At 39.1% G+C, this 144179-nt stretch overlaps 4 protein-coding genes and 1 long non-coding RNA gene across 8 annotated transcripts; 4 read left to right on the forward strand and 1 right to left on the reverse strand.

Moving 5' to 3' along the window:
- Nucleotides 1–2284: 2284 nt before the first annotated feature.
- bdh2 (3-hydroxybutyrate dehydrogenase, type 2) lies at nt 2285–11099 on the forward strand. 3 transcript variants are annotated; one of them, XM_065957994.1, is made up of 11 exons: nt 2544–2661; nt 2818–2852; nt 4475–4565; nt 6187–6265; nt 7380–7476; nt 8615–8723; nt 9093–9153; nt 9338–9451; nt 9742–9800; nt 9957–10049; nt 10471–11099. In XM_065957994.1, the coding sequence occupies exons 1-11, from the start codon at nt 2650–2652 to the stop codon at nt 10522–10524; spliced, it is 804 nt and encodes a 267-aa protein (XP_065814066.1). In that variant the 5' UTR covers nt 2544–2649; the 3' UTR covers nt 10525–11099. The 3 variants fall into 3 exon arrangements, with proteins under 3 accessions (XP_020499486.1, XP_065814066.1, XP_020499487.2); XM_020643830.3 differs by lacking the exons at nt 2544–2661; nt 2818–2852 and adding an exon at nt 2285–2392; XM_020643831.3 differs by lacking the exons at nt 2544–2661; nt 2818–2852 and adding an exon at nt 4036–4219.
- A 46-nt stretch (nt 11100–11145) lies between these two features.
- si:dkey-162b23.4 (sodium/hydrogen exchanger 9B2) lies at nt 11146–23847 on the forward strand. 2 transcript variants are annotated; one of them, XM_065957981.1, is made up of 13 exons: nt 11146–11298; nt 13874–14139; nt 15001–15202; nt 15500–15670; nt 17186–17328; nt 17669–17796; nt 19077–19252; nt 19627–19733; nt 20071–20220; nt 20399–20507; nt 21128–21264; nt 21401–21584; nt 21913–23847. In XM_065957981.1, the coding sequence occupies exons 2-13, from the start codon at nt 13954–13956 to the stop codon at nt 21972–21974; spliced, it is 1755 nt and encodes a 584-aa protein (XP_065814053.1). In that variant the 5' UTR covers nt 11146–11298; nt 13874–13953; the 3' UTR covers nt 21975–23847. The 2 variants fall into 2 exon arrangements, with proteins under 2 accessions (XP_065814053.1, XP_029132040.1); XM_029276207.2 differs by lacking the exon at nt 11146–11298 and adding an exon at nt 13744–13764.
- A 1027-nt stretch (nt 23848–24874) lies between these two features.
- cisd2 (CDGSH iron sulfur domain 2) lies at nt 24875–29307 on the reverse strand. The gene is made up of 3 exons (XM_020643832.3): nt 29103–29307; nt 26147–26361; nt 24875–26005 (listed from the first exon to the last, which is right to left on the reverse strand). The coding sequence occupies exons 1-3, from the start codon at nt 29203–29205 to the stop codon at nt 25916–25918; spliced, it is 408 nt and encodes a 135-aa protein (XP_020499488.1). The 5' UTR covers nt 29206–29307; the 3' UTR covers nt 24875–25915.
- Nucleotides 29308–32666: 3359 nt separating this feature from the next.
- suclg1 (succinate-CoA ligase GDP/ADP-forming subunit alph) lies at nt 32667–55377 on the forward strand. The gene is made up of 9 exons (XM_020643858.3): nt 32667–32759; nt 35580–35680; nt 39330–39446; nt 39671–39883; nt 40431–40488; nt 42001–42084; nt 44724–44875; nt 49543–49731; nt 54915–55377. Exons 1-9 carry the CDS (start codon nt 32726–32728, stop codon nt 54939–54941), a joined length of 975 nt encoding a protein of 324 aa, XP_020499514.1. The 5' UTR covers nt 32667–32725; the 3' UTR covers nt 54942–55377.
- A 4130-nt stretch (nt 55378–59507) lies between these two features.
- LOC114920845 (uncharacterized) lies at nt 59508–86381 on the forward strand. Its single transcript, XR_003809132.2, has 2 exons — nt 59508–59593; nt 83226–86381. It is a non-coding gene; the product is annotated as an uncharacterized lncRNA (long non-coding RNA).
- Nucleotides 86382–144179: the final 57798 nt, after the last annotated feature.

The raw sequence follows: 144179 nt of genomic DNA on the forward strand, positions 1-144179 counted from the left end.
CCCGTCACTCCTCGTTTCCCAGCATGCTTTGTGCTGGACTGATTGCCTGCATTATATAGTTTGATGTTTGTACTTTAGACATGCAAAGGCCTTTTTTTTGTGTTAGGGCCTATTGCGTATTCGGAGGATGTTGTTTATACACTTCGTCTTTTTGTATTGATTCAGTTTTTCTTTAGATTTGGAGGTCCTTGCATTTTAATAAATACACTGCAGTTTTCTTGAACTTAAGCAGAGTTTTCCCCTCTTGGTAGAGTTTAGTAATTAAAAAGCTTGAGCTCTATAAATTACACATACTGTATATGTATAGTTTACAAGTTATTTCTGACACTGTGTTGTTATGAGACTAACAAAAATTAATCAATTTTCCTATAAAAATATCCACCAATGTCTGTGAAGGTCCCCCAGCCCTCCCATTTAATGTTTTTTTTTTTTTAATTAATGAAAAATTTGATTTGATTATTTATCACACAAATAATTAACAGACATGTTCTTGTCATCTTAAGACATCAGATCCACTGACACATCACACACCCCCTTCAGATGTCATTAACTTCTTAAATGTTATCAAGTGTTATGGGCAGCAGAGGCGGGGTTGGGTTAGAACCCTTTTTCCACCTCCTGGTCAGCTCAGTTTCCATGGTGGGGGTAATGTGAGCCAGTCAGTATAATTTTCTTTGAAGAAATGCATGAGATTTTCAAAAGAGCAGGACGACTCAAGCTGAAATCACGACCGTGGACACCAAAGAGACACCTGTGAAGGGCTTTGAATGGGAACACTGTGCAGGCTGGTAGTCTTGGAAGCCAGAACAAAAAAAGAAGGGTGGGGGGGGGGGGGCAGACAAAGGAGGTGCAAACACTTGATTGGAAATTTACTTGAAAAAAACGATATCTAGAAAAAGCACATTTTAACACCTCAAAAGAATGCAAAATTTTTGAATTTTTTAAAAGGCATGTGATGGAAAAATCCTACATCCCTCATAAAACAGTGCATAAGTATTTTACCCAGAATATGTGCAGATTGTGACTTTTCTATTAAACCTAAAATAAGTATATAACGTATTAGTTCTTTGAATTTCCTTAAAGAAACCATTTGTCAGGGGTGAAAATGACCTAATTGTCTCTTACTCTTTCTCTGCATGTCGACCTGCTGCTCACTGACTGAAGAGTCTCCATGGGTGTGTAACTGCTCTGAGTCCACTTATCTGAGGTGATGTAGAAAATGACTGTGTCCTGACTCCCCTCTTGGCTTCATTCAAACACAGATGGTAGGCCGGTAAAGCCTTTTGGTGAACAAAAAAACTCATACATATATTATCGTTCGAATAGCCCATTAAGTCTTTCAGCAGGTCACAGTTTGCTGAGTGTTTATGATAACGGTGGACAGACTGTGATGGAAAAAAGAAGGGTCCTTCACAAGCAGTGGCATTATGTCAGCATATTGAAGGATGTCTAAAGCGTCATCTCTTCAAAAAATAACTAATAAAAAGTTTTATTCTTGAAGAAGCTGAATTCATTATTAAAGAAAGCAAATAAAAATATCTTGCTTTCAATACACAGAAGCTCACTTGAGAAATATGGAGAGTAATTAAGTTTCAAAGTTCATTCTTTAAACAGGAAACAGCACTTGACAGAGTAACATCATCTTTCTCAATTTGCCGAGGTGTCATTGAAATGAACAGGTCACTTTTTTCATCAGAAACTTTTTTTTGTGCGTAATGAAAAGTAAAGACGACAGTGTAGGAGCCTCCATAATATTTGGTCAAACTCAGCCTGCTAACATCATGTGCAGATCATGTTACAGCCTGGTATGAAAACCTGCACAACAACTAAAAGTACAATGTCAAAAAATGAATATCCAATGCCAAGAATTTCCATGTTCCCTGGGTTTTATTTTAATATTTTATTTTAGTATTACGGTACAACTTAAGGGAACACACGTTACTTATTACAAAGCTGAAGTCACACATTGCTTTAACAAACCATTAACCCATAGTAATAAGACAAAACAAGGCCGTAGAGCACTTTGTGCAGATCTCAAAGGTGAGTTAAGCCTTCCCTTAAGATACTTTCTTATCAAGAGAGTTCACACACACACACACACACACGTGCATGTTTTTAAAAGCATTTTAGAGGAGAAACACAAAACTAAAGAGGAAGTTAGAAACTTTATTACATGGTTGAAATGTGTATTAGTGGCAGAAAAAAAAAAAAAATAGCCTACATATGCTTTACTCCTGCTGGGCTAAGAATACACTGCACTCCCTGGCAATCGTTCAACACTTCCTGGTCTGGGACCAATAGCGATGCAAGCAGAAGGTCACTTGAGGTTCCCACGTGATTTTTGACGTGCAAGTGTGTTTTGGACTGTACAGTTTGGGCCTGAGCAGAGTCGGTAAGTTTTGCGAAAGAGCTTTTCTGGGTTTTGTTTCAACCTTTTAATGCATGGTTCTTATTCACACAGTGAAGTTTGTACCACGGCGATTCAATTTTGCAACAACGTAGCCTACATCTGTCCACGTTAAAGTAAGATACGGCGGAAGCTGGTGAAGCAAAGAAGACAGTGAAGTTTTGCAACGAACAGATTGACTGAAACGAGGCAGCCTGTCTCATTAACATGCGGGGGAAGTGTCATTCAGGATAGCAGGGAGGATGCATGCTGGTGGAGCAGCAGGTGTTTAACTATGCTGCACAGAAATAACACACAGCCTAATGCAACTACTAAAACGCGTGCAGAGTACTCCACACGGCACCACAAGAAAAGTCCAGGAAAAAAAAAAAAAAAAAAACACCTGACACTGTCTTACTTTTATTCGACGGGGTGTGCACAAATACAGCTCCACAGATTTCATCATGTAACTATACCTTGCCTCAGAATCCTCATGTTTTGAAGTTGTCTTCAGTATAACACTAAACATCTGTCAGTAACTGTGACATGTAAACAGGAACTTCTAATATATAAATCGGCATATACATTTGATGTGCCAAATTCTAAAAATATACATTACATATACATTTGATGTGCCAAATTCTAAAAATATACATTTGATGTGCCAAATTCTAAAAAAAATTGGTTAATGCTTTTGTGTCCTCTGTGCTCACTGTTTAAAACTTACCAGATCTCTTTTAAAAAAAAAAAAAAAAAAAAGTAAAGTAAGCTGTGGGTTTAAAATAAAGCTCAAAACCTGATGTAATTCCAGGTTAATTTTGCATTTGAATCAAATGTAGATAAATCCTGCTGAATCTGTGACTGCAGTACAACACTGACAGCTTGTGTTTCATATCTGAACCACTAAACCTCGAGTCCCGAACATAAGCTTGACTTAGCACATAGATACTCGTGCATAAAAAGAAAAAGGCATTAACATAGCCTACTATATGTCCACTTTGGAAAGACTTGGAAAACTGACAACTGTATTTCCTGATACTGCAAGCCATAGTCTGAACTCTGATCTGCAGCTTTTTTGCACCTGCATGACAAGGCTTATATCCCTAATGAAATAAAAAGAACAATGCAGAGGAACATCTTTTGATGTCTCATGCTCATTGCTGTCGTACGTCTTCAGCCTTTTGCTTGAGGAGAAGAAGAAGAAGAAGAAAATAGTAGAGACAGATGTTTAAAAGTTGCCCTTTACAAACATCAAACTCAACACACTGTAAGGACATGCTGAAATGTTTTACTACTAGAGCAGTCTGAGCCAGACTACCCACCAATGAGGATGGAACACTGCAAGCCACCCACAGCCCAATGTTAATGAGGTGTGCCATGATGGCATCAATGTCGGCCTTGAAAAGTAGAATAATGGAGCATCCCATTTCAGAAAAGTCTGTCTTGAAAACTCTATTTCTTGAAGAAATGATAAAATAGCAGAAGGAGACAAGGAGGAGTAAGCCCTCCCTTGAAGATCAGAAGGTCTAATGTCAGTGAGAGAAAGAGTGTCATAACATGTGCATGCATATTTATAGCCTATAGGACTTTGACACTGCTTTGTCTGTGAGAGTGCACTTTTAAGGACTCTGTATTCACGCAGTGTTGATTGACTTAGTCTGGATTCACAAACAAACACTGATTCAAGGTGTTTCATAGTGCTCTTGAAACGGAGAGGCTGTCATCTTGTGTGGCCTGAAGAAGTGTTGAGGTGTCTCCTCTCAGAATGTCTGTTGACAAATACTGTAGCCTGTCGATCAATGGGACTAAATGCATTAAGTGGGGAAAAAAAAAGTATGTTCAAAGTTTGGACAACTTTTCAGAGAAGTTTGAGTTATGTTAATCCATAAAATGTCTTTTATTTTGAAAAGATTTCTGTTTGGCAACTTTTATCTCTCCTGTCTGCACAATTGAAGTTGAATTAATCTGGCATGAACACAAATTATTTTTTTTGTTTTGAGAGAGGGAGCCTTTATCATCAATATGAACTTGTTATTACTGTTCAATATTCTATTTCTCTGTGTTTTTTTAAATATTTTTTTATCACAGCTGCGGTGAAAGGTGCACTATGGGCCGTCTAGATGGGAAAGTGATTGTGTTGTCTGCTGCCGCGCAAGGGATTGGACGTGCTGCGGCAATAGTAATGAGCTTTATTATTAACTTCTCCCACCAAATCACAGAAGATTGTTTATTGAATATTTGACGCTGTGAAAACTCAAAGATATGTATATTTCCACTTCATTACACAGTTTTTATTATGCTTAATGCAGGTGTACGATTTCAATGTGATGATGATGTGCTTTATCTCATGAAACATCCACGTGGAAAGAAGAAAATTTTAACACTGCAATATAATTGTGATTAAAAACTTTTATTGTCCTAAGAATTGTTTTTGCTATAAAAACAAATATAATAAGGGTTAGTGTTGCAGTACGCCAAATCGGTCTTGGTCTCAAGACTGGTCTCGAGACCACTTTTTGAAGGTCTCGGTCTCATCTCAGAATCCAAAGCATTTTTACTCGGGTCTTCTTGTCTCAGTCTTGGACTGGGCAGACGCCGGATTTTAAATGAAGACTGGTCAAGACCACCACTAAAAGGCCATTTTTCCACGTCATTACTGTGATTAGAAGGAACACGCCCCTTTCTAAAAGAACTTAAATTCATTGACTTTTATCCCCCGGTCACGGCCTTTAGAATCTTGGTCTTGTCTCAGTCTTGCCCTGCCTTGGTCCTGGTCTTGAATCAATCCCTAAATGTCTTGGTCTAGGAGCACTCTGGTATCGGGTATGTCTTGGTCTCGGTTAGTGTGGTCTTGACTACAGCACTACTATGGGCCTTCATATATTTATGCGTGATTTGTTGTCTTTTCAACAAGGGGGGGGAGGTAATGCTGAAAATCCTCTAAAACATAAAAGCTGCTAATAGTTTTTTGTATTAAAAAAACGATATTATAGTTCTTTTGCATGAACTCAACACACTTTCTGCTATTGAAGCTAACAATGTACTCTCAGTGCACATGCATTGTGCCGTAGATAACTGTACCTCACATGTGATTCTTGACATGAAACACACAAAAACCCTCTGATGACATTCTTGTCAAAGAGATTGGAAAACACTTAAAAAACCTCAAACGCATCCTTGTGCAGAATGCGTCATTATCACATCCAATCCCGTCAAGGGATGTCCTCCTGTGTGTAAAAACGTCTCTTGTGTTACAGTGTTTACTGTAGTGTGATGGAATTCACATACAGAGAGGTGAAGTCTCAGATCATTAGCTACAAGTAACAGAGTATTGAGAGTGTGAGGTGTCTATTGAGCATTTTCCATCTAGTCTGTAAAGAGCGTCTTCCTCTTGATGTGGTGCACTCTGTGCTTACTGGTGCAGTCAGTCCATCAGCTGTCACCTGACCCATGCTGCAATGAATCCAAAGTGTTGGGTTGAGAGATTCGAGGGTAAATCGACAGTCTGTCAGTAGAAATGTGGTGATGAGGCGATCGAGTAAGGGACTGTGGGCACATAGCACGAAATTCATGCAAATTAGAAAAAGCAAGCTTCCACTCACCATGTTAGGTTAAAACAAACAGCAATAATTATTATTTTTCTAATAAATTTGAATCACAGGCTCAAAATGAAAGGTCCCTTCTCTGCAAAGAAATACTTTTCTGCAGGTTTTATTCCATGATGACTGGTGCACACATTGTGGAAAAATCCTGGAACTGACTCAAGTTGGGTTTTTTTGTTTTGTTTTTTTTACCTGCAGGCGTTCGCAAAGGAGGGAGCTCAAGTCACAGCGACGGACATCAATGGAGAAAAGCTGAAGGAACTGGACAGCGTTCAAGGCAAGATTCATCTCTGTTTGTCTGAGGCTGACCTCTGCTGGGCAAGCAGAGTAATGCAGCCAGGGTCCCTGCACATTTTCATACCAGCATTTACACACAGCTACATTTATTCTATTTCATAGACACATCAGAAGATCTTTTATGTCTTGAACATATAACTTAGAGGTATTTTTCCATTGACAGCTTTCATAGATGATGTGAAGGCTATAACATGTTACATTCTCTTACATTATGGTTACCTATGGTATCCTAATAGTCTACATTTAGTCAGTAAACTGTAAATTGACCTCAGAGACCAAAATCTCGATAGCATATATCAATCAATCATAATGTAAGATTAAATCACACAACATACGCTGGATTTTTGTTGTTGTTTTTCAACTTTTTGTTTATTTGGATCCCCATTAGCCACCACCTGAGTAGCAACTCCTCTTCCTGGTGTCCACTCATACAAACATGAATTTAAAATCCACACAAATGAAATTATTAAAAGTCCAAGACGGAACAGAAAAAGACAAAAATAGAATAAATGTCATTGAAATAACAGGAAAAGTACAAATCAAGAAAACCAACATGAACTTATGGAAAACCAAAAAGCTAATCGCTCCTACATTCACGTTTTACCTATGCAATCAATAAAGTAGTATAATTATTGTTTTTTATTATCTTTGTGTCAATAGTCTTTCATTGACACATTTTTTTAAGACCTACAGAATTTTAAATGTTCTAGATTCAAACTGTTTTAATCTGTGTATCATAACAAGTCATCAGTTAATTTGAGAAGCCGGTTCACTGCTGGAACTCTCCCCTGTTGTGGACCACGCTGAGAATTAACAGAACATGATCAACAGTCTGTCCTCTCTCAATACCTCCTTTCATGTTGCTCATACATGCATGGAGGAAAAGCACTTCACCTCCCGCTGCTTTCTGTAGAGCTGCACATGTCGATGATGTTGAACAGGATAGCTGCCATTTTCTAAATGTGGTGTGTAGATATGAGACAAGGTGTTCCAAGAAAAAGAAGATTTCACTTTGCTTTAAGAAGACTGGCTGCCTGTTCTTACACAAGTATCTCCTCCAGAAATGAAAACTCTTTTGTTCCCTTCACCAACAGGGATCAAGACCAAGGTCGTGGATGTCACAAAGAAGGACCAAGTTGAAGCCCTGGCCAAAGAACATGAACATGTCGATGTGCTGTTCAACGTGGCTGGGTACTTTATGTCCTTTTTTTTGCATTTGTCATCTATTGTTAGAAAATCTGTTGCTCTTTATGACATGTCCTTTCATTACTCATTATAAGACGCACAGTAGACCCCACATTCGCCATCGTGTTGCCACCATGTAGTATACCGCATCCACATGTGAAAACAAACAAACCATACATTCACTAAATGCTCCTATTTGAGGTTCATTCAAAGCTCCTGTGAGGAGTTTTAGCTTGTTATGAAGCTGACTCAACACTAATACAGATACATCTTTCTGACCTACCAAAGCAACCAAGACTTATTAGCACAAAGAGAGGCTATTTCTGGATATTTTTGATTCCTTAAACCACTGCCACAGGGTATGTTTCAGCATAAGGAGTAAACAACATGCTGCAGAAACAGCCTTCGTTTAAAAAAAAAAACATTATTTTTGTTGTACCAGTACAGAAGAAATGTCAGCGGTAAGAAGTACTGCTTTGTCCACAGGAGGTGCCAATACTGACACAAACTGAAAGTTCCTCACAGGGCCTCTAATTTCTCCCATCCAGTCTGAGCACAATGACCTTACCTCTCCCATAAAGAACACTTTATAAGTGGCACCATATTTAGATTCATTTTTTCACTTGCACAGGCAGACAGGGTGGGGGGGATGTCCGGAGAATTAAGAGACACTTAGCTCACTCTGGTTTTTAACAGGTTTTTTTTTTTTTTTTCATGGGATTTGTTTGACTTAATAAATAAGTGAAATATTGCCAACACTTTTTTTTATAAGCGATAAGTTCACTGCAGTTCTTCTTGTGTAGCCAACACGCTGTCCCCTACATTTAGCAGCAAGTTAATCTACCCCACTCTTGTCATTTCCAAAATCCCTATACGTTAAGGTTTAACCTCTACTTGACCTTTTGTCAAGCTTCTTAACCAAGGTTTCTGAATCGACGCGCGTATATAAGGGGGGGATGATGCAAAAATATCCTCTAGCATTTTTTTGATTTAGTTTAATGTTTGATATCATGTCGATCTCTTCTGTTTCCTGTTTTATCAGATTGACATTTGTGCCGTTTTACTGCTTGGCTAAAGCGATATGTTTAGATGATTCCATGTTTTTATTGTTTTGCGACTTTCAAAGTTCTCCTTCTGTCAACAGGTTTGTGCACCATGGCTCCGTCTTGGACTGCGAAGAGGCCGACTGGGACTTCACGATGAACACGAACGTCCGCAGCATGTACCTCATGTGCAAAGCTTTTCTGCCCAAGGTGGCCTTTTGCACACTTCACCTACTTTACCTAATGCCCAACACAGTTTATCCTGTTGTTAAGAGAATGCAATAGGTGCTTTTTTAAAAAAAAAACTGGTCGACATATGCTTTGATTTTGTTCTCATCCTTTTGTCCGCTGGGATTAGCTGAATTACTCTGAGCCTGTGCCCTGATTGGTGGTTACTGCCCAATCACTAATCCAGCTTTGGCCTTCAAGTTTACCAAACCGTCTCAAAGGGGGAATTTGTTTTTACCTCGGATCATGTCATACTCTTCATTAATTTGTCACATAAAAATCCAGACTAGAGACTGTGATGTACGTTTACTCTTCAAATGCCACCTTTTATAACGTGTTTTGTCATTTTAGATGCTGGAAAAGAAGTCAGGAAACATTATAAACATGGCATCTGTTGCATCAAGCATAAAAGGTAAACGAGCATGCACAAATCTTTTTTTTTTTTTTTTACTGTAGATAAGTTTCATGAGCTATAAAAAGATTATCAAGATGTTAAAGTAGGACCATGAACATTGTAATCCTCTTATCTCCGATAATTGTTTGCATCTGCAAACAAGAGTGTGTGTGTGACTGCCATGTGTGTTTCCTCTTCTCAGGGGTTGTGAATCGATGTGTCTACAGCACCTCCAAGGCTGCAGTGATCGGACTCACCAAATCTATAGCAGCTGATTTCATTGATAAAGGCATTCGCTGTAATTGTGTTTGCCCCGGTAAGTGTAGAACACCCTTCAAAATAAAATCATTTCACTGTGTCCTTTTAATCTTCCACAAGTGTTCCTCAAGGTTACCCCATTTCCATAGATAACGGTAAACTGCAGACATCCTTGATAACAACTTAAACTGGTGTTTGAGGACATTGTGCTTTTAAGATATTCACAAGTCTGTTTATGAAAGTGCTTTCTGCTTTTATTTGAGCCTAAGCTGAACTCAATAATACACATACATGTACATCATAAGTCAAAGCAGGAAAGTCAAGTTGCTGTTTTTCTATTTGTCACAGGTACTGTTGACACTCCATCACTTAGAGGAAGGATCCAGGCCCAGCCTGACCCTGAAGAGGTATGATTAACTGATTTACAGTGTCACTTTCCTAGAGCCTGTATCTGACATCATTCAGCTGGAAAGCAGTCTTATCCTGCTTTTCCTAAAAAAAAAAAAAAAAATCCTGATGGTTTTGTATTGAAAATAATAATTTCTAAAACTATAATTCCCCAGGCTTATAAGGCTTTCATGGCACGGCAAAAAACTGGGAGGATGTGCACAGCTGAGGAGGTGGCGTACCTTTGCGTGTACCTGGCCTCAGATGAGGTGAGTGCAGTCAGTCACTGTCAGGCAGTGTTTGTGGGTCTGCTGGTAACACATAGGTCCAGGTGCTTTGTACTTGCTGTAGGAACTTAAGGGGCTTTGTAACAATATGACAATTATCATTAAAAGTTTGTTGGTTACTGCTGTATTTTTAAAACAAGAATCAAGTTGTCTGTTGAAGATAGACAGTATGTTGCAGAGAATTTTATCATGGAAAAATGACTTGAAACTACATCTAAATGCATAAAAAGATTTTGTTTACTATGTGTGTTGTTTGATATGTCCCTGCTGTGTTTTTTGTTTTACCCAAATGTAAACTTTAATATGTAGTGATCAGAAATGCTGGTGAAGTTGTTGTATAACGGGCAGCTGTGAAATTATTCCAAAAATGATTTTTTTTTTTTTTTTTTTGTCTCCTTCACAGTCTGCCTATGTGACCGGGACAGAGCAGATCATTGATGGAGGATGGAGACTCTGAATACTGTAGGAAGCTCATCCTGACAGTAGTGGGAGGCAGTTGCTTCCTTTCTCTGTTGACGCTCATTTAACGTGCACAGAAATGAACTTGGCATCATCTAAAATAATTATGTGAATGACTTTATCCATTTCTGTCTGCAACTGAAATTCGTGCTATGAAGAAATGTTTGCATTTAAGTGCATTTAAGGCTTCCCCAGCGGCAGTCCTTTTGTAAAATGGCATATTAGAATAAATTAGCCAGGGAACAGAGAAACTGAGCAAAAGAGGTGAAACCTGGCAAAAAAAACAAAAAACAAGACAAATAATTTTACAGTCTTCTCAACACAAATATGATATTAATTTGCAAAAAGGTACAAAATAAAAAAAGAATAATAAAATGAAATATTTTTGTTTTGAGATGTTTTGTTAAAAAAAAAGTCCATACCAGAGCACAACAAATGAAAACAACACAGCAACATCACAGCAACTCTCATGACTAATATCACAGCAGCTACTCTTTACTAGTGTCATTTTATCAACTCATGTCGTCTGCAATCTTACATGTTTGGACCTGTAATAAAAAGTCTTGACCAATTCGCTTGAGTGGCTTTTTCCATGTCACCTAACTTCCCCCCCTCCAACACAGCAGCACTCTTGTGCACGGTAGACGACGTACATGCTTTGCCATCACTAATCCGCCTGATTCCCCCATTCTCCAGCTGGTCTATCTGCCTTAAGACTCGTGTCATGAACGCTGCCGCTGACAGGAGAAGATGACAATGTTTACGTTATGAGGTGAGCTGCTTTTTATTATTTTTTTTATCCTTAAATGGGGGGGTTTGAATATTACATTGCGGGGAGTGTCAGAAGCGGTTTCACTCCATATAGCTGTCGTGCTGAGTTCACTGACAGCTCCTGGGCAGTGAATCCATTATCGGACAATGCGATTTTATCTGCGAAATTTGATTTATTCCCTCAACATCTGTTAAAGTAGAATGCCAAATGCGACCCAGCTTTACTCTCTGGAGTCCATCGGTGTAGTTAACCGGGTCTATTCACCGCTTAAGAGTCCATCTGTAGTCCACGGTGGTTGATGTTAACGTAACGCTGCCGGTGGCTTTAGTCAACATTAGCACCCCTCTACATAACGGGGGGGGAGGTTTATAGTTAATGGGACTTGGTTTGAGATGAAATAGATTCTCATATTTAATCCTTCATAAAGAGTTTGTTTATTATTATTACACATGTTAGTTAGCTGTAGCTACTGAGCACACGTTGTTGTCCGATAATTAGTCCACTGACAGCCTTTGTTTTGCCGCTTCACTTAGCCTAAATGTTTAGCCTTTCTGTGTCCCTTGTGACGTTTCACGATAAACGCCGTCACAACTCGACCTGTAAACATTAACTTCGCCTTGCTTGAGTAGATATGCGTGTATGCCAAGTTGGACCGGCTTATTGTGTGCAGTTTGCTAGTTAACTCTAACCTACTTGTCCCGGCGTCCGCAAGTAACGTACTTGATCTAAAGCTAGCTACATGTGCCATATGGTCGACCTGTAAGCATTGATTAGTGTTGGATTAACCAGCGTCTGTTGCCATGAGCGACTGTCAAAACATTGTAGTAGAGTTAGCTCATTGTAAATGACTCAGAAAACACAGTACATAACACAGTATTGTCAATTGTAACAGGTTACACACAATTACTTTGTGTTAGTGGAAAGTCCCTGTTTGTTACACCTGGAGTGAGAAGAGACAGGGGAGCACATCTTCCTCCTGTGATTCTGTTACCCAGCTCAATATCCTCTTTATTTGTCTCCTAATAAAATACTCTTCACTGTTTTATGTGCTCAGCCATGTTTCATTTCCCCAGGTACATGTTCATCTTCCTTTTTTCCCATTTCCCATCTGCTCAGCTGTCCCAAGAGTCAGCCTCTAGTTCAGAGATGGGCAACTTCGTTCACAGCAAGGGCCACATTCAATTAATTCTCACCGCCAGGGGAGCCAAATTGTAGGATACAAAAAAACGATTACAGTCAATTATGTCTCAAATTTAATTCAACATATATCAGTGATCAAATATTATTATGGACATATTTCTGGTTTTCATGATTTCATGGCAGATTTTGTCATGTTTCCTTCATGTTTCCAAGTAATTGATGTGTAAAAATTGACCTGAGGGCCACGTTGAGGGTTGATGGGGGCCGCATGTGGCCCCCGGGCCGCCAGTTGCCCACCCCTGCTCTAGTTGGACACTTTAATGATCACCTCAATTTACTTAAATAGCACCTTTAATTTAATGTTTGCGCTGCCTGTTATTTCATTTAATGTCTTGTTTTTGATAACTCTGCACTATCTGCTTTTTTAAAACACTTTTTTTATTTTTTTATATTCAGGTCTAATTACAGATTTATTTTCCCTCACCTGTTTATAGGTTCTTGCTTTAAATTACACATTATTTTTTTTTTTTATCCCTGCACGGGTTCAATTCAAATTCAAATAACTTTATTTATCTGTTAGGAACTTCATTTGTGTGAAATAGCATCAGTGCGCATACAGCTAGACACAAAAACAACAGCAGAAACACACACATACAAGTGGCTCTATTAAAAGCATGACAAATAGGTCATAAATAATTGTTATAAGCGGTTAAATGAGTGGTGTTAAAAATAAATAAGAAATAGATCATTTGTTCATGAGCCTGATGGATGTGGGAGCAAAGCTTGACATGGCTCGATTGTACATTTCTTGTATAAATACATTTTTAATTGCACAGTTGAAGTTTGTTTCATCTAGGGGTATTCTTTAAATCTTTTTTCGGGTTAATATATGTATGGGAAGGGGGAATACAAGAGTAGTCTTACATGTTATTGTTCATAACAGAGGCAATCTATCCTCTGCTGGATGGGTCACTTAAAGACAAAAACCTTTGGAGGGACATTTAAAGAGTATAACCACTTCCTAAAGAACCACTACTGTAAATACTGTAAGTTATAACCTTCAAACTAAAACTACAGATACAGTACAGGTGTGGTACTCCTTGCAGCAATGTCTTCAAAAGTGCTGGCAAGACATTTTATATCAACCTTTAGACCTTATATCTCCTCACTTGCTTATGTTTTACCACTTAAACTGCATCTGGCACACTCACCAAGCTTCATGTGGTTTGTAGCCGGGTTTGTTCTACTTTCCCTCTTCAACGCCTCTTTTTCAAATTCAATTCAGTATTTGTTGAAATAATACAAAAAAATAGAGGCATATATGGGGTAAAATCAAATGTATAATTTCATGCCAATTTCATGCCAAATTTAAAGACTTAAATAGAAATAGAAGTAAATAATTTCTTTTTGTATTGTGTATCTGTGTTATGGACAGGAGCCTGCGGACAAAGCTAGAAAAGTAGACCCAGAAGTGAAGGAACTGCCCATCCATGGCCAACCCCACCCATCGGCTTGATGTACTGTGAAAGAGAAGAGAGTGGACTAGAATTACTGCTGCCAACTGTCATGGAGGAAACTCAGCCCAAACCTGCAACCCCGGAGCCCAGCCCTGTACACACTCCAGCACCAAGTCCAGCACCCAGTCCAGCACCCAGCCCACTCTTGGACAGGATTGCATTGCCCTCACCAAACAATGTGGAGGTAAAGTTTTTCTAACTTTTATACATATGTGTACATTTTGATTCAGCATTGCGATAAAAAAACTTAAATGTGTTCATTTGCCTGGCAGCAAATTTAATGTGATTAAATCTACAAATGAATGAAGTGGTGATTTTTTTTGTTGCTCTGTTTTTCTGTCAGCCAGCTTATTTTTATTCTGACATTTTAATACCGATGTGTTGTTAATTAACCGTTCTCTAGGCTTGTAAATGATTTTACTCGTTAAGATAACTTGCTCATCACTTGTTGCTCACATTCTAATGTGCGAAATATATTAAAATACAGTAAAAGACTAAGCCAGAGTACTCAGTCGAACAATATAACAAAGGAGTTGTTCAGTTGCAGTTATCACCTTCTTGAGCAAGTTCATATTTTATCTTATTATTCGCCAAGAAACTGAGCCTTGTGTGACCTTTGTTTAAACAATACTGATAGGGTGAAAGACCAACTGAAGTTTGGAAATAAAAAGGTGACAGAGACATCCATCAGTCTTTCCAAGTTGTAAAGCCCGTTGAGTCGCCTTTGTGCATGAAATATGCTACATAAATAAAGTTGCCTTGCCTTTATATTATTCAATAAGGAATGTGTTAATATTTGATTCAGTCTGAACCTTTTGATCTGTTGTTCTGCCTACGATATTAATTTATTTTGACTGCTCTGCAAGGCCTACATAATAAAGGCCGTTTGTATGTAATTACTGCTGGCTATAGTTACTTTGAAGGAAGTGAAAATTGCTATATATTGCTGTTTTGTTTGTTCATGTTTGGCCTTTACAGTCATTTATCTTAAAGAAATAATGTCCCCGAGGCAAACATCATTACTGACCTGATTCTCCTTTTCCAGCACTTGAGTGTGAATCAGATCCAGGTGGTGGTACGGAGATGCTCCAGTCCAAATGTCACAGAGGAGACCACATATTTTCTCCCTCGAAACCCTGTTGTGGATGCTGGCACCAACACGGACCCCCCTGTCGTCTGCTGCCCCTTGCTCCACAGATTTTGCCCATGTCCACCAAGAGGCCTTCTGGCCTCTCTCATTACAAAAGGTAAATCAAGAGAGACTCAGACTGGGCTTGGTGAGTCCCAGACCCGGACATTTATACACACAAGATTGAAAAACAGCACATGACATGAGTATGCCTTTAAGTACTCTCTCACTGATAATACTTGTGTTTTTATTATGAGACAATCAACAATGTGATCCTAGGAGTTACCTTCTTTTTTAAGAAGTTTGAGAGGTTGACTGATATGGCACAACAAAATATGTATAGCAACATGTTCATCATGGCAATAAATCAACCAGGGCAATCCAATCTAATGTCTGTCCTCTGTGTCTCCTCCAGTCCTTTTGGCAGCTGTGCTCTTTGGAGTGGTGTGGTCCATCACAGAGAAAGAATGTCTTCCGGGGGGAAACTTGTTTGGCATCACAATCCTCTTCATCTGTTCGCTCATCGGTGGGAAAGTGGTGGCTCTCATCCGTCTGCCAAAACTTCCCCCGTTCCCCCCACTCCTGGGTAAGGCTGGGAAGAAGATGTAATGTGTGTGCTCTGTGTGCTTGTACAGGCCTTTATTTTATATTTAATGACACACGGGTTTCCACCGGGGGGGATATTTTGCCACACTACATTAGAAATAAAACTGCTTATTTTGAGTAAGGCAAATGACTACTCAAAAACAATTGGATGACGTAATGGCTGGTCCTTTACCACCTTATGGAGCAGTCGTACATCTCAGCACCAATCAGGGAGCATTTTTAGCAAAATTGCAGGTTTAGGTGGTGATTGGTGCTTTGTATAGTCATTACATTACTTTCTGTTTTCCAAACTCTCTCTCTTCATCTACTTAACATTTCACCCAAGAATGATCCTAAAAGGCTAGCCTCAGCAAAAAAAAAAAAAAGAAAAAAAGCTGACTGTCTCCAGTTTGCTCCCGGTGCCTTTAAGTTGTGTTTGTAAAGTACAATGTACAGTTACCTACAGATAGATCCAGATGGGAAACCTTCTGTATGTACAGTACAAAGAATGATTTTTTTGTTTATGTCAGAACAGGGAGTTGCACTAAAGTCAAAGTCAAGTCATTTTTTCATGTTTTAACAGAATTGCAGTAAATAGTTTTCCATTTCTGAATCATCCACAGAGGATGTATCTGTATGCAGACTTTATGATTATTACAAACATTTATGGCATGGGCATGTTCATTCACAGAAGTGTAACAAAGGAAGTTCATGATTAACAGTACAAGCATGATACTTGCTTAACATTTTGTTTATTATTTTTTTTGTCTCTATTAGCTATTAACGTTTGCGATACGATTGTTAATGATTGTATTTATGACATTTTTATAGGGGTTGGGGTTGGAGACTGTGCAAGATAATGAATGAATGTAAAAATCAAAAGCCTTGACCATACGATAGATAAAATGTCCTCTATTTAGAAATGACAACAGTTGAATTATAATACAAAGTGAATTTCCTTGAGTTCTGAATCTTAAAATTAGGACCATGAGCCTCCAGCTGCATCAAAAACAAGATTCAAATCAGGGATGTGGAGCCACTCCTTTGTCACTAATCAAATTAGAAGTAGTTTGAAGTTCAATCAAGACAGATCTTGGAATTTGCTTTGAACAAAACTGAAGAGAGTATTTTATTTACCAGTTCAGTGTTTATTTCTGTATTTAGTTTTTTTTTTTACACCTTTTTCTGCATGATGATATAATAGTGGAAGAAATCGGTCATCCAGATGTCTAAACATGAAGTCATTAACTTGTGTCTTCTCATTTAATGTAATATTTTCAAAGAAGTTGCATGCTCTGATATTTGAATTAACAGATGAAATAAGTTTGAGTTTTTAGTGGTATAAAACACCCTCAGTGAGTCTCAGTATCTCAGGCATCAAACATGAGCGCTGTAAGTTTAAAAAAAAAAAAAAAAAAAAAAGCGAGGGGAGATCTGTTCTGTGATTCTTGTTCTTTAATCTGTGTCGGCCCTGAAGGATCATCTCTCCTCTCTCATGCCCTCTGCTGTGTTGCAGGTATGCTGCTGATGGGTTTCCTGCTGAGGAACATCCCAGTCATAACAGATGGGGTGTACATTGACTTCAGGTGGTCTGCGTCCCTGAGGAACGTTGCTCTGGCTGTTATACTGGCCAGAGCTGGTTTAGGGTTGGATCCCACGGTACGCCACAGAGTCCACATATGCTTGTTTGTCATTACTAGGGCTGAAGCTGTTCTCTTTTTTTTTGTTATTGATCATGTTTTAAGTTACTGTTAGATCTTTAACTGCACAAGTTCTCTGTAAGGTTTAAATCTCAGTAAAGAACTGGACAGAGTCTCAAGTGATATCTTCAAAATTTGCTTAACTAACCTGATCCTCAGTCATAAAAAACGATTAATAATACAATTTGAATGGTGGCTACTGCCCATCCACTAATTAATGTGTGATATTTTTGCTTTGAAGAACAACTTTATTTCTCTGCAACCATGTATCAAGTCATGAATGATGTTTGTGGTTTCAGGCTCTGAAGAAACTGAAATCCGTTTGTGCACGTGTGGCAGCCGGGCCCTGCATCATAGAGGCATGCAGCGTAGCGCTGGTCTCTCACTTCCTCATGGGCTTGCCCTGGGTCTGGGGATTCATCCTCGGGTAATTACAGCATTGCCTACTCTGTCTACTCTCCTTTCGCCACACTTTCAAAGTCAACATTATGTCATAACAATTCTTTGTGGTTAAACTGTTAAAGAACAGGAAATATAGAGGGTGAGACGTGAGTGTGACATATGGCAAAGCCTTTTATTCATTAGTATGAAATAATCAGAATCTCATGCTAACCTTGTGTCTTTTAGGTGAAGCGTCTTTTCATCTGTTAACAGAAAGAAAATCAGTAGTTCCTCATTCACTGATTTTTTTCCATTAAAGCAGCATTATATAGGAATTTGGTTTGTTGCGCTTGAACGCTCACTGAAGGTCTCACTGAAACTGCACTGCTGTAAAACACACACAGTGCTCTTAGACATCCCCTTCATAGACAGCGTGCATTTGTTGACAAGCAAAGGGTGGAAAAGAGGGGCTTTTTGACTATCAAAGAAATGCTTCCTCTAAAATACAAAAATAAAGGTTTCATTATAGAGAGTTTCTCAAAACTTGCTTCCTGTTTCCTCGCAGTGTAAATGCAGTAAGGGTGATTTTGGACTGGGAGCCTTACTTGAAAGGAGATAAGGATAGCCTCTGCTATTGTTTCGCACAGCACGCCTCCACAGAGCACCGGCAAATTCATTCTGAGCTGAAGGCCGGTGTGTGAACTAGTGTCATAAAGCCATTCACTTTTCTATACGCCATTCTCCCTGTTAAAAGTTATTGCACTATTTGATCGACTTTGAAACGTATTAACTGAGGTGACAAAGTGACCTGTTGTTGCTTTAAGGGCTGTGTGAGCCACTGTTGAGTTTTCATAGGTCAGAAGCAGTTCACTCATGTGAAGCAGATACTATGAGTGAGAATGTCTGGAGATAGAAACAAGAAAGACAAGGCTGAACTTTAATGATCAGTAGGAGCAACAGTGCACAACGTGAATGAACATGTTCCCATAAAGCAGATATGATGAACACTGCTCCTCGAGAGTCACTAGATCACATTACAACTTAGTAAGCCTTTCTGTCTTATTTCAGGCTGGTCAGCATATTACAGAAATATGTCACTATTAGCCATCTGAAAAGTCATTGTTTTGGTGGGGGAGGGGTTTCTTTGAAATTTTAGAGAAAATGTTTGTGTTTGGAAAAAAAAAGGAAATTGGGCCTTTAAATTGCAGCTCAGAAAATGTGTTCCAAGCAATATCAAGGGCACATGCTCTCCGAAGTTTTACAAAGTCTTTTCTTTATGTCGTCTTTGTCTGCATTACTCAAAGACCCATATCCTCCACATTCTAGTTTTGTGCTGGGCGCTGTGTCTCCGGCCGTGGTGGTTCCCTCCATGCTGCAGCTGCAGAAGGATGGTTACGGCGTGGAGCAGGGCATCCCCACCCTGCTGATGGCGGCGGGGAGCTTCGACGACATTCTTGCCATCACAGGGTTCACCACATGCTTGGGCATGGCCTTTGCCACAGGTGAGGCTGTTGATGTTGGCGTTGTGTGCCGGGGTGATGAGGTGAATTCAGTCTTCTTTTATTTGAAACACAATCAACAATCGACCTTATCTCCAGGGGAGTGGCAGCTGGTTCAGTGACCTACAGTGGAGGTCAGCACAGGAAATGAGTTCTTTCTTTACGTCTGTAGTTTGTTAGAAGCTCAGCAGAGGGTGTTAGTGTGCTGTTTTTTTGTTTTGTTTGTTTTTTGCCAATGCATATAGACAGCATGGCTGCAGTTTTACCTCTAAAGGGATTCACCTAACTGCATTAAAAGCACCAAATAAAACAGGACGATGACTCGGCTAAATGTGATTTTTTTTTTTTGTATGTTTATACTGTGTTGATCCTTCCAGGCTCCACTTGGTACAACCTCATGAGAGGTGTAATGGAGGTGGCTGGTGGGATGGTTGCTGGTATTATTCTTGGCTTCCTCATTCAGTACTTTCCCAGTGTTGACCAGGTAGGCACACTTTTTTTTTTTTTCTTTTTTTTACTGCATCTCCTCCAACTACAGTAGACAGTTTGAATACTTCTTACTCATCCTTACACCACGTGACACTCAGCCTGTGTATGAAACAAGTCATCTCATTTCTGATATGAAAGGACAAACTCAACTCTTACTTATACATATGCAAGGATATTAAACAAGAAAAAAATCCCAACACATAAAAAAACATTCAACACTATATATAAAATGTCATCATCCACCTGATGATACTTTAGAACTGTTTTGTGCAGCTTTTTCTATTTATAGATTTCTTGACTTTCTGTATCTAATCCTTTCCTTTCTCACTTAGAAACATTTAGTAATGAAGCGATCCTTCTTAGTGCTGGGCCTGTCTGTCTTTGCCGTGTTTGGCAGTGCAGTGGTCGGGTTCCCTGGCTCTGGAGGCCTCTGCACCCTGGTGCTTGCATTCCTGGCTGGCCTCGGCTGGGGTGGAGGAAAGGTGATAACAATCTTTTTTTATATTCCCGATCATGTATTTTAAATCTAAAATGAAGTTAGCTCACCTCAAAAAGCAAGCACATTCTATAATGTGTGATTAAAAGTACAATAGTGATTGAACATCGTCACTGCTGCATGTCAACGCTGACCCTTCTCTCTGTGTCTTGTTTGCATTAAAGGCTCGTGTGGAAGAAGTGGTAGGGTGGGCGTGGGACGTTTTTCAGCCTCTACTCTTCGGATTGATAGGAGCCGAGATCAGACTCTCTGAGTTGGAGGCACATACAGTTGGTGAGACGACCACACCCATGAGTGCACAAACACTTCAAAAATAAATCCAGTGAGATGGCTGTTCTTGCTCATTCAAATGTGACTGTGAGGATGTAAATATATTTGCGTAGTCAAACATAAGCCCCCTCTGGAGAGTTTTATCTCTTGTTTGTGTCCAGCTAATATTTAAACCTTAGTTTGTGTCAGAACTCGTACACTGTTTCACAGAACCTGTCAGTCTGAAATCGCACACATCTCCTTAAAAAAAAAAAATATATATATATATATATATATATATATTTGTGCTACGAAAAAATGTATTTCTGTAAAGAGCTGCAATGAAAACATCACTTCACATTGTTGTTTCAAATTACTTGTCGTTGTTTTGCCCTCACTACCAAATAATCTTTTGGCTTGCCTTCAGAACATCAACGTGCTGCGTTAGCATTGCCTAACAGAACTATCACACAGCGAGACTGCTTTTTACTCTGTTTCCACTCTACTGTGCCACATCTTGCTTTCAGTTTTTGGGAAGAAAAACTGGTGACATAATAGTTAGGGAGTTTTCTTCACAGCTGTTATATTCCAGTGACAATATGATGTGACACCCCTTTATGTCTCTTGTCTGTTTTTCTACCTAGGTCTTGGTATAGCCTCTCTGCTCATCGCCCTGCTGATTCGTATCCTGTTCACTTTTGTCTGTGTTCTGTGTGCGGGCTTTACCATGAAGGAAAAAGTGTTCATCGCTCTGGCGTGGATGCCCAAAGCCACAGTACAGGTATGTCGACTCTTAAATATGTGTTTGCGCTCTACTCAAACACAAGAACACAACTAAAAGTCTCCCCTTTAGGTGATGGTGAATGTCATGTGTGAGTGATCATAAAGGAAACACCTTTGCCTCTGTCTTCCATTAGGCAGCTATAGGCTCCACAGCTCTGGACACTGCCAGGACCAGGAACGACCCGCAGCTGCAGAAGTACGGCATGGATGTGCTAACTGTGGCTGTGCTGGCCATCCTTCTCACAGCTCCAATTGGAGCTCTTATCATAGGGCTCGCTGGACCCCGCCTGCTACAAAGGCCAAAGAACTCATCCTGTGGTGAGCGAGTCAAACCCAATTTATCAGCTTTTTTCTTAGGTAAAGTTCTGAATGCAACACTTGAACACTGCAGTCAAACCTGGCCTTGTAGTCGTGTTTGAGTAGTGAATAGCCGTTGCGTAGAGTTGGATTTGCATAGCTTTAGGTTGCCTCTATTTACCCTGTCAATCATGCTTTCATGTCTTTTACATTCACACAGTGTGGGTGTTGTTGCTTTTACAGTTCAAGAATATTGGACTCTCCACTGCAGTTTTTTTTTTTTTTTTTACCATAGAATCTGAAGTTTTTCTCATTTCTTTTTGCCTCTCTATCCTCTGAATTTTTCCAGGCACAGCAGCAGGAGCCGAAGATGAAAATGAAAGTCCCGTCACCTATGAGAGTACGCTTTGACGTCACCTGTCTTCATACAGCAAACATTTTTAAAAGACTTCAGGTGTGCTTTCACACCTCAGACATTTGAGTTTTTTCTTTAGCCACCAAGTGGCTCTCTTTGTCTCTTTTTGTAAGTCAGCTCTTAATGTTTGCCATGCTGCAGGAACACATGAATCACTGTATTTATAGCAAGTTTTGCTTTCAGACCTCAGGCTCCAAACAAATGACCCACATCCCACAGCTGCACTGTCAAATGAATGTTTAATCTAATAATGAGTGTGCAGCATGATTAGAGGTTACTTTTTTGTAAAGGTGAATGGTTTTATTACATTGTTGGAAACAATATGCTTTGTCTGAACAAAAAGGTGGAATCGGTGTAGCAATGCTTCCTTGATTTAAATTAGACTACAAAGTTGTCACATGCTTCATTTTTAGGTGTTTGCTCTCAGTTCAAAATAACTGCTTTGTGTTTGTGTCGTTTCTTTTGCGTTTCTTTTGATTATGTATGTATTAGCGGTGTGTCTTGGTGATGAGAAGGGTACATGTAGTTTACAAAGACTCAGGGTTGGTTCTTAAAGGAGCAATATGTAACTCTGACACGTAGGGTTTAAAATGAGTGCTGCAATTCAAATTCAAAATGTTGGAGAGAGAGAGAGAGAGAGAGCTCTCTCCCCCCTCTAGCCAATAAGCACGCAGGTTGCCACAACCCTGACCCGGAAGCTTCAGTGTTTAGCCAGCTCTGCACTGGTCTTCTGCATCTCTTGCCTCTCTCCTTTGGAAAAAAAAAACAAAAAAACATCACTATCACTATGACTATAGAGAGACACTGCGGAGGCTTAAAGGGCAAACGAGCATGTGATCAATCATGATTTTAAGAAAAGGTCAGACCTTAATGAATCGTGATTAATGAGTTAATTAATTAATGAGTTAATGCTTATGTCAAGCTTTGATCCCACATCTATCAGGCTCATGAACAAATGATCTATTTCTTATTTATTTTTAACACCACTCTTTTAACCGCTTATAACAATTATTTATGACCTATTTGTCATGCTTTTAATAGAGCCACTTGTATGGGTGTGTTTCTGCTGTTGTTTTTGTGTCTAGCTGTATGCGCACTGATGCTATTTCACACAAATGAAGTTCCAAACGGATAAATAAAGTTATTTGAATTTGAAATGCTAGCAGCCCTTGGTAGAATCTGATACATGAACCAGTTGGCATGCCCGCTTCCATCGCTGCAACACCTGCCGACTTGCTGTGATAACTAGTCTCATATCCAGCAAACTGAAGGGCGTCTAAAACAACTGTGTGGTTGCCTTAAAACCGCCTACCTTCTCTGGTGAAAACAAATACAGACCATTCAGGACCAGAATCCAGTTTAGAAGGACATACTGCCTGCTGCATTGTTGTCAGAAAAGCCAGCACTTCAACACAGCATGTTTCCTTAACGTCTGATGATATAGTAAGGTTTATGATTTAAGTCAATAGATATCTTACATATTGCTCCTTTAACCATACACTACATTTCTTTAAAGCTTTATATACAATGCTGCTGAAGCTCCTATCTTCTACATGCAAAATGTCTGCATTTATTCTAATGAATGTTCAAAAGAATCAGGTCCATATTTCAAAGATCTATTTAAACCTTACTTTTTGTAGTTGAATTATGTTGGAAAATAGAGATTTCATGTTTGTTACACATGTGATTATTTTTTTTTATTATTACAGAAGTATGCAGTGTACCTGAAGATGTTTTTGATTTGTTTAAATCTATTTACATTTAAAATGATCTTTTATATTTGTCAGCAACTATTTGTTGTTAGAATAACATGATTGAGTATTAGTTTTTTACCAAATATTCTTTAAAATAAATGATAAAACATGACAAGTCACTGTCTGTGTCTTTGATAACGTCATCAGTATTAGAATATAAACCATCACTAGGAAAGTTATTTATACAGTTCCACTTGCCATATTGTTGTTATTCAGGTTAGCATCATTTTTAGTTTTGTGTGTGTTTTAGTACAGCCAGCACCGAGGCTCTAAGGATAGTAATTTGGATGGATGGTGATGACATCATGAAATCAATACTTTAAGGATTAAATCAATAGACTTTGGGGATTCCATAATTCTTACCATCGTGTCCCAAACAAGCTTAAGTTTTCCCTGATCAAGTGATATATTATGACATTTTATGAGGGGATTGGCACAAGTTTTGTACAATATACAAGTTTCCATGGGGCACCAGTGGCCGAGTGGTATAAAGAGGCTGTAGTCCTCAAAGCTGCTGGCCCGGGCTCAAAGCCGACCTGTGGTTCCTTTTCCACATGACATTCTCCTCTCTGTCCCTAATGTCCGACTCAATCCACTGTCCTGTCTCTACAATAAAGGCATAAAACACCTCATAATAAATCTTTAAAAATATATTCAAGCTTCCTAGGGGATCAATCTTTGTTTTTGGTATTGTCTAGTAGCAGTACGCTAAACGACAGCCTGGCAGTATTACAATTATGAGCATGTTAAAGTTAGCATAAAGGCTTTAGCATGGATGACTCTACAGAGATCAGCCTCACAGCAAGCAAGAGTCTTACGTTTGTTCTTCCTGACATTAACCTGTTGAGGTTGTAAATACTGTACAAAGGACTGCCTAAAACAAAACCCTCCTGTAGAAATAGGAACCTGACTGTACATTTTCCTTAAAAAAAATTAATAGGTAGCGTTCCTTTTCTTTCATTGAAAATCATTTCCTCTCAAGGCTATTAGTTTTTCACAATCCCAACAGACAAAGGATGGAGTTAAGCTCCTGTCTTGGAGAGTTAAACATCTTTACGACCTCTTGCACTGTATGTTCTACTTCTCAACGGCAGAAGTGTTTCATGAGCACTCATCCAAAGACATCCACATGAAAACAGAGGTACGGCAATAAAGGCCATTTATGGTTAAAAGTAGCACTGATGAAAGATAAGGGAAGAGATCCAGCAGAAGACAAATATATACAGCCACTATGACATTACAGAGGCGACAAAAACATATTCAATGACATGTCCTTATTAACAGGGTAATGCACTAAACTGGATATAACTGGATATTACTCAATGTGCAGTTGATTGAAATGTTTACACATTTAAGGCTTTGAACAAAGTACATCTGAAGAGAAATAAGTAACCTCCGATACACACAGAATAACTTAGAAGAGAGTATTTCACATCCTGAAAGTATGTTAATATTTGGCACACAGAGTCCCTGAAACAAGACAAAGAAAAAATGAGAATAACTGCAGAAAAGAAGGAATACAGTACAAAAAAATGATAACAGGTTACTAGTATTTAGTTGTTTTTTTTTCCATTTAAACGGCCATTTACTGGGGCTAGTGGTTATGTTGTATGGAGGCTAAACTCCTCATCACAGCAGCAGTGGGTTCGAATCCAACCTCGACCCTTTGCTGCATAACATCCCCCGCTCTCTCCTCCCAACATTTAAGGTCTCTCTTCAGCTGTCCTATCCAATAAATGGCAAAAAGCCAAAAATAACAACCATTTAACTGGGGAAATGTTGTTTTTTTTTAAGTTAGCTTAGTGAAAGTCTTCATAAAGTCACAACCATTATGCCCCCCCCCCTCCTCAAAGTGGTCCCAATTGTTTGTATCCAATGGAACTTACAGACATATAAAAAGGCTGTTCTGCTAAACAAAATGAACAATGAACTGCATATTGCCATTAAAGAATGTTAAATACATTTTTTTTTTCTCACACAAACAGACAGGAAGCTTGTATTTTAGGTTGTGTTGGGGACCATTTCAAAAAAAGAGACTGGAAGTCCATTTTCTGACCAACACTAACATGACACTAAGGCAACACCCAGATCCTTGGAAAGAATTAAAGTGTACAAACTATTCGGAAATGCAAAAGAAATCTATAATCTGGAGAGATGATAGGGACGCACCCATCAGTGGTCGATCACAGTATCTTCTTTTTGAGAATGAGCGGTCCCACGTTGTCTCCAGTTAGCTCGTTGTGCTTTAAGTGTGACTTGTCACAAACAGGAAACTAAAAGAGGAAACAGTTTCATATTAGCTGATCAGCAATACTCAGAAGAAGAAAACAGCCTCCCCTTTACCCTCGAGTGAAAACAAAATACTCATATTTCCATTCATACTACGTTGGTGAGAAAATAACCCGCGGACTTACAGTTTTGGAGCGCCAGCAGCGACAGTAACACACATTTGCACTGTTCAGGTCTTCGATGTCTATCTCGTTGACCACTTTTGGGTTCTCTTTCTGGATCTTCAGGTTGATCAGGCAGTCTCTCTGCTTCTTCTTCTTGGGCAGGAATGGGCGGATGGTCAGGTAGCCGAGCAGAGCCAGGATACCCAGGAGAGGCAGCAACCGGAGCCACTCAGATACTGCAGACACATCACACATATATATCCCCAACACATCAGCAAACATAGAGGAATAAACACACTGAACACTGGCATGTCTTATGTTACTGAACTACAGCTAGGCACAGGTTGAATACAGTGCTATAAATCCAGTCTTACAATAAATACTGTCTTTGGTTGCAGCTCTACCTTAATCAACACGCCTACTTTTATTTAGGAAGTCTATTTTTTCAAGTTCTCACGACTTTGGTAGACTTAAATTTCTACGCAGTACACACAACAGCTGGTTCAGTGTTGTGGGACAACTGGTTTCCCAATTACATGACATGTGTATTTGAAGGCCTCTGACAGCAGGGTGATGCTACAGGGCAGACGGTCCAACTGTCTCACCTCTTGTCTACATTTCTGCTCCACTACTAGGCGTGATCATCATTGAGGAGTATCTTTGTCAGCTATCTGGGGAAATGCCACACTGAGCCAAGAAAAGAGCTTTAGGAAAGACCCGTCGTACAGTCCACCACACATGGAGAGACAGACAAGTGAAGCACAGTGAGGATTAACTACAGTTATGTAACTAGAATTTTAGCTGGCTCCTTGAACTTTTCCTAATACTCTTATGGCAATTAAAATACTTTCAATCAAAGGATTTGGATGCCTAATGGAACATGACTATCCTTAATTCCGGTATGGAATTATATTCCAAGTACAGGAGGATTTAATGAATGTTGCATCATCTGACACCATCATATTGTCTTCTCTTGACTTTAAGCCTCACCTATAAGTATCACAACACTAAGAGTACCACACAACGCTAAGATTTTCCATCCGTGTTTTTTGGATTGTCTGCCTCACAGAGAGGAACTACTCAGATAGCATGGTTACCGTCACCAAGGAATTTCAGTCCTGCAGAGCTAGCTCAGATTTTTTTACGTTTTCGGGCTATTTTTAGGCTCCACTTGACACTTTCCGAAGGGTCTGCTTTTGCTGAAAGGTCAAGTTGACATGGTCAATAATCTCAAAGAGGGACTTTCACTTTGTTCCTGAAACAGTTGCTTTCCTGTATTTCAACTCTGCACGTGTGCAGTTCTAAATAGCAGTTGTTTCATCTTCTATGTGTGGATATACAAATGTTAATGTATCAGCTTTTGATCAAAGCCAAACAGGTGTTACAATATCCTAATATGCGATAAGACCTAAACTACACATGAATAGGCCAAGTCAAGCATTCCCAATGTTATGTTTGATGTGGTCAAAGATACACTCAGCAAACTTTCCCTGTTTCTCTATTTGACTATGACAACATCATGTTGGAGAACCTGCCAGGACTAAGTATGGATCCAGTAGCAGTGCTGTTTCTGCTCATTATGTTGTAATGGTTTATAAAGAATCTGTATTTATTATGGATGAAGTATATCAAGGGTCACTGTGCTTTATTTTAAGGTCAGAATTTCCTCTATCAGAACAGACAATTACTCGAGGATATTGCATTGATATTTCTTAAATAAAGTTAAATAAGGTTCTTAGATTTTTGATGCTATGACACTTTTTGATATCACTCATTTTAAAACAATATAATCTCCGTCACTGCAGTCATCGATGGCATGGAAAAATAAAAAGCTTTAAAAAAAGATTACAGATCTTCTGTTAATTTTTTTAACCCACACAGCTGCCACTCGAGAAAGAGAGAGAGAGAGAGAGAGAGAGCGAGCATAGTAACATTGTCATTGTCAGTGTGAAGACTTTGCCTGGTAGTTTAAACGTAAATTAACCATTATTGAATGCCTATAAGTGGGACTGTCACTCCCACAGTATCGAAAAGATATTGATATAATTTGAGATTTACTGGCATTGTATTAAAGGTTTAAAATACTGGTATCCTGGCAACCCTAAATTATAGATTTACGAATTTAATCCTGCTGCAAATCATCCAATGCTTTGAAAAATAGATGAAAGTCTGCCATGTTTTAGGATTGAAACATTTTCTTGATTTGTCATTGTGTCCTGTTTCCTAAACCCTAAAATTAAAAGTTATTTATTTACCACAGCACTTGCTGTCTTTCCAGGAGTCCAAAACCCAAAGAAATCACACATACTGTAAGAGAAGAATAAAAAACAATTCTCCCATTGAAGGCATTGCTGTATTTTCTCTGCTTTTAACTTAATGTATATATATATATATATATATTTTTTTTTTTTTTTTAAGATTCGAACAATACTTAATCCTGGTACCTAACCTCTTGGGTTGGTCGAAACTGAAGAGGTTGCAAACGCTGATATTGGTTTAATCTTTGTATCAGACTGTGCAACATGTGTACATCACAACTGAACTAGTGGCGCACATACAGGAGCATCACATGACCAATTAATGCGACTGACAAGACAACACTTCACACGTCAAAAGACAGACTTTTAATTACATTTGATGAGCAATGTCATCAAAGTTTGTACCCTCAAGACTTCAATTTTTTATAATAAAGTCTCCTAGCGAGCACTACTTTCAGGTCAATACTTAGTAGAGTTTGCTATTAGTTAGCAAACGATGGTTATTTAGGATTTAAAAGTTATCTAGTCAGCACATACGGATACAACACAGGTTTGCAGTTCTTACACGACCTGGCTATGGCTGATTCTTTGTTCGCAGTTTAACAAAAAGCCACAGTATGTGCAGATACAGTAAGTGTGCCCAGTGAGTTCAGAAGTCATCTTCACAGTGTCTACAGAAGTGCAACACTCTGCTGTGTATTTGTTTTTTTTTCTTTTACCTGTTAACCTTGCAAACCCGGTGATCGTCTCCGGAAGCGGAAGCCTTTTTAGGTATGCTGGTAGCTGGACTTTAATTATCCTTGAAATAGTTTCTAAAACCATCTTGAATAACTCAAAGTAGCAGGTTTTGTGTTTGACTTGGACAGTTCCTGGGGTTCGTTCATGTCATTGCGTTTAATACTTAGAGTAGCCTGTCACCGGTGCGTAAACTCATTCCGTTAAAAACCTAGAAACGGCACCGAAGTGCGTTAATGCTTTCGTGAATAGACGTAACAACGACCCGTGACGACGGAGTATGTGACCAATCAGCGATGGAGGAGTTGGTGGCTCCTGATTGGACGACTTAAATTCATCTTGCAGGAGGCGGGTTCAGTCTGCTTCAGGGTCTGCTCGTAAACTTCGGTTTCAAAGATGTAAATAAGGTAAAATCATAGATACATTATATAGGTAGGCTTCATGCCACTTCGGTATCAATGCTATGCATAATACACACATTGCTCTAGCAAAAATATATCCTTAAACTCCCAGTTAACACCTAATCTCCCAACAGCCTTTATAAATGAAATTCGTTTCCTGATAAAAAAATATATATATAGGCTATTTAAACAAATTCACAAGCTCTATTCTAACAACTTTTTAAATGACATTTTCTGCCAACTCAAAGTATAAGGACTGAGAACAGAGTTCTTAAATACCTTGTCCCACCTAAAAAAATAAATATGAGGAAGTAAAGACTAGTATTAATCCATCCAATTGACTTTTAAATGTAAGATCTGGCAACACATTTCCCCTGCTCTGTAAAGAGAGTGCGCCATCAGAGCATCTCTTTTTTGCATTTGTCTGATCTTGTGCATTTTCTGGAAACCATTAATGGAATGGTTATTCAGAAAAACCAGACCATAACCTTAATATCATAATTTCTGCATATTCGTTTTAAGTCAAACCAAACAGCTTAACATTTCACAATTAAGCAAGTTATGAATATTTGAATTATGGATTGACCTCCTGCCCCCATAGACTGATGCACATGGGGCACATCTCCCCCTTAAGTCTCTGAAGTCCTGTCTTAGACAAATCAGTTTTATCAAAAAATCAGTCTGGCCTTAAGTGGGGTCACTCTACTGACGCTGCACTACTGTCAATAACAGAATCATTTTGGCTCAAGCTGATGGTCAGTCCTCGGCTCTATTGCTGTCAGCTGCCTTTGACCACCTGATCTTCCTCTCCACCTCTCTGAGCTTGGTACCCCAGAACCTGCCCTTTATTGGTTCATGTCCTACATCTCAGCAAGATCTTGGAGCCTCTTGGAAGGGAATTGTTCAAATAATACAACTTGTCGTAAGGGGTGCCTCAAGGTTTAGTGCTTGGACCCCCTCTCTTCTCAATATACTGCAACTTCCTTGGCGTAATAATAATAATAATAATAACAATACTAAATTGTAATCATCCACTATGATTTCTCATACCATTTGCTATGCTACGATACACATCTCTTCCTGCCCTGCCAATATATTGAAATGGATGAAAGAAAGAACGCCACCTTCAACTCAAACCAATTAAAGCCTGACGTTCTTTTGATCCAAGCCAGTCCCTTTATGCAACCATATATCAGTATCCAGCTAGGATCACAAAGTTTATTCAAAGGGTGCTTCACATAATCATTATTTATATACTACAGCATTTTTGTCCATAAAGCATTGACTGCTGAAAGGTTCAGCATTTTCCCATCATTTCAAGGGATCTCTCTGCAATCTTTTCATCAGTAGCCTATCCCATAATAACAGTAATGACTTTACTTCCTTTTTTTCATCCTGAGAAAAATACAATGATTATGACATGATGTGTGACCCTAAAGGCATCATCATTGTGTGTTTGGCTTTCCTGACATAAATGTTAATTATTATAATTGAAACGTAGGAAGGCAAAACACAAAGACACAGAAATTGTTGCAGAAATGTTTCAGATGCTGTTCATATTATTTAGTTCCTGGTATCCATTCATAGATTTTCTGAAGCTTCATCAATTATATTTCCGACTTCAAGTGTCTGTTTTTAAAAAAGCTTGCTTCATTTTCAGTGGCCTAATTACATGTGTTTATTTCAGCTTTTTATTGGAGGTTGAAATAGGTGAATCCACAACACAACAAATCTTTTTTTCTGACTATAACATTCAATGAAATAAAAAGGGGAAACTCAGACTTCCAACTGTTCAGCTTCAAGGTAAGCCTGTAGACTCAAGGACATGACCTGAAACCCAATTATAAGGTACTGACGGTAAGTGAAATTTCTTAGGATACTCTATCAGAAGAATATTCCCTTTGCAAGCAAAGATGACGAGCATTGGTTCTCCCGAAATATGTTTGCATTGAGCAAATATTTAGTAGCATAATGTAGAGTTGTGCTTTATAAAAGTACGAACATTCTTAAAATGCTTGAGGTTTTTTACTCTAAACATATTCTCAAAGAGAAAGTAAAAGTTGTTTTAAGCCACAATATACTCTCATTAATATTAAAGGGAAATTACATTATAACCATGTGATGGAAAAATCTGCTGAAATATCTTAGTGCAAACGGTATCCAAATAACCTTCCTAATGTTTCATCCTCGTTTTAATTTCTAAATGTAATATTGATTATGATGATGGTAATGACGATGGTTTTTGTTTGATAACGACGACTTATAAGATGGTTTCTATACTGATTAGAGCTCTCAAGAACTGCCGTCAATGTTGTGCTTTGCCTCTGGTCACTTCCTGTCAGCACCTGTGTGTCCAATCAGACTCAAAGCTGATCATTTGCTCTTACTGACATTGTTCCCCTTTTTTCTAGATCCTTTCTTGTGTTGTACTTACTCTCTGATGTACGTCGCTTTGGATAAAAATGTCTGCTAAGTGAATTGTAGATTGTAATAATCCCAGAATAAACAATTACATAAATAAGCCCAATCATAATTTTTCAACAGAGATGTTGAGCAAACCTTGAGTCTACTATTTTAAAAAAAGTTCATAAAAAGTATGTATGTAACTATAGACAAACATAAGATCTTGACAACTTTTGCTGGTTGAATTGCCCTCTGAAACCATCACATGTTAACATGTTTGCACATTCCTACCGCCTATATATCTTTTTCAACTGACTGAAAACATAACAGATTTGTTATTTCTAGAGAAGCCCTGTGGTGTGACTTTGAGATTAGTAATTGATTTCAATCGCAGTTGCCAAAGTAAAAACTAATGAAATGTTCACACTCTATCTTAAGTGACATTTACTTAAATTCATTATGTGGTTAATACGCCCTCTAGTGCTGAAAGGTTGTTGTTGTTGTTGTTGTTTTTTTTTGACTCACTTTGCAGAGAACTACACCACCCAAAAGTCCTTGTACGTTTAGGCATCCTTTGTACTGCCTTAAACAATAGTTCAATATCTGTATTATGTGTTGAATGAACTGCTCAGGACAAAAAGCACTCACTGTCTTTAGCAGAAGCCTGAAGACCAGTGGGTGACAGGAATACATATATTTTTTAACTAATTTAAAAATAACTATTTAATTGGGGATATGTGTAGGCAGCTATATTCCGTGTGTCGGGTCCTCATCCGCTGGTTGTCATTGGTGAATGACCGAAGATGTCTCACAGCAGGTTGTTTGCCAGGCTGCTTTGTAAGTATTTTACTTAATTTAATGTTTTATCACGTAAAATGTTTAACTTTTAAGTGTGTCTCTTAGACGTGTACTCGTTTGCTGTGTTTCTAATATCAACTGAGCTCCGGACGATCCAACACTAGCTACTAAAGCTGCCTCGGTTTGCTGTCAGTTAGCATACAGGCTAGTTAGCCACGTTAGCATGCCGACTGACTTCAGCTGTTTAAATCTCAATGACAGTTAGCCAGCCAGCTAGCTTCACCAGGGACGCCCCGTTTAAATCTGACCCCCCATGTTAGCCTGCTCCCAGGGCAGAGCATGTGCCGATCTTTGACCTTGCATGTCCCGTTGACCAAATGCAGCCTGTCCATTTACTCTGCCCGGTTGTTGCTGGTTGAGTAAATCATGTTAAGTATTTACTCAGCAGTGTTGGTAGTAAGCTTAAGTCGCTGTTCCTCCAGTCTGTCTGCAACCTGTGTGTTTACAGACATGAGAGATGGGTAGCATCAATGGATTTTCCAAGATAAAAAAATGCTTTATTAGTATTTGTCAATAAGTTACGACACAAGTGAGCAACTGAACTTTGCACAGTGCCTTTGACAAAGTTGTGCAGAGTAAGGCACCGAAAGAAGAGCAAAGTTCAGTCTGTGAGGGTGAAAGCTGCTACTTCACTTTGTTAGGAGCCCATGTGTTTTTATCAACATGTTTTCTTATGCATCTATGTGTTGACCTTCAAAGTGTGTGTGTGTGTGTGTGTGTGTGTGTGTGTGTGTGTGTGTGTGTGTAAGTAATCAAGGTTGTTATAGAAATAAACAAACCTATTTGAATATTTAACATCTACTTTTTAGATGGATATGGATGTAGTTTATAGTCCGCCCTTCTTAGCAAAATCTGAATGAAGTCTGGTTTCAGTTTTTTTTATGGCTATTAGCTAATGTTTAATTTCTTCTGGAATAAATGTATTAAAGATTTAATGAAATGAATTAAACTTCCAAAGTAATCTGTTGCCTGGTCGATGTTGGTTTTGGGCTTAGTGAAAATGTCAAACCTTAAATGATTATAAAATAATTATAATAATTTATCCTTTATTAATTCCGCAAGGGGAAATTCATTTTTTTTTTCAATTTTACACTCTGTCTAATGAACATGAACACACACACACACACACACACACTCCTATGGACATGCATTAATGGAGAGGTCTCAGAGTGAGGGGGCTGCCCACAGCAAGCGCTCCAGAGCAGTTTTGGGGTTCGGTGCCTTGCTCAAGGGCACCTCTGCAGTGTTTATTGATTCATTTACCTATTTATAAAGACTTTTTTTTTTTTGTTTTTTTAATATTAAATAAGTAATCATTCATTTGCTTTAAATGTAAGCCTTTTATTATAGTGGTTAGTTCTGGTTATTTCATCAAAGAAATGTTATTTTTACTTTAACCTGGGTAACTGGTGCAAGTTTAAAAAAAGAGGGCAACCTTTTTTACAAAATGCATCCCTGATTGAATGTAGACAGTGAAATATGAATGTGCATGCATATAACAGAATGTTCTTCTGAATGAATTTAAAGAAAAGCAGCTTTGATTTAAGACCTAAAAATAAATGAAACTCTCAGGTTAAATATCTGTCCGGTGTTTGTATATTGTGCAGTTGTGCGGTTGACCTATAGGGTGAGGTTGTTGTAAAACAGATCTAGCCTTTGTCTTATCAGTTGTCTCACATTAGAAATAAAACTAAACAGAGATCCCTTACTTGCCCTTTGACACGAATCTGTGTTGCTACTTGCTATATTGTGTCTAAGCTGGGGATTTGAAAACAGCTGCCTGCAGCTGATGGAAACAGATTGGATAGAAGCTGTGATTGAACTGGGCCACACTGTAAACATGAGAAAAACTGAGTTAGAAGAGTCAGAAAAATGCAAAGCTGGGTGATTATTCCCTGTGAGCGTTTTCCGAAAACACTGGGAAATGTAGTCAAATTCATCCAGTCTCACAGATGGCTGGAGTAGATCCTGAAGTATGTACTAATTCAAAAATAGACTTTGAATCATGAATCCAGAATCGTTTTGAATCGAAAATACATTCTCAATCAAATCAAAATTCGAATTGAGAGACACCCAAAGATTCCCAGCCCTAGACTCAATGTCTTGTCTTTTTTTAGCTTCCTACTCACATCATGTAAATACCTCTGCTTTTTGTTTAAAGGTTTACAAGTTCTGATGAAATATAATCAGACTTGTATGATCAAAATGATCCCCCCCAAGTTTCATTAAAAAAAAAAAGGTATTGCAAAGTTACTCTTATGTGCATCATTATTACCTGACATTGACAATAAGCCAAATTCCATGTAAGATGGCTTCAATATTCAAAACATGATGGAAATGCTCTGGGAACGACAGAGACGGTGGGTATGTGCTCCATATGTTCCATTTTACTTCATCTGTTGACAACGTCCATCGACGGCTCCATAGGTTAAGCAAACAGCTCTAGTTAAATAATTCAATATCTCAAGGACATCGAAGAAAAACTGTGTGTGGTTGTGATGCCAAGTGCAATAAAGGTCAGCCATAGAGTTTGAAAAAAAAAAAAAAAAGAAGTAGGAAATTCAAGCTGTTGCAGAAGTAAAGTGAAAGTTACCAAAACACAGCTGGAAGCAAAATGAATAGGCAGTTTCATTTTAACCACCTACTGTTTACTCTGTTGTCACAGGATTGTTGACATGTACTCCTTTGTGACTGCTGAACAAATGCATCGGGAGTTTTCTGTGCCTATATTTTGTTGGATAATATTGACCAACGCATGGATGTGTCACCTAGAATGAGCGCGTTACTTTCTCTTTTCAGTGCAGCAGTGTGGAGTCAGGCACTGTTATACAGCGTCGAGACAGAACCTGTACATCGACAAGAACACCAAGGTCATCTGCCAAGGCTTCACAGGGAAGCAGGTTTGTACTGACCCTTACAGTTACCCATAACAACATGTTTACTTTATTATTGCTTCAGATAACTCTACGCTTGTTGTGAAATCTCATAGTTTTTCCTTACTAAACACACACACACTTCACACATTCTTTGTGTCTACTTCCTTTTTATTAGCATGGGAGAAGACATGTACAATTTGTAATATTTTCCATCTCTTGTAAAACCCCAAATTACAGTTCTTTTTAGAAGCTTTCAAACCATGCAACGTATAATATCCTCTATCGGTTACCATCAGTTCAGACTTGGAAATATTCCTCAGCGGCCTTCTACATTGCCATCTAAGGTCTGTTCTGTTTCTCTCTGCAAACAGACATGTAAATATGATGATAATAGATGTGAAACATCTTTCACATGCATTAACTGATGTGAAAAACTCTCAATGCAAGAACACATATTTTTTTTATGGTCTCAAACAAACCTCAAACCTTTTATATTTCCTAGAAAGTGTGTATTTTTTTATACGATGCATATTTCAAATTTTGTAATTACAAATGTATTTTGTCTGTTCTAACTCTATTATTGCTCGTCTATCTTTAACATCTTACAAAGCAGATTCTGAAGCCAAAATCACACAAATCCTGATATACCTGTACTATTCTGTTCCTCTGCGAAAGGAAAATTCTCTTTTGTTCTATTCTGTTCTATTATTTTCTGTTCTATTATCTTTTGTTCTATTCTGTTCTATTGTATTCTCTTTTGTTCTATTCTTTTCTATTCTGTTTTGTTCAATTCTATTATATTCTGTTCTATTGTATTTTTGTCTATACTATTCTGTTCTGTTCTTTGGGTATTTAAAGGGCCCATATTATGCTTTTTCTGGTTTTATATGCTCTTTAGTGTGTTTTCCAAGTGTCCTGTGCATGTTTAGGCACATCTATGTGCAAAAATTCAAAGTCTGTGAAAACGCGGCTTCTCCTACGTCCTCCTGTTAGCTGCAGCATTAGCCACATGTAACGCTCGGTTCTAGCCCCCCTCGATAAAAATTTGTCAGTCTGACGTCATTGTCAGTGTGAGATCACTGATCTAAGCCCATTGGCTCGTTGTGGCAAGCCCTGCAGCTCATGTTGCACGCCCGTTAACTTCTGTAGCACGCCCACGATATACCGTAGCCTGCGGTAGCACAGTAGTACTAAGGTGCTAATGTTTATGCTACCCTCGGACAGAGCCAGTGGCTGCATTCCCAATATGGTAAAAGGGGCGGATCAGACTTGGCACACACGGGGACTCTGAACGTGGGCACTTCAGAGCCTTAGAGAGAGAGTCAGAAGTGAGCCGGTGCATGGAGCGGCAGTTCATGAAAACAGACACTTTTTTTTTTAACTTTAGCTATTGTGAACATACTTTAGAAGGTACATAGATTAAATATATGAACCCCAAAAAGGGCATAATATGGGCTCTTTAAAGCATGAGTAAAATGACTATAGAAGAAAAATTGTGATAGTTATGTTAAACATCAGTATTGGTAATGGACCTGATTTTAACAATCAGAGCATCTCTAGAGAAACGCCTGAATTACAGTACAAGGTGAAATGATAAGAATGGAATAAATGTTGAGTATAGATGAAAGTGTTTCACTCAGTGAAGTTCGAAATATTACTCATGATCCACTTAATATCTTTGTAATTGCTAAAAGTTGTCCTTGGAGAATCCGTTTTGTATCATTGCAGATAGATTGGGTGAAATAGAGTTTCACTCTGCCTTCATTTTTCCACCCTAGAGCACCGTTCTTTCACAAAATAATATTACCTTTGTGTACACGCTTGTTGATCCTTCAAGTTATTTTTCAAGAGCATGAAACAGCTCAGGTGATTCACTTTGATCCGTGTCCAGTCAAGGAGAATAAAAAATCTTGGCTAGTCTGTACAACAAGCCAGAAACGTGGACTTTACAGATTTATACCCCCCCCCCCCCCCCCACTCCGTCCTCAATGCACTTTCCATTTTTCATCCTCTAGTTTCTCTTCAACATAATAAAAGGTTGTTAAATATAGTTCCAGTGAACACTCCGGATAATTAGAAAAGGATGAGAAATGAAGCGGGAGCCATTGGGTGCACATTCGGGTGTCTTTCTGGCCCGATAAGCAAGCCATTTTTCAAATTTATTGTCCTAACATTTGCGATAATAATGACGGGCAAAAAAAGCAGCAAAGTTAGCAAGGTTAAGGGGTATATTTCATTTAGGAGAAAACTGCTGATTCATAGCTTCTAATTCCTTTTAATAGGCCAGTTTTAATTTTTACATGGGGGGTCATTTATTTGCACTTGTAGTTATGACCCTTGGCTGCTTTATCTATATTGTTTCAGCATCTTCAGTAATAATTAACGGACTACAGACTGATAGGATGTGTTCAGCAGAAAATCAATTTACACTGCAGCAATGCACTCGTTTTTCACAGGAAAGAACATGTGAGACTCACTCTGAAGATTCTCCAACCAAATGACTTTCCTTTTCCTTTAGTGTTATTTAGTGCTGCTTTATCTAGTTTTCTTTCTTTACTAATGGTTATGATATATTTGTACCAACCACAGAACACAAGTAATAACAGTCTGAGATTATAAAGACTTACTCTCAAATCAGGAACATTTATAAACCTTTGTCATTTCAAGTTTACATTAAAACTCAGGTAACTTAGTGAAGTACAAGAAACGTCCCTGCAACAGACAAAATGTGTTGTGATGACTGTTTAATTCAACTTAATTCAATTTGTATAGCACATTTCATACAAATGTCAACTTAACGTGCTTCACAGAAGACAAAAATAAACACATGCAAACTCATTCAAATAGATTTAGGAACACATTTTCAATCCAAAAACACATTTATAAAAGGATCCTGCACATTTTGCAGCTGTTGCTCAGTTGGTAGAGTCAATCGTCTCCTAATTGGAAGGTCGGGGGTTCGATCCTCAGCTCCTGCAGCTAAATGTCCGATGTATTCTTGGGCAAGACACTTAACCCCAAGTCGCTCCTGCTGCTTCATCGGTGGCGTACGAACGTGTATGAATGGGATTAGTTACTATAGCAACCTCTGACATCAGTGTGTGAATGTGTAGGTGTGACCTGCAGTGTAAAAGTGCTTTGAGTAGTCAGAAGCATTTTACAAACTGAAGTCTATTTACCATACAACACATACACACCACACACCTTTTCCTCGTAGTGCGCACACACAGGACCACAAACTGTACATATACACACACACACACACACACACACACAATCTTGTCAACCATCTTTCATTGTAAACATTTCACATCAGTGCAGGATCACATCTAAAGCTGTTTTTGTTTTCTTTTTTATTCTGCAAGGTGACTTTACTTAACTCAAAACATCATTATCAGTCAGCAGCCTTTTAATCTCGATTCATCAGATACTGCTGGTGTGTATATATATATATATTTTTTTTTAACTTGTAGCTGCGTCCCCTTAAAAAAGTTCATCCTCACTTCTCTTTCCATCCCTTTCCTCTGCTGCACAGGTGATTAATCCTGAATGGCAGCATATTTCCTCCTTCCTCTCTGTCTGTAATGATATCTCAAGGTTGATGCTGCAGAAATGGCTGTACCCCCACTTCATTACACACTCATACACACACTGCCTCCTCTTTTCCTTGTAGGGAACGTTTCACAGTCAGCAGTCTCTTGACTATGGCTCCCAGTTAGTCGGAGGTGTTTCCCCTGGAAAAGGTGGGAAGACGCACCTCGGCCTGCCCGTCTTCAACTCCGTCAAAGAGGTATGTATGATAACCTTATCTATCTGTGAGTGTTACAAATCTCCAAATTATGTTCAGAGCTGACATAATGTGCTGCAGAGAAGAAGGGCTGTGAATCTTTACACATGGTATTTAAAGAAACATTAGGTGGCACTATTTCATAACTTTTGGCTCTCCAATTTTAATGCACCAACATTACCTTTTTCTATTCCGTCTTTTTATTTTTTGTTGCTTTCCCGCCTCAGGCAAAGGATGGCACAGGGGCCGATGCCACTGTGATTTATGTTCCCCCTCCGTTCGCGGCAGCAGCCATCATTGAGGCCATCGACGCAGAGATCCCTCTGGTGGTGTGCATCACTGAGGGCATCCCCCAGCAGGACATGGTGAGAGTCAAACATAAGCTGCTGCGCCAGGGCACCACACGCCTCATAGGCCCCAACTGCCCAGGAGTCATCAATGTAAGTACACACACACACACACACACACACCCACTCTCTGCTGACAGATGCCACACATTAGCATTGTTAGCTTTAGAAGAGGCAGCTAAACGCTTGAATTATTTATTTCTGCAGCTGTTTTCTGTTTTCTTTGTTGTGTTTCTCTTTGTTTGTAGTACAGATAAATAATGATAACTTCATGGGTTGAATATCCAGTGTTTCCTGGATTTTGGGGGTATGGCTAAATTCTCATTTTGACAAAGAAAAGTTGAAGAAGTTTCTCTTTACTCCTGGGGATTTATGCTGTGAATATTCATCAGATTTGTTCTGGGTTATTTAAAGTGAACTCGTGGAGTAGGGGAAAAGCTAAATAATAGATTACTGCATTCTATAAAGAAAAACTTTCCTGCAGTGGAAAGAGTCGTAAAGCGAGTTCAGGTTCAGCTGGGGAACAAGTGATAGAAGATTTCCCGAGATAAAAAAATAATTAAAAAAAGCAGAAGTTTTATGTGATTGTAAATATTTTTTTATTTGAATTTTAAATATTACGTTAATATTTTTTTTGCAGCCTGGTGAATGCAAGATTGGGATCATGCCAGGGCACATCCACAAGAAAGGAAGAATTGGTGAGGTTTCCTGCCTTGTCTTTTGGAGTGAACACAGTAGCAGCAGACGGCTGTTCAACATTAGTCGTGTTCTTCTGTTAAAAGGCAGTTTTTTCTTTGCCACTGTTACTGTTGCTAAAACTGCTGGGATCATGGTGGATTAATGTTGGGTCTTTGGAAATAAAGCAACACATGGGGCTTTCACACACTCCTTAAAAAACTCCAGATATTTGCTTGAGGAGCAGTATGTGTGAACACAAACAGCCACATTTTTCGTTCAGACGTCACCTGGAGTTTCTCCTGCCAGACCTCCTAGTATTTCTTCTGCAGCAAGTCTGAGTGGGCTGATGTGAGAACGCAGCAGGATATTATCCAGAGAATTCAGCTCGAGCCAATGGGAGGGGGGAGGGACGTTTCTATACTGTGACTGGAGTCAGTGCATTGATGGTCTGCCTATGATCACTATGATCTATGACATAATTGAACGTCCGCATTTCTGTTTTTCAGTGTGTTCTTCACTTTTTTGTTGATGCTGTGATTCCGTTAAACTTCAGGTAGCATTGATGAAAAGGCAAATATTCTCATTATAGCATTGTATAGCGGACTCTGTTGCTTCGTCCGCTACTTCCACGTTTTTATTTTCCTGTCACGTCTTACCTGAGGAGACCCCTCCCCTCCCCCATCTGACATGGATAGTCTCCCGCTGTGAGGAGCATATGTGAAGAGCCAGGTCAAGAGAATATCGGGAGCAGTCCTCCTGTAATGATCTAGATATTTTCAGGAGTGCATATGTGAAAACGGCTAAAGAGTCAAGACTTGACCTGCTCTTTTTGAAAAGTTGTGAATTGGCACTGTAAACGGCCTTTTGCCTTTAATAGATGAGACAGGAAATGTTGGTCGGAGAGTGTTGGGGATGACATGCAGTGAAGGGATGAAGTCGGATTCAAACCCACAGCTGCTGCGACGAGGACTCCAGCCTCTGTACATGGGGCGCGCAACATAACCGCTCCCCAAAATACAAGCTATCCTTTTTAAATGCTGAATTCCGGTTAAACTGTAAGTCTCCAAAAACAGAATCTCGCCTCCTGACCTCTCCGACAACATTTTATTTAAAAGACTGAAGTGTGATTGATGAGAAATAATTAAAAGATAAAAATCCATACTAATAACTTTCCTCACATCTGAAAGTTTTTTACTGAACTGTGCTTTAGTCTTCGATTGAGTTTTTCTGCTGTTGTCAGCTTGATAAGCAACGTGTGCTGCTGTTGACCAGCGAACCTTCACAGGAAGTCTGTTTTTAAACTACATCAACTGTCATCATTCCCAAAGCATAAACATACCAGCTGCTACAGCACCGTGATGTGAAATGATCTCATTTGTTTCCGCTGTCAGGATGCAACAATTCAGCCAAAGTTGGAAAACAAAATGACAGCTGCCGTTTCTATCATTTTATTGCCCTTGATTGGAGAAGTGGTTTGGTTATGATTTTGCAAAAACTGCTGTTATAAAGTGTTTTATTAACTTTGATTGCAGGCATTGTGTCCAGGTCGGGAACACTGACCTATGAAGCCGTGCACCAAACTACACAAGTCGGCCTGGGCCAGTCTCTCTGTGTCGGTGAGTGACCTATGACCTTTATTGACTTTAATTATAGCACACAGTAACACTACTCTTTTGGTTGGCAGACAACAGGTAAGTCTGAGCTAAAGAGACAAATCTTTTCTGAAATATCGCTCCCCCTCTTCGCTGTGAAGAATCGTTTAATCATAAATGTTTTCAACTTGGCTGGTAGGCAGAATGTTAACTTCATACGAGGCTTTCAACATTACATACCAACTTAAAGTGAGAGTCAGTAGCATTGATTGAAGCCGCTTGTAAACACAACATTCTCCCATCCTGCTGGGCTCATCACCCTTAGAAGCGCACACTCACTGCAGGAGGTAGTGTGTACGTTACTGTCTGTAGCGACACTGCAAGCTACCGCACACTAGCACAAGCTAACTGCCGGTGTTTGGTGTCTGCCTAATCAACAGAAAGCAGAGCAACTCTGCGTCCCCAGCTAGAAGCCAAGACAAGGTTTACCCTTGTTTTGAAACGAGCTGCGTTTGGCCTCACTATAATTATGTTTTCCTCGTCATTGCTGCTACGTCCACATCCCTCATATTCACTGCATTTAAATCCCGTCCAATCACTGAATTGTACCCACTACTAAACTCACCTCTGCGCTGTCATTGGCTGGAGGAAACACACCAGCTCCCCACGAGAAACGTTCCATGTCAACCAAAACAAACCAAAACATCAAAATCCATGTACAGGTCAGGCTCTCTGCAGACACAGTCACCACCACACATGTATGGAGGCCCATCATGGCATTATTTTTATAAGTCTGCATTTAATTTTTAGGAAAAAGCTACTGACTTGATCTTTATTTAAAAAATATTTTCTATTTAAAATAGTTGTTTCTATACTTTTGCTTTCAATAATGTTGCAGACAGATAAAAACTGCCTTGTACTAAAGAGAAATGAGAAGGTGTGATCCGACAGGCTCACCTCATCAGACACTTTGTGATTGAAGCGGCACTCGACAACATTTCACCATCCTTCCACTTGTGAGCACTGAAGTCGCTGCTATCCCTGAATGGTGTTATTGAGCTTGAACAGACTGAAAAGTATGCTCAGGTGCAAGTGGAAACTTTGCCTACTTTTAAATCTCTCTTGAAATGAATTGCAGGTAATTTAGACATTTCTGCAACTTTCAAAGACCGTTCTAAAACTTACTGTTATCTTACTCGTCTGCTGCACTGTTTTTTCGCAGCCTTGATTTACATGTTGGCTCATTATATTACTGTGAAGTAGGCTGTCTTCAAATCTGTAGCTCACTAACTGAACCGAATCCATAATGTGCAGCTCCTCGTTGTCATTTTAATTGAAATGATTGGTTGAGATTCCCCCACCATGCACCATGTTTTCTGATCTCTTCATGCTGCTTTGCATGCTCAGAACAACTGTTTTTTAAATTTCAACACACACTCTAGATATCCTGCAAATGTTTATTAACTTTTGTACACAAAACAAATTCCTTTGGCCCGACATATTTGCCACCAGCAAGTCGATATTAAAGGGCTGGTTGGACACCGGAATTAACTGAAAACAACTTGGCTTCATTATTATTTAGACATTTTAATTATAGAGTGTCCTCCAGCCAGACTTCATAAAGCCAGCGTGGCAACAGTATTAAATATTGTAGAGTTCATTAAGAAGGTTTATTGGTGGTTCTGTTGGAGACTTCTTAAGTCTGAGTATGACCTAGAGGCTACAGCAAATGACTGTTGATACATTATTTAAAATCACCGTCATCCTTGTTGCCAGTAATGTGCTTCTTTAATTATTATTCATGTCACTCTCTCTCCCCCCCCCCCGGTGTGTCCAGGTTTTTTAAATTCATCCGATAACACCAGTGATGTATTGTCTTTGAAGTTAGTGTCCTGTGTATGCTTACTTATACTTTCCTAGATTCTGGTGTCATTTTTTAAAATGACTTTTGGTCCCTTTGAGCGATATGAAAGGAAAAGCATGATTTAGCTACCACTCAGGGATCATGGTGAATTAAAGGTGGTTGTGCCATTTAACAAACTTTGAAGTTCCTTTGAATTAAAAAAGTAAAAATGTGGTTCTTATAATCTCAGTCAAGTATAACATTATACCAAAGAATTAAAAATAAAGTCCTTGTAATTTCGAACTTTGGAAAATAATTAAATCCTTGGCCTTCAGACTCCTTATTATGTGAGATTAAATTCACAGAAACTCACAGAATGTATATTCCACCACCAGGGGGCTGTCAATCAAAACAATAACAAAAAAATGACATTGAGGCTTGCGAGGAATCATGGGAGTTCTCTCTGCTTTGATTACTGTTAGAAATATTTGAGGTAATGTAAGAACTCAACAACAACAAAAAATAACAGGTTTTGTCAATCTTTTATTAATTTAGATATTTTAATGTAAACATTCTTATTAAATTCTACATATTGTACCTTTTTAAAGGTGGAATCAGTAGCATGGTTAGTTGCAACATTTCAAACGGGGCCCCTCCTCCTGCAGCCACAGTGAACCCAGAAGTACTTTTGTGAAGATAAGAACGACTCAGACACGACCCTGCTTCTTATTCCACATCCACGTGATCCTCCCATATTCCCAGGAATTGATTGTTCGGGAGTCTTGAGCATACAACGAGCGTTTGCTTTATCTCCTGTTAGGTATTGGCGGGGATCCATTCAATGGTACAAACTTCATAGACTGTCTGGAGGTGTTCCTGCGGGATCCCAAGACGGAGGGCATCATCCTAATCGGAGAAATCGGAGGCAACGCCGAGGAGAACGCAGCAGAGTACCTCAAACAGCACAACTCTGTAAGGAGATAGCACACAGTACACCCATTATTTCACCTCGCTCTCTTTGTAATATCCTCGGCTTGGGCGCTTCACCTCGGCAGATATATCTGTTCGTATGAAATATTTATTCTTTTCTGAATTAGCTTTCTGAGGGTTTGAGATCTGCTGTGAACACTGGGAAACCATCGTGCATTGAGAACAAGGTGGAATTATGAAAGTGTTTGCCTTTTGATCACAGCCTCAGGCTCTCTCTCTTTAGTTGTCTCCCTCTGTATGATGAAGACAAAGCCTGACAGATGGCATGAAGGGATGATTCAGGGGGCATGTTTGAGAAATCTGCAGTGTTGACGAGGACTGAACTTTTAGCTATGCCCACATGTGATTAATAGCTGTGAGGTGATGATTGGCTTGTGTAGGCAACCTGGTCTGTGTCTGGACGGGTTTTTTTAATTTAGTTTTGCTCCTTGCAGAAGATGATTTTTAATTTTTCAGTGTGAATGTGTGGTCTACTTCAGTGTGTGTATTGTGGTTGTGCTTGTGGTTCTCTTGAGCTGAGGATTGGACTTGATTTGCCCTCGGCTCCTTTAATGCATGCAAATCTCCTGCTGGCGTCTCAGGAGAATAACTTCTCTCACTCAACAAATAAAGTTCCAACACCACCACCCGCACACACACACACACACCTCCCCCCCACCCCACCACCCCCCACCCACCAAATCAACCAGAGTGTTGACAGCGAGGGACAGTTCAAATGAAACACATGCACGGGAAGAAAAAAAAAACAGCCTAAGAGTAAGCTGCAGATCTCCCGTGGAAAGTCAGTTGTATAGAATACTACACAAGAGAATTGGCTATGTCTCGTTTTTTTTTTTTTTTTTGTGAATTCTGGAGACGTTGTTTTTACTCTAGGAGCAAACTGAACTTTGCTTGATTTGAATTAATTAGAATTCATGTCCCCCACTACACCAAACCCAGGGCAGCTCCCCTGTGTGAATTTTCTCTGTATGCAAAGCACAGCACAACTCTATACCGCAAAGGAGCAAGCAGCAGGTGAGCTCAGCCAAAATAAATAAATCCTACCAAACTGTGAAGACCTAAACTTGATGACAATTCTTTCCCCTCTCTATTGATCAAGTAGAATATGCCAACGCGTCGGCTGCTGTGTGAAATATTGACAGCGTATTCATCTTTTCCAACAAGCAACATTTCTTTAATTGACCAATAATATGAACTTTTAGCTCTGAACTGGATCACTGTTGATTTGTATTAACAGTTCTTAGAGGACAAATGGGGATTTAAAAGCTCTTAGCTTTTGCATTAACATCATTTTTAAGTATAGTCGTTAATAGTATCAATTCTGGTCTTTTCATAACTGCATTGCTCAGATCATTTCAGCCCCTAGACTTCTAAATCTCACCTTTTATTTTGCTTTAACCTTTTATTCCTCGTGAAAGAAACAAGGGTTAAAGTTTGGGATAAATACAATTGTGATGGTTTGATTTATTGTGAGTTAAACCTTTTAATAGTTAGAGAACCTTCGTTTTAAGACTCTGTAGATTTGGTTGGATTTGATGGACTCCCCAGATGCCTGATAACTTGAGTAAGACACAGTCCATCCATCCTGCAAATTCCAGATCCAAACTCCTCCCACATTTCAGACTTGACTAAACAACATCCGAGTCTACCAGAAGTTAGTGAAACGGATACATCCCAACCTACAGATTGGTTCGGACAAGATGAAACAAAATAAAGTTGTTCTCTAAGAGAAAATGTCCTTCTCATGGATGCAAAAAGAGTACTAAAATTAGAATAAAATAAAACCAAAAATCAGGCTACAAATCATCATATATTAGTTTACTAAATCAAAGCTTCAGTTTAAGTTAAATTTCAAGTAGTCTTAGAATGAATCTCAGGCAAAACTGGTTCTTAACATCACAACGACGGTGTTTGATTTTACCTACTTTTTTTAATTGAACCTTTATACAACCAGGAGAGAACTCATTAAGATGTGCAGAAGTACATACAAACATATGACAAGTTACTTGACTTAGCTATGTAGAAAATACATAAAATAACAAATTAAAACAGCAAATATTTGTTAAAATCCAGCACGATCAAAAAAAATATTCAGCAGATCGTCTACTGTCAGATGTGCTAAGTCTTCAAAAATCAAACTCTGCTCTCTCCCTAACAGTGAAGAAGCAGAGTAGGGTGTTCTGGCACAACTTCACCAACTACCAGGGTGCATGGAGAGTGAAAGGCTGGAAGAGGTCAAAAAGCTTCAGCAACACTTTTGTGGTATTTAGCTCATCTTTATTAATTTTATCAGACCCACGCTTCAGGGGTCAGCCTTTGGATGATCCAAATGAAAGACCACAAGCCTCCCCCAAACCAGTGAGAAGAGTTCTAACAGGTAACAGGAATCACTTGTGGGATCAACTCAACTTTATCGTAGAGATGTGTGTCCATGTATGACACCATCACTCATAGGAAAGAAGCCATTTGAGAAAATTATCCTTTTTTTTTTTTTTTTTTTTTTTTTAGGACGTCGCATTTCACATTAACTTGACAAATTCTGCCACACTGGACACATTAAGTAGACACTGCTCAGTGGAAATAAGGTCCACAGTCATGATTGATTTGTGTCATGCAACATTAGATATATTGAACCCCTACTTGAGGAACGCCATATTATACCAGAAGGTGTAGAAGTATTGATTTTTGTATGCATCAGTGTTACAGTCGAGTTACTGCTGTCTGTTTATCTACCGCTGCTTTGATTCTGCAAAATTTCGAGAGAGAAATCCTTATTCATCCCTCTCGGTTCTGCTGTCAGATTTTATGATGCGGGGCATATTTCAAGGTTCCGTCTTCATCAGTGTCTGCGACTCTTGCCAACGTAATGTGGTTTAAAAGTCACCTGTATCAAAGGGTCTGCCTATCATTGCCTCACAGGCTTTCTGAAGTCAGGAATAGGTTTACACAGAATAACCATATTACAATTTTGCTTCATGCATATCAAGTAGGTCGGAGTACCTTAGCAACCGTGGGGGGGGGGGGGGTTACTGATTTCCCCCCCCCACACACACACACACACACACACACACACACACACACACACACACACACACACACACACTCAGTCTTCTATTCCAGCACCAGCTTGTTTCTTTTGAGCTTAACTAAACCCCTTGTAATTCTACGGAAACAACACCGGACACGCAGATTGAAGTGCGAGTACGAGGCGTGTTTGTAAGCTCCACATGCGCGCACACATGCCGGCTTTAGTCGTACCTTTTTGTCTTTTATAGTGGTGTACATGTGTCTCCATTAGGCTTTTTTTTTGTTTTGTTTTTTTGAAAGCTTTTTTAACACAGTTTCTTCACCTTGTAGCCGGCTGTTCTGTGTTTATAAAACAAAGCGTTCCTCCAGTCATGTTGGCACTCGGAGCTGTGGGAACTACCCTATTGGTCTCATAATTAAGGTAATATATCTGAACTGCTAACAGCAGAAGACAAAAAAAAAAAAGTGGGGAGAAGTGAGTGATAGTATGACTCCCCCTCCCTGTATGCATTGTTAGCACTTAGTATCAAGGGAGGCAGGGATTAATAGAGTAATTAAACCCCTTTCGTTTGAGGTAGATTTAAGACTTGATTCACATGAGGGTGGTTTGTTTATTCAGGACGTGATCCGACTCCTGAACACCGAGCGGAGTTCTGCTGCTTAATTTGTTCTGTGCTTACACTTCTGCAAAACGTAGCACAGATGCTTGGAACATATTTTGGAGCACTTTAAAGTCGGTCTCCCATCTCTCTCGCTCACTTTGACGTTAACGGCGCTAAGTGTTAATGTCTCATTAGTGGTGCGTTTCCAGCCAAGGTCCTCAACATCTTTGTCTGTCTGAGATACGGCCTGCTACTCTTAATTATTTAAAGTCATCCCGAGTTTAGATGAGCTGCTGCTGTCTTGTTCCTGCCAGTGTCAGAAATAGCAGAAGACGTGAGGGTCTTTTGAAGGACCTCGCCACATTCGATCTCTGAAAAAACCACAACCTTTGTGAATACACAAAGTCATCTTCTACAATAAGGATGCTATTCTTAAGTATGAATTATTAGCTGCTGTATGGGGTACACACACACATACACACACACACACAGGTGTACACTCTGTCTCTTGTGCTGGATGCGATGCTATTGCTGAAGATGAAATATTAGCTCTCTTCACCTTGGCAATGATCTTAACTGTTGAACGTAACATCCATCAACGAGCAAGCAGCACAGACAGGCGCTGAGCTAATCAGTGCCTGCATGACTAATTACCATCTCAGAAATGAGATGATATGAAATGGCAGGAGTCTGAGCCCCTATCTGGTCATACACCAACCCATGCAATTAAATGGCTTGATTGACCCTTTGTTTTAATAATGCAGGCTGAGACAGTGATGGCCGCTTAGACAAGCCTGTTACCACTGGGGCTCTGTAATTGGAAGAGATTGGCTGTTTAATATCTAATGAACGAACGATGAAATGTAGGTGCAGAAAACTAATTCTCCCTATTTTAATCCCCCCACCTTGTTTTGCTCCCTTCCTTCCTGCGTCTTATCTGCTTTTATGCTCCTCGCTTTTTTTTTTTTGTGTGTGTGCATTTTCACCTCATTATACTCTCTCTTCCTCCTCTCTGTCCAGGGTGCCAATGCAAAGCCCGTGGTGTCCTTCATCGCCGGGCTGACTGCTCCTCCAGGTCGCAGGATGGGCCATGCCGGCGCCATCATCGCTGGTGGAAAGGGCGGAGCCAAAGAGAAGATTGCAGCCCTCCAGTCAGCTGGAGTCGTAGTCAGCATGTCCCCTGCACAGCTGGGCAGCACTATTTTCAAGGTGAGTCCTTTTGTTCCTGCAAGAAAAATGATCTAACATAATAACGCTTTGAAGGGGAACACCGCTAAAGGCTGCTTTTACTTGGGATTCTTAAAGTTGAGCTGCTACTGCATATTTTCAGACCTTAACTTGAGGAGAATGTCAAATGAAGGACTTTTTCTTCTCAAAGGGATTTTTCAGTAACCTACATACTGGACTTCTGATATTTCAATAATTGTGATGTTACATTTGAGATTTGCAGGAGGACAGGATGCTCAGCAAATTCAACCTCAAAGATCTCTTTTAGTTTTCTAAAGCTTTTGGGGGGGGGCAGCAGTAGCTCAGTCTGTAGGGACTTGGGTTGGGAACCGGAGGGTCGCCCGGTTAAAGTCCCGATGTGGACCCTAGTATGGCAGATGGTCTGGTAGCTGGAGAGGTGCCCGGGTTGCCCCCGAGCAAGGCACTGAACCCCCAACCGCTCGGGCGTGCTCTCTGTGTAGCAGTGTGAAGCAGTCCCACTCTGACGTCTCTCCCCTAATGCATGTCCACTGGTCCTGTTTGTACATGTGGGTCATTTGGGCTTACATGTGTGAAAAGCATGCCCCTTTAAAAAAACAGAATTTCCCCTCGTGGGGAAAAAAAATCTCTAGGTAGTAGACGTCTAAGAACACTAAAAATCAATTATGTTACTTTATGAACAGATAGATGAGTCAGCGTTATTTAATGTGTCTGTCAACAAAAAGCTTTTCTTTAACCACTTTCATCTCAGTGTCATCTCCCAGTCACAGTTCTTTCTTTTGCGTTCACAACATACAAAAACATAAAACGCTCAGCTTCATAGTGACATTCTGGGAGCGTGTTTTTAAATTATTATTCAAACAAACCCCCCCCCCCCCCCCAAAATTCTTCAGGCTCAGATGTTTTTCTTGTTCGTGTTTTTTTTATTAAATGCTACCATCCATCATCTTTCCTTTTACTAATGTTCGTCTCTTTTTCCCCTTCCGGCTTCTCTCTTCATCTTTACTTCCTGGGTTTATTATCCAAATTATTTCTGTCACATTCAAATGTGCATGATGTAGAAATGTAAATACTTCTAACCAAAAAAGCTTTTCAAATATTACCAAGAAGCCAATTATAAACTGCAGTATTTGACTTTGACCTGCTGTATGAGATTCTAAAGAGCTTTTACATGAGTCAACCTTGCACATGATTTTCATTATTTCGATGCATTAGCAGCTTCAACCGAGCAGCCGTCGAGCAAAGGTGATGTAGTAACAAAGTATGGTGTGAGGCTCGTAGCCCAGTCGTTCGTCACCAAGCTGTGAGGATGTTTACCAGGCAGTAGTTTTATTTTTTTTGGATCCTTCTATTGTCAGGTTGTGACAGAACTTTTAATATGCGTTACAGAAAGGCAGAAGACGAGGGCAGGAGTCTGCGCCACTACCCCTTTTATTCCAGTTTATCTCTGGGGAAACCCTGTTAACAAGATGTATAAAAAGTGAAAGCATGTATTACACCCATTCATCATCTCATATTTTTTCATTAGCACTTGCCGGCACTCCTGCACGCTGATATAATATAGATTTACACACATTTTCCCCTCTCCCGAAGTTTAATTCATAATCATTGTGTGTAATGATGAAAAACATGCGACGCGGTTTGTTCATTTTTCTCTGCACTCTTGTGTTCATGCATCTCTGTTAGTTCCATTGATCGCTGTAATTGACGCAATAGCATGTAGGAGAGGCGAGCAGAGTTAAAGGCTCTGTGTGTGGGCAGAAAAACGACGATGACCCCAGTGTCTGGGTGCTGCAGAGCATCTCTCTAGTGTCACTGACCGGCCTGCATGAGACTCCACATAAGTGTTGAAAATCAGCAAATGATGCTCCATGCATCATCACTTCAGCTGAGAGAGATAACTAGCTGAATACAGTACAGAGTGGAGTGTTTTCTTTAAATATGTACATAGCAAGCATTAACTTGTAGAATAACTTCCATTTCTAGACTGAGCACTAAAAGACGTGTGCTGCACTTTCCTTCACAGTAACTTTAAAACAGACTGTTTGTGTGGCATCAAATGTTTTTGCAGAACAAAAAGACACGTGTTGGTATTTAGAGATGATTCCAGTCAAGGAAATGTTTTAACGCCAGACAGTCAGAAAGCTCTTAACCCCCGAGTGGTACATCATCATCCTTAACAAACACTGCTGAACATGCTTTTGTCCTCCCCAAAGCACATCCTCGCGCTATATTTATCATAATAATGATTACAGATGCACCCTGCCAACTGGGTTTAAGAGGAAACAGGATGTAGTTTGCCGGTGTAGTTAATAGGGGCCACTGTCTCTGCTGAAATAATAACTTGTAGCTATTTGACAATTCGGTGCGAGTAAAGAAAGAGCAGACAATATGATGACAGGCTTCAGGTCTTGTTTCTTTTTTTTTTTGTTTTTTAATCAAAACCCAAGTGTTGTCCCACGCACATCTGGTTGACAGGTTCATAAGAAAGTGATGTCATTTAAAGGAAGAGTTGATTTCACTCTGTCACAGCACTGAGTTTACTGAAAGTGCAAGGTGACACTCTTAAAGAGTGGGTGCAGGAATTCAGGAAGTGAGAATTAGTGCAAACTAACTGAGTACGAGACATACCCGAGACCAGAGTGCTCCAAGACCAAGTAAAGAACAAGACGTTTAGGGATCGAGACCGAGCCAAGACAAAGACCAAGACCATGAAAAAATCATCATCTTGTGTGCAGGGGGCGTGTCATTAAAAAAAAAACAAGTTATTCGTTGTTCTAGAATGGGGCGTGTTCCTTCTAATCCCAGTAATGACGTGGAAAAATAGCCTGTCAGTGGTGGTCTCGACCAGTCTTGATTTAAAACCTAGAGTCCACCCAGTCTGAGACCGAGACAAGATTGAAAAAATGCTTTCGATTCCTAGACAACAGCGAGACCTTCAAAAAGTGGTCTTGACACCAAGACCGATTTGAAGTACTACACCACTAGGGGGAATCATGTGTCCTTTTGAAACAATCTGTGTCTTAATAAGCTGAAAAGTTTTCAAGTTTTAGTCAGTACTTTGATAGAAACTTGGTCTACTTTTGCATGTTTTGCTTTTAATTCCGGCCTCAACAACAAACAATTTGTAATCACATGTAGGTTCTGGGTTTTGTTGGGGTGAAGCCCTTGAAATTATTATTATTATATATACTCCTATTGGCACAAGTATGCTGCTTTTTAAAACGTATTCCTCACACCAAAGCATCTCTAACCTCACTAAGATGTAAATGTTCTAAATAGGCCTTTAAAAAACATCAAAATACAAATAACTCAATCATACACACATACATGAGGTCAAATACACACGAGACAGTTAGAGAAACAAAATTCAACAGTAATGTGATCAAGAAAAATCAGACAGTGCACTTCATGATAGAAGAAAACACAAGTTTAAATCCAAAATGAAACTATGAAGTCATTCTTTTTACACTTTTAATATCTGATTGAACTGCTGATAAAGGCAAGCGACACCAAAGCAGACACCGGACTGGAATAAAATGATCTCCCGAGTGTCAATAAAAGTATGTGATGTAATTTTTTTTCTCTACTTAACCTGCCCAGACTGCCACTGGTGCAAGGACCGGATATCAGAAAACACATGTTTATCTGAGAAGGACCTCGATCATGTGCAGGGTTGAATAATTATGAATTTTTTACTTGTTTACAAAATATCTGTGGCTCATCGTCGCAGCAGACAGCATTATTCCATCCTGCTCAATATTCACAGCACAGCAGGCGTGCACACATGAACAGACAGATGTGTGCCGTCAAACAGAATGTGAAGTTTTTGTTTGCGTAATGAATTCCAAAACTAAAAAAAAAACAAACAAGTGAAAAGAGATCGCACACCATGTTTACAGCGGCTCACTCCAGGCTTCATGTGTGTCAAAGCTGTTGTCACTGCCAGCTTGTAAATGTGTTGCTTTTCCTACACGTCTTTTTTTTGTTTGTTTTTTCCCTCTCTCCTCAGTCCTCCTTGGTATTTTCACCCGTCTCTCTTTGAGTGGCAACCTCTACTCCCCCCCACCCACCTTCCTACCCACCCACCCCCCCTTGTCTTGTCAAGAGTCTGTCTCACAAAAACGTCTTTTTTTTTTTTTTTTTTTCACCTCTCTGTCACCAAGAACTCTGCTCTTACCTTTCTTTGTGTCGTGATTTCTGTCTTGTAGCCTTGAGTTACTCTGCTGTCCTGGACCAACAAAGCATCTGTCTGCTTATGTCACAAATAACCTCCTCATCCTTTAGCCACTCTTCCTGTCCCTTCACCTCTTTTTTTTTTTTTTTTGTCCTCATTTCCTCTAAAGCTCTGTCCCTAAATACTGAACCATGTGCTTATACTGCACCTCATCTCTAAGCATTTTTTTTTTTTTTAAATCCAGTGACCAAGGCCTCACTCTCATCAAAATGTGTCCTCATTCACTGCGTCCTTCAAAGGACGACGAGGTTGAGAGAGGCCGAGGCTTCTTCTCAAACATTTCAGAATCATGGAAATGTTTCCTCCTCAAGGTGGCAGTAGACCTTAAGGTATCCGCAGATCACAAAGGAATGGGGCCGACATGTGCACAAGCATTTGTGTGTTCTGTGGACCTGATAAATGACATTTGCATTAAGTTACTTTCCTCGCCTGGAATGGAAAAATCCGAGGGGAACGACATAGTCTATCATCCCGCGGTTTGTGTGATATTTTCCAAATTGAATATGTAAATAGCCACAGCCCTTTTTTAATGGCTGTCATAATGCGTCCTCATTTGTAGTCACATGCGTGGACTGTGTTGATAAACACAGCAACCGTAACCTCACATAAATCAGATTGTTTTAATTATTTTGCAGATGTGTTGCTTCTAACAATCACAGGAAGTGAGCTGTTTTAATGTTAACTACTGGAACTTAATGACATGTACAGCGTGACATGATTTGCACTCTCCAGGAAAAAATAAAAACCAACAACCACAGGCTCTCTCTCTAAAGCTGGAGCTGCGTCTGTTTCCCCCCCCCCCCCCCCCCCCCGCCTTAACTGCAGATGTGATGCATGGGATCAAAAACAGCCGTGTGAATTCTGCATGAATAAATCATTCACTGCTGTCTATCTTACTTCGTTTCATGTGGTGTCTCTTCTTCTCTCCCTCTGTTGTCCATCTCTGCAGGAGTTTGAGAAGAGGAAGATGTTGTAAATTGTGCAAGAAGGCATCTCGACCTTTTACCCCCCCCCCCCCCCCCCCCCCCCCCTCCCTGCCCTGAAAATTGAGAAGAACAGCCGGATTCTGGAGGTGGATGAGCCCCTACAGTAGCTGTAAAACCCTGATTACTTCAACCATGATGCGCACATACAGTGTTTATATTGTAATTTCTGCCATGAACTTGTAACTTGCACACAAAGAAAGAATAAAATATAGTGTCTTAATGGAATTCTAAAAAGCTCATTGTACACAGTGTAAAAGCTTTATAGATGTTTTTTTTCTTCTCTTCCTCCACAAAATGTCGACAGCTGAGTGGAAGGATGCCATGGTAACCTTGGTGATCTGTTCGGTTCTGTTATTCTCCTCCTACTGTAATCCATCACTCATTTTCACTGGCTGTCCACCTCAATAAGAAATATTTCTCATATCACTTTCCTGCTGTGTTTCTTTTTATGCTTTTATCAAACAGATGTTGTCTCATTATACACTGAACTCGTCTGTCTCTGGGTTTTCTCCCTGTGTGCAGTTACATGAACACAAAACGTCACGTGAGAAGACAGCAGTGGTTAGAAAGGTGCCGCATGTTGTGAGTGGGATGTGCTGGCTTTTCAGCACTGCCTGTGCCATGTCGAACGTATAGGGAGTTAATTGCCTGCAGAGGAGGTGAGGTGAAGATTGCTTGACGTGTAAATTCAAACATCTCGTTCTTGCCATGACTTACAAACTGTTAAATACATCAGAGTTGATTGAATTTGAAATCTAGGATGCTTTTTTAGCATTTATTTTGAACTCATCTGTTTGAGTAGAAACTATTCTGCAACAAGAGGAATAGTGTGTAGCTGTGAGGCAGGAGACAATGGTGCATAAATGAGCCCTGGGAAGACTGACCTAAATGACCCTGAAGCTTAAAAACAAGACCTTTTTGAAAGAGTTAAAAGTTCAAATTGTAAAAAGAGTGGAGAGAGACTTGATATCCACAATCAAGGGAAAGGACTTGCCCACGAAGTCAGTTTCAGGGAGAATAAAGTCTATGCTATAAGCTGCAGGTCGATGTTTTCAACATTTTCAAAACAAGTGTACATGAAACATTTTCCTTATATGCTGAGAACACAACACCTTTATATTTACAGGTTAATTCACTGAGTAACACAAGACTCTGGAACCACAGAGATGCTCATTCAACAACAGTTTTATTGTCTCTCCAATGGGGGCGCGGATGGCCTGGAGGCTGGGTTGCGTCCCATGTGTGAAGGTTGTGGTTCTCCGGGCAGCGCCAGCACCAGGTTTCGAGTCTGGCCTGCGGCTCCTTTCCCGCATGTCGTTCCCCATTCTTTACGGATTTCCTGCTCTATCCACTCCTAACAAATAAAGGCCAAACGCCCAAAAGATAATTCTTAAAAAAAAAAAAATTTAATCAAATGATGTTCATTATTGAAATAGAAGCCAGTTATGAGGTCAAAGTGAACTACTACAGTTCAGTTAAAGAGGACATATTATACCCCCTTTCCATCTTTTCAAACAGTCCCCTGTGGTCTAAATGAAACATGAATCAAGCACCAGAGGAGGTTTGTGACCCTGTATAAACCAGCTCTCTCCAAACGCTCTGTTTTGGTGTGTATCTCTTTAAATACAATGAGCCCCTCCCTGAGTTTTCCCGGTACACATCAATCCTCTGTAGCGAGAATATAAATGGCGGACCAGCGCAAAAGTTTTGTTCTAGACTCGGGGTGGAGTCCATTGGAGGAGATACCAGGGGAGGGGAGGGTATTTTTTTCACCAGAATCCCACTGTGACATCACAAGTTGAGCAAATTTGAAATGGAGCACTTTTCTCTGTGTTGTAGGACTTATGCAGACCACAAACAATGGACTGGATGGGTTTATTTCACATTTTGTGGGTCGGTAGACACTCAGGTTACCCAGATATATGTTCACAAACACTGTAAAAGTGGATTTTTCATAATATGTCCCCATTAAAACAGACACTTTGACTGTTAAAATGTGTTAAGCAGTTGTAGTATTTTCGCAATTTTGTAGCATCAAACATGAAAAGAAACAGGTGAATTAAACCGGGTAATATAAAGATAAGACATTATTTATTTTTTATCCTATAGTGAGAACTTAATGCTTTTCTTTCTCTCTTCTGATTGATATCAGATATCTGCTCCATAGACTTATTTGACCGTGTTAACTTTGGCTTCCAAATGTCAAATCTGCCTCACTACCTTTGAGTTGTTTTTCCTGCCAGCTCCCGAGTAAAATGACCAGAAGAAGTCGGATGAGCAGATGTTGTGAACACAGCTGGTATAGTCTAATATTCAGGAAAATTCACTGTGAGCAAGAGGGAGGGGGGTGATGAGGCTTTACATCCTGCATCCGACAGGGAAAAACTGTCACACCAGGAACATATGTGAACAAGCAACTCAGGAAGATTTTGAAGGCAGGTTGTCGGAAATGTTCTAGACATTGTCAGGAAAATGCACAAGTGACAAAGGCTTTTACTTTATCTTTATTTGACTTGTCACTGCTGTTACAGCTCTCAGATAAAATGTTCTATACATGATGTCCTATTTAAAGTTTCACATTGAGAAAGAAAATAGATTTGGAAACTAAGGAGTAATATATTAGCTCTGGTTGTGAGCATGCAGCCTGTGTGACGATTCGGAGCCAAGTTCCATATTAGCCTCTAATTAAGACAAACCTCTGAGTTCCATGTACGAGCTATATGTTAAATTAACACCTTATAACTGCACACGGGGCGTAATTAGTGGAGGAAAATGAAAGAAGATAAGGTTACAGTCGCTTCTGCTCCTACTGAATCTTTTTTTAATAAACACAAGAGGAACAAAAGAGTGTAATGAAGCATTTAATGCCCTACACTGGACATCTTTACTGCACACTCTTATCTGCAGCACAGCAGTCAGCCGAGGCAGATTATTCAGTGTACACATTGTTAACAATTACTTTTTAATCTGCATTAGTGAATTAACATACTGAGTGACAGTGGAACAGAAAGCTTATTTGTTTAGAGGCTCAGAAGAACTTCTCACACTGAAGCTGCCAACCTGTATTCTGCTTTGGTTCGACTCCTATACGAGATGTGAAGGGGGCCAGTGTTTGCCTTCAGGAGGCGTTTGGCTGCAGCGTTGAGACTTTATAAAAATGATATTGCAGCTAAAGTCACTAAGGTTAAACAAACTTAAACTGCCGCAACAAACTCATCCTGAAGTGTTTGACCTGGCAAACAAGTTCTTATTGGTTAGACTGGGCTTATAAGTTTTTCGTATAATATAATCATCATCATCGTCTGGTCAAACAAAACAACGAAGATTCTTCAAGCAGAAGAAAGAAATTCAAACTGGTTGAGGTCATTGTTGATAGCAAAAGTATTGAAAAGAAGAAAAAAAACAGTCAATTTGTCCATAGCAGATTGTACTTCACTTTTTTAACACATATTTAACTTTTTGCTAAATATGTCAATGTTTCTAAGGGGTGATAATAGCTAAAATTAAAAAAAAGAATTGCACTTGATCTGCAGCATTTTGGAAGAGAGGTTGGAGATATCCTCCTCTTTGCATGACTGGAAAAATCGCATTAAGTCCTCGTTTAAGCCTTAGTTATTATGTAATTAGCAGTAGATGAGTATATAATAGCACGTACACAATGATAAGGTAGTGAAATTAAGTATTCTCAATATTAGCATGCGTTCCAAAACCTGTTTGTGTGTTATCCCTGCATTATATTAGTAAAGATAATACACACCTTGAATCTCAGGAACATACAGCATCCATTACAAGATGGTGATGAAACATATTTTTCAAACGCCTCTGAAACTGAACCAGAAATGAAGCTGTAAAGTTTGACAATTCAGGGTTACAGTCATTCATTAGAAGACATCCTGTAGGTTATGAAACACAGGCATTAAAATAGATTTCTTGAGATCTCAAAACTTTTTTGTCGTTATCTCAGGAAAACAAAGCTAATTTTCCCATTATAATTGATTCATTTGTCTCATTATCTCAGCATAAAAACGCGTGTTTTCTTGTAATATCATGGTCATATCCTGGCAGAACAGGACAGTATACTTTTCACTCTGATAGGTCAGACCGTGACAGGACATTCTACTATTGCCCACGCTACTGAGAAAAAGTTAGGCTTATTTCAATGTTTGTTTTGTGATTTTGCAACACCGGAGATATGGACTAAATAGAGATCTCTAGAAAACAAAAGCAGATAACCCAATATCCCTGACGAACAACTGTAAATAACATGTATGGAAGCGTGCATGCTTAGAGCTTCATGAAACCAAGCTCTGCTTTGAAAGAATTTGTAATTATTTAGACCACTAAATCGTGTTTGGCCTTGTGTTTAATTTACATTTCACGGAATGTGTATTCAGATATGACTTCATCAAATTTGGCCAAAAGAACTGAAAACTTCGAGTTGACAATTAATCCTGTCAGGCCAGAAGAGTTAACTTTTATATATATATGTGTATATGAATGCTGGAATAAGACCCACCTACAGCAGAGGCCTCATTACTAAGGAGTGTGTCGTCCTCAGGCGATCCACTGAGCTGAAGAAACAGGAGTATGCCTGGGAGCAGACAGACAGCAGTCCTAATGAACTCAACGGTGTGCTCTGCAGGTGCCCTCACACACACACACATACACATACACACACACAAGGCAACACCTTATGACTAATGTATGTGAGGAGAGGCAGCCAAAATGCTGGGCATGTAAATCAGTCAAATGAAGAGTCTGCTAATGAAACAGACCAGATCAATCTTATGTTAAGAGGTAAGCACTTCTTCTTTTTTCCTTTTTTTTTTACATTTCCACACTCTGTCAGGGGATGAGTCTGCGCTGGTCATTAACATTGTCATTGAAATGTAACAATAGCACGAGCTGCCACCTGCCAATTAGGATAATTAAGTTGCTGTTTTTGTAAAAAGTTGTGCAGTCTGAAAGGTGAACAGGTGCAGGTTAGTTAGATATGCCGTCCCTCTGTGTAATTACCTTTTTTGTTGGCAGCAGCAGCTCGAGGAAGAGCTCATCCATTCGCTGTCACACGTCGCTCTTTTTAGCCCGAAAGTCCCAGCGATCATTGTCAGATTGTTTCATTGATACCATTGATCCCGCCTGATGCTGCGCGCTATCGCCATTAAAGCACTGGAGAGCAGTGGTAGGGAGGAGAAATAAAACCAAGGGGCTTGACTGTAGCAATTTGCATGAGACAGTATTGTTTTAATAGAACGCCTAGGCTTTAGATTGCTTTGGGACTCGAGGGCAGAGACGAGGACAGAGGAGAGGATGTATAGGGATCTGGGAACAGAGCCCTATTCTTTTTTTTCCAAGTCACCCATGGATTGGTTTCTTCTTCAGACAGGATTGGTTTTATTTGTCTGGCTTAGGATGATAAAAAGGACAAAAGACAATGATTCATACAGAGCAAGCTGCTGACGTTCTGACAGATTCATTCATTTTAGTGGAGCCTGCTCAATGACAAGAGCAAGCATCCTACATAACGTCTGTTTCTATGTTGTAGAAAATGCCTTTATTCATAGAGTGTATAAAACCTAGAAGTAGTCTCAGTGACACCACCCATTGATTTCTGAAGATGCATTATGAAGCCCTGCAATGGCAGTCCCCATAATGACAAGCTACCTAACTTACAATCAATCGAGTAAGAGGCAAAGAGGTAGAGCTGAGGAAGGCTTTTAGCCTCTTTCTTGTCTAACAGCTAAGTGCCCACCAGTCGGTCAAATTGACCATGATCCTTTTGTGCTTTAATATGATCGTATGTTACCAAATTATTCAGCCAGTATACTTTTGATAATTGTTACCATAGCAACAAAAGTCACCTGACAAATACCTACTCAATTTCTTCATGTCTAAAAGTTACTATGTGCAAGGTATAAATGACGAACAAATGCTTAAACTGCATAACATATAGTTTAAGCTATTCGTGTGCTATCTGATGACTTTGATTTTCTTAATGGAGTTTAATTTTAAGATAACTTGCAGAAAAACAAATTTAGTGACAATAAAATGACAAAATCTATAAATTAAAACAGTAGTTTTAAATAGCAAAAGAAGCCGCTGCAAAAATGGCTCTACAACATTTAATATTCATGACAAAATAGAGTTACCGTATTTTCCGCACTATAAGGCGCACTTAAAAGCCTTTAATTTTCTCAAAAAACGACAGTGCGCCTTATAATCCGGAGCGCCTTATATATGGATCAATTGGTTAATTGGTTGATCCATACTGGTTGTACACGGTGCTCAGCGACACTGACTCGGATAATGACGAGAGGGAGCCGGGCATGTTGGATGCCGTACTCGCCCAACTGTTCAATTCTGACACTGAAGAAGAAGAATTCGAGGGATTCGTGGACGGGGAATGAACTGAAAAAGTGAGCTTTACGTGTTATACGTAACTGAACAATGTTGAGTTATGCACTAACGTTTGAATTAGCGGTATCAGACTGTGTTTCTTTTACGTGTTTACAACTGAACAAGGCTGGGAGATATTGTGAATATGCACATTAACGTTTGAACAACGTTGAGTTATTGTGAATGCACTACGTATAAAACTACGTTTTGAGAGTTAAGAGAAACGTCAAAGAAATAATTTATTATTTGGGGAAATCGTCTTATGTACTTTTGTTTTTGTAGTTTTATACGTTACGTTTTATACGTATTTATATTTATATAGTCACAATATCTCCCAGCCTTGTTCAGTTGTAAACACGTTCTATTCTATGCGCCTTATAATCCGGTGCGCCCTATATATGAAAACAGTTCTAAAATAGGCCATTCATTGAAGGTGCGCCTTATAATCCGGTGCGCCTTATAGTGCGGAAAATACGGTAATAAAGAAGCGTTTAAGTAGCCTCTGTAACTATTAAGAAACTATTTGTTTTTAGTTTTTCTTGACAGGTCCACAGGAGAGAATATCACATGGCAGAAGAAGAACAAAGGTTAAAAAAAAAAAAAGTAAAATATTCAAATGGAAACCAGACTTTTTGGACTCTTATGACTATGACAGAACATCTTGTGTTCACTAAGGATCACTCTTGCTATAGTAACAGCTGATGAAACAAATTGTCTGAGCTTTTTGTGTTTGGAAAAGGCTGCTTAGCATCTGGACTCAAATCCATTCATCAACATTTTATTGACATTTAGCAAAGCATACCTGATATATAACCCTTTAAGAAGACGTGATGACTTCTAAGCAATCATAATTGCATATCATTCTGCTGATGGCCTAGATCCGGCCTATTCAATTGGCGGCCCAGGGGCCAAACTCCGGCCCTGGATTACATCAGTTGTATTTACAATTAAAAAAATTAATAAATTATAAACAGGGGGAAAACTTGTGAATGACTGTCATTGTTGCCGCAGTAAAGTGTTAAAAAAAAACAGCAGAGCACTCCTGTTTAATAGACCATCATTGGTCCTGTCCTCGCAGCCTATCAAAAGCTTCTGTTGTTGATGGAAAGAAACGGCTTTGCACACTGTACTGCTGTGGTGGGCTTGCTTGCCTGGCCTTCAGGTCCTTTGCGCTCTGAAAATTTGGCTCCCTGAACAATATAGTTGAATAGCCCTGGCCTAGATGGTGTGGGACCTGTGACCCTTTATGAGAAAAAATGAGAATAAACACCTGATAATTACATTTATTTCCACCAATATGTTTTTAATGAGTTTATTTTCTTTTTCACGATGTCTTATATGTAAAGCAAAGGACTCTGAAGTGCTTTGTTAAGAGTGCCTTCAAATAGATTTGCTAATGGCTTTATAACTATAACCTAAATATATTAGGCATAAGTAAGGCATTAGATTAGCCTATAACCCATTGTAAATAGTGTCTTAGCAGCACTGTGGAAAAAATGAGGAATGACTTTCTAAGTGCCTCTGCTGGTAGCCCTGTAATGACTGTAATGGTGAGCTCATGCTGGGTTATCATGTTCGACCAGTCGGTGCTGCGGCTCCTCATCAGGATTCCTCCCAGTGGGAAGGACAGCAGTGTGGGCTAATCCTGAAAAAAGAAGATAAGTTCTGATGTGCGAGCGGCTTACGCTGTGATATGAACATGGGTGGCCTTTAGTTCGCTTGTCAGCCATAAAATGCGTTTGCAAAAAAAAAAAAAAAGAGAGAGAACGGAAACAGGACTGACATGGATATGAAAGCTGACAGGATTATTACAGGTCGTATCATATGTGTGCCTCTGCTCCATGTCATGAAAAAACAAACTTAAAATCATCCAATCATCTCTTTTCATGCCAATTTTATTCCTTCCCCCCCAACCCACAACCCCCCCCCCCCCCCAAAAAAAAAAAAAAACACACAAAAGCATGATCATGGATACACAAGTCTTCTCCATTCTACTGTTGATGTTGTGGAGGTTTCCCCCAGCATTGAAGTAATGTACAATGAATGCAGGTTCTTCTGATCCCTTAATGTTTATTACAGTTTTAGTTTACAAACGGGTCAGCCGGGAGACGGATGTATCTCTTCACCTATCATGATTAGCAGCTCCGGGCGATGCCTTAGGTTGACTTGAGGAGCTGCTGAACATGATGCAGATCATAATGTGCAACAATTTTACCAACTTTTAGGTCACAAACCCAACAGCCTGACCCTAAAAATGAACCAGATAGGCTCCTGTAAAAAATACCTTTCAGCTGTGGATGTATTGATCCACTTACATAGTTTTTTGGCCCTTCATGTACTGTTTCTCTAAAAGGGATGGCTGAAGAGGACAGTGAAAGCAGAAACCGGCTGAGGAAGTCTCTTGATTAATGTATTCCCAGCACTGATGTAAGCGTACCTTGCATGTGCATGTCCATGAGATAAGAGGCATGTTGAAGAATGTTGCTTTTTTTTTAAATATCCACATAATGTCTAACAAACAGCCTGGAGTCTCATCAGGAAAAGGCGAGGATCTTCTCCAGCAGCACATTCAGTTCTTTAAAGCAGATCGCTGTGGAGCATCTCCTCGCGGCTGCCTATCCATCACACCTCAAGAGATCACAACAAACCCACTAATGTTGGAATAAACCCGATTTATGCTTTTCTCTGTGTTGGGCTTTTATTAAATTTAATGCCAGTGTAGGAACATTAGCGAGTCTCTATAGTTTGACTTAAATCCGAGGAGGAAGCGGCTCCTGTATAACAACACTTTGGAAAAAGCTGAGAGAGGATCTCCTGTGATTTAAAGGTCACGGGTTTGATGCCAGAAAAAGGGAAGAAATATGGAATAATTTCATTGGCCTTAAACCCTACAGGGAGTCTTATAACACAGCAGCTTCACAGTGAAGTATAAGGGAGAACTAACTGACACAGCAGTCTGAACTGGTTGTGTGTCTCGTGTCTAAATGGGGTGTGTGTGTTTGTGTGTGTGTGTGTGTGTGTGTGTGTGTGGGGGGGGGTGGTCCATACTGTATATGGCAGTCTGTGCTTTTGATACCTTTCGGGAACAGGCTCTAACTAATGTAGGGCCTAAGACCCCCTGTGGCCCTGAGAACTCAATGATTCACTGTGTGGTAATTGGTTTGTGGTAATGTGTTTAAGTGTTACTTTGTTTGGGGGGTAAGGGAATACTGTCACAATAACAGCTGGTGTGTCCTGGAGCTATGTGTCAAAACTCAGTTTTAAAGGAATAGTCTGACACATTAGGAGTTGCTTTCTGCAGGGAGATACAATGATACAGGGACAGGGTACAGTACTGTGGAAAGAAAAACACCAAAAACTGTCATAACCACTACTTTGTTGTTTCTATGACTATTTCAAGAGAATGAGAATAATCGTATGTTCAAAGTGTTGATCCCCCCCCCATTTATTGTTACCTTGCAGAGAGCCAGGCGAGCTGTCTACCTCAGATTCCAGTCTAATGCTAAGCTAGGCTAACCACATCTGTACGGAAATGGAAGTAGAGGCGGTCAATCATTTTAATCTGACTGTCAACAACAACATCAAAAAACAAAGTACATATTACTTTCTATTCCTTTTTTCTTTCTCCTTTTTTAAGTTTTCTTTTCTTAGCTCTTTTTTCTTTTGTTTTTTTCTTTCACAAGTCCGAAATAAACTTCTCAAAGTATGCATGCATACTGTACAATATGTCCCAAAATGTTGAACTCCTTTCCTTTACACCTAAAGGTCATATTTTTGCATACACTACATTCTTGCTGATCAAATATGGCAAGGCAAACCTGAAGAACCTGGGGCAAATAGAGACCCAGCAGTTCATTTTCAGTTGTTGGCCTTCAAGCAGGTTATTGCACGCAGGACTATGGAACAGCTGTAAATGTGACACCTTATTCTTGGGGTCATGGTTCGCTTCATAACGAGGTTTTGGGGTCGTACAAGTTTGATTCAACAGGAAAAGAGCAAGACCAAGTTTCTCTGATTGAACAAGGCTTGGCTCTTTTTATTACACACTGGAGGCAGGGGTCCTCTACTGCTCTAATGTGCACATCGCCTTAAAACTTTAATAGTTTTGGAAATGTCTTCAACCCACTCTGCTTTCACATCCAGAGGCTTTTCAAAAACTGAGTGAGCCCTATAGCCTTCTATTCATTAGCATGTTTCATGTGTTTCCAAAGACATACTGCACTGACAACCCAAAGTTTTCCTACACAACTGATTTAAAGAAGAAGCAGTGTCTTCTGGCTAATGTATGTTACTTATTTTTCTTTGTGTGTTTTGTTGTGTCTACTTCTTCTTATTGGATTGTTGTTGAATAGTGGTTAGCAAACAGTTGCGAGCATTATCGCAGACTGGATGTCGGTGTGGACACGGCCATGTGTCACTGCCTATTTTCTCCACTTAGTCGTATTTGTCTTGTGCATGTGTGCAACAAACTGTGACAGTATAAACAGCCTGCCATTACACTTGTTATTATTTGTGTAACAATAGCAGCTATACTAGTTTGAAATCCTCCAAAGTCAGACACAACCCTTTATATTCTGGTGTAATATAATTATTATAATTATTTAATTATGAGTATAGCACATGTTATTTAAATGTAGACTGAGTGTTTTACAGAAGATCAAAATGCAAAACAACACAAAAAAAGTTATTAAGCCATTCTGATTTTCTTTAATAGTCTGGCTTGTGACTATACTTCCACTATATTTTAAAGTTGGTATTGGAAGTCTTAACCTTTGCCTCACAGTGGAGCAAATACTGCTTTTGATTCTCTCTTCTTCTTTATTTAAAAAAAAAAAAAAATCATCTATCTATCTGTGACTAGCAGCTGAGCAAGCTCGCTCTTCTTCCCAGCTCTACCCTGTTTAACATTCATGGGACAGTTGCACACATTCATGCTTGGGAGCAGCCCAGCACAGTCTTCAGCTGTTGACCACTGTGCGTCTCCAGAGGAGCTGTTGAGTTAAGTGTCGTCCTCAAGGGCACATGGACAAAAGTGGGAAACAAGACCTCACTGCCCTGACACGACCCCCCCTCGCCCAGTTACTTTATATCTGATGTAGCTTCTTGTAGTATAAATAAACATAACTACTCGGGAGAAGCAGAGTGAACATTCTCCAACCCCCTTCCAAAAAAGCAAAATTAATATTAATATTAATATAATTTAAAATTCTTGTAGACGGGCTGTTCTTGATGTTCTTGACCCAAGAAAACCTCTTCATACTTTCTCTGAAGCACGTCTGTTTATTTATCTTTTCTCCTTCGCTCTGCATATCTTCCATGCTGTTACTGTCCCTGAGGTTTTAAGCCAAAATTTCAGAACAGCAACTGCAATAATCATCTCTATGGTAACTCACTGAAAATACTTTGCCGCATTTGAAGCAGCGAGGGCAACATCTGAGAGCGGGAGGGGGAGGTATAGGGAGCGAGAAGGTTTCCTGAGCTTTTGCTTTAATTTTCAGCTGTTTTTCCGCCATCAGTTATTCATCTGTGTTTTAAGTCCATCACTCACACTCACTTAAGAATCCCCAGATCCCATCAAAAATGGAATTGGGTGGATTCTGTGTTTCCTGCCAATCCTGCTTTATAAATAACAACCAGGGGGAAAAAATCAAGTTGTGCTGTAAAATAATGATTTACTCCCACAACAAGCCTGACTTCTCTCTATTCTGAACTGTGCATTTGCTACTTATATACAGTATCACGCACACTTCACATCAATCGGCGAGCTCGTTGTAGACACTTTTACATTCTGCTCTGTTGTTTGGATGTAAGGCTGTAAGTGGTTGTAGTGGAGCCACAGATGAATAATCTATGTGTCCACTAAATTCTGCTCTTATCCAGCTGGGAAATGAATACCAAACCAGCAGTGCTCAGCGAGGTGTAGGACTCAAATCCCAGGCTCTTTACTTTTATCTCTGGGTGCAAATATTTGTCTCATGAATTTCTCTGCCGACTGTTCCCGGAGATATTATATCCCTGAGATATAGCACGGGTTGTACTTGACATTTATTTAAATCTTTATTATCAGTTCAACCTCTCCTTAAAGCTCCCAGCTCAGGGAGTATTGCTTACACACATTTGCTGCCAAAATGTGTCCGTAAGTGTTTGAGCATTTTCTCCAGGTGAGATATGTATGCGTCTCTGCAGAGGGCTTCCGGTGTTATGTGTTCGTTTCAAGCTCTGAATGTATCCCTCTGCAAAGATTAATTAGCGCTGCATGTCTGTCTTAAAGGTCGCAGCCTGGGGATCAGTCAATAGGGCCGCAGCAGCCTTGGGACATCTCCGGACAAATTAAATTAAAATGTAAAATCAAGCAGCTATTTGAGTAGTTTGTGTGTGTGTGTGTGTGTGCGTCTGTGAAGAAAATCTCCATTTTCAGATGTCCATTTGCATTGTCTGCAGACACTAAGGTGTCATGTGTCTGCAAAAGATGCACCGGCTGTCAACAAGCGCTCTTTTAAAACCACATACTGCATGTGATTTTAAACTTACTTAAAACACTTGGGAAGTCAGGATGCAAAAAAGTCCACAAGTCAGTGTTAGCAACAGGAAAGGGGGAATGGATGGGTTTAGGGCCAGTTGGGGACCATTGATCACCAAAAGCACTTTTTTTTTGTTTCTACACACAGAGCCTACTGACACAAATGAAAAGGGATGTTAAACGAGAGATGATCAAACATGTCAGACTTATAGCTTTTCACAATTTGACTGAGAAAGTCTACAGTCTCATGGTTCAAACATGTTGCCCATCATTTTTGGCCTTTGTAAAAACACATTCCCTACACCCTCTCCCAAAACACTTCCCCTTGGTTTGCGTGCTCTAGTTGCATGGAGTGTCCCCACAGCGTCCAAAACCTCTGCGAGTGGAGTGAGAGTGAGTTGTTACACCTCAAAATGTAAGGCTGCACTGATACTGGCTTACTGAACAGGTGACACATCTGTCATTGTTCATCATGGGAGAGGCTCTGTTCATAAAAGTTCTGTGTTGTCACCCTCACAAACTCATAGCCTCCGAGTAAGATTGAATAGTAGTATCATAATAGATGTGAAAATTAAAAAATGAACAATGTAATCAAGATCCAATTAAAGATAAAGCCTTGATAACAAGCTAGCCTTCTACCTGCAGTAGTATATGGCTAACAATATCTATGGCTTTCAACGCTATCGACTCTAGATCAACTCCATTATGTAGTATGAATGGTACAGTAGTATGGATAAAATAACTCTAGGGGAGAGCGGGGCACAACCTAACACATTTTGGTTTAAGATTTAAAAAATGTAAACTGTTTGCGTTGGATTAATAATTTTTCTTTTTACAATCAACATACATATCTCTGCTACAAATATCCACTTGAATTTTGTGTCTAGGTTTAACCGTTTTTGCACAATTGTAAAGAAAGTGGCAAAAGTGAAATGTTAAAACTTACCCCATTCACGGGGTTAGTTGTAACACTTGCCAAAAAGGTCAGTTTGAGCACAATTTATTCAATAGGCTACTATTATATATATATATAAACACACATCTATAAACTAAAGGTACATAGATTAAATTGATACTGTTTGATATTGGTACATATTGCATATCTATTTATTTCACTCTGTCTATATATAGGGAAAGATTGATACATAGACAGAAATACATATGCACGTGTGGATATTATCTTTCTATTTTGGTTTGGGTGTCTCATTCTGTGGAAAAAACAAGCGATTAGTTGTTTTTACTCTCTTATTCTTGTACACTAAAGGCAGCTTAGTTGTAACACAGTTGCTACAACCAACCCCGCTGTGCTAAGTTTTCATGAAGCCAAGCTAACACTGGGTATAAGTTGGTTACATGTTTCAAAACAGTGTTATTTTTTGGGCAAGAAGGACGTTATTAAGATAACATACGGTTGGATTAGGTGACTTGTACACACAGATCAGTAATTGACAAACAAGCACGATACAGAAATGTACTTATGTGCAGAGAAAAAACACTTCTCGGTATAATTCCGCGAAAACACATCCAAATGCGGTAAAACCTTACAGGCGAAGACCTTCCAGCACTGTGGTCACATGATCTGAAGCACATCCCACTCAACATTGTTTAACACCGTTAAATGTCCATGTTACATTTAACCCCACGTTATGTTGTTCCCCGCCCACCCCTATGTCATGATTTACCCTTGTTTAGTTTGTTTGTTCCTTCTTCTTGTTATTTTCTCATTTGTATCTCTGGTTTCACATTTCCCTGTGTGTGCATTTTCCAAGTTAAGTCTTTGGTGTTTCCAGTTTTATTTCGTAATTTCTTATCATTTTCTTTCTCTATGTCCTGTGTGTATTCTTACTGTTACATTATTGACCTCTCAGTGTGTCTTTCGTGTTTCCTGTCACTTCTTAACCGTGTGTTTCTCTATGTCCTGTGTGTACTGTTACTGTTACATTCTTGAGTTCTCTGTGTGTCTTTAGTGTTTCCTGTTTTATTTTGTAGTTCTTGTCACCAGTGTTTCTTGTCTCACTTCCTCCCTTTGTCTGGTTTCCCTCCGTTTTGATTGTCCTGATTGGATTCACCTGTGTCGTTAGTCTCACGTCTGTCTGATTACCCCATGACTATTTAGGTTCAGCGTGTAATGTGGTTGCTTGTCGGTCCCTGGGAGAGGCTATTGTAGCATGTCCTGGACATGCAAAAATGGGTGAATAGCTTTACTATAGCTAACGGAAGCTCACCACACATTAGTTAACTAATTATTGAACTAAATGATAGCTCACTCCCTACCAACCTGCTAGTCTACTCTTTCCTAGTGGAAGGAGCTATGTAAAATTACTCCTCTAACACCCTTTGGAGGACAGATGAACAAGTTATAATCACAGCCCCAGGATTACCTGCCTAACATTCATTTCTAGAATAATTAGATTCAAGGATAACCCCTGGTATTGGACTCTAGATTACCCCCAGAGGGGGAATAACTGTGAACTCCCCTCGCTAGGATGTTAGGTGTGTATGAAGTGTGTAATGTAAATCAATAAGACAAGCGTGCCGTGGTGTGACTGCTCAAAACTTACCTTCCGAGGTACACGGGGTCCTTAAGGGGAACTTTCAGTCTTTGTGGTATGAATGATTTCAGTCAGAAAATGATTTCAAAAAGTTTCCGAATAATTTCAAATTTCAGAATTTCAAATGATATTCCAAATGCAAATACAAAACAGTAAAAGTAAAAGGTATAAAAAATGGAAAAGGAAAACAAAACTCAAAGACCAAACCTAAACCTGTGAGTGTAGACACTTGAGGTTTTAAAAGATCTTGGCTCAGAGACTAAGTACCAAAATGGGATTTCAAAAGTCGGAGTGGCGTGGATTCATTTTGCAAAGCAAAAAGGAACCTCGATCAGATTTTCTACAGAGTTTTTATAGCCAAAAAGTCTCTCTTTTTTTTCAAGATCCTTTAACACCTCAACAATGGACGTTTGCAGAAACGTGATGCATCCACAGGTCATGCCAAGTTCAGGACATAGGTAATACCAAGTTCATATGTGGTTTCAGCTCGAAGACCGTGAACCGAGCAGATACACAGAAGAGCTGATACTCAGAAAGGCTATACGCCTACGAGCTCCTATGTGGTCTTGCTTCAATGTATGTCACACTCCTATGTGGTTTTGCTTCAATGTATGGCACACTTATCTTGACCTTCACAGGAGCGTAGGCACTACGAGTGTGTGTAAGTTTAACAGGAAATGTTGAAAGCAGAAAAAGGTTATGACTTTATGACCTATGTATTAAATGATGAAAGAATTAAATGATAATAAAACAAACAAAAAAAAAAACAAATTCAACAATTGCATAACTCTTTCTGATCTTTCAACACTATATAAGGGTGACGTAATCAAGCGCTCACCCTCTCTTACCTGTGTGAAGAACAAGGAAGTGCAGTGTGAGGCGAACTGATTACAAACAATTGCTGGGATCGCAATTACACGGATTACAACAAGTAGGAGGACGACTGGACGCTGTAGTGACTCTTTGTTTTAACGTATGGCTCATCACAACATTAAAAGCACAAGCTAAGTTGATGAATTAAAGGACTTGGAATTAACTCAAAACTGTCACTGTTTTTCCCCACTTTAATATTTACTTCATTGTTTATTTTTAGAAGTAGTTTCAAATTAAATACTTTGACGGGCCGCGTGCAATAGACCTTTTTATGAGCGAAGTGCAATTCATGAGTTCATAGTAAAGCTATATGGGAGGGGGTAGTAGCTCTGAAAGCCTTGATCCCTCTTGCTGTGTTTATTAATTTGTAGTGTTATGCATGATTTTGCACTTCTGCATTGGCTTCATTTTTCAAGACCAGAGGTTTCCCCTTGTTCTACCTATCTGAGTTCTGTACTGTTTCCTCATGGCTCCTTGCATTTTTTTTTTTTTTTTTTACCTTTTATGGGTTGTTTCATTTTTTTTAAATTTAAAGAGTAAGCCTTTTATTGCCTTTCTTTACCCAAGAAAAGTCAATATTTTAGTTTTTGTTTTAACTGCAATTGGGTCCAGTTCCATATTTTTCCAGAACCTGACACTCTTATTTTAATGAGGTGGTCAGACTCAACCAACGCTCAGAGTTAGTAATATTAAGCTAGCCAGCTACAGCTCCATTTGTTGTAGTGATTTTGCTGATATTAAGCTTAGTCTCTGCTTTTCCTTAAACCAATGACCTATGATTTCTAAAACGTCCAGTGGGGTTCTCGTTCCTCTTGATTACAGAAAGCCTCTTAGGTGTAGCAACAGTTTGTCAGCAAACAGTCAATTTTGAAAACATATAACATATTTTTCACAGAATCTCCATGTGAAAGGTACCCATGAGTTTTTTTTAATTGATCCATATACAGCAGTGGTTCTCAAACTATGGTACGCGTACCACCGGTGGTACGTGGGCTCCCTGTGGTGGTACGCAAAGAAATCTCCACAATATAAAAAACACTTTTTATTTTTGTCATACTCTTATCTTATCTGTCTTGTATCTATTGGGTTGTATTAATATCAAATGTGTTTTCCCCTCTAAATTAATCTAGTTTTATAGTTATATATATTTTTATAGTTAAATACAACTTACTTTTATCTACAAACCAAATAGACTATCAGCATAAGGCAGGATTGGTAACCTTTTAAATGTTGCATGTTAATTTACAATATTTCTCGGCTTTTTTAGTGCGCCGTTTTTTACTGCTGCTCCACGTCTCCCGTTTTTAAAACACATTCTACAATAATTAAACATACAGAACTTTTAGTCTATTATATTGTTGGATATATTAGGCTATGCATTTTAATGAAAACACTGCAAAAAAAGAGATAAATACCGATGCTCCTCCTCCTCTCTGCAACTGGGTTTGTTTCCCCGACGGAAATCATTGACCAACACACACGCATGCTAAAAACAACAACAACAACAATAACAACAACAACAACAACAACAACAATAAAAACACGGCTATCTATGGGCATGACAAACTATATAGCCTACAAAAAGAACTGCAGAAATCCACAACAGATGCAGCGGCGAACAAACAAACAGATGAACAAATGAACGATCAGCACCTTGGACAGCGCAGCGGCACGTAATGCACACACCTGCTGCAGAAGTGCTCAACCTTTACGGTGCACTTCCCACTCACAGGGTGCTTGCACCCCTTGCAGGAGACAATGGTCATATTTTTCTTGCAGTGCATGTTTGTCTGACACTGCCTCCCTCTCAGCTCTTGTGGATGCTGGGGTCCAGTGGGCACCGACGTCAGACTGGCCTTGACACACAGGTGTTCCTCTCTCTGTTCCTTTGCCAGCTCAAGAATGAGCATGTATCTATCTGTCTATGGTCTCTATCTATCTATCTGTATATCCTATCTATCTGTCGCTCTTTGTTAAATTCCTGCGCATATATATGAAGTCTATAAATAGAAACAATAACTAATACAAATTAAAACGACGCGCAAAAACAATCCAGGGAAATGTATAATTTTCAAATGCCGTCAATATGAAGGCAGCAGCGGTTAGCGGTATAAATGTTTAGAAATTTGAAAAGTGTGTTTTATTTTAGTTAGACATTGGATTCAGAAAACATACAGGACACATATTTAAGAAAAGTCATTGGACGAGAGGCTCGTACGTTTTTATTTAAAAATAATTATTTGTATTATAAAAACCCAAACCGTCCGTCAGACGGTCTTGGCGGTTCTAGTGTTAACACTCCTCAGGAGTCGAGAGGGATTTTTTTTTTTAAAGGCAGTATTGCGATGTTGAATGCAGAGACTTATAATACAGCGGCTCTGGTTGCACAGAGCCTGCGGAGCGCGCGCCTGCACTCTCAGCAATTTTATGAATAAATGAAAAATTAAATGAGAACAGGTCGGAAATATACTTGGGCCCAGGTATCGTCTTTGTGTGGGAAACACTGGAGACTAAATATTCTCAAACATGTTGTTGGTATAAAGTTGTCATTTTTATTGTGCTGCACTTTTTTTTTGATTTGGGTAAATGTCAGAGTTGTGTTAGTTTAAGTGCCAGTTCTAGCGCTAGCCCTTAGTCGTCCTATAGTGTGGCTGCCAACAGTCAATAATAAATAACCTCCTGCGTAGAATGTGTGTAGAAATAGGCCTACAGTGTATTTTAACATCTACCATAATGGTGGTACATGGAGAGCCAAATATTTTCGGAGGTGGTAGCAGTCTAAAAAGTTTGAGAACCACTGATATACAGTATAGCTCTTCAAAATTGTTTGTCCCTTTCATCACTTAAACAGAACTCCATACATTTATGATTTTGCTTTTCTGTTCAAATATATCACTGTCCAGTAGTGTCTCTATTTTTTAAATGGATGGACACAAACAACATGTTTTTCTCAGCTCCTGCTCGTCCCATCACCAAGTGATTATAATAACATAATGATGTCAGAGAAATTGTTTAGCTGCTCCAAACTCCCAGAGTGGATTATTATCTCAGCACCTCTTCATACTACCATCAAAAGATGACTCTTATTCCCCCGAGGTGAATCTCTGAGCTTTCTTTGTGTGTGTGTTTTCCCTCCAGTTCCTGAGAGACAACAAACTTCACTCCTGTGTAACAACAGTGTCGACCCAGCGTGACTTGCCAGGTGTTGACTTTTTCTCGATATTCGCTTTCTGAAATGTTACATTTACACCACAAAAGAAAAATGTGAGTATTTGTTTTAGGGGTGTTTAAACAAAATGGGCCAATTAGGATGGCTGCCCACCATTCATACTTTGTTTTAATCTGCTTGTCGCAGCGTGGCTGTTCTGTTTCACTTTACAGTTTGTTGAGTGCCAATGTGTGGAAAACCGACTGAAATGCTGACATTGATAAGAGACATTAGTAAGGATTTTCGCTTCCGCTACCCTGGGCATTTAAATGATGGCGTTCAAATCATACACACTGCGTTCTGCACGGCACTCTGCTGGAGACTAAAGCAATTTGAAGGCAATCAGACAGTGACTAGAGAGTGGAGCTCTGATTAGATATCCACCAACATTAGAAGAGATCTCCTGTGCAACACTGGACTCTAAATCACACATTGCCAACATTTGTTACACTCTCTCCACTATTCTATGTCGTGACGCATTAGAACTACAGGAAGACCAAATGGGGGAGAATGTCGCACAAAAAATGCCTTTTGTCAGTCGACAGTCAAAAAATGATATGATGGAGACATTGTGTTCTGGGACACGGAATTACTAGTTTTCTTGGAGAGAAAAAGAGAGGAGAGGTTTTGGTGTAGGAGCAGAGCATGAATTGTGAATGAGAAAGTGTCTGAGCCGAACACTTGCATAACAACGTAGCTGAGAGAGAAACCAAGCTAGCTGCAACTCTTGGCATGATTACGGTTTACACAGTAGTGTTATTCATAAATTATTGAGTGTTGTTATGGGTACCATCCTCAAAAGATTCTTGCAATCTCTGGTATTACAATCTTTTTTTAATTCTATTTTTAGCTTTACAGATCTCCATGAGGGTAATAAGCCTTATAGATTCAGCAGATTACCTGATCCGCAGCAGCCTGGGGAAATGATGCAGGGGAGCTGCTGCGTGAAGTGTCACTTCATACAGACTGTATCATCCTGCTAATTAACCATTAACGGGAACTATGTTTGCTGATTTCATTACTGTGCTCTATTTTTGGTATTAAAGGAAGGAGCTGCAGATTAAAAAAAATACGCAATGGGATGTTTTTGTGAATAATAAAAACCGTTCTTTTCCTTAAAGAAGAATTGCAATTATTGTAGCAATTCGATGTCATGTAAGGAAAATGTACAAACAGAATTTACAAGTCAGCAGTGTGGTTTGAAGCCTTGTGAGGGCGTATTTAGAAGAGGAAAACGAGATCATTAAATTTAGCAGGTGGTTGTGACTGCATTTGTCACTTTAAAAAAACTTCACTATGGTCTGGTGTTGTGTCTTTTTAAAGTAGTGTTCTTGATAGTGCACAAAATACTACGCACATCAGAGAAAAGGCTGAAGTCCACAACATCTCTACACTCTGGTTTTATATGGTATAGTGCTTCTGGTTCTTTATTTTGATCATGAAGTGCGGATGGGAAGGCAAGATGAAACATTTTCTGAAGTTGCTTTAATTAAGTGTAAGAACTCAACGTTCTAACGGGGACAGTCCAGTGATTTCATAATGCACTTCCATAAAGTAAGGGAGCTCATTTGAGACAGATTTCACTTAAAGAAAAAAAGAAAAAAGTGGTCAAAATCAAAGTAGCCGATTCCTGCTGGGCCACTTTCAATCACTCGAATACTACTTGCCAGACATTTACTCACCTGAACCAAGGAAACAAATGTATCAATCAGCCAACTGCAACACCACCAGTGTTTTAACTGCCTACACTTCAAATTCACGGGGAAAAATACCTTTGTAACATTCTTATTGATTTCCTCAGATGCCACTTTTCATAAGAAAATATTCATCACGTCATGGAAACAGTACAAATAACCTTGATCAAGTTGGATGATTTGAGGCTGTTTTACCTTGGTAAAAAGAAAATCACCATTTACTGTATGAGTTGAGCAGGGCTATGTGAAGGTAAGCTTGGTATACTGTGATGATTTATTGCATAGATTTGTATTCTGTTCACAGTTGGTGTGTTGTGATTTATATTATAAAATAAACTTCATATCTTCCTTCTTTACATCCTTTGCCCTTTGGCTGGTGCACAAGTGCCACGCTCACAAACGCTCACTCTTCAAATCATTTAGAGCACGTTTTCCGGATCAATGATGCTCCAACTTTGGGAGAAGCGTCGCCTATCAGATTGATGTTTCCCTGAGCAACACTGAGTAAATATATCTGCATTCATTGAGCCGCCCTGCTCAATCACACTCCTTTGGCTGTAGCACTACAAGATTGCTTGCACCCGCAGGGAGATACTGGCAGACTGTGAGAGGCGTCTCGCTGACTGCTCAAGTGCCTTTATCTGTGCATTTCCTAATGGCACGATGCTTGTACAGACTTTTTATGTTAAAAAAAGAGATATGTTCAAAGAGATTTTTTTCCTTCCCCCATGACTTAATTAGTGATTATAACGCCACAGAAGTGAATATTTTCAAACATCTTCACAGTTTTTGTTCTTCTAGGTTTGCGGTGACTTTGGACTTCATGCATTTGATTTCAGTTCTGTGGACCTGCTTTGTTTCTTGTATCTTTTGCATTCTTTTAGCCCTGTCATTAGAATATTGTATTCTTCTCATGTACTTTCATTGTGATACACTTGCCAATTTGTCCAAATTTGATGGCCATTACCTTTAGCTGTTTTGTTTGATGACATTTCAAAATAAGAAATCCAAGTGTCCATGCTTTAAGGTCCTGGGAACAACCAGCACCTCTCAGACTAGATGACCTACAGCCATCTACTGTGTATCCTCTGCTGTCATTTGACAAGTAATCAATGGGCCCTTGTGAGAACGAAAACAATGCCAATAGACTATTATAATGTATACCTTCACTTGCTTAATAGGACGGCTTGTTCCAAGGTGCCTGCCAAAAAGGGGTGATGCCATCTGTTTTTAATTAGCATTGGCCAGCAAGGAAGTGTTTGACAGTGTTGTTTCAATCAATCAGATGAAAGTTGGATGGGATCTCATTATGGTTACACTGATCCTTGGAATCAATCATGACCCAGCAGATGTTTCCAAGGAAATGTTTTGTCTTCATTCAGGCACTTCTTTATCATCTGTCAGCTTTTAAACATCAGCCAAAATGAATGAATGAATGAACTTAATTTACCTTGTTTTATGTCTGATCTCTGAACTGTGTCAACGCTTCTCAAAGAAAAACAACCATAAACATGCTCCTTAGCCATCAATCAACAATAACAATGAGTTGCCTCTGTAATTAAATTCAAAAGTATGAACTTAACGGTTTACATCTTGATTTAAAAAACTTCAATTAGTTGTTTGTCGGTGAGACAAAGTTAAGTGCTCATTCTGCTGTTTGAAGTAAAGGGCCATATGGTGTGTGTGTGTGTGTAACTGCGTGTTTCTTGATGTGTATATTGTGCTAGCATTCATGCATATGGATTTGTGCTCCCAGCAACAAAAGCTCCAGTAGCTTACTTTTTTTTGGTCAAAAAGTTTATAGCTTTATTATTGCTATGCGGTTTGAATCCTGCAGCCTTGTTGGTTCATACAATGAAAAACACCTCCTATATATATATACAGTGGCATCCATGATAACAACAGTGAAAAGTATGGCATAAAAAATGAAGGTTAAAGAGCTGCAGAAATGCAATGCAAATAACAACAAAGTTGTGAAAGGCACTCACTTGTCTATCTAACTTTATCTGTCAGAGAATGCTGCCAAGCCTACTTTCCAGCTGTAAAACTATTGCTTTACTATTCATGCATGTGGTTGGGTGCACAAGCTATCCTTTTGGGGTTTTGCCCCATTTTGCTGGACTTGCTGTCAACACTGCATCAGTGTTGTAACTTATCCTGTTTTCTTAGGTTAAGTTACCAAAACTACTGAGATAGGTGTTGGAAACCATTGTGGTGTTGGATGAAGTAAACTTACTTGTGGCTCCACATGGGACACAAAATATATTCCAGTGCCTAATTGTTCCAAAGGTATTATGTAGGATCATGTAATCCAACTCCCGTTGACACCCTTCTTTTAAAGAAACACTGGATTGGATCAATCTGACCTGGAACAAGACTTTTAAGGATTATCAGATAAGGAAAACCAAAGTTGTAAAGGATGCTTCACACTACATATATTTGGTACACCGGGGTGCAGTGGTTAACACTTTTACCTGAGTTTGCATGTTCTCCCTGTGCATGCGTGGGTTCTCTCCGGGTACTCTGGCATCCTCCCACAAGACATGCTTTTTAGGTTAATTGGTGACTCTAAAATTGCCCGTAGGTGTGAATGTGAGTGTGGCTGGTTGTCTGTCTCTATGTGTCAGCCCTATAATTGACTGGCGACCAATCCAGGGTGTACCCGCCTCTTACCAAATGACAGCTGGGATCAGCTCCAGCACCCCATGACACTGAATGGGAAAAGTGCCATAGTTAATGAATGGATGGATGATAGAATTATTTTAATCTTTTTGGGTTTGGTTACCTTTATCTTATCCGATAATTTAATCATTTTTTTTAACAACTCAATTTGAAGATTTTACTTATCTGATAGTTTTAATCCTATTGGATTACTTTTGAACAACTGGGCCCAGGATTGCGTCCTTTATAGACTCATCAGTGGTCGGCTGGAGGCTTAGACCAAACACATAATCACCTGAAGTGACTTGTCCTCGTGTGCACCGACACTGTGTGGGAACATTTCAAGAGCTCTGAATATAAAGATGTAGCCTGCTGCTATACTCTGGCAACTTCTCATGTCCTTTTCTTCTGCTCAGCGTACATTCTGCATTACATTGCGGCTTGCTCTAGTTCACTCATGTAACCCTAAAACTCTTTACTTACAAAGGCTATGCAAGGTGCCATGCTTAAAAGAAACTTTGCTGACAAGGTGGTCTGTGGATCCTTGCTGTGTGACACAAGTTCGAGCGGAGTGGAGGAGAAATAGCAGAGCATGCACATATGGCTAAGAAGGCCCTAATAAAGTGTCATTTGTCTGTTGGAGATGCAGATGGGCGTGACAAATGATCTGTAAATGACAACCAGGTATTGAGAAAGGACTGGAGATTTTTTTTTCAAAGGAATCTTGAATTGCATACATTCTATTCTCAGATGTCCCTGTTAGTGTGTCCACCTCTTTAGCATTACAAATCTTTTTATCCAGATTCATTTGAATACTGCCAATGAATATTGAGTCCAAAATGCATGGCAGAAGATTAAACCATTCTCCTCACTGCCTGCAAATCACACACACAAACGCACACCAACACACTCACACCCAAACTATCACAAACAACAACAACAGAGAGCACACACACACACACACACACACACACACACACACACACACTTACAAACAGACTTTGGATAAAAACTAATAAAAAGCCTGGCAGAGGCACTATGTTTCGAGCCTCCTCTTTAAATTGATAAGATTGGGGCCACATCTCAGGTCGCCTTGCAGGCTATTCCACTGTTAACGGGGAAGAGTGACGAAAAGTAGCTTCCGGATTTTGGTCCCATATTTGGAACAACGAAAGTTAACAGAACAGATGATCATAAAGCTCTGCGGCTGTAAAACAGTGAGCCTGATAGAAACGTTTTGTAGAGCCAGGCAAGTTAGTGCTTCATAAACCTTGAGTGCAAACTTAAAAGAAAATCCAGGAGGCTTAAACAGAGCCAATGGAAAGGTCTAAGCAGGGCAGTGATGTGCTCAGCAAATTGCTATTGTAGCCTGTGCAGCAGTATCACCGTCCACAGGGGGAGACCTAAGAGGAGGACATTTTCAGTAACCTTATACACCTGGAAAAAGTCAAATAAAATGAACAAAATGAGCAGAAGAAAGTTTCAGGACTCCTCTTTCCTAATGCCATCACTTCAGTAAACCAATCAGAACGATTGTCCTGACATTATACACCAGAGGGTCTTTCCTATTCAGGGCCCACAACTGTTCCTCTGGATTAGACTGGAGGATGTCATCTTGTGATACACTAACCATATCAGACTGTAGAATCCTCGGGGGAAAGGTAAACTTGACTTGCTGGAATATGTGATCTACATGCCTGATGATCTACTGTGACAGGTGTTCTGTGGTCAATTCTTCCCTGCTACATGCTCAGAAAAAATACTTCAAAAGTTCTTCTCACACTCCATTGGCTCTGAAACCTTAGATTGAAGTTGAAGGGTGGAAGACCACTCCCTTCTGCCAAAGCCTTGAGGTAGTTCTCGGCGCTGTGACGGGGATGGAGCGGTGATTGATTTATAAGGTGCTGTAGCGACAAAAGAGTAATAGCCTAAGGATGAATTATGTAGTGGCAGGTTTGAATGCCACTTGTAGTCTTGTCAGCAACAGGAAAAAACGGATCCTAACTTTGGAGGGTTGCCCTAATTTTCTAAATAGTGCTCTAGATTCTTACCATCAGACAAAATACAGGGAGTAGACAGTTAAAAAAAAGTGAGGCATTGTGCAACTAAGAGCCAGGTAAGGCTAAAAGGAGAGTTCTCAACTATATTTTGAGGGTACCAAAAGCACAAACAAAACAGAGAAAAACCTCTAAATAACATTCTGTGTCATTGTCTGCTTGGTTATAGAAGCTGTTGCTGACATATCTACCAAAATAACTCTTTGAAGGTGATAACTGATTCGTGTTGTGTTAGGGAAGAGTCTTCATTTGCTTAGGTGACCCAAGCCCATGATTCACCACATATCTAATCTGTGGTTCTGCTAAACCTGTCCATCTCAATTAAAGACTATAAATTTGTTTTTTATGATCAAATATTTATTGTTTATTTTTCCAATATGGGGAGGCAACATGGAAAGACTAGACCTCCCAACCCCATTACCCCACCGCCCGGGCATCCCGGGCATAAACAAAACCAGTCAAGAAAACAAGAATTGACAGGATTATGCTGATTTCCTCCATCCTCCATTATGATATGATGATATCCACAGAAGTAGCCACAAGAAGTACATAGCATGTATGTATATGAGAAGACAAAGGGGGTTACATAAAATATAAGAAGTTTATTGACATTGCTATACTGCGGGCAAAACGATTGATAGCTCTCAACTGGAAGCAAACTGTGGCAACTACAATAGGTTCTTGGATTAAGGCAAAACATATGTTAATGGAGAGAATAACATAAAACCCTGAATAAGAAGTTGCATGTCTTTGATGGGATATGGAGACCAAGACTTTATGAAATGTGAAGATATTGGAGTGCTTCTACAAGAGGAAGACTCAGGTTGAGTTATCTACAGAATAACAATAATGGTAAACCAGAGAAGTCGATGAAGGCAGGATTTGGAAATATGTCACTTCTGGTTTATGCATATTTATTTGTGTGTGTGAGTGTATAGATCTACTCTATTTGTGTATATGTCATAGGCATAACATATGTATGTCTTTTCACCTGTTTTTCCAAAGGTGCCATTATACTTGAAGGCACAGAAGGAATGTATGATTTTATGTATGTAGGGGTGGGTGAGGGGTTGAATGTAATGTGCTTGTTTGTTAATATTGTAAATTCAAAGAAATCAGCTCTTTATTGTGTTAAATTAATTTGCTGACTGTGTTTAAAATCATCGAGGGGGAAAAAAACCTTGTCCAGCTATCTTCTCTAGCTGTGCTATATCTTCTTCATCATAGGTTTATACGGTTCATCAGTGACTTTGCTTTAGACATAATCAAAATATGAATAATAAAATCCTTGCACATTACATTTTTGGAAAAGAAATTCTTTAAAGCTTAAATGATCAATATGTTCTTTCCAGTTTCCTCCCATGTATTTTGTTTGTTGATAAATTTCAAGTCGTACTGAGCATTTAATATCCATTTACCCCCTCTCTATGTTCACTCTACGCCTGACTGTCCTGGAAGATGGCTTCCTCTCTGTAAGACACTTTATGCAGTTCCTATTATTTTTGTCTCCTAACAAGTTGCTTTTGCTCATTTGATATGGTTTCCTATCTGAGGTTTTCTATTTTCAGCTATGAAGTCAAAATATTGTGTGCACAGTCGAGACCTTTGAGGATGTTAGTAAGGGCTGCGCATCACCTTGATCTGATTTGACTCGACTTGCTGCAATCTAAACTGGTGATTTATTTATGATTTGGAATCGATTCAACTTAGGGAAACCCGTCCTTCAACGTCATCACTTCCCTACAGGGCAGGTGACAATATTCAAAGGTCTGAAGCCAAACATGAAGTACACCCAAATGAAATGTTTCAGAACACCAGAGCACTTTAAACGGAAAAGTATGCGTCTGGTACCTTTGTTTATTCGAGACCTATTGCCCTGCATGCTGCACAAAGTAGTAGTTCATTTTTATGAAATAGTTTCATGTGCTGGTTATACAAAATATGTGACAATTGTAGAGTTAACTGTTCAGATACCAGATAGCTTCTCTCTGTTGCGGCCTTGGCCTCAACCTCAGCTTTCCCCGTGTTGTCTTGTGTTTTCCCATCCCCCTCTTGTGTCTGTCTGTTCCTGTCTGTCATTTTCTGTCTGTGTGGCAGGCCTCTTCATCTCCTTCTCCTCACCTGTTTCCAATTCCACAATTAAGCACACAGTGTTTAAAAACACCGGTCTTCATCCACTCTTCATCCAGATTGTCAGCTACCCACGAGTGGTAGTGAAAATCAGCTTTTCCTTAGTGTCAAGAAGCTTGTTTGCCAGTTCTTTGAAGATTTTTCTGTTGTTTAAGACTTGTCTCATTTTTGTTTTTGCTCTAGTACTTTTGACCTACCTGCCTGCCCGCCAAAACCACCTTCTGGATACCTGCCACTCTGCTTGTTTTGGACAATAAAACGACCCCTTTAAACCAGCTCCTGTGTTTGTGTGTTGCACTTGGGTCCAACCTTAAGTGGAATCGTGACACTCTCTAAACAAATAATTCTCTTGTGTAAATGATGTCATTCATATAACTGGGACTTGTCTCTTGCCTGAACCACTTCCTGCCAGCAACCAGTCTCCTCACCAATTATTTGTATTTCATTTCAGACACGACAGTAGTGAGGGAGGCGATATCTTCCTACATAAGGGCCTTAGAAGTCGCCGATGCCCTTTGAAATAATTATGAAGAGAGTACCAGAGGAACATGCTGCTTCATCTCAAAGTAAATGGGACGTTTACCTGCTACACACATTTACTTTTGGATGATCCGTCCCCCTTTAATGTTTTTTAATTATAATTTCAGTGAAAACCCAGCTGCTATAGTTGCATTAGATCCGTAAAGAAAACTCTGTCTCTCAAAGTTTTCGTTCCCTTTGGCACTAACGATCGTTCTTTTTTTATTTTTTAGGTCCCTACATTATAACTACTTCTTCTGTGTCTTGACTCTGTTGCTTGCAGTTTCTTGGAAAAAGGAGGAAAGATCACAGAAAAGCACCTGCTGTGATGACAGCAGTAGAGGTGATAGTAGAATGTTTGTAGCTATAAATAAAGTCTCAAGACTTTCTCTACGAAAAGTACAACCCCATAAAGTTGCTGTGCAACAGCTTATTACAACCTTATTCATTTATTCACATAAGATCTTCATTATGTCCATTGTAAATATGATGGAAGACATAGCAGAAGTCTATAAAAAAGAGAGAGCTGGTTTTGGGGCAATGAATGCGGGTCAAACAATGTCAGGACTTTCCCCTTGTAGTCCAGGATTAAAGTTCTGTGTGACAGCCACAGGAAGATGCTCTAAGACTCCATCAAACCTCCACACGTGGGGGTTGGCCGAGAGGCCCAGTTGCATCCTCTGCGGAAGGCCAGCTAACCTTGAGCATGTCCTCTCCTCGTGTCGGTCAAGTCCGACGGTTGGGAAATTCTGGTGGCGACATGACCAGATTTTGACACAACTGGCTGGTGGTGTGGAGCAGGCCAGACTGAAGCAAAAACAACTTCCTAATGGTCCTTGTTTCATCAACTTTCTCAGACCAGGGGAAAGTGCAAAAACAGCAGAGTTGAGGAGCAAAGGGGCCTCAGGAACGGCAAGTGACTGGAAGATGTGGGCTGACCTTCAGAAGCAGTTCCTTACCAACCTCAGACCCAACATAGTCCTCTGGTCTAAAGGTACCAAGCAGGTGATCATTAGTCTTAAATTAAATGACTGGATGGCCCTACCTGCCGATCTGTTCACACTTTGATGGGCACTCTTGGTGCACCACACCATCTCACCAGCTCCAGTTAGTTTGATGGGTACATAATAAAGGAGAAAACTTTGAAAAGTGGCTTGTCAAAGTTCACAGTAGTTTCACTTCATTTAGCAACGACATGAGATTGGTTTTCCAACAGAAGTGAATGTTTTTCTCTTAGCATGCTTATGATGACACACAACTGTATACCTCAGCATCATCACATGACTACAGTCCTTTACACTCACAGAAAAAAATGTGGTGATGGAATGTGGTGATGAGTGGATGTGCCAAATTTTGCGACAGTTAAATAAAGACTGAAGTATTCATTCTTGACGAAAGTACTAAGAATCAAATTTCTGTCAGCAGAAAAAAGAGAAACTTGTTCATGCTTTCATTATTTGCAGGGTAGATTATTGTATCGCTGCTTTCACAGGACTGACTTAAAAATCAATCAGACAGCTGCAGCTCATCCCGTATGCTGCCTTCAGAGTCCTTTTCACCAAGTAGAACAGATTACATCAGTCCTCATATCGCTATACTTTCTTCCTGATGTGAGTCAAAGGATTTTAAAGTCTTACTTGAAATTAATAAAGCACAAAATATGGGATGCCCAGACCCTTCAGATTCTCTGGGGCAGGTTTACTCAGTGTTCCCAGCACCAGGACCAAACAAGAGTGAGATATTTTTTTAGGCTCCTCAGCTGTGGAACAAACGAGAACCTCGGGTGTTCTCAATCAGGTCTTTAAACATATGTATTCATTGTTGCCTTTTTATAAGTCCAATCACTCCTTATCTACTTACACTTAATTCCTTTGATTTAATTAAGTCATCTTTAACTATTTTTGTTTTTAAATGCTCTCTTTCTTTAATCCTTTACTTATTTTTTTTAATTTAAAAACTATGTATTCTTTTTTTTTTGTTGCCAATTTAAACTTTTTTTTCTCTCTCTTTTGGATTTCAACACATGTTGTATCTTATGCGTATTTTATATCACATCTCTATGTATGCTCCTAAACATTCTCTTTTAAACTTCACCCCTCAGCAGGCATAGAGTCCCAGTGCAGACCAAGTCTGGAAATCGGTCTGGTAGCTGGAGAAATGCCAGTTCACTTTCAAAAAAATCAAACCCACCCCCACCAGCTGAGGAGCGGCTCTTAGCAGCCCCCTCTCTCTGACATCTCTCCATTAGGTCATGTCCATAGGATCATGTGCATGTGTGTGTTTGTATTTCAGCCTATGTGTGTGTAACATGTTCGACAACAGAGTTATTGGATTAATGAATTAATCATTTTCTACATCATATCGACAATTTTTAATCATTTCATGTGCTCTTTTTTTTTAAACATTATGCTTTGCAATTTTAAATAAAGAAGGCAAGCAATAAACAACACCGTTAAATGGATCCCACAATAAATTGTTGAATGGGAGACATATGCATATGTGAAATAAGACAAATCTACTCACATGTTAATGGAATTATAAAGCTTGATGAGGAATGTCAATTAAGCTTATGCAATGGTCAAGGTGGGTTGATCAAGTTGTTTACAGTTAAAGTAATCAGTGTATTGCTTCACATTAATTGAATGAATAAAACCAAAGGACCGGGATTAAAAATGTAATCTATGGCAATTCTGCAACAGAAAAATATACGATTACAAAACGCATATATTTTAAATCATGACAGACGGAGAAAAGTTACTGGAGCTTAATCACAGCTTTTGCTTCACTTGTGATATTAAACTGCAATCTGGTCCAAAATGTTTCTGTGTCCCTGTCTGATCATTTTAATTAAAACATATTAATGCTCATACCATATATGTATGGGCAGATTAAGCATTAATAACTTCCTGTGTACTTTGTCATAATCCAGATTCTAAGATTATTTTAGATAGAGATTTTTTTCTGCCCCTCTCCCTAATCGTCTAAAAGTGTCTGAAAACATTCCACTTTGCAAAGTGAAGGTATAGCAAAAGGTAAAGCAAACAAATAATAGGATCCTGAAAGCCGCTCTAAGGAGGAATCAAGGGAGAGCTAATTTAGAAAAGCAATTTATTTAGCTGATTTAAAGTTTCATATTGAATTTAATTACCTCTCAGTGAATAACTTCCTCAAGTTTTCCTCATTTCACATGACCAAGCCCATAATTCTCGGGGTTAAACACAGCGTCATAGTTGTTTCCCCCCCCCCCCCCCCCTATCCCTAACAAAGCTCATTATCCACTGCTTTCTCCTCCTCCCTCTCCTTTCACACATTCTCTGACTTTCTTTGCATTTCTGCTCCACCGCTCATCTTGTTCACTGCAGCCAATTTAAAAAGTAGCTTAATCCTGGAGAGAATACCGTTGCTGCTTCCAACCTCACTCCTGTGAATGATGTCTGGCAAGATCTAATCTAATGTGCAATGTTCAGGTGATTGACACTATACAGGTGTGCTCCTGCAAATGCAAGTGGATGCAAAAGAAAACCACATAAGGGGTTTACTTAGTGCTCTCCGTCTGCTTGGAGATTAGAACCACATGTCAGGCTTGCCACGCTATCGCAAGAGCTTCTTGATTGCTCCTGAAATCAACTTGCAAATCAGGGAGTTCTGAAGCTGTCCTCCTCTTCTATTCCACAGTCTATTTTTATTGTCTTTTTTTTATCACAATATGCGACTTGCCTTGATTGGCAAGGTGGGCGGACCTGCTATGGGGTGTCTGACAAGTTGTAAGAAAGCCTGAAAGTATCATTATTAAGCAAATGTAACTAACTTGGGTTTGATGCTTACAACCCGTAACACAATACTAAAAGTATACAAGAGCCCATATCGGATTCTTGTCTTTTTTTTCTGCTTGAAGTGTAAAAAATGAACACCCGAAAACTCATTATCCATGTTCTTTTTTTTTAGATGAATCTTTTTCTTTCTTTCTGTCTTTTTTTTGTGTGAAAACATGTTTCAGAGCTACTGTACACAGTGCGATAAGCACAGACAAAGGTCACAAAGTGCTTTACATCAACAAAAAAACAACAACAGCATACATACAATGAAAGAAGAAAAAATAAAAAAAGAGTACGTCATGGACGACATTATAAAATCCTGCTATAACCAGGAACAATAATTGGCACAATAAAACATAGATGAGTAGGTACACTGGGTGGACCTTATTACCCCTAGGCCTGTCTAAACATTAACGTTTTTAACGAGATGGGTAGAGAATTCCAGAGGATTGGTGCTATGGACTGAAACGCACGAGCCCCACGAGTCTTAAAATGTGTCAGCGGGACAGACAGCAGGTGTAGGGTGTTCACCTTAGTGAATGGGTGGGTGAATACGGGTGAATGAGTTCTGACAGATAATCTGGGGCCTGACCGTGAATGGCTCTGAAGGTGAGAATGAGAATTTTAAACTTAATCCTATATGCCACAGTTAGCCAGTGCAGTGTTTTCAGTCTCGGAGTGATATGAGACCGTTTGTTTGACCTGGTGAGTAATTGAGCAGCAGCATTTTGGATTGACTAGGACGGACATGCTAAGTGAGGTGAAAAGAGCATTACAATAATCGATACGAGATAAGACAAAGGTGTGCAAAATCATCTTGAGTTCTGTGAAAGACACTAATGTTCTCAGCTTACTGAGACACTACATTTCCTAAGTGAAAAAAGCATGATTTGGTTAGCTGTTTAACATGGCTGTCCAGCGATAATGAAGGAATGAAAATTACTCCCAGATTACAGAGGTTGGTGCGAACAGCAGAGGAGAGGGGCCCAATGTTTTGCATGATTGTTGAAACATACTTGTCTTGGGCAAGCATTTAGTTGTAGGAAATGATCAGTTGCCCAGCCGTTGATAGCATTTTTACAGTCTAGGAGCCTGGACAACGTAGAGGCTTCGCTAGGTTTAAATGAAAATTGCAGTTATATATCATCTGCATATAGATGATATGCAATATTAAAACTTTGTATAATCTAGATAGAGAGAGAACAACAGAGGTCCCAGGACTGAGCCTTGCGGGACTCCACACGATAAAGGAGAGGAGTCAGGCATTAACTCCCCAACAGAGACAGTGAAGGTTTATTTCACTTAGATATGAAGAGAACCAGTCAAGCTATTAGTCAGCTTTGTTTTCATTCCATAAGATCCTCAAAGCTAACAAGGTGGAAGGAGTCCAAGACAGTAGGGGTAGCAGAGGAGCTGGCTTTAGGTGGGTGAGAGTTCGGCTGCATATTGGTCCTCATAGCCAACACCTTATCAACAAAGGAGAGGAACTTATTGCAGTCATCAGTTGAACAGCATGGTAAGGTGGATGGAGGTGGTGAGACAATAGTATTGATTGTGTCAAATACAACTTTTGGATTCCTTCTAGAGGAAGAGATTAAAGTGCCAAAGTAAGCAGTTCTGGCTTCCTGTACTGAATGTTCTGAATACAAACATAACAGCTGGCTGGAGCCTCTCTGTGTGGAGTTTGTATGTGTTCACATGGGCTGCATGGATTTTCTCTAGATTCTCTGCAGTCCTGCAGTCCACATACAAACAGGTGATGTTACAGGTCCAATATGTTGGATATTTACTGAATGAAATCCTAAAATGACCCTACTATATCATCAGACATTAAGGAAACATGGTATGTTGGAGCGCTGGCTTCTCTGACAACAACTCAGCAGCCAGTATGTCCTCCTCTTTAGTTTAGATTCTGGTGTGGAATGGTTTGTTTTTGTTTGGACCAGAGAAGTAGGTGGCCCCCCACACGGCTGTTTTGCCTCAGGTGTTGCAGCAATAATAGCGGGCAAGTGAATCGGTTCAGATAATTGATTCTAGCCGACCTAAAAAGCCTCTGCATTTTTTCTAAAAAGCTCCACGAACAGAAACGTGGTGAAACTAGGATAAATATTGGAGATGCTTTTGAAAAATGGAGAGAGGTTAGAATGTAGAATGTCACATAGCAACCTGCAGGCATATCCACTCTATAGGGTGGACGGGGTGGGGGGAGATGGCTCTCTCCAATGATTTGAATTTGGGCCACAGTACCGATTTTAAACGCTAGGTGTCAGAGTTGCATATTGGCCCTTTAACTGGCAACTCATACTAGTGCATGAGTTATGAATATAAGCATAAATGGCTGTCAACTATTTGATTGACTGGTTAACTGTTTAGGGTGTTGACTTCCTTTTATGTGAGATGGGATCAACTCAAGCCCCCCTTTAACTCTGTAAACAAATGGATAGAGTAATTCATGGGTTTTCTTAAGAATAGTGAAAAAAGTTAACAAGCTGTTTGTGGCAGACCTACCTCTCTTATTTTATTGGTTGGATAACACATCTCATGAATGTCAGCTCATTCAAAGAACTACTTTCTGGCATGGAACTTGTTGAGGGCTGTTCAACCTAAATCCATACTCGGGTTTCAGTGAAAGATTTACAGTCTTAGCAGGCAAGATATCCATTACCATCATCATCAGCCCTTCACGGTCAAGTCCTTCAAGTTGTCACCCCAGTTTTTAGTTCCCCTTCCTTATTTATAAGTGGGTCAGCCCCCTCTTCTAAGCAGCTTCAAATTCAACACTCTGTGTTTGCATCCAATATTCCACACATTTAAAGTCACACTTGTCGGGTTGAGTTCTTCATCATCTGCCAGTCCCCCCTCATGGAAAGCCAGCCAATCAACATGTTTAAACTGCTCATGGGTGTTTATCTTTGAGTGAGGGGCCTCCTGAGTTTGGTTTGGCGGTATGGACTTGGGGAGAGGCGCTCGTTTCATGGTGGAAAGTGTTGCCCCACATAGCAGGAGTGTAAGAAATAACACATGATACAAGTTTAAATACTAATAAAGAAGGAATAAAGATAAAATGAGATTGCAGATTAATTTATGTAAAACGTAGTGCTCTAAAGTTTCTGTTATAGTCTTATAAATGTCCCATTTATTGGGGTTGTTTTCTGCATGCATGTTTAGGACAAAATTATAAACACACCTACTACTTGAACACACTTTTGTTTCAAAATGAGGATGTTTAAAAGTGCTATGGCATTGAACCAAATTTACCTCTAGCTTTCCTGTTCTGTGTGAGAACACAACAAAGAGACTGCAGTGGGGAAAAAAGAAACACGTGGCTGCACTGATAAAAGCCCAAGGGTGCTCGGGTTCAAAAGAACCTTCACAATTGCAGCCTTGAGATGTTTCTTTTCGCTGGACAATCTGCACACAGAAGTGAAATATTACTTTTTGGAGGCTGTTTATTTTCTGCCTGTATTTGCTCCATTTTGATGCTCTCTTCCCCTATTTGTATTGTAAACATCCTTTTCTTGTTTGCCTCCCAAAATTGCTTTTGTAACACAAAAAGAAAAGTGCCATTTAGTAAATGGTTGAAGCATTTTCAGTCAATCATTGGTCATACTTGGGTAAACATACTTTATAACTGAAAGTGTTACTTTTTAAAAAAAACTCTCCCACAGATTTCTATTTTCACAAATTATAAATTGAACCATGAAGGCAACAGTATGCATTTTTCCCACTGGAAGGGGCTAGTTTTTCTCACCTATCCTCTGAAAATGGTGATGCAAGCCTTACGTTTTCACTCATATTAATAAAAGAGCATCTAGCCTGGGGCTGAAGTAACCTGCATGTAAAAAAAACAAAAACAATAAAAAAAACTGACATGAAAGAAAACAAAGTAACAAGCTTTTTAGATGTTGACTTCAGCTCTTTCCCTTGAAAAGGCTTAAAGACAGAATGTGCGACATTGTACACATAAATACAGCAGAAATCAAGTATATTAAATGTCTCTCTAAGTCATGACTCTCTACAATGAGTGAGAAGCATGAGTCTCGCCAGCTGTACAGTTGTTGGAGTGTGTTTACATCATGTTTACATGGACGGGACTGTGTATAAAGCTGTTTTAGTCAAGGACTAGAGAAAAGAAGAAGAACGTAAGTGTCTTTAGATCTTGGTCATTCCGTGTCAATTTATGTGCAATGTGAAGCTATGAGTTAACCAAAGTCTGCTCACATTAGCCTGCTAACACAACAATGCAGGCAACAGGAAATTGCAGCTCGAGCAAAGGACAATTTTGTCCTCCACTTGTGCCTATTGGTGATTAATTATGGTGCGTTCTAATTGATAACTCCTTCATGCAAAAGTGAGTGGAAAGAGCTTGGAGGTGTGCAGCTGGAGGAGAGAGGAGGCTTCAGAATAGCAGAGGTGTCGCCAAACAGCAGTTTGTTTTTGTTAAATGTTGGTGCTCAAGGGCGACAGCTACTGGATTAAAAATTTGCACATTCTTTCTTCAAGGATTTTCATCCAGGTTTGTTTAAAAATACTACTTATTTTACCAATCTTAGTACATGTTTAAAAATGTAACATAATTTGTGTGGTAGGTCACCGTATTATTCATACTTTGTTTTAGCCAGGAGGCATATTTGAATTAACATGACATATTGGGATCTCGGGGTAGAGTTAACAGTCTTGGGCCACATTTACCTTTAGGTCGTCGTGACTTGGACCAAGCATTTTCTGTCATCTATGGTCTCTAATGCTGTATTATCAGTGTAAATCCAGTTAAGTAAATGTGCACACAGAGTCCCAATGATGATTTAATCCTATAGTAAGTGAGTCTGGATGATGCTGTATGTCTCAGTGTGAATGTGAAATTAAGTCGCAATGCTATCTTAAATCAGGATCAATGCCAAGAATCTAGTGGTTGGGCAGTGTCTCCCCCCCCCCCCCCCCATACACTCACCGGAAAAAAACGAGTATTTGGGCAGATGCTGCGAGTGAGTGCATGAATAAAACACAGCATTTCTAATGTCTCCTGTGCTTCTGGTTGGAAAGCTGTTCTTGCTGCAGTGGGAGGTCTTGTGTCATCCAGGCTGACATAAGAAACACACTGAGTTCTCATTTGCTCTGTAAAAAGCTTTGCAATATTGTCTGACTGTTGGAACAAAAATGAGCGCCTGCAGGCCTCAAGTACTTGCAACAATAGGAGAAAACTGAAGCTATCTCAGACTGCCTTAAATTGTATTGCAAACTAAATGTAAACTATTACAAAATCGTATAACTTGGTTTTCAGGCATTCTCTGACAGAGGGGGGGAGGATGTGAATGTAACACTGACATGTTCCCTACAGTAACTTCATGTTTCATTGAGAATTTTCTTTTTCAAAAGCACACATTTCAAAAAAAGAAAATGTGAACTTCCTAGGAGATAATTTGCCCTCATGGGAGCTCTTCAAGTAGATAAGAGTGATCTCCAGAGTGTACGTTCCGCTGGAGAGAAAGTGATCATGTCTCTTCCAGCATTTCCCTCCAGTGCAGAAAGGATGCCTTCCAGGAAGCCTATATGCATTGAAGAAAACATTGCCCTTGCTGGTGTTATCCCTGTAGTCAACAAATGAGAACATGCCTGCCAGGGTGCCATTCTGCTTTTCCTGTTTAAAAGACATGACAAAACTCCCTGCAAGTTTCTCTGAGATTGGGAGAAACCCAACTTAGAAAGCTTATCTAAATTCATTACACGCAGCCCTATACTCTTGGATGCCATGCTAGTCAGCTGATGCTCTCTGTACAGTACATACTGGCCTCTGTATATATTGGCCTATAGTCAACCACTAGTAAGGCTAACATTCTGTTGTTGGACCTAACAGGATCCTGTGAGAAATGTCTGTCCCTTTATCTACTAACATTCCTTTTTTGTTCACCAGATGGTGGCCCATTGTGTTTGTTTGGTGCTAGTCAGATACAGTTGGTCCTCAGAGCTTTTTGCAAAAATGGATAGCCGCTACCTGCCAAGCAATTTTCTGAAACTTGCTATAAAACTCATTTTTTTCAAAGGTTTATTTTTGCTTTTAATTGGAGATAGGACAGTGGGTGAGAGAGAGTGGAGAATGACATGCAGCCAAAAGTCAGATTGGAACTCGGGCCGTCCGTTTGGAGGACTATAGCCTCCGTACATGGGGCGCTGAGCACTAACTGCTAGGCCAGTGTTTCTCAACTCGTCTAGCCACAGGACCCACCACCAACTCCACCATGAGAAATCGCCACCCAAATTTCAGCTATTTTTTCCGACCAATCAGATTTATTTAGTGAAAAACTGTGCAGTTCGGACCTCAGTAGGTATAACACATGCAACAGAAGCAAGAAACTGAACAAAACAAACATGTTTCATAGAGTTTTTTTCCAGGCACACATTAGGAACCAACTGAAAATGGCTCTGCGACCCACTTCTGGGTCCCGGCCCACCGGTTGAGAACCACTGCGCTAGGTTGACTGGCACCTCACTATATAATTCCTTGAAGCTAATGAGGCAGCATATTCTGGCAATACATCTTTTTGGGTTAATCATTACATCTGAAGCTCCTCACTAAGTTTTCACATTGTCATTTGATCGACTGTAATTATAGAATTATTGATTAAAGCCTCTTTGAAAACTATGCCAACCATGACAAAATTATCACCTCAAACAACTTGTTAAAAGCCCACAAACATTTATATTCTAAAATAAGCCCATGTCACCTTTCAAGTTTGTGACGAATGACATCCAGACACCCTTTTAGTATGAGGTACTTTGCTGTTTGTTTATTGACTTTTATTTCAGACTCAAATCTTTTTTGATGAGGCATAAAGTCAGAGTTCTAATAGCATTTTGAAGACAGCATTTATAGTCAAGATAATAAATCATTGAGAGCAGTGGGAAATGCTGCAACATTAACATTCTTTAAAAAAGAATATCTGTCTATTGATGAGCTCTCACAAACAAACAACAAAAAACAAGCATCTTATTGTAGGTGTTTGGTTCGGCTCCGTTTCCTCATTATGGTGATTTGTATTGCTTTTCTCAAAGATACTCAAAACATGCTCTGATTGCCTAAAGGCAAGCCAATCCCATCAGGACTGAGAAATACTATTGTAAAATACAGTTTTGTTGTTTTGTGTTTTCATCTGATACAACCACTGTCCAACTGCTGCTGCAGGACACAAACAAAAAGTACAAGCAGCTTTTTTTCCATTTTTTTATTTCCCCCCACTGTGATGGGAAGTGTAATGCCTAATTTAGTTGTGAAATTTCAGGATTTTGGCAATTAACTTAAGGCATCTCTGAAATGTCAAGATTCCATGGGTGTTTATTTTAAAGCCTAGAGATCTTTGTGAAGAGTATTTAGCAGCTGTGGTTCACAGCTTTGTTGTTGCAGTGTTGCTTGAAAAAAAAAAAAACTCAAGGACTAAAAGAAAAGTATCTACTCTGTTAGAGAACCAATAAAATTGACACATACATTCCTAAGGTAAGTGGAGAACTAGTATAAACAGAATATACTAAAAAAACAACTAAGACCAGATTTTGTAAACAATGGTTCCTGTTTCCACAGTTTAGCTCCTTTGGTTCCCACCAGAGGTCAGGCCCTTTTTCAAAGTCACAAGATAAGCTTGATAAATCTGATGAATCTCCAGATGATAAACTGGAAGGGATATCTCTATTAGTTCACAGCACAACTGAGTATTGATGTGTTGTTCTTTTTTTATTATTATACTGGATCATTTGAACAGTCATTTAAGTCACACCCTTGAAAAATCTTATGGACATTGTATTCATAGGTGGTGTAACAGCTCCAGATCATCTTCGATGTTTGAAAAATGTGCTTCAGACAACGACAGATTTAACCCCTGTTAATAATAAAAGTGATAGTATTAACAGTATTTACAGACACTTTGGTTTAGTATGACACACATAAGTGACTCTAGTAAAAAGAAAATTTCTATAACTCTTTGAAGATATTTAAATGGTCATGTCACTTCACCGAGGTGTTAGTGAATTAGAATAATGTTTTAATGAAACATATTTGCTTAGAACTAGAGAAAATATTACTGAATTTAATTGCATTCAAGTATCACCACAACACCAAGATGCTTTTGTTTCCCTTGGAGTACAGTCATGGTACATATTCACCTTTTGCGGGTACTTGCTGGCAATTAGATGTTTTTTTCCCCCTTTCACTTGTGTAATATAAGCTGTCGGATAAAACAAGAGAGAGAGAGAGCCCTTGGGTAATACAACACCCAGTGGTGAACATTAAGTCAGAGTGCAGCCCATGTTAAACACATGTAAATAATTATTTTGCCATGTGTTGCTGCATGGTAATTTCAAGTAGCCTAATCTCCATATTTGCAAATGCCTCGAGGTAATTGCCTTTAAAAAAAAAAACTTCAATATTTTATTAGACCGACTCAAACAGAGTATTCAAAAATGCTGGCACTTATAATGATGACTAACTGATTACCAAATCTTTACGATACCGGGATGAGAACATAGAATAAATAAATACAGGAATGAGTGGTATCTTCTCTGGACAGTCCCAATGAAGTTGGTGCAGATCATCCTTGCAGATGCTAAAATTAGATTAAACTGTTGAACGCTCCTATTTTGCGTCTCCCACAGTGACCAAAGAAAGAACCTGAGATTACAAAAACAGCAATATTAGTCTTTATGATGGTATTGGATCATGTTCATGAGATACAGCCGGTTAACTGTATCACAACTGATTAGGGGCAACAACAAACAATAACACAATTTAAGATAGCGGTTTCTTATCATGTTTTGGTGCTCTTATCAGTTCAGTCTCTGACTACATCCTCAGTTATACAAGAGACACAATAAAAACGTTCTGGCTCTCTAGGCGGTTCATTTATGGACAGTGCTGCAGCTACAACAGAGGCTACAGTGGAAAAGTAGAGTTCACCTTCACTCTTTGACCTTTAGAAATATTTTTAAATAGCCGGCTATATATGTAAATGATATGGGATCATCCAGATAGAGTCTCGAACTGGGTATTTACATTGATCAGTTAACAGAATAGATACAATCATGAAACAGATGGTAGGGCAGAACTGAGAGAAAGAAGCACAATTACAAATCCTGCTGCTACTTCAGCACCATGGACAGCACAATGGATTTATCAGACGGCAGGTGCGGGTAAATGCTGAATATGTTTTTCTAATGTGACTACACTAAAACACAGATAATCTTCTTGTTAGCGACTGTATATAGATCATTAAAAGATTGATGTATCCATTTTACAGGACAGCGGGGAAAACGGACCCATTGCATAATGGGAGTGACATACAAACCACAAAAACAAAGAGGCTAACAGAGTCTGGATATGGCAGGCAGGAAGGTAAAAAAAAAACAGCAACAGGTTCAAAGACAAAAACAGAACAAACAGGCTCGAATCAAACAGGAGAGAAAACAAAATGATCCAAGTTTATTGGCTGGCTGTATCCTAAAGGAGCTGAAAATGTACACTTTCAAATTAACTTACAAAATATTACTCCACAATTAGGTTATTCTTATATGATAAATAAGAACAAAACAAATCATAAATAACTTTCTTTAGAAAGCAGCCCTAACTGGCATTAGTGCGGCCAAAGTTATTCACTCTCTCTCATTTCTCCCAAGATATAGATACCAAAGGCATTTTATGGCGTTACAGGACTTGCAAAAATTGACGCAGATTTCTTTTTCATCTCTAGTGAACTCCACCCTTCACCACCATGGCGGGACGTTTCAAATAAACTGGAGTTAAGAGGCCCCCCAAATTAAACCGAGGGAAGGAGTCACATAATTTTCAGCTTAAACTGAGGTAACACAGCATAACTAACAGTAAGTGCGACCCAGCCAAGAATGCCCAAAGATTGAATATTTTGTTTACCCTAATCTACAGTACGAGAAAAAGTTATCAGAGACAGTCGAAGACAAGCCCCAGGAACCTGACAGCATCAGCAAAACTTGGTCTTGGAGCTAAAGGTAGTGGTTGTTAGCTAGCTGCTACTTTATTTACAGATTTTAAGAATAACCTGAAGTAAAGTCACCACCATCAGCTGTCAATGCTTCCTTGTGTTAATGTAGCCTAGCCCTTCAACAGCTGATCGCTTTTGCTTGACAAAAAAGTTATTAGCCTGCTCTTCCAAACTAATTGAAGGGAAACTGAGGACTCGTCAAGGTGAATACAGAATCTGGAACAGCTCGACAAGGTAGGAAATGACTTGCCTTTTTCCTCTTACTAGTATTTGTTTCTTGTAGGGACTAATTGTTCAGTTGAAGTGTTGGTAGTGGTGGATTAACATGATTCAGGAGATTTCATTGAATGCTTTTAATAAGGAATGCCCTTAAAATGTTAACTGCTGCTGTTGTTTCATAATGTAACAAGATGGAGTTTGCAACTGATTTCCATTGTCGGCGACTATGTGTCTCTGGCTGCACTTAATGTGAAGACAGAACTGTGTTGTTTTTCCCTTTAAATCAGAGTTTATTTTTGTAGCTATTTGCCAGCCTGGCTTGTAAACAATGTTCACAGTTTCTTGTAATCTTAATATCCAACAATATTGTTAAAGTTAAAACAGATGTGTGCCCTAAAATGTTATGGTTAGCTCTTTATTGGCAGCAAGCAATTTTTGTTAACATTTGTTATTATGTGACTTGTTTTAAAAAGCCTAGTATCAGTTAAATCGCACGATATAGGCATTTCATTTTTGCAGTATTACTCGCAATAACAGTATGGTTAGGGTTATAGGCCCTCAAGGCCTCTGCACAAATTATAAATGTTGTTCCTAATGGCTTTGTGTTATGAAAGTGGCAAAATACTTAACACTGGGAGAGTGCTGTGGGGATCAAAAGCTTTACCTTACCAAAGTATACTTATGCAATTGAATGCGTACTTTTGGCCTACCGTCATTATGCACGTGAAGGACACTATTATAATGCAGTCCAGCAGAAGAGATGTGTCCCATGTGCATGTTGATAACTCATTTTATTTTACCCATATTACAGGCAAACAGACTGCTATTTGTGGAATTTTAAACAAAGTTTGGCTGAGTTAACTAGCTGTCCATCAGTCTTGTCGATACCTCTAGGGGCACTCTCTGTAGGGTCAGCTTGTTTGATCCAGAATTTTATAATCTTAATGTTTTCTTTCTCTAAAGGCCTATAAAACAAACTTAGTTTTTGTTTTGCATTATCTATTCGTTATTGCGTTTATCTTCTAACATGTGTTTTGTGAATTAGATGGTGTCTTTTTGATTGATTTGCACAGATCCTGTGTATTCAGTACTATGCAGTTGCTACCATCACCATGGTAACGTTTGCTGAACTCTGGGATTAAAGATCAACCCGGTATGAAACATTGCCTTTATCATGGAGCTCTGTGAACTGATAGTGAGAGGGGAGGAGGGAGAGAGACAAACACATGTTGTCTTTTTCTATTTTACATATTAGAATAGCCTATATTAGTTAAAGTTACTTCTTCTTCACTGATATTATCCACCGTCATTAAAGAGAATTGAGAGTAGTTGATTGAGATGTGAAATAAAGCCTACTTACTTCTTTCAATTATCTTTTCAAATCTATTTTTATTGACTCCATGGTGCTTTGTTTGTTACCATTTTGGCTGCAACTGAAATACAATGTCTAAAGTGGTCATAGCAACAACAACAAAAAGCACTTTCATTTAATGGAAGAAACAGATTCAATGTGGGCGGGTAAATAACAACAGCAGGGGACATGAGATTATGTGCAATCACAAAATCAAACTCACACTTTCAAGCATAAACCTTATGATTGTGATGACTCTCCTCATTTATGCTCATGCCTCTCAGTTGAGATTGTGTTGCAGCTAAATCAGCCTTTAAGGACATGCCTGTAATGGAGTCTCAGGGATTAAAGTTCTCCGTCGTTACGATGGATTTCCGTCAATTTCAAAATTGTAATATTTTTAGTCAGTGTCAATCAGACAAAAAAAAGTCAAGCAGAATGTGGGTTAATGACAAACATGCAAACTGTTGTTTTTAATGTCAGGCATTTATCTGAACCCTGTAACACAAGCGTAGTTTTCATGTCCGGAGTTTTTTTTAGGCTCCAGTTTATTTACCAATTTATTTACCAGACCAAAGGAAAAAAATACCAGGGAAATAACAATCTGTAACATGACGGAGTATACCGTTAAAGTATTGTAGCGTTCTGCTAAATGAATCACCTTTAAACTGGACCGTTTGACAACACAATTCTTACATGTTATATTAGCTTAACAAGTGGGTGAAATTTATTAAGTACAGTACTGCATAAGTTCTGTCCAATGTGAAAATAAAAACCTTCTTGTACTTCATAAAAATATACTTCTTACTCCACTGAATAGTAGAAAATCTTAAATTTGTTTGCTGGTTACTTCTCAGATTCAGATTTATATTGCAAAATAGGATGAATACACTATTTGTCAAAATATATTTATTATATGCCCTGGGAATTCACAAGGTATCCAGCTACAGTGATGTAAATAGGATTAGCTCCAACTGTAGGAATGACAACAAAATGAGGAACACATTAATGCATTAAAAAATATATATAAATAATATTCTGTACATATTTGCAGAGTAACTATTTTTACTCCAGACTGAAGTCTGATACGTTTGTACTCTAACTTCTGTTACTTGTTTGAGGGTGTGTCTGTGTTGTTACTACTTTAGGCTGCTTAAGGTTAAGAACAGAGTAGGCTTCTTATTTAGTATCAAAACAAGGTCCTCATTTATCATGATCTAATCTCAAAATGCCAGCGGATGCCTGACAAAATGCCAGCCTCAAAATAATAAGTTAAAATTACAAACTTTATTCTGTTTATGAGCAAGACAAAGATCATGTCAGTAGCTTTATAAATCTTCTTTAATAGTTGAAAGATTTCCCTTCCCAATAAATAGCCCATTACTTCAATACTTTAAACCTTGATTATGATACTTTACGTCATTACATTTTTGCCTGGTATAAAAGTAGATGACAAAAGAAGAAACAAGTGGCTGATAGATTTTTCAATCCACCAGCCACAGTTGCAGGTAGGCAAAACAGTGACTTTCCCACCCTGATCTCTTCACCCCACCCTGATCTCTGTTACCTTCACTGTTAGTGAAGGTAACAGAAGCATACCCTGTATGGTATGTTGAGCTCACTCTTATTCGATATGCCCCAGCAGCTGTAGGAGATATTCAATTCATAATATATTTTCTAGAATCTTGATATAAGAGCAAAAGGGAATATTTCTGTTCAGTTCTGTAGATAAGTAGATAGTGATCACTACTTAATTTCAGTGTGGATTTCTAGTTTCCAGCTTTAGAAGTATTCTTAAGTAGACATGAACAGAAAAGAAAGATCCGCAAAATATGAGTGCAGAGGATGTTACGATGAGGACACATTTTACAGTGTTCTGGCTTACATGGGTATTGATCTTTTAGAGTATACCGTCAAAGGAACTCAAAGGAGAAAGGTCACTGTCCTCAGCTTCTCTGTCACACACTGAGAAATGGACATTTTCAAACACTGATTCTTTATCCAAATAGAACGTGAGAAAAACACCCTTTAAGCATTTTAAGGTAGATGAAAGCTTAATAAAACACTGATACTTTTAGTGAACAGTAAATTACAACATTTTAGAGAACACTATACTTTAGACTTCTCACAAAATATAAATGTATGCAAAACAATTCTGCAAAGCAAAATGTCACCATATAATGTAGCCTCTGGCTTTTCCTTATTAATTTTTGTTCCTTCTTATCTTCAGTTTGACTTAATATGTCTCATTTGCATGCATGCGGTGGAGCAAGCTAAACAAAAAGTTGAGAGAAAAAAAAAGACAGGAAAGATTGCTCACCTGCAATGTGCACTGTTTTATTTATGAAGGCTCTGCCAGGCAAGATGGAGACAAATTACCTTTAAACAATGTGAAATAGAATTTTGTTTACAAGGCTACGCTTTCCCTTGCTTTCTTTAAATGAGATTTTTTGCATCTTCCTCATTTGTATCTCACAGCATTATAGTCTCAATCTTTCAAAACCAATCAGTCTCAAGAAAAGATCAGAAAAAAGCACTGCTGTTCATAAAACAAGCCATTAGGTGTATTTATGAATGCACACCACATCAGCCACCAGTTTCTGACACACCCCCCCCCCCCCCACCACCACCACCCATCCTCCTCCGAACCACCTATCAGTTCAGTCATTTCACTTACATACCCTCCACATTTGAAAAAGAAAAAACAATACAAGCTGCACCATGCCAGAGTGGCCTCTGTGAAAGCTACAGTGGCTGAGTTTTTCAGGGGAATGTTTACACATTCTGAACAGAGAGCCTTGGCAATAAGAGAACAGAAGCACTCTTGACTGAAACAGAACCATATCATTTTTAACCATGGACTCTATGTCAGAGATTATCAGCTTTTCAAACTAAGGTTACACAAACAGAACATGCACTCTTTTTTTTTTGCAAAATACAGCAAGGGATTCTGGCAGATGAAATCAACTGCCAGTCTGTTAAATGTCTTTTAGCCCTCTTTGTTACATTGCCCATACCGATGATTTATTGTAGGGATGGGTACAAGTACTCCGGTACTCGTTCATGAAGTTATTAACTGAGTAAAGTTAGAATGTGGAATATTTTTGAGTTACATTACAGTTTTGAGGGATCATACTGCGTGAATATGCGTTCATATGCGCAATCCCATTTGTTACTGTAATTCCGTGATATAATACTGTTACAGCATAAGCAAAAAAAAAAAAAAACCCTCATATGAACCTCAGTCATATTGTCCACATGTGAATTTGTAAATCAACGTGTTGATCAGGTTAGTGATTCACTTTAGTAAATTCTTAATGCGGTTACCTCCCGACTGAATTCGCAATGACACAGGTTAAGGTCTGAAGTCCATTAAAATGGGTAGCACATAATCTCTGCTTTGACCTCCTTCAAAAGAACACATTTAGGAGAAGGGCGAGCAATGCAAGTCTCTGTAGAGTATTAAAAATTCTTTTAGATTCCTGATCCAGGGTCACAGGGCCTGCAGTGCGGACCCTGAAAAAAAAGAAAACAATTTTTTGAGGCCCATGTGCTTTCAAGGCATCTCCTCTGCTGATCAATACAGCATCCAGATATATTTTGAGGCTTGAAAGGACCCTGGCAGTGCAGGGCCCCGAGATAGTTTCCTTTGTGTGATCGGTAATCTTTCAATTTTAGTATTTGTCAACAGCATGGAGTAAGCCAGCTTCATAGTTTTTAATCAAAATTATTTATTGTCCATTCTTCTCATTCAGAAGCTCATAATGTTTAATATCTGAGCATGTAGAACCAGAAGTAATGCAGTTGCACTAAATGCATTTTCCAATCGCGCCTCGGCTCTGCAGTGACTCCTCCAATACGCAGAACCTCAACACTGCTGTAAACATTTTTTATTTGTGGCTGCACACCAGCCTTGTCAGTAGGGCAGACACAAGTACAGTAGCTTTCTCAAGACCAACATCTCTCACTGTAGTAGTCTTTGTTGGACAAAAGTGTTACAATTTTCCAGCTGGAGATGGTACAATGTATCGTACATTTTTTTTGTGTAATCTAACTAAAAGCTTCTGGATGATAGGTGTCCAGTGAAATTGGGCCAGCGTGTTTTTCTCTCCGCTCTCTGTGTCTGTCAGCAAAGAGGAGATAACATGTGGTTTCTTCACAACCGTGCGCTAATGTGCTCAGTGTAGTGCTGCCAAACCTGCTGTGCTGGATAGGACATCAAGATGGAAGAGGTAGCTGTAAACAGCACCCACCCTCCACCTCTCACAACGCTTTGGAATAGTGCTGATGGACAAAATGAAAACCTGAAAACATAGCTTTAATTTTAGAGCAGTTTGAGTCAGCAGGGACAAGAGGTGACAGAGGTAAATTGGGGTCATCAAACAAAAGAGAGAATATAGCACTTTGCTTTGTAACCCAAGTACCAAGGCTCAGTGATTGATATGTTGTTGACCAAGTGAGCTCTTATAATTCTCTCCCTCCCTCCCTCCTCATTCTTTCTAACCCTCTGTGTTTATTAAATTGTGTCAGATGAAGAATGTCAGATAAATGGCAATTATTCCCCACCAAGATTAAAATAGGCTGTAAAGTAGCAACAGATATTTGTCGGCATCATCTGGAGCTGGCCCAAGCGTTTGCTTCTATTAATTAAACAGTATCAGCGGACATTGTGGCTTATTAAGCTATCCTAGTACAATATTTATAACTGTACTCACTTCTGCTGTCTTCTGCAACTTTGAGCCAATGAGTCGTTTTTCATTGTAAGTGACACTGGACACTGGTTGAGGGGGGTATACTGAGAAACAGAATTTTTGTAATCGAGGTAACTAAGTTTAACACCATGTTTTTAATTCTAAAACTTATTTTACTTCTTGCCATTGTATATTGCCATGGCAACCTATGCTGAACAGGTAATATTTATAATAGTATTAATACATTTTATTTAAAGGTGCCTTTCAAAGCACTCAAGGTCACCTTAGAAAAAAGTCGAGATAAAAACAACAAGCTAACAATTCATCCAATAAATATAACATTAAAAAGACAAATTTACAGCGTATAAAATCATTGTGAAGTAGGATTTGTGTGACACAATGGAAAATAATCAAACAGAATATGCCAGTTTTAAAGGCAGAATATGCTATTTTTCACACAGAAATCAAGTATATCCTCTGAAAATACCTCTGTGAGTCATGACTGTCTACAACGAGTGTGACACCCGAGTCCCACTGTCTGTGATGCTTTCCGAGCTTTCCGTGTCCTATCTTCACTTTGTTTACATCACCGGGGACGGGCGGCTAGCTCACCCCCTCGCGTATAAAAGTACATACTGTACTCACTGCTTAACTGCGTTTCTAGATCACGGTCATTTCGGGTAAATTTACATGCAGTGTGAAGATACGAGCAAAATAAAGATAACTAGCATTAGCGTGCTAACACAACAATGCAGCGCGAGTTGTTTTGGTTTCATGCTGGTGCGCAAGGGCGACATCTGCTGGATCAAAAAAATCATATCATAAAAGCACATTGTGCCTTTAAATGATGGGGGGCAGTAGATCGGAATTGATCACACATCAACCGGAATCATTGTCAGTAAACGAGTGTCTTTGTGTCGTCTAGCACACAAACAGATTTATTTGTACTGCAGGTAATATTTTGCTCCAATATTTTTCTTCTCTGCTCCTCGACCACTCAGTGATCCTTTGCCTTCTGCTTTGTGCTGCAGTGTATACACTCATTGAATGGTAATGGAATTAACATCTTCCCATCACAAGAGAGCAGTTTTTCTAACTTCGCCCTTAAGCCAACATTTTTGGACATCACCCCGTCTTTTGAGATTTCATATTGTCATTTCCGTCAGTGCAGTTTGAAACAGTAAACATACCTCTTCAGACTTTCAGGCTTTACAGAAATGTAAAACTTACCAAAATCAACGCTTTGATAGTCTCAAAGATTTGGAATCTCATTACACTTCATTACATTTCCAAAAGTAACTCCATAAAAGAAGGCTGTTTTAATGTAGGCTCCCTTCCTCTACGTTGAACAAAGTCTTTTTTTTTTTCTTATATTCAGACTTTCCATGAAAGCGCTTTCTTAACTAGGTGAAATTTGGATTTCATTCTTCCAAAAACATTAACAATTCACAATTGAAAGAAAAGTATTGTACTAGAGTTGTGTAAGTAATTGTGCATTTTAGATGGGTGATTGTAAAAGCTTTTTAAATCCGAGAACGATTTCTGCAGATGCTTTGTTTGAGACAGTGTGTTTGGTTCTGGGAAGAGCAAAGAAAAAAAACCACCAAACCTGTGTTCCTCTTTTCAAAAGCGCTAACAAGCACAAAATTGCATTGTGTAATCAGAACTTGTTATTAAATCAGCAAAATGGCAAACCTCTCTTCATGAAAAGGAATTAATGTAACATAAAATGAGTTTCCCCAAACGAAGACAGCTAAAAAAAACCCTTCATTTTTGTTCACATAGACAAGAGAAGAGACACATTGTGCATCCTTGTATAGTACAGAGGACATGTTCCATAGTGATATGTGTGTTTTTTGAAATAGATATTGTTTTGATTAAAAAGCATTTTCACATATAGCTATCTGTGCTAAAGAGCACCTAAAAGTCAGGTTAGGTAGATTCAGCACTGGTCTTTTTTCCAAAACATAATCTTAAAAAGCTTTTCTATTACGGTTTGAAGCATCATCTTCTGGAATTGACTTGCCTTTTCTCAACATTTCTGCTCTTCAAATCTGCCAGTTCCCTCCTCTCTTACCTTCATAATGCAGAATATTACACTGCAGCCTTTTCTGTGTGCTTCTAAACTGTTCAGTGTCATCAATCTTTGCAAACATTCATCGTTCGTAGTCATCCCTTCACTATTCAAAATCAAAGCACTGTGAATACACTCAGCCACAAATAAAGAAGACGGCTCTGAATGTTCTGCTGTTTCATTTTTAGGCCATGACGGAAAAAAAATCTACTTCTACTTTAATTTAGTTATCTAAGTTTAAAAAATAAACCTTTACAGAAGTGTAATATTTGCGTTTTAAAATCATTAGCAATTATAGAAAAGCAGTACAGGAAATTACAGGAATTACAGGGAAAGCTAGTATAAAGCACAAGTAGCAATTATTGTTTATTTTCAAGTGAGAACGCTCTTTGAGTGTGTACAACAGAATTCTTCCATTTCTTCCACACAGTAATTTGGCCTTTCATCACCTCTCAGAGTTTAGCTGAAGGTGATACATGGTCTAACCTGCCTCCATCAAAGTTCTATCAGACCTTTTAATTAGCCCCACTGGTGCAAACTGGTCATCAATGGGGGCAAAGGGATCAAACCCATAACACCCTCAACACACACTACTTGCACTTGCACACACCCACACAGATGTCATGGTACTCCTTGTTTTGGAAATCAGGGCTTGCATTGGATTACTTTTTGTCCAGCTTGTTAATGATTGCAGTCATGCTGCATTACTGTGAGATCCATATGATGCTGAATGTGCCTTTTCCAGATATAACACAGACCAATGGTGCTGTTTTGATGAAACTGTAAGTCACATGCTTGCCTTAATTATATATGCTGGCAGTTTGATGTTCAAATGTTGAGCCTGGAATAGAAATAAACTTTGACAGATTTAAAAAAAATAATTTTTCATTAGAATAATTTTTATGAAACAAACTTAAAGGTTAAATTAAGACTAGCTTTTGGAGCTTGTTTACAATTTATGCAAAGTACTTAAATGCACAGTATGTCAAATCTGCCACCAGACAAAAGACAAAATGACGTTGGGGCTAGTGGGGAATCAGGGGAGTTCTCACTGCTACTAATGTAACTCTTTGTGCTCTGTCTGAAACTTTTATGCTGCTGTCTTGGCCAGGGTTTTCCTAATAAAATAAATGTAAAATAATAAATTAATGATTTAAAAATCAATAGTCAGAACAAGTAGGTGGCATGCATCCTTGGAGTAATAATCACTATTGGTGAGTTGATTTCTGATGTACAGTGATCACTCTAAGAATTCTTCAGGGTTACTGCATCATCACTATCACAAACATTCAAATTGACAGATAAGATTAATATGTTTGAATTCAAACACACATAATTAGTTTCAGCACTATAGAGCTTAGTTCACTGCTCTCACATGTCCCCTCACAATATAACACACACAACCAGCAGCACTCTACAAGACATCACATGGGTATGTGTTCAGTTTGAATGTTTTGAGATGAGACACTAGAGGTCGGCGATATGGGAAAAATATCATATCATGATTTTTTTTTTTGCAAAATCCCGATCACAAGTTTATCCCGATTTTTTTCATACTGATCTTTAGACAAATTTGTAAGTTACTGACCAGTTCAACCAAACTTATTTCCCTGTATAATGTTTTTAAATGCACAAAAACTGTGCAGACAAGTTTAATCTATTTGAAAAACATCTTTGTAGGAGGTCTGGAGGTCTCTCACCCAGAACATCTTTAGCAACAGAAACATCTTTCCCTCAATTTGATCAATATTTATGAACAATTTCAAGGTTTTCCTCACCACTTTGAAATTATGATTTAGTTATGTGTCCTCTTTTTATGTTCATCAGGAACATTTTCACGCAGTGATGCATTCATTTAAAAACATGTAGACTTCAAGTGTTTCTGTTCTATTTAGCCCTGCAGAGTTCCTACAGCTGGAGCTTCATATCAGCTCTGCAGCCTTTGTTGTTTTTTACAACATCATTGGACTAACTTTAGTTTGGTTTATATATAATCAAACATAATGTGTTCATTCTGTGACACATGAGCAAAGTAAGTTTTACTGACAGAAGAGTTTAATTCATAGAAGGGGTGGGACATTGTTGATTGACAGACAGACAGACAGTGGATACTCACTCTCACCTGCCTGCAGCACACAACGTGTAACGTCGTTTAGTGCAATCCCTATAAATTTGGTTATCACAGCAGGTGAGCTTCGGGTGGAGAAGCTTGATAGTAACTTTTAAAAACCGAGGGAGAGCAGAAAACACAGACAGCAACATTTTAACCACCGGGGTTATATCTCCCCTCACTATCTGTCTGAGCTCCGCTCTGTCTGACTTTCTGCAGACCTTAACGTCTCGCCGGCTCGTTAAACGGTTTCTTGTGTCGCTATCTGAGATGAAAACTGTGCAAACTATGCAGATAAGTTAACTGTTGCTCACGCCGCTCACTAATATCGTTATATCGGCCACCACTATGAGACACTGCATAGTTTGTAAACATTCCCAACCCACCTTCATTTAGATATAAACTCAACTTTAATAAGTATCAGACGTCCTTCACAAACTTGTTGAGTAATGTCATTGGGAAATATAACAGAAATGTCTCAAATAGATTTACCTTTATTCCATGTGGCCCTTGACAATCGCCAACCTTTCAGCTTTAAGCCAATATGTAGCTCAAGAAACCATAATGTATTGGAATATCTGGTGGGTTCTCAGTTCTCGGGAATCTCTTTGAATAGAATATCAACGTGACAGCAACGTATACACAAGGACATTTAGTTAACAAACTCTCACATACATTACTTTATTCATGCCGCTTGTCTTGACTAATGAACCTCCGTCCTTTGTGGGGCTAAAATGAAAGGGGTCAACACTCAAGAGAATGCAGTTACATAAACTTCCTAGCTCTGCACAATTGTTTTCTCCTGCTTGAATGTAAAATTAATCCAGATTCTTAATGGGTACACCTGCCAAGAATTGGGAAGAAAATATGGGATTAGCCACGGGGCATACAGCTTTATAAATTTCATTAGAGATCAGGGGACCTCTGCAGAATTCATTGTGCAACTTGTGCTGCAACAGTGCATATTATCAAAGGGATTATTTTATTGAAACAATAAAAAAATACTTTCTTTTAATAATTGAATGATCTACCTTCTAGGGCTAGGAAATAAATTGAGTTTTAACCTCAATTACAATTTTGGCTTCCCACAATCATGAAAACAAGATCATTGAGATGAAATTATTACTGCACAGCATGCCGTGTCATGCTCGTTCTGTCCACAGGTTTGTCTTGTGGTAAATGGTTCAAAGTGTCTGTTGTTATATTTTGGTCACAAAATATCAATATTAATCAAACTAATTGTGATCATGAATTCTGCCATAATCCAGTTATCCTTCTGTTTTTATAATTTTTGTATAATTCTATTACATTTCCCATAAACGTTTAAAGATTAAGTTCACAAACTAAGAAGGTTGTTCTTTGCTCTGGATCTGTTGTTTTGAAAATGTATTTAAAAACTCATTATGTTACTACTTTTTGGTGTCAGGCCTGTTCCAGTCCTTCAAACGTATTGTGTGTATTTCATGTCTGAGTATCTTAATGCTGTATGACACTGTGGTTAATCACATTTACAGTAGTCTTTGAAACATCATGCTGCATTATGTTTTCTTTCTTGGACTGCAGTTGTCTTAAATTTGCCTCAGGGACTTATCACTATAAAACACATAAGCATGAAGTCCATATGCTGTGGTATACAGTGACATTATTGTGTAGTCCAATGATTTCTCATTAACAATTACAACCATCCTAATGCAACCCAAATCACAAGCACTAATTTCTGTCTATTGCAGCGTCAGGCATTTGAAGTTGAGCCTTTTGTATCCTCATTAACTGCTTGGCAGTGTATTCCTTGGCACAGTAGTTAGGCTGTGCCTGTTGCTTAGCAACAGACAAAAATCCTCCCCTTCAGTCCGACTTGGCCATGTAAAGATGGTCCAAAGAGAAGCAAAGCGGGAAACAATTGAGTTAACTTTTGAAGGCCAAAGAGGAGACGAGGCTGCGTGTTGGACTAAGAGTGAATTTGGCCCTGAGCTGTGTTTGTGTGTATGTGTGTGTGTGTGTGTGTGTGTGTGTGTGTGTGTGTGTGTGTGTGTGTGTGTTAATATAGCTTGTATTGACACCTTTTTGTATGTGGGTCTACTTTAGAGAGGAGCAATATTACCAATATAACAAAACCAGGCTGACAAATTTCACTGCAATATATTATTAATACAGTGTGCAGCTGTTCACAGTCTTTTTGTCGACCTCTGAAAAAAGAGGAAACGGCTTACTGTGTTCTTGTCTCTTTTCTATCTACTGTATCTGTATGACTGTCAGCTTCGTGTCTCGTTCTCTCTCTTTATATCTATGAATCTATCTCACTCTCCCTTTCTCTGCCAGAGCTGACACCTGCTGGCTCAGTACCAGTAATACTGACTAATAAATCCTGACAGCTTCTCGCCGGAGCCAATATTAATGCTGGCTACCTGGCAGGCCAACCTGTGAGAGTGTTTCAATAAAACAGTCTACCCAGGGCTCCTTATTTACCGACCACAGACAAGCAGATTAAAGCCTAGCAGGATTTTTGTCCTGTTTTCACCACAGCTTTGAGGTTAATTACCAGCCCCAGACTTACACACTCCTGCTCTGCCTGCTACAACCAAAATATATAATATATAAACCTCAATGAGATCTTATCTCATTCAGGTAGCTCTTCCTCTCATTTTACATTCCCATCACTTTGCACTGCTGCAGGCCTCCTGGGTTTGCTGATCCTCTGAGTCTACCATCACAGTCAGCTCTTGAATTGCTCTGCAGCAGAAAGCTGTGCAGCCCCACTTCCTTTCCTTTTAATTCACCTTTTCTGCACCCGTCTCCTCCTCACTCTTCTCTTTTTTTCTGTTTCCTTCATCTGGGTGGGAATTGAGTTTCAGAAGTTGGCTGATGAGCAGGAAAAGGAAGCATCAATAATTTAGAGCAGTGGTTTGGTGCGAGCAATCATAATGCATGTTGTCTTAGCCAACCTAGCTGGAGTCTGACTTCTATTCCACGTGTCTGTCCCAGAAATCCTCAAATCCCTGCTCTGTTTTTTTGAAACCCTCTTACACTGTGCCTTATATTTCCCCTAAATGTTAAAACTTGCAAAGTGACCATCCTCATCCTTCATCTGCCACTCACCACCACCTCACACAGACTATCCTTTCAATACCGCATGGTTGCATCTGTAGATCATTTCTTGACTAAATTAATATAAGACACGATAGCGTGTCTGCCTTCTGTTTTTGTAGTGCTGGAGATTGTCCCAATCAGCCCTCTGCTCTGGCTCAGGATCATCTGCTGACCTGCCACTGACTCTCTGCTGACCTCTCTTAAAAGCTCATGTGCTTCTGTACTTTCTCTGCAGCTGCATGAGTCAGTCTTCCCCCTTTTTCCAATCATCTCTGTGTGCCATTTGTAATTGTCATTCAAGGTGTCAATAGTGATGGTGCATGGAGCGTCAACATAGATTATTGCTGGGTTTGCTTTGATTTGTTTGAGACATTTTGATGGAAGATTAGCTGTGATTGCAGGAAGTGGCATTTGGATGGGAGGGAAGAAAAAAAGCTCACTCACATTACTGAATTCACAGTCTGTGTTAGTGAGTTCCAGTTACGAGTCCACATGTGTAGGCAGATCTTGCTTACACACACACAAGAACACTCACTCGTGAACACACACACAGACAAACAAGCTTACCACCACCTTTGTCAGCAGTATTGGCTACCTCCCCTCACTGCATCCCCCGCCTTCATGCTGTGTCTGCCTTAAACCACTGCAGCAAGCTCCAAAGCTCTTTGGGGTGCTCCAGTAAATTTCTCTGTCAAAGCTTCCAGCCCCATAAAAATGCCCCCTCTAAAACTGTGCATTGTTTATAAGGTACTTGTGCATGTGCAGTAGAAAAAGACACCACTAGTCCTCCATTGTTGGATCATTTAGTGTTATTTTTGTGCTAAGAAGACACATTTTTCAGAAAGATCTCTCCTTTACACTCAAACTTTTTAAAGTCAATCAGTGCTGTGTCCCATACCAATGAGCCAGAAATTAATACTTAAGTCCAACCTTTATCTTTACCGCTTGTCCCGTTTTTGGGTAGCTAGGGGGATGGAGCCAGTCCCGGCTGTCATTGGGCGAGCGTACTTAAGTATTTCTTTAAAACTGAGAAACATTTCCTATGTTCCTGATTAAATGCCACACAGTGGGGAGTGCTAAAGGGAAGTGAAAAGGTCAGAACCTCATGTAATGCTCTTTTCCCCCCCCAAAAGACCTGCTTGCTTTGAAACAATAGCTGCCATATCTCAGCTTGAAATCTTCTTCCCACAACAAGCATGTTACCTAAACTCTGAAGTGGAATGAGTCATCACTTTGTGCATGATTTGAATGTAAAGAGCTTGGTGTCTAATTGGTGTACAAGTTTGACACTTGACCTGTGCAAACCCCCCAGTGCTTAAAAAAAAAAAGCATTTTTTTTTTTTGCACATAGATGTTTATTTTACCTTCACACATTTAAAGTGTTAATGCTCAAGGCAGCAGGATAAACGAACTGATGTGTATCCTATATATTCATGTTTATTAATGTGCACTGCATATTTTTTTGATGTTTGTGTGTGAGAGTGTGTGTGGTTAATGTTTGCACAGTAAGTCAAAGCTGCCGATAGCGCAAAGCAAAAAGCACCTCCTATATCTGTACTTGCGGCATCTAGACACGGAGATTGGAAATAACAGGCAGGGTACCAACAGTCAGGGTTGCATATTTATTTCAACACAGAGACCTCAAGGCTTTGCTGAGATCTCTGCAGCAATTATAACGAGAGGGAGGGCCCATGCTTCGTTTTATGTTGCCGCAGCGAGGGCTTGGAGAGCACCCACTGTCTCCTGGCATGCTGCTCCTCATCAGCGCCGCAATAAATCAATTTTCATCCTCACACCAGCCCCACTGACACCCTCTCCACCTCCCCGATCCTTTTCCTCTCCACTCCTGTACTCCCGCATGGCTCCTTCTCCTCAGCCCTCTTCCTTTCACAGTGATGGTTCTCAGCGCTGAACAGGTGCAAGGGGAGGCTGAAGTCATCTCGTCCCCTCTCCTCCCCCTTTACTACCCTCCTCTCTTGACTCTGGTGGGTGTTTCTCTGATTGTCTGGCATGCCATTCATCTTGACCTTATAGGCCGATGTGTTTAGAGGCAATGTTTGCTGCCTTATGATTCCTTGTCATAACTTGGGCGACAAACATGAAAAACTACATGTGGTCCCTGATCTTGTTTGCTGTCTTTCACTACATGCATGATGTCATAAGGGAGCCAGAGGTAGGAATAGGCTTCTTAAGAAAAGTAGTCCTTCAAAGAAAATTGCAAAGTTCTTGGTTGTTCTATCAGGACATCAGCAAACCTTTTTTTATTTCACAATTTTACCCATGAAGCACCAACAGCTGCTTTTTACTCCTTATCATGTATCAGTGTAGCAGATGTCAAGTTACGGAAGGCAAAGCAACCTAACATGTTTGTCTATAAGTTAGGATCGCATGAGGCGTCCCAGACAAGGTGTCAGTTAACATCTTCACAGACCCACTATATGGGATATAATATAATTATAGATTAATTCAAAGAATCTGTTTTTTTTTTCAGAACTACGTCCTACATAAAGATGTTCTTATTCTATATTGTCCTCCAGGATCAGATTACAACATGCGGACTTGTGTATTGAAAGATTTCAAGTGCCTCTCTGATACTTTTGTCCGAACAAATCTTGGATAACTGATATGTAGCTATTTTTCACTGACACTTTCTGCTGGCACCACACTGTTGTTGTTGGATATTGTCACAGGATAATTCACCTCAATAATTTTATACTGGTATTGGAAAAAACTCCTATATTTCAACATTGCAAAATTAGGTGAAATCCTGTGCTCTGAACCTGGCATTAGAGCGTCTCATGAATAGGCTTTCTCCCTGAATACATGTTTTAGCAACCACTCTCATTCACATGAAAAACATGCCCAAGCCTGTGAGCAGTTTGACACAGAAGCAAAACCTCCAAAGTGCTCTGACATGAAACCAATTGAGATGTACTCTAAGACTTGTGTCTGTCAAGTGAAGATCCTGCCGAGCTAAGAAAAGAACGACAAAACAGCAATCCAGGCCCTTTCTTTTAAATGTCAGCTGAGCTCCAGCCTCAGGACAGGTGCTGAAGGAGGGCAATACTCAGTGGCCTCTATCTGTGAATGGCTTTCGGTTGGCTTTGATCTCATCTCCATATTAACCTGAGGGCACTTCTTGATATTTGGAAGAGACAAACAAAAAAACCCACGTGCTTCCTGAAGCATTATGTTCAAAGAGCTTGTGGTTGTCTCTGGAAACATATGAGTGGGCATACATGTTGCCATCACTTGAGATCAAAGATGTGTTCTATGCATTTGTTGTTGCATGAAAAGCTGCTTCATTTAGTAATAGTAGATTTTTTGGTGGAAGTGCCTTTTGGTTTGGCAAATACCTTGATTTCTTAATCAAATATGTTGCCATAGATACTAGGGAGCTTTCATTAAACAATGATTTTATTTTGTGATCAGTATGTTGATTATATTTCAACTAAATGGTTGATTGCTTTGTGTAAACAGAAAGGCCTGGGCAATATGACAAAAAATGTTATCATGATAAAAAATGTCATATCAGCTGATATCTGTAATTATCACGATAATTGTCAATCATTATTCCTTCAAATTTCAAAGCTGATTTTTGCTCCTGAGTGAAAGTTGAAGAACCCAGATGCTTACTTATGGATAAATGATTCTTTATTGTCAGAACAATGAGGTATTATAATTAAACAGGGACATTTCACCATAAGCTCAGTGCACCATGCTGGAAAACGCTGATATGACAGTTTGCTGGGGAGTCACACTGACTGGCCCTCTGCTTACTGAGGGTCCACACCATAGACTGTTTGTATTATTTACAATACGGTCCACACTAACACTCGTTTGGGACGTTTGAAAATTAATTTCCTTCGTTGTGTTCTAACGATGATAAATGGGGGGAAAAGGTTTGTGGTCTAGCTGCACTTGTCTTCGGCACAGTTAACAGAGCACTTTACTCTGTTTTTGTCTGTAAAGGTAGCCAAAATGTCTCCAAACTTCAGAAGTTGACCGGCCTTTCTTGTCACCTTGTCGACGATATTTTCTCCGTGCTTTGAGCTGGTAGAATCAGCGTTGTCTTCAGTGTTGCTATCACTTACTTTTCGGCTGTGTTTCCATTACGCTCCAAATGTCTGTAAGCCCGCCGACCCATATCCCTGCGACATGATTGGCTGTTCATCGTCTTTTTCATCTCTTTTGTGTCTGGTGGAAACTAATGTTCAAGGCCCCTCGTTTACCAGTCGTTGGATGGTGTAATTACATGTTTAAATCTATTGAACTTTTTGGAACATTTTTAATATTTATATTGAGAAAAAATATATCGCAATAATTATCGATAACGTTTTATCGCCCAGGCCTATAAACAGTTGCAGGATTGTAAAGTTTTAAAGTGTTCTAGTTCTACATATTCATCTTTTTTTGTCCCTGAGAAAATAATCAGGGAGATATGTCATCACTAAACGTATTTACTGATGATTACTTTTGTCTGATTTAAAGATATTCCTATGTGTTACAGACACGTGTGTTTTCTTTTTCATGAAATGTTCCTAGCTTCTATTCTTTACTGTCTTTTGTTTAATCAGCAGGTCATTTTGACGTAGACTGACTGCTTTGCTGACTAGCATCTTTCTTCTGCTGCTTTTAAATGTACCAAAGCTTTAAAAGGCAACCTTTATAAGTGTAGCTACGCCTTTCCCTCTCTATTCCTTAATGCTTAGGGAATAGAACCTCGATATATCACTTTTATTTCTGATCTTATACAGCCTTAAAAGGCCAACAAGCTAATAAAACACTTGCCAAGTACCTTTTTGTTTTCTGTCACAAACATTGCATAAAACCAACAATACCCCACTGGCAAATGGGGCTTTATCTTTGATGTAGAGATCTACTCACTTTCTCTTCCACTTATCCATCTAAACTGAAGTGAAGTACATCTGTCATATAAACCCGTACAAATCTCCATGAAAAAGAATTTGGCAGTGTTATCTCTCTGAGCTATTGGCAAGTACCTTTGCTAAACACTTAACGAGGACTGATCACAAATCTTCTTCGACTGAGGTTCCTGCTATTGCTGTTCCCTTCTAACGGCAGCCAGCCTCACTCCTTTGTAGAGAACGCAGCTTACTGGGGTTGTTTACACTGCCTTTCCATGAAATCCCTAGCATACTTTGAACCTTTTACAAAGGTGTAAAGGAAGTTTTTTTTTTTAACAAATTGATTTTTTCTACTGAAAGCAAGCCAGTACAAAATGCAGGACTAAAAGGACTAAAAGAGAGGGCATCCACTAAAGTATTTAGTGATACTATAGAATAACACATACTCCAATCTATATGTTTTTTAAATGAGAGAGTATAAAGCCATCATGTACGTACATGATCTACTTACCAAGCATAACACAAAGGGAAACGTTCCTTTTGCACATTCAACACAACAAGCACCAGTTTTTTGCAGTAAATAACAGTTTTCTACCTTTCTAAGTTTCCTCCATTAATGCGCTAGTTGTCAGTGAGAAGCTAGAGAACTTTTTTTTTTCTTCAACTCATGACAGGAGTAGAAGTACTCTATTACTACTCACTAGTGGTGGGTAGGTGATGGATGGATAGATGGTAGGGATGTAACTATATCAAAATCTCACAATACGTAATATCACGATAACAGGTGGATGGTAAATGACAGCGTCGACCTCAGTGCTGCTGGAGCATCCACAATTTCATAAATGTCCCTCTGTCCTCCCTCCTCACTAATGCGGGTGTCTGCCATTTTCACTGAACTGAGGAGAGCGAGCGGAGCGCAAAGGATGACGCATTCTGCAGCTCCCCCTTCCCTCAGCTGGGGCTAAAACAAAACTACACGTTTTGCCCGCACGATCTATTGTTTCATACCGACACAGGTCCTGTATGGTATCGAGTCGCTCTTGTTCTCGCGATATCGCAAAGCTGCTTTGGTTAAGTCACTATGAATCAATAGCTTGATAGATTGCCTATTTTAGCAAACAACAACTTAAAAAGGCTGCCAGTGTACATTATTATGATATGCTCAACATCATCTATTTGTGTTACTTACCAGGTAAGTACAAACTTTTCATAAATAAGTGAATAAATGAGCTAAGGCTGTGTTTTTTATTCTTTGTTTTAAAATAGGAATATTGCCTTGTTTAACCCTTGCTTTGTCTGCTGTTACGTGTATGTTATTTCTAAAGAGGATGTATATCTTACATTTTTTCAGACAGATTTGATTTGATCAAACGCACATCACTGCTCTCTCTCTTTCTCCTGCCATTGTAGGGTTGTTGTGCTCATTGATTGTCTACTATGATAAGCAAATTGCTCACATTTTGTTGTAGATAAAATTCTCCCTTCTTATTGCTGTCTCCCATAAACCTCACTATAAACCTTGACCAGACTTATGGTGGTTGCAGGGTTGTGGACTGTCATATAAATGTGCCGAGCCCTGTGTTAGATGGGGAGGGCGTATCAGACTGCAGTTTAACCTGTAAGCCTGTGTCACAATCCAGCCTCTATCTCTGCCACAGGAGGCACTAACATTTTGACAGGAGTTGTTTGTCAGTGCCCACCTAATGAGATTGGATCTGTCCACTTGTTCCCTCCCCCGTCACAGTAGCACGCTGGTAAAAGACTGTAAATGTCTGTCATCTGTTCATAGGTAGTTTGGAGAAGACAACGTGTACTACATTGTGCAGAGAAAATGCTGACAAAAAGTATGCTGCTTTCTTCAAAAGGAGAAACATGTATAAATGTTGAATATGGATTAATCGGCAGAAAAACACAACAGCTGGTCACACAGCTGGTTTTAGACCTGCAGTTTAAAATTCACAACAGCTTTCTTTTTTTGGTAAGGAGAAAACAAATAGTGCAAACGAGGGACTTAAAGATACAATATACAGATTCTGCCGCCAGGGGGCTCTCAATCACTACAATATCAAAAGATGACGTTGAGGCTGGTGGGGAATCATCGGAGTTCTCTCTGCTACCCCTCCCCGCCTTGTGAAATCGAACTCCGTGTTGAACGTAGTCAAGGCGAACGGGCGAAAATATTTTTTCTAATGCAATATTTGCTCCCATTTGAATAGAGTTCGTTACAAACAATAAGATCATATGGCTGTTTTTCTGAATTTATGTAAGATTTATGTCTGGGAAAAAAAGGGCCGGTGAGTGTTGGATGAGCGTCACTGGCAGTTTTTAATGCGTCAGATTTTCAAAGTCTCATGGTTTCGATAAATAATAATAATAATGACGTACAATAACTGCAGACATTCACAGAGAGCTTCACTGCCCTTTAGTGCAGCTTGTTAGCAACATTTGTTTAGACGGTTAATCTCAGGTCTTAGGCAATTCAGATTTATTTGCACTGCCCACACAAAGCAAGAACTTCTAAACACAACAACATGACAGCAAAACAAGTCAAGCACCCCCCCCTCCCCCCAACGGTCCTTAACTCTGTTAGGACCCTGCCGGATTTATCGGATGTCTCGCAGCTTTTTCACCATGTCCCAGCGGCTCATGTGGCATGCCAAAATCCCTTTCCCCAACCATTAATCTCACTGTAAAGACGATGAAAATGCTTTACCCTCTCTCCCCTCTGTGTTTCGGTCTCCTGTCTCATATATTCCTCCATGACCAGTGCCCTCTCTCTCCTCTTGCACTTTACAGCTCTTTGCACTGGAGATAAAGTCTAAATATCTGACGCCATTTTTATATTTCATCTTCCCCTGAGGGCTCTTTGTCAGCTTCTTATCAGAATGTCAGGCCTCTGCTTGAGTAAGTAAACAAACAAGAAGCAGCAGAAATGATGTATCAGAGATGTGCCTCCGGTTGGGGATGTGCTGTCAGTCGCTCTGGTGAGCTAATGATTACTGTTGGTTGCTGTGGGAATCGAAGGTCTCCAATTCAGGCCACACTTTTTTTTTTTTCTGTTGGTGCTACGGTCTCGCTCATGCATGTGTTGTTAGATGCTTGAGTTTGTATCTGTTGAGAGGTCAGGATCCCAGGTGAAATGTGGTTTTTGAGGTTAGTGAGCCTGTCCTGCTGCTGCTGCTTGAGAACAACATTTGATCCCAATGAACATTATCGTCTATGAGTGCCAAGACAGAGGAATATTTGCCTTGAACAATCAATCTGTCTATTTTTGATTTAGTACCTTTGAAGTGATGATGAAACTGTTAAATTGCAAGCCTGTTTTCTAGAAATCACAACGTGTTGATATGAATGCTTTTGTATGCAATACGACTACCAAGGTAATGTTTCTTACATCAATGTTAGTCATTTCTTGTACCACACAATACAACTTGTCTTGCGTTTAATAAAACTAAGGGTTTTAAAGCCGTTCAAATGTGGCTTGGGAAACAATATTTTGTGGTTCACACTTTGAGCCTCTTTAACTATGTTGGAGGGAAATCATGTGAATATTTTTTTGCAGATAAGGTCAGTTTAAATGTAAAAGGCGCTTTTTTTTTGCGTTTCTAAAAAATGTGGTTTGTGCGCTGTATATTTCAAATGAATTCGGATGGCAGTCAGTAGTTAGTGAATTCTAGTCTCAGGATTTGCTAATTAAAATAAGAAGCAGATTTTCAAACATGTGTCTATCTAAAGTTGTTCATCAATTCCGTTTCCCTTGAGTTACTGTATCCATTAAAAAAAACTAAGTATTGGAGCACCACAGTACCTACGGTGTCGTCTGCTGTTTTGTTGTTTAATGAGCTAACGGTTCATTTAATCGTTCACAACATTCATACATTATAGCCATCTTTTTGTAACTGTGGCCTAAGACTGCATCCAGTCAGCGCTAAGAAACAAGGAGCATCAACTGTCAAGTTGCATACAGTGTATCAGGTGTTTGAATGGTCATTGGTAACAGGTATATATATCACAAACTGGGCCAATAAAAGTGTCCCAGCATGATGTAAATGATGGGAGTCTGCAATGAAAGACACAGTTTGTCAAAGGTATAGATAGACAGATGGTCGGCTGTAAAAGTCACAAGCTTTAGGATGAGTGAATTTCACATGGACTTACTATATTATGTAGCACTAGTCAATTATATAACCCAGCTGTGCAACATTTGTAAAATTTCTAAGGTCTGCATCATGAATTCTAGTTATGCTAAACTTGCCCAACATGCTGTTTAATTGCAACGTCCTGGTAGGAAAATCTCAAATTTCCAGATTTGTCTCGTTGAACAGATGTTGGCCATTAGTAAAAATCATCCAATTGGGTACATGTGGTTTTTGGCAATTTCTCACCCCTTCTACCAGTTCATATTATAAACACAAATAAGCCAACAATTCACCTAGCAGCAGGATGCTACTGTGTTAATGGAAAATTGCAAGAGGATTTATTTGAGCCCTCTTCCGGGTCTTTACAATTCTAGGACCCATTAACACCAATCTGCATGATTTCAGAGACGCACCTGTCACTGTATTATTGGCTCGGTGCTGTGCTGAACTGATCAATTGGCCAAATAACACATTTTTTCCCAATCAAAGGACGAATTATCGTTCATTATTATTATTACCCAACAAATGGGACACTTCCTTCAAGGTATGATTTTGACATTTTATGATGATTGTTCCTAAGAGTTTTAATTGATAAAACTGATGAATTTATGTAGGATGATCAACAGAAGAATTGCTTGAAACACTGCAAGACTAACAATGCTCAGTCATTGTCAAGACTTCTGTGTGTTAGCAAATAATACAAATTAGATGACTGATGCAAATGAAAAGCACTGAGGCAAAAAAACACATGGGGTCAATTATCGGATCAAATTTTACTCGGATAGGCCATATTATTAAGTCCAGTTTGATACAACAGAATCATAACCATAATATTCAGGAATAATGTCGGACCAGGCCTATTTCATCATGAATCATATTAAATCTGTGCTGACTAATGAAGCCATATTGCATAAGTCTGAAACTTCTCAGGAAAAACAAAACAAAAACTGGATTATGAACTATTAGAAAACAACAAAGTTTGACACAGTGAGAGGTTACTTTGTTCAGTTTATACTATTTATTTTATCTATATATTTATCCAGGATGTAAAGACACCCCCAAACATTAAAAATGAGAGAGCATTTGCTTTTAGCCCTTTAACTTTAAAAAAATACATCAACAAGCAGATTGCAGATGTCCTGTTGTTGCAGGGTGCCTAAATACAGTACAGCATAAACTGATGCTTCTGCCTTTTTATTCCTGCACCAGAACTGGGGCTTGGCTAATGTTCAGTTCCAGGATGTTCATTCCAATGAATGGCAGAATTGACTACCTGCTGACGCAATATTTAATACAACTTATCACAATCCACTTTTCCTATTTTCACGAAATTACACTTGATTGCAAAGAGTTCTGGTAGAGTGTTCTGAAAGAAGACTGATAGATGATTCAGACTTTAGGAGTCAAATTCAAAGTGTTACATAACAGAAATAAATCAAGTTTGTTGCAGCTCTGAGAGTCGTATACATCTTTTAACATTGTGAAATGACCAGTGATGTATTAATTGATTTGTTAAAGGGCTCCATTATTATGATCTTTTTTGGTTTATGGGATAGCTTTCCCCTGGCTTCAGTTTATGGATGGGAGAATAAGATAATCCTTTTAGACAGTATTGCCAAGGTCAGAGTGTTATGCTATTGTACTGCCTCACTGTTTTGTATAAAACAGTAACATGGAACAGGCTGGGGTCCTATATTTTACTCTCATTAAAGCCGCGGTCACATTTCCCTTTTCAACCTACGTGTGATGACCACATAGCTGTACCACTGCTGCCCTCAGAAACAGCTATGCTGCTGTTAAGTTGTAACTACCAGCCCAATTGCACCACAGCAAGTTTAATAAGCAATAAAGCTCATCATTAATTCAAAGTTCCCTTTTGAATCACCATAAAATACATTTACATTTAGTTGAGTAATCTGAGGCGGATGCAGGAACTGTGGAAACGAAAAAAAAAAGTGTTGTGCTTGTCACTGTGACATACTCTACAGACATCAAGATTGAAAACTGAAGAGAAATATTTGACATTGTTTGTGTGATGTCAGTATAACAGTCCTCTGGCCATTTCTACTGTCTGTTATGGCTGAAAACCTTCTGGTGCATGCAACAAAAATAAGAAAGATGTTGAATCACTCGTGTGTCGGTCTCTGCAGTCGCACTTGAGTTTCTACTGAGCCACTCTGCTCACAAAGGTACAGCGTAATACTCTTACCTGCTGTGATGATTAACATGACAAATGACAAGCAAAAGGTTCCATGACGCTATACCTAGGTAGGTGGTGTGGCCAAGGTATAGAAGGTAGAAACAGAACCAAATAGTGTAAATGGGAAAGCCGGCTTTATGCGACAGGGGTGTGAAAGTTTTCATGAGGTGCTATGTGACCCTCCATCAGGGGGTTCCAATGCACTATTATTTTTTTTTGTTAAAGAAATGGTGCTTTCCTACATGTCTGTGACAAATGATACTAAACACCAGTGTTGTTGTGATTCATTGCACACCTTAATTTGGGGGAAAACCAGGTATTGTCTTGTTTAGTGTAACAGTCAAGAACAGCGTGACAACTGTCCTTTCTGCTCGTCAGGAGCTTCTGCTGATAGGATAGCTGGTTCTACATACACACTGATTGACAAACAGAGGTCACAGTAAGGGTTGAATGAAAGGACTAGTCTTTTGCACTTTGCCCGTGTCAAGCCTCATTGGGCAGTTCCCAGTAATTGCTCACACCCACTACTATTTCCTTATGTGATCAACTTTGTTTTGCCCTACAATTTAACCTTTCAGATTTTACCTTGACTTGGATTACCTTTTTCAGGTGCTCCTGGTCCTGTTGTTTAGCCCTAACTGACTTTTACTTCAGATCAGAAACATTGAACCCAGTTAACAACAGTTAATATAATGTTGAGAGCATCTTAATATTAGACTCAGGTTTAGACAAGAACACACATACCACAATAAAAAAAAAATAGAGTTCTTCATCAGGCAGTCGATTATTTATTTTCAATATACTCTGTGTGCTATAACCTGCCCGTCGACAGATGAGTTTTTTGATAAGCAGATTTAATTTGCACCCGCTCTCCTCCAAAGATGCATCTTATCAAAGAAATGTCAAACACCATGCCAGGTCTGTATAGGTCACTTCAGTATCTGGCATCTTTAGTTGGCTGTCTGTAATCACAGACATCACATAGCTATGCTTTTCAGGCAGCAATCCTCCTCAGATTCTACAACTAAAATATCTGTCAGAGGAAGTTTGAGAGGAAAGGGAGCTGAGTGGTACATAGCTGGCTTCATGCATATGAATTAAACTTTTTTTTTCACATTGTCACTTGGTCCAGATACATTTTTATATTTGCTGAGGATTTCTCCTCAACTTGACTGTTTTGCAGTGTTTTTTTATCAGAGATATCTTTTAGGCTTCGCACAGCACCTACATCTTGATACTGGTTAAAAGGCCCTGTTAAAGGAAGAATATGCAACTTTTTGATCCAGCAGATGTCGCCCTAGAGCACCAGCATGAAACCAAAACAAACTTGCGGTGCATCGTTGTGTTAGCATGCTGATGCTAGCGATCTTTAGTTTGCCCGTAGCTTCACACTGCATGAAAATTTACATGAAATGACCGTGATCTAAAAACGCTTATGTGACATTCAAATAAGCAGTGAGTACAGTATGTGATTCTTCTTTTCTCCAGTTCCTCAATTACACAACTTTCATACGCAAGGGGATGAGCAGGCCGGCCGTCCCGTCAGTGTAAACATGTTGCAGATACGACTCAGAAAACATCACAGACACACGAGACTCAGGTGTCACACTCATTGTAGACAGTCATGACTCACAGAGTTATTTTCAGAGGATATACTGGATTTCTGTTACATTTATGTGTAAAATATCACATATTCAGCCTTTAAAACTATTCACAAGCTGAATGTTAAACGGCAAACGTTTTTATCAAAGAGAAGAGTCATTTTCTGTCACAAGAAGAGTTGTTTATCAATAAAAAAGCCGGTATACTGTATTCAGAATATCTTCTCTGTTTCTTTTCCTTTCTTACTGTTGCCACAATGTTAATGGCCTCATATAGGCATCATAAGCCTGATGGCATTCATTTCAGTCTTTAAACAGAAACTCTAGGTTTCACTTGAGACTGTAATGTTGGGATTCAATTCGTTTTCAAATGTGCTCATTCTTTAAAGCACAAACATCCAGAGGATTTTATTTATTTATTATAATTGTGAAAATAATGGTTTCCATCTGGAGTGTTTGCCAACTTGCCCTTGTGCCCTTTATTGACCAGCTGCTACTGCAGGACACATGAAGTTGCAAGTCCAATTGTAAATTGTGTGTGAGAGAGCAGGGTTGTTGTATTCACTGCACTATCTGACATCTTGACCTGTTCTCACTTCCTGCATCCTCATTACTGGATACTGGCTGTAAGCCTACAGATTGCATGTAGAATTAAAACCAACTGACCAACAACCATTCATGGCCCTGCTACACCTGTGAAGTGCAATGCATCACAGATTCAAGATATTAAGTATCTACCAGAAACGGTTAAGTGTAATCTTTTAATTTTGGCATTAAAGATGTATTCATTTGCATTTCCAGTTCCCTCATTTGAACTAAGTGATTCTTTCCCACAGAGAAAACAACCTACGTCTCTCCCTCTTCTGATGATTGCAGCCTATAGACCATTGGCAAACCATGCTGTTTGAGGCACCTGTTCGCAGTTTTCAAAGGAACACACTATCTAAGACAAGAGGCATGCCACAGGCAGAAACTAAGGAGAAGCTAGAAGCAATCTTTTGCAGCTGTTATTAATATGAATTACTCTGTCAAAACATGTCAGAAAAAAAACTGCCAGCCAACACCTGGTCTTGTTTATTCTCCATACATCGACTTTATTCCCATGTTTTACCATTTTAGAAGCTTAGAACTGATCTTTACATTTCATAATGTATTCTCTGTAAACTATTTACTTTTCATGAGTTCCAAGAATAACAGACTTTTCAGCATACGTCAGAACAAAACATTATAATGCCATTCAACCATTTTCAAAAGAAACATCTTTACTGTACAGGTATTATTAAAACGTTTTTTTTTAGGAATTAAAGTGAATTACAAATGATTCCCATTCTGCTCTTACCTGGGGATGTTTTACATTGTTATTACAAAAAAGTTTTTTTTTTTAATCAAAATGTAGACTTGATATTTTGTGTTTGAAACTCAGAAAATAATTGCTCTTTCACTTAAAATGCAGCTTTTGTTAAATAAATCGACCTATTTTTTATTTGTGTAATATTTTCACTTTCAGTACCTGAAACAATAAGCCAGAGTAACCCGTTACAAATTATGTGAAAGTATTCCGTGGATGTGATAGCCTACTTTCTGATGTATTGTGAAGGCTATGTTAAATATGCAATAGTGATCGGTCAAACTGCAACAGATTAAGTTTTCCTTTTTTTTAAGACGCTGGGTCAGGATTTTGTGTTAACCCTTCTGGATGCAATTGAGCTATAACAACCGTCTCACTGTACCTTGACATTTATGTTTTGTCTGTTCATAGAATCCATTGTGGTAAATGACTAACATTAATGTTAAATTTCTCTTAAAACACTCATATCTGAAGCAATTAGAAAATTAAAAGGATATGAAAGGCTTCTGTAATAATTGTTTGTCAACAACCAGACTTCTCACTCTATTATATATTTTTGTGTGTTTTTAAATGAAATTGCGTAATGCATATTTCAGTTATTGTTCACTTACATTTTTGTTGTTATACACCAACTCAAATACTAAACTGATAAATTTGAAAAGATTTAACTTCTATATGATACATGTATCCCCTCATTTCATTAAGCTAACAGACCCTGTGCCTGTTCGCCCTTTCCTTAATAGCACAGATCATAATGGCACTCATGCACAGCAGCATTTGGGATGAATTGACTCTCGCACAAGTGTCCTTTGGAGACTTTGTATGTGTTACTTTAGTAGCTTAGAAAAATGTTTCTCTGCCTTGAAACAATTTTATTCGGTTATTGTAATAATTTCAGCTTGATACAATATTTGTTCAACAAATTATTTTCCTTTTTTATCATAATATGACATGAATTGTAAGCACTCAGTCAGTTATTTTTTTCTTCCCTTTTTGCATTTATGCATTTGGTGACAGTTAAAAGCTCCTACTTCTAGTGTCATTGTAGGTTTTACTGAACCCAAGAGATGTAGGTCACTGACACACATTTAATCCGTCCCTTCTTTTAGATACACCAGTTGTATTACTTTTGTTCCAGTGTGACTTCCATAGTGCCTGGAAAGGGTATAATCACACTGGATACTATGCTTTGAAGAAATTGTCCTTATAGATATTCAACCTGAAGGTTTAGTAGACAGTTTTTGTAACAACTGATTCATCAGCTCATGCATGTCCCATTATCGTTTCTTGTCTGCTATTCAGTGTGCATGCCAAAGCTCTCTCTCTCTCTCTCTCTCTCTCTCTCTCTCTCTCTCTCCCTCTCTGTGCATCATCATAACTGTACTATACAATGTATTTCATATTTGTTGCCCTCATGTCTTGGTTACATCTTGGCATGAGCTCTGACATGCTTAAGTATTATAAAAAAAAACTATTATTAAAGAATACATAGTACATAGCCTTTTGACATTTTAAAGATACCAAAAGGACAACTTGTTATTGCCTTAAATCTAAATCACTGAGTAAAGCAGGGAGGTTAAAAGTTCTATTTTGGTTGTTGTGTAATGAAAGCTTAATTGTTGACCATTTACTGCTCATATATTGATAGATTTACAGAGGGAAATGTAAACAACACAGACTGCTGCCCTGATGGCTCAAATTCATAACATCAAGTTAACGACAGCAACACTGCACATTACTTCCAGGGACTTCAAAATAAAAGTGTTTTATGTCAACACCAATAAAATACCAAATCATACCAGTAGCAGGATATTTCACACATGTGATTATAAATCAATTCAAAAGATAGTTTAAGCATTTAATTTGTGAACCTTAAATTGGTATCATGTCACAGTGTTTTGTAACCTTTATGGAAAATGTAAAACCCCTGTGGTCATGTTAACAGCTTGACATTTTTTAAACTGTTTCCAGGCCTGCTTTGAGATGGTTTTAAAAAAATACTGGACCAACCAACTGACAGATAGGTGGAATGTGGACTACATGAAATAAATAGTTTGATGCTCAAAACCACCTCCCTTCCCACCCCTATTTACAAAACAGCACATAAACAACATTTACAGTTACCGAATTAAAATGTCTTGCAAAAGTTTAACATCTATTGAAGTCTGCCCACAGAAAGCTGGAATTCCATTTACCAATGAACTCTGTAACAGTTTTGTAAATGCTAAGGTGTGTGTATTTGTGTGTGTGTGATGTGTGTCCATTTCCGTCAGTCCATTACTCTTCTGCTCACCATCAATATCATTCCACAGACCTCCCCTCCTATTATGCCAAAAAGAATGAACTCATTAGCCACTGGGTGGAGCTGTCACACTCTCTCCATTCAGGTCTGTCTCTCTCACTGTCTCGGTCTCTCTCTCTCTCTCTCTGACTTTCGTCTCTCTCTTGGCCCTCTTGCTGAACCATCCTTCCCCTATCAATTCATGTCTTTCTCACCTCACCCTCCTTTTGTTTTCCTGTCTCTTGGTTAAGATTGCACATGGCAATGATGCTTTTTGCTCTCTCTCTCTGCCTATGAATTGTTTTTATTTTCTTGGATTGACCTGACCCCTTTGTTTTCCACCTCAGCCACTGTTACCTCCACAACATTGTTACGTGTTTGGATCTGCAGTGATAGTGTGTTGCATTTTATTCTCACCATTATGTTTGAAATTATATTTGCAGCTAAATATCCTGCCAAAATATCACTTTTTAGGTGGTATCTACCACTGTAAATGTCATTTTCAAATAGTAGTGGCACGTCATGTGGACTAAATTCTGAAATTTTGAAAGGTTCAACAGAGTTGATTTTTTTTTCACCATTGTTAATGGAGATGTTCCCAGGTGACTAATTTCCCTGTTTGTTAAACAGCAATTTGAATTCAAGTCAGAAAACACTCAGAAAACAGACAAAACAGAAAACAACTTATTTTAAGTTGTCTGTGGATAAACAGTGCAATTGTTTGGTTTGCCCATTGTGCTTGATTTTCTCAAATAAAAGGAAAAAGCTTGGGAACCACTGATTTAGCCTACATATGTAGCAATTTTTTACAGTCAGATATTATGAATAAATTACCAATAACTGTAGGCTACAGAGTTCGGCCTCCAGGCACAGTTTAACATCACTTATACATTGACTAAACAATAACTGTACAGGGCACTGTTCGCTCATTGGACAGTGTACAGCGGCCCACTCTACAGCCATTATGTTGTTAGTTTTGTAGTTAGGTTCTTGACGATGACATACAAGTACTCATAAAATATCCAGTTTTTTTAAAATAAGAAATAAACACAAACCAAACCAAGCACCAGCAAATAATCAGCTTTTATTCATCCAAGTGCTGGTTGTCCAATGTCTTTCAGTCGGGTCATTGCTTATGACGTGATCATCACAAAGTCTTAGGCTGCTTGCCCACGCAATTCTCTCTTCTTCTGACAAAGGAGCACTTAATGCTGATTCCCATCAGTCTCTGTGAAGTTTATTGAAAAGAATAAAAAATTTAGCTTTTGGTTTTCTGCTGTTTTAAGTGTTTCTGGAATGATTGAAAATACATGTTTTTCTTCTATGAGACTATCTGAAGTGAAACTTGCTCTACCTTGGTAGTCAGAACAGATACTTTTTTAACTCAACTACTGAGACTGAGAATAAGGTACTTTCTGTCCAGCAGTGTGGTGTCTGTTAGAAGCTGTGACACTGACTGCAGGACCTCAATAGACAGCCCAACTCCTTCATGACAGCCCTATTTGTCCACTGCTCTTCAGTGACTCCACGATGACTTCTACGGTTATGGGTGACTTCATCTAATTCGATGATTCTCTGGTATCTTGCCAGCACTCAGCCTCCCACTCTGAGTTCAGCCTGGTTATGTCAACCTCTCTTAAAAGCGAAGACAACCACCACCTGTTCCCTCAGCATTTTGAAAGACCTCCAACTATTCTGACTGATACACAAATAAGTGTTTGAAAGGAAATCAATTTAATGCCCAATCATATTCATCACTCACTTAACCTTTAACATAGGAATTTGTTTAACTGAACTTGTAAGATCCCCCTGTTGAGATTTAATCCAGCTTTGACAACCCACATTATCTTGGGTATTACATGGTTTACTTACTAGAGAAATAAGAATCATTGATTCAAATATGGTTTAAAAAAATACATATATATTTTGCAAAACTAAATTAAAACTTTAATTTGAACTGCAACCAACTAAGCAATTTTTGCAATGGGGAGCTCTGCCAACTCCAAGTAATGAGCTTACTTTGCCTTTTTGTAATCCACATTAGACCTAACATTTCCATTGATCAACTAAGACAGGGTAAACAGGAGCACTCGAATCATGCTGAACCAGCATGGAGATTGTGGCCCGTCAACTCTCAAAGTTTCTTGAAGCAAGGGTGCTGGTAGCACAGTGGTTAAGGGTGCGCCTCATATACAGAGGCCTTAATCCTCCGAGCGGGCGGCCCGGGTTTGAAACCGACCTGTGGCTCTTTTACCGCATGTCATTCCCCACTCTTTCTCCCTGCTTTCCAAATCTATCCCCTGTCCTATCTGTCTAAAAGGCACAAAAAGTTTCTTGACATTTCCCTTTCCATGTCATAGCTATACTTTATATAGTGTTCTGTTAGTGCTACTCTGTCTTCGTCAGTTTTAATATTAAAATTATCTTCTGTGCTTACTATTTCTGTGTTTTTTTTCCCTTCTTATCGTGGCCTCAATGTTAATGGGACACAAACATATTATTATAAGTGTGATGACATTAAATGTACTTTGTGTTCTATTATTACAAGATTGAATCAGAACTGATTCCCATATTCTTTCCTTCATAGCAGCATCTTCCATATAGAAACAGCAGACCTTAGACTGTCTTAATTGATTAATCAGAATAGAGTCATAATGAATTAATCTGATAATATCGAAAACCTTTTGGAATACATTTTGGGAAACTGTCAAAACCACACCAACGGACCAACAGCACCTTTTACAGTGCATGGTAGATTTCAGAATGATTAGTTACTGCTTCACACTTTTCCACCACTTTAAGGCCAAAGTTCTCCCCTCACTTTTCCCCCTGCTGTCTTGCAAAATGTGTATGGCCATTCTGGTTGACTGAATGCTAGTGCTTCGCCTCTCCTGGTCTGTTCTGTGTACCACTTCAACCTTGCCAGAATATGATGTATTGAATGATGTGAATTTTGTGGACTGGCTTTGTGTGACTCTTTTGTTCATAGATGAGGGTTTTTGTCGAAGGTTGTGATTTGCAAATTTCCTTTAGCAGAATTAAATGACTGAGACAAGGCCACCATTCAAGCATCATGGGAAATTGTGCATGACAGCCCAGTTATTAATCAAAATCATGACAAGACTGTAAGGTTTTGTGTTTGATCTGCATGCCATGAAATTTCACCTCCAGAAGTGATTAGTGCTGAAATAGAAAGGCTGTTACAGAACCTTGCCCCTTAAAGAAAGAGCATGTCATTGGCAAATTTTTAAAAGAAAGAACAAAATTATAAAATGGGTCTTGTTCTTCTTCATTTTTAAGGTGCCTTTGTGAATTAAAAAACGCAATTTGAATCATATTTCATTTTTCATTTTGTTTCAAACATATTTCTTCTCAAAAGGACACTGAAGTTTTCCTCATTTCAAATGCCGTCGAGATTACAAGCACCGTAAAATGAGCAAAAACACAACAAACACATTAGTGAGAAAACCCACTGTGATCCATTAAAAACAGTTACAATTTGAAACAAAGTGGCTAGAAATCAAATTGGAAGAGAGGGAAGAACTCCGACCCTTAGAGTCCTATATTCGTTTGCACAGTATAATTTCATCAGTAAAATTTTCATAAAAAATGCACATCACATGTCAGTCTTTGCTTTTCTTTCAAACACCCAGAAGCAAAATCCTGGCATTCTGTTCCCTCAAACTCAATTTTTTTTATCTCTGTTAAGATATTTTATGTTTTGAGTCCTACCTCATCTAGTATATGATTGGTCTGTTGCTAATTAGCAAGCTATCACACTTGCTCACCGAGTTGAGAAGGTCCAATGAAACTCAAAGCATTACACACATGACACACATGACAACAACTCACCACAGGTTATGTCAGTTAGGATGGAACAACAGACAGCTTTTTTGTTATTACAAAGACTTTCTCCATTTATGAGCCGGTTCATTCAGAGAGAATGATGAGGGATGACATGAATTTATAGTTTCATTAATAACCTGAAAGACTCTGGGTTATATCAAAGCATGCATTGGTTGCTTTTTTCTCCTTTAATGCTCTCGGCTGACATCAACGTGTTTTTCTTCTTGAATACAGATATGACTTTTTTGGAATATTGATCCATGGAAAAAATTATCGATTTTTAAAATTGTCCCTTAAAGAATCCAGATATTTCAGTCATCGCCCGCCCCCACCATTCTGTATATTTGCCCTACTATAAAGGAAAGACACCAAGGTCTTGTCAGGTATCGATCTGCTGAGTGAAAGGTCACATGGCTTTCCTAAATGATACCAGGATAAATCCCACTGTCACTCACTGTCCTGGCATTCACTGACATGTGACTCCCTGCCCTTTACTTGTCTATTACCGCTTACTTATCAAAGAGTGGAGGTAAAGTTCACAGCCCTTCTGTGGCACAGACCTCTGGTTCCTTCCATTCTCCATTTTTTTATTTGGTTTTATCCACATCAACCCCAGTGTTTTCTGATCTGTTTCCTTAACACAAACTCACTCACCAGATTAACTTTGCAGTTGTTTTTGTGCCTTATTCTTGAGTGAGCAACAGGAGGTTCTCAACACAAAAACAATATATTTTGCAAGTACTGAGCACCTGCATGCCTGTGTCATAGTTGAAAGACTGCTCACAGCTTCACTGCTGTCACTCCCACGAGCATTAATTACTACAACTAATTTCTATCAGTTGATTGCAATAATGTAAATAAACAGAGGAAACGTTTTGCAAGTTGACATATAATGTTTAACTTTCAAAATACTTTAATATTTATAACATCTGTGGGCTTAGGTCATCCAAATGTTTATCAGAAACTTTCAAGGGAAGATATATGCAAAACTTGCATACTGATTAGCCAAGTATCCTCTTTGTAGAGAGATAGTGGAATCTAGAGTGCTCCCAAAACTTGCCTACAATTACGACGTGACTGGCTGAGTGTCTTGCTGCCGTAAAGACAGTATAGGTAGTAGGTTATAGTAGTAGTAGTAGTAGAAGTATAGGTTATTATGTCAGACACATCCATACATTATCAAAGGTGAAATCGAATTTTGGATGTTTGAAATAGATTTTCTATTGTAGAAATAATTTTCCCCCACATGGTTAATATTCAACCATTGGCATCTGAGATAGATTTCAACAACCTGTTTTTAAAGGCTTTTAAAGGCTTGGACATATTAAATCTTTGCTTAGTACAAAGGAAAGTAAAGTAGCCTCCCACCTGCTTCTAGATTGGACAGAAAAGTGCCAGAGCATGTCTTTGAACCCCAGCTAGTGTGAGTACATAACTGTAGGGCACTAATGGCATTTCATTTCAAGCTGTGAATGAAATCCTGTCAGTTTGATCAGCAGAAAAGGCTGTATAACATATTCAGACAGAATACCTAAGATAGAAATAACATGCTGGCAGCCCACCCGGTAGGCAGGCTTGGCAACTGGTGCTAACTACAAGAACAAAAGTCTTTGTTCTGGGATTCAGGGTTGGACCGCCACTCTGTGACACCCACACTGCAAAGTTTAACCTCACGGAAATGAAGTTGCCATGAAGTCAATCAACACTGTGATGGTTTAGATAGGTAGATTTTGGTTACTAACATCCCTAATATCGGACTAGTTTTTAATGACTTCTACTATGAACTCTTAATATCAGTATACTGTGCATGATTTCCTGTAGTTTGCTGTCCTTAGACTCAGTCATCTAACCTGATTTCACCTCGACCCTTTAAAATACTGTCCGAGTAGAGACTTTCCCATAGTAATGAACCCAGTATGAAATATGTAGTACCCTCTGGCCTCCCATTAATAAGTCTATCCTGAGACGGTCCACAATTTCAAATATATGGAAAGTCATTGGTATGTCATGTGGGTTTTCAATTGGGCCGTATAAAAAAGCTGGTCTGATGGGAGTCTGATAAGAAAGCTGTTATGAAGTGCAGAATATGACATTTTATAGCTTTATCTTCTTTGAACCTTGGGGCAATGCCGTCATTGTTTACCAATCAGAGTTTCATTATCACAGCCAAAAACAGCATCCTCCAGGCTCAAACAGTCAAACACCAACGACTACACTGTCTCTCACCTTTGACAACAGCTTGTAGAATAATGACAGCTGTCAGACCTCTGAGGTACAAAAGAGTGTGAACAAAGAAATAACAACTGGAGATGTTTGCATGTCTCTGTGCTTTTCACTATGTATACTATCATAAGTATTTTTCTTACTTTCATTTTTAAGGGGATTAGAAAGAATGATCAGTCTGTTTCTTACTCTACAAGACAAAAATAAATGTTCAGCTCAATGTGGTTTAATAGACTTAGGAAATGTATTAAATCTAGGGCCGCAAAGATGAATTGATACAACAATTGGTTTTTAAAAGTGTTGGCAGCAACTTACATTTGTTGCATCGCATGATTATTGCAACACTCCCTGCAAGGCAGAGTTGTTTATATAAAATGCAGACAGTTTAGTGGAGTAAATTGCGTTTTTAGAAACAGTGCAGCAAGTGCAGTTTCACTAGGGCCAGTGGGGTAGGGGGGCTCTGTGAAGAAAGTGGGCCCCTCTATACTAGATCACCAACAACCTCATGAATGACAATGAAACTAGTTATCAGAGATACCGTGTATCCAGAGAAGCACATGATAATAATTTGATCCTGCTATTCGCTTTATATTGACTTGAAGAGTCAGACCGAAACACATACAGGCACTTTACTTCATTCCGTCTTTGATTCCGAAGGGGAAGAAGAGGAGAGCTGGAGAAGCTGAGGATGTCCACACCTAAGTGACCAATAAAATCCTCTCATACTTTGGAGAAAAGAACCTTACCAATGAAGAAAAGTCATTACAATGGTGGTAGGCTAGCAAAGAGTGGTATCCCATGTTGGCCAGGCTAGCAAAGTCCTACTTATTCACCCCTGGCACCTCAACATCATATGAGCGTTCTCTGCAGCAGGCAACGTAGCTTCAAAGAGAAGAGCCAGCCTTAGCCAGGACCAGGTCGCTGTGTTAACATGTTTGCATTGCAATGCAAAGTTCTTGAAGAAAAGGAGTGAGAGAGAGTCGGTGTATACGTCTGTGAGTGTGTGAGTCTGATGTATAAGTCTGAGTAGGTGTGATAGTGCCATTCAGTCACTCAGTTTTCTGTTTGCAATGTAGCGTAAGTGAAGAGAGAAAGTACTGTTAACACAAATCCTGTTAACCCGGGTTCAGGTCACTTTATTTGAACCTGTAGATAAATTTGGTTGCAGGGAGAGTCACATATACTTAATAAAACAAAGTCAAGTCAAGTCAAGTCAACTTTATTTATATAGCACATTTATAAAAGCCGAGGCAGACCAAAGTGCTGTACAGTAAATCAGACAAAATACATTGCATCCAAAACATCATAAAAACACGTAAAAGCAAAAATTAAAAGTGAATTAAAACACAAAACAATAGTAAAAGTTCCAGTAGACACTGCTGCTGGGATAAAACACTCAACTAGAGGTAAAAGCCAAGGAAAAGAAATGGGTTTTTAAAAGTGACTTAAACTGCTTATTTTAAATGGTAATCTGTTCCAAAGTGTCGGAGCTGCAACAGAAAAGGCTCGATCGCCCCTAGTTTTGAGCCTTGTTTTGGGCACGTCCAGGAGCAGCTGGTTGGAGGACCTTAGTGCTCTGGATGGAGCATGAACATGTAGTAGTTCACTTAGGTAGTGAGGTGTTGAGCCATTTAATGATTTAAAAGCCAGAAGTAAAATTTTAAAATCAATCCTGTAGCGAACAGGAAGCCAGTGGAGAGAACAGAGCACAGGGGTTTTGTGGTTCCTTCTTTTTTGTGCCTGTTAGGAGGCGAGCAGCCGCATTTTGGACAAGCTGCAGGCGTTGGATGGGTGACTGGTCCAAGCCCACATATAGTGACAAAGATACAAAATACATTAAACGTACAAAGCTCTCTTTTGTGATTTACATTTTTCTTTATGAATTAGTATTGTCAACTATTTTTTTTCAACATTCAATCAATTAAAATACCATGTCATAACATTTCAACAAAAAACTGAGGAGCCCCAGCAGTAGTAGAAAAAAAACAGGAGTAGAAAAAAAAAATCAGGGGATTTTGTGTTTACAGATCCCATGTTGGTACTAAAGAAAACCAAAAACGAACTTCTTATCATGCAGCCAGAGTTATTAATCATCCCTTGTACCTTTATTTGTTTGTACCAGAATATTCCCTCCCCCCTCTATTTTTGGATTTGTCATAGAAACTGCTTTACGACATGTAAAAGTTCAGATGACACTCATCCACACTCAGCTTCCCCCAAAATCATGTTTTTGGATCTTGATTTTCACGAGACAAATTTTGCAGCAATTACTGTGAACTTCTCCCCTTGAATGTTACTTTCAAAACTATGATTTTTATGCTTTTTAATACATCGAGAGTTGAATTTTCCAAAGCCTCATTATATAGAAAAAAAATTTCTTATTCCAAACTGAAATATAGGCAGAGTCAGGGTCTTTTTTTTCTTCAAAAATTAGATAGAAATGTATATTGATCATTGTTATATCTAAACCTGCAAATGCAATTGTAATGCATATGTTACTGTAATTCTCCATCGTGAAGCAAAAAGGTAGTTCTCAATGAAACTTCTTTTAAGCTTTAACGCACAAAGAGCACCTTACGACTACCAGTGGTTGACTTGTTAAAACATTTAGCTCTTACTCTTGTACATTTAAAATATCTTTTGTAAGTTTGGAGTGAGCTGTAAAAAAGTTGCCATAACTTGTGTCATACAATGAGAAATGCAATTTCTTGGTGAGAACTAGATTTTTGCTTGTCAGTGTGAGTGCTTAAACTGGGCTTCTGTTTTTTTTTTTTTTTAGTTAATCTCATAGATCTGGTCTGAAGTACAGTCATCATGTTAAAATGTGTCAATGTTCATTTTTACAAAGAAGATTATTTGTTAATGCTCTGACAAAGAAAAAATCCGACTGGCATCTAATATCCGAACACAATAAATGTAAAATATTCAAGGCCTCGGTTCTTCAATAAAATAAAAGGGAGAAGAGAAATCTCATTTCTCCTCATCTTCATGAAAACAGGAGATTTACAGTAAACTGGGTTTTTGTGGTGGATGTAATTTATTGTTCTGCTTGGTATTGTTCTGATAATGGAATATCTCACTTGCATGCAAATGTCGTGCATGTGCAGTTCACAATAGCACACATCCACAAACCACACTGTTGCTGCAATGAGCATACTGGTGAGAGCCTCGTCTGACACATGGCAATAAGAGGTCTTATGGACTCCTCCTTGGGGACCTCAGCAGCCTCCTTCCATTTACCTCTTGATGTGTTCATGCATCACTGAGCTTCACACATGGTATCCTCTTCAAGGCTGACCTGCAATGAAGCCCTTTCTGATTTCTTCTCGGTTGCAGTCCTCACACATTGACGTAGTTGAGGTGCTTTCATGCAAAAGTGAGCACTGTGCACCAATATGTTAGTGACAGTGAAGAAGCTGACACTAGAGAAATGCCAACATTTTACCTGACAGAATCAATATAGTTGACACCACAGTGACGCTGACTCTAAATGCATCACAACTATACAATTACTAAGAATAAAGTCACAGAACATAATCAATCACTTCTCATGGTAAGATGTCAGTTTTATAAATCTGTTTCACCTCTAATAGCAAGTAGCTAGCAATTACCTTATGAGCTTAAAGATCATTTCTTTTTTTAAGGAAAGACTTCAAAACATCTGTTGCATCTACAGACATGGCCCTGTTTGGGTCCAGTGAACCGCGGTAACGTGTTTCAGGTTAGTGAATATGCTTGTAAAAGAGAGCGATGTGATCAGTGATAAATGTTAGCTAGCATTAGCCCTGGTTAGCCTTCCCGCTACATAAGTCCATTTCTCTTCTTGCAGAACTGACAAAGAGGAGAGAGCAGTCTGCGGCGTCTGCACCCAGTGTTTCTTTTTGTGTTTCTTTAGTATTAATTCAGCCGCACTGGGTGTTAAAACTACCTGCTTTTTGTAATGTGTCTTGAGATAGATTTGTTATGAATTGGTACAATAAGAATAAAGACTAATTGATTGACTATTCCTGCCTGTCTTGCGAAGATGACATGCAGCATTACTGCAGTTTGTTTTCACTAAAGCCAAACTGGTACTGCTACGCTGTTCATTGCAAGTGACACGTTTATATTGAATTCCCGACCAACTGGATGTTTCATCAAGTAACCTCCCCCTAACGTGATGTCACTCAGTTATGATGTATTACCTTTACTTTGGCATACAAGTGTAGGGTGGTGACCTGATCTCACGTAATGCTGCATCAAGTTTCTTGCTTGAGGCAGACACAGCTCAAACAAATCTCACCGAGAAAGTAATAAAAGCCATGGCAGTGACTTCAACATTATTTTTTCTTCATGAGAAAAGTCAATATGAATCTAAAATGCAGTGAAATAATCAGAAAGTAATACGAATGTTTACTCTATAACTTCTACATCCGAAAAACTGATTTCCGAACTTTCCCAGCTTGAACATTCCACTCTTACATTCCCCCGGCTGCTTCGTTTAGTCTGCTGACTTCTTTTCAGAGAGTTAGCACTTCTGTTTGTGTTTGTGTCCCTACAGTTTGCTCTAAAATTAATCAGAAGTCTGATTCTTTGGGGGGTTCAATTATACCATGGTTACCTGGTTTCCTAGCTGAGTCTGTAAACTTGACAACTTTCCACTTGACCAGGAGACATACGTGTTGTGTTGCGTTAAGCTGAATAATGTGAACGTCTGGAGCTTGTTTTTATGGAAAAGAAAAAAAATACAAGTTAAGCCAGCCAATTATACACCAGTTCAATATATTTGATCCAACTTCATCGCATAGTTCTGACATTTGGGATATATTTTAGTACAATTGTTAATGTCTGCTATAAAATGCCACATCTTTCTGGTTAGTCTTAAAATCATTCAGTAAACAGGCAACCACTAAAACAGATGTTTCATCTATATGTCTAGGAGATGTGCCCAATGCCCAATTTGTGTCATGTATGGTATCTCAATCTGTCTAATTTCACACCTCCCTGGGTCGACTGTGATCATTAGCAGCCTTAAGGACTCCTCAAGAGCCCTCAGATGCTACATATGCTATTGACAGCTGCTCCTATAGATGAAAGTTTAATGTCAAACTAAACTAACTGACTGAAACTAGAGAGAAAGAAACTGTTGTGGTTGCAGAGTTTGAGGGCCACACTGTTCAAGATTGGAGGATGGGCTCAAAGGTTCACAAAGGTCTTTTGTCTTATGAGCCCCTGATTAGGTGGGGCCTTGAACATTTCTCTGTGGAAGTGTTCCAATTACATCTAACTAGATTGACATCAGAGGAGGACGGCAATATTTTATGTGCTAGAAAAGAAATCCCTAATCATTTGAGCTTTAAGCTCTAAGCTGAAGGAGCCAGCCTACTAGCTGAACAGGGACCTCTAAAGGCGCGGTGGTTGTTATGATCAGTCATTTAAGGAAATACAGGATTTGTTTGTTGTATTGTAGCGATGAGATAGGCGGGAAAATAGCCGCTTACAATCTTTAAAAAAACATTGCGATACTTTGCCATTGCCGTTTTTTTTTTGCAAAGTTCTGCTTGGGCATAGCGGTTGTGTTCCCCTCTTGCTAGAAATTATTTTGCACAATGAACTTCTTATCCTTTGCTTTGGTAAAATGTAGCCTAACTTTAGACCTCTTTGCAAGTTCAGCTTTCCTTGCAACTGACCACCAGAATTCTTCTTTGTACATTTTTTACACCTGTCAGTGTTCAGTTTAATTTTATAAAGAAAAACAACGACTTTAACCTTAACTTTAATAGATGGAGCACTATGGAACTGGTTTGTTTAAAAACTTTTAGTAATGGATGGTCAATTCAGTTTGGTTGAACCCAAATGTCAAAAACAAATGCTTGCTAAGGAAGACTTTTTACCATATAGTCTCTCAACGCTTTCTATTCATTTCCTATAGAGCCGGAGAGGCAGTCGTGCATTGTGGTCAGTTTCGAGAGGGGCTCCTCTCAAGAACAGACCAGAGCTAGATTCTTTGCAAATGAGTCCAGGGACCTCCAGGACTAGCCATGCGTTAATCCAATCAGGTGCATTCATTGAGGCTACTGCATCTATTGCGTAACCTATAACAAACAACTTGGCTATCAATAGTGGGTGAAGAGGCCCAGGACAAAATCAGAATAGCCCACTTTTCAGTGGGTATACACTCATCAAGCGATGAGTTGAGTGCTCCAGCGTGATCCCTCGTGTCCTCACCTGAAGCCTTGATGCAAGGTTTTCATTTGTAAATCCCAACATTCTCAATGTATCTATTCACAATTTTGTTTTGATTGGCCTGGTGATATTACTGTTGCATAGCAAGCTCTTCTGCCGTCTGGCAGGTTAATGCTGACATCCCAAAGTCAAACCATAAAACTCTCTCTCAATCGTGTTATTTATTACAGTTCTCTTTGTCCACTTGTTACGCCTGTCCTGCCTGTTTCTCTTACCCCAGCCGTTCTGTGTGAAAGACCCCAGTCAAACCTCTTAATCAACCACTGTATGCAGTGATCATGGCAGACAGCAGCACATGGTCACAACATACTGTACATTTGTACTTTGTACTTTATGCTATCAGATGTTTGATGTTATTTTTCCACATCACTGACCAGCATTGCCAAATTGGCCTTCCTCCACTTTGTCCCATAATGCATCCTCTGTTGTGTAGAAGCTTTGTTCCATGTTGGCTCCCACTATCCCATTTTTTAACTCCAGGTGTGTCATTATATGCCAAGTGTCATATTCACATGCGCCGACATTTGAATATAAAACCCCTTCAGTTGTTGCTACGGACGCAGAGTTTGAACTCATTTTCAGCTGAGTAAAAAGCGTCACATTGTAAATTTATTCTAATTACAAATCTGATGAATAGCTCACAGAGTGCGCATGGAGCCTGTTTCACACTTTTCATTCAAATGAGGACTAATGTTTCACACAGGTTTGTGTTTCAGCTTGTTGCAATTAACTGAATGACTACCACACTGCATCGAAGGGATGAAGGGGATCATTCGAAATAAGATACATGCCAGAACAAAGCCCAAACTCAACAGAAAAAGCAAAGGCCAGGCAACAAACAGATTGTACAAATTCTGTCATGTTTGTTTTTTTCCACATAAAAAAGCGAAAGAAAAAAGCATTATAAATCACGACTTGTCTGATCTGCTTTAAAGGCGGTGTTGTGTGAGCTCATGTGTGTCCCCCTTTGTCTCTTTGCCCTGCAGTGTCAGTGATGAAGGGAGCAACCATTATTCCCCATGGGTTGTTGGGTAGAAGTGGTCTGGCTGAGATGACAGCTAGTGGACAGAGCTATAGCTCAGCGCTGACTGGCTAGCCAGTTGACTGATTAGAAAAATGTGCTGACTCTACGGTGTAAAAGGCGAGCAGTCCAGTGCACTTGGAAGATCAAGTGTGGTTTCATGCTATCAGTGGTTAAATCAGACTGACTAGACTTAAAGAAAAAACTTACTAGTTGTGCTCATTTCTTGTTTTGCTGGCTGTGTACTGTAAAACAATCTATTCTTGTCATTGATTTGTTCCCTTTTCTCCCACATAGACTCCTCCAAAAACCACACACTCTCATCCGAATTTGAACCACAAACCAAATAGAAATGCCAATCAAAACTCCAACGGAGAGAATGGGCTGACATTACCCTGTGCATTCTGTTTATTCATATACATTTTACCTCGACAGGAGAAGTCATTTGTGTTCTGAAAGAGGTCTGCACTTTTTATCATTAGAAAGCAAACAAGCAAGAAAGAAAAAGATCTTGATACAGTATGCAAACAGCATTATCTGTGATATATTTTCTACAGCGTAAGCCTATAAGAAACTGTCACTGTGTTTATGTTGATGAAATTGCTACATTCATTTGCCATTATGTGACTTTTTTTTCTCTCTTTGGAGAGCCATGTTTGCATGTACAAAGTAAGAAAATACATTGTTTTTCCTTTTTATTATTTATTAAACTAAAAGTCCATTGCCAGTCTTAACACAAAACGCAAGTGAATTAACCAAGGCTCTTTTCTTGGAAACTTTATCGGTAAAATGTAATTCGAACACCAGTTGGCCTTGCGAATAGTAATAGTACCCCATGTAAGGAGGCTATAGTCCTCAAAGCAGGCAGCCCAGTTTCAAGCCAAACCAGCGGTTCCTTTCTATCAAGTCATTCCCCACTCTCTCCCCAATTTTGTGCTCTATCCACTGTCATCTTACATTAAGAAAGCCCAAAAAAAGAAGCTTGAAAATAAAAAACCCATAAAAAAACGGTAATCTGGGGATTTGCTGCTTCTTCTGAGTACTGTGCACAGCGTCCCAGCCACAACTCAGTGAAGTTTATGGTTATCACAGCATCTTTGGCATGTCTTAATGTTGAGAGTAATTCCTTTAATGACGTAGTTAATACTTTTAAGCCAGTTACATGATATCAAACAGACAGCATTTCTCCGAGTTGGATCTCAATTTAAGAACTGGTAGATGCAAAGCAAGTGGCAATAACAATGTCGTCTTATTCACAATCACAGAGAAATTATGAAAGTGGCCTCTAAAAAAATGTCTGAATTGATTTTTCCCCCACTGTTTTCATGATAAATATTTTAGCACAGCAGCATTGTGTCATAGTGTTTCCCCTTTCTCCTGTTTCTGTTCAATTGGCTTTCATTTGTTCCTCTTGGAGAATTAAATACTTTGTTTCAATTCAATATTTTTGTTAAACTAAATATTTAGTTTTAATATTAAGTGTAATTTTTTAATTAAACAGCGACAAAAACGGCTGCTCCTTACATAAACTCTATCATCCAGGTCTACACTCCCTCTACGCTCTGCCAATGAAAGGCGTCTGATCCAACCTTCACAACAAGGTCTTAAGTCTCCATCTAGACTACGCACAGTAATGGAAAAGAATGACAATTAGCTCAATGGCTCATTTCATTCTAAAAAAAAAAAAACCTCCCAGACAGATCAGATGACAAATCAAAAGTAATATCCACCTTGACTTACCTGTGAAGTAAAAAGATTACTTGGGACTCCAGTGTTGCCCCTAGGTTTACAGCGTTGGGGGGGTGGGGACAAGCTGACATGCCGATACGACGACATGACGACACAAACACTTGAAGGAATCTTGGTGTTCATGTGTTACTTTTAATGACAGCTGTCCTTTTCTATCGGAAAGGTATCCTTAAATTACTTCTTTCCCTGATTTCCGACTCTATCCACTATCGTATCCCTACAATAAAGGCCCAAAAAGCCCAAAAATAAATCTTAAAAAAAAAATATATATATATATATTGGTAGGGGAAACACTGGACTCCATAAACAATTTGCATCCAATCGAATCGTTCTATATTTGATGAATCGTCAATGCATTTGATTGTGGCCTATTAATGGAGATTCTAATCACATTGTATTATAAACATGAGAATCATACCCCTCATAATAACTAAACATAAGCATGAAAAAATTAAATGCTAATGAGTGAATGTATTCAAACCTGAGTCCATTTGAGTCAGAAATTATATTATTATCATTACTTGTAAGCCGTAATTGCTTAAATATGTGAAATAATAAAGCAAAACATTTCACTTCCACCATGTTTTTGGAACAAGAGATTAAGTGGAGCATCTCTTACAATGTTTCAATGTCTGGTATTTTCACATATAAAATACCTGTTCTTTTTTCCCCAGTTGCTGATAACCATTATTAAAAATGAAATATGCAAGTGAGACTGCTCAGTGATTTATGTCAATGCTACCGTGCAGGAAATTACATTTTTTTGTCCTTTTAGTTCAAGAAGAAAAAAAATCATATTTAAATGAATTTGTATTTTGGTCAATGGTCAGTGTCAGTTAGTTAAGTAAACATGCAGTGACCATGAATTTGGAAGTTTTTCCAGTAATGAATCAGTAACTTACAATGGAAAGCTTATTAAAATGATGTTTCCAAATATTTGCATTCATAGGAGTGCTGCAGAACTCTCTATGATGGGAGTTTAAGAAGCAGTAGCTGACAGTATGTTAAAGTGACACAGCTCACATAGAGAGGCGGTTGTCCTGAATACATAGGATAAAACAAAACAATCAGAAAAAAGTTAAAAATAAAATTACTGGAGACTGTGTTCACTGACTTTTTGAAACAACCAAGCTTTTTTTGGGGGGGAAGGGGCTAACCACATTAATTTATTCCCTTTTGTATGATATTTACTCGCCCACAACAGGATTTTTTCCCCTAAACTCAACCCAAGTGTTTTCCTTGACTTAACCAAACATCTACTGTCGTGCCAGCGAACTTTGTGGTTGGACCCCGCAACTTTATAACCAACTTGAGAAAAGAAAGTTCAGCTGTTTTGTACATTTATTTTGAGGTGAAGGGGTCTGTCAGCAGCAAGAACAGCAAACATATCTATCTTAGCAGAGCACCAAATTGGATAGGACCATGCCAAGTCTGTCTGGGGCAGTATGCCAGCAGAGAGCAGAGAACGGACTGAAAGGCTGCAGCAATAAATACAACGAAAAAAAAAGATGACAAAGATGGAAAATGTGGTTCACTATAAACATTCAAATGATGATTCAGAATGAGGTCAAAAGGAACACAGGTGGAGAAAAGATAGGAACAGACAAGTACAGACCTTCAGACTGATTTTGTATTGTTTCAGTGTCTTTCCTGTCTTTTTTTACAAAATAAATGAACAACCCTCAGCTATGGATATCTCACAGCCTAAATTTTGCGTGGTAAAAGGAAAACAAAACTTTCTTTCATTTGTTTTAGGTCCTTGTTGTGATTTT

The sequence above is a fragment of the Labrus bergylta genome, chromosome 1 (assembly GCF_963930695.1).
Source record: "Labrus bergylta chromosome 1, fLabBer1.1, whole genome shotgun sequence".
Classification (NCBI taxonomy): Eukaryota; Metazoa; Chordata; class Actinopteri; order Labriformes; family Labridae; genus Labrus; species Labrus bergylta.

Excerpts from the sequence above, each read along its gene's own strand:
- bdh2 (XM_020643831.3), top strand. The coding sequence starts at position 4,152 with ATGTCTGTTGACAAATACTGTAGCCTGTCGATCAATGGGACTAAATGC. Across the intron at positions 7,477-8,614 it reads GTGCTGTTCAACGTGGCTGG|GTTTGTGCACCATGGCTCCG; the intron begins GTACTTTATGTC and ends TTCTGTCAACAG. Across the intron at positions 9,154-9,337 it reads TGTTGCATCAAGCATAAAAG|GGGTTGTGAATCGATGTGTC; the intron begins GTAAACGAGCAT and ends TCCTCTTCTCAG.
- si:dkey-162b23.4 (XM_065957981.1), top strand. The coding sequence starts at position 13,954 with ATGTACTGTGAAAGAGAAGAGAGTGGACTAGAATTACTGCTGCCAACT. Across the intron at positions 17,329-17,668 it reads GTTTAGGGTTGGATCCCACG|GCTCTGAAGAAACTGAAATC; the intron begins GTACGCCACAGA and ends TTGTGGTTTCAG. Across the intron at positions 21,265-21,400 it reads TGCCCAAAGCCACAGTACAG|GCAGCTATAGGCTCCACAGC; the intron begins GTATGTCGACTC and ends GTCTTCCATTAG.
- cisd2 (XM_020643832.3), bottom strand. The coding sequence starts at position 29,205 with ATGGTTTTAGAAACTATTTCAAGGATAATTAAAGTCCAGCTACCAGCA. Across the intron at positions 26,362-29,102 it reads CGGGTTTGCAAGGTTAACAG|TATCTGAGTGGCTCCGGTTG; the intron begins GTAAAAGAAAAA and ends ATGTGTCTGCAG. Across the intron at positions 26,006-26,146 it reads GCTGCTGGCGCTCCAAAACT|TTTCCTGTTTGTGACAAGTC; the intron begins GTAAGTCCGCGG and ends TTCCTCTTTTAG.
- suclg1 (XM_020643858.3), top strand. The coding sequence starts at position 32,726 with ATGTCTCACAGCAGGTTGTTTGCCAGGCTGCTTT. Across the intron at positions 39,447-39,670 it reads TCTTCAACTCCGTCAAAGAG|GCAAAGGATGGCACAGGGGC; the intron begins GTATGTATGATA and ends TTCCCGCCTCAG. Across the intron at positions 40,489-42,000 it reads CCACAAGAAAGGAAGAATTG|GCATTGTGTCCAGGTCGGGA; the intron begins GTGAGGTTTCCT and ends CTTTGATTGCAG.